At 41.4% G+C, this 112517-nt stretch overlaps 1 protein-coding gene across 2 annotated transcripts; it reads right to left on the minus strand.

The window, feature by feature from the left end:
- Positions 1–1926: 1926 nt before the first annotated feature.
- Positions 1927–98230, minus strand: SLC9A3 (solute carrier family 9 member A3). 2 transcript variants are annotated; one of them, XM_067470143.1, is made up of 17 exons: positions 97902–98230; positions 51716–52018; positions 45679–45839; positions 44359–44437; positions 36446–36623; positions 33871–34091; positions 29808–30010; positions 27575–27664; positions 25551–25621; positions 23852–23981; positions 21177–21292; positions 18860–18989; positions 17581–17751; positions 11018–11075; positions 7685–7792; positions 5428–5671; positions 1927–2751 (listed from the first exon to the last, which is right to left on the minus strand). In XM_067470143.1, the coding sequence occupies exons 1-17, from the start codon at positions 98104–98106 to the stop codon at positions 2748–2750; spliced, it is 2472 nt and encodes an 823-aa protein (XP_067326244.1). In that variant the 5' UTR covers positions 98107–98230; the 3' UTR covers positions 1927–2747. The 2 variants fall into 2 exon arrangements, with proteins under 2 accessions (XP_067326244.1, XP_060639304.2); XM_060783321.2 differs by lacking the exon at positions 1927–2751 and having other exon boundaries at positions 5424–5671.
- Between the last annotated feature and the right edge of the window lie 14287 nt (positions 98231–112517).

Raw genomic sequence — 112517 nt, forward strand, 5'->3', positions numbered from 1 at the left:
CATGGTGGTCCATGCCCTAGTCACCTCTAGGTTGGATTACTGCAATGCGCTCTACATAGGGTTGCCTTTGAAGACAGCCCAGAAACTACAGTTGGTCCAGAGATCTGCAGCCAGACTACTCACGGGAGCTGGTTACAGAGAGCCTGTTTAAACAGCTCCACTGGCTTCCAATAAGTTTCCGGTCCCAATTCAAGGTGCAGGTCATCACCTATAAAGCCCTAAACGGTTTGGGGCCTTCTTATCTTCATGATCACATCTTTCCCTATGAACCAATGCATACCTTGAGATCTTCTGAGGAGGCACTGTTCTCCGCCCCCCCCCCCCCCCCGCCGTCACATGCATGGTTGGTGGGGACGAGGGAGAGAGCCTTCTCGGTGGTGCCCCCCCCCCCCCCCGGCTCTGGAATTCCCTCCTTAGGGAGATCAGACAGGCTCCCACCTTGTCCTCCTTTCGTAGTCAACTAAAAACCTGGATGTTCCGGTGCGTTTTTGACTAAGCAGCTCAACAGTAACTTTCTTGTCCCTACTTGAAGTTCCGCACTTTACACTGGCATACGTTCTACCTTAACATGTGTTATGACAGTATTTCCTGCCCAGTTTCCCATATTGTTGCACTTTCCTGCGCTCCTTTAAAAATGTATTGCACTCATTGAATCTGTACCTCAGCTATGTTTCTTTCAGCCGTATTGTTTTTATATTGCTTTCAATTGTGTTGTTATTTGTTTTATCTGATGTTTTAATTGGTTAAAGTGTTTTACATGTGTGTTTTAATTGCAATCTTGGGTGTGTCCCTTGTAAGCCGTCCCAAGTCCCCTAGGGGAGATGGATGGCGGGGTATAAAAATAAAGTTGTTATTATTATTATTATTGTCGTGATGAGGGGGCTTGTGGGTTCCAAAGAACCTGTGGGCATAACCACCGGAGTAATGCACTCCCATTGGGGGAGGGGGCTGCAGGGGAGGTTCCACTCTGTGAAGACCGTGTGTTGATCGGCTGTGCATCAACCCCCACACATTAAAAAAAAAACTCATGCACAAATGTCTTCCAAGAACTTGGAAGGCCAGCATACTCGGACAACGAGGGATCGCCTACATAAGTAAGAGTCTTGAATCACACCTTGAGTCTTGAATTAATCAATAAATTCCATAGTACTGAAAAAACTTTCCAGGGCAATAGGAATGACTTCCATTCTTAGAATCAGAATCTTGGATAGAACCATAGAGGAGTAAACAACTAAAGTATGAAATATGCCCATTCAACCTCTCTTTAAAATCCTCCAAAAAAGGAAAATCCACATGTATTGCCCTCATTGCTCCGAAGGACTTACTTCCGCATAACCTATAAGATTGCAATCTATATGTTTTCAAGCATTCTTTAATTCCCTACAGTATTGATTGTAGAAAACAGAGAAATAAAGCCCTGCAGTGTGATTAGCAATTTATAAATTATAATATTTAACAGTAAGAAAAATATATCCTTAAATTTCACAGTCGATACAAAAAGGCACTAATCCATTTCACCCAGAACATTTTTCTACATATCTTCCAAAACTTTGCAATGGAAATATGGCATAATATTTTCTAATGCCCAAATATCAGTGGCTCTGGGCCTTGAACTACAGCTGAAGGGCCTCAGGCTAAGATGTAGTCTAGAAAACTATAGAAGAGGCTGTCTGACTGTACTGGCCATGAAACCCACTTTAGATGCAGAGCTCATTAATCATGATGCCTCTGGATCAATAGGGCTGGTGTAGAAACTTACTTTGCCAGATCAAGTGAGAAAGATATTCTCAGTTGCAAACTGGAAAAGTCCTTAGAAAAACAGCACAAAAAGGATAACTTTCTGCTTTGAAAATCTCAATTACAAATAGTTAAGACCTCACCTCTGAGGATGCTTGCCATAGATGCAGGCGAAACATCAGGAGAACATGGCCATATAGCCCGAAAAACCCCACAAGAACTGAGTTAAGAAGATGGCTTTACAAAACAAAACAAAAAGGAAACATACTGAATTTCCTCGGTGCTTCCACCTGGACCCCTTCATTGTAAAATGAGGACAGCTATATAGCCACTTGAATGGCAAGTTCAGTATTTCTAAAAATATATATATTCCAAGAGACTGCAGCATTTAAATAATTTCTCCCTTAAAATTCAGTATATTGCATTTCTCATTCTCTTTTTGTTCATCAGAGACTCAGGTCATGAAGACTCACAGGTGAGTTTCTTCCTGTTCCCAAGGATGTGGAGGGATGTGAAAAGAAGCTGGAAGAGATGCTATCTTTTGAAGTTTAGGACGTTGTGCAGGTTTGGGTCTGTGGAATGAACGTCGACTTTGCACTCGCCTTGCCGTTGCAGATCGGTTGTGGGCTTGTACATTAAATGGCCATTTTTTATCTTGGGAGTTCCAATAACCAGGTTCCACTAATCCTCCAGATTCAGGAACAGAATGGTCAAACTGTGGACTTACTGGGTCATAGTTAGTGTCAGTAGAGTAATTTGTATTCAAATGTGTTTGATCATCAGTGTTGAAGACTGTCTGCCACTGGAGATCAGGTAGTTCCTGATGAGAATGAGTCAAGAACTCAGAATATCCCCTGTCTTCTTCCAAAGGTGTGCAGTCCTGTTGCCACACGGAGTCTAAGTTGTGGTATTCACCTGACAAGGAAGCATCAGGTCTTGTTTGTTCATATTCCCAAGGAAGGAGCATTTCATCCGAAGAATATCCTGATAGCAAAGTATCAAATGCAGAATCACCTGTGGAAGGAAAAAGGCCTTGTTTAGTTGGAGTTTATACTAAACAATGCTGCTTTTCACACTGGGAAACTTATAAATCTATCCAGAGAAGGCAATACGCTATCAGAGGCCAGAGATTACAAATGAACAGCTCTCTATTTCTTTTATTCTAGCACCACCAAGTGGACATTTAACCAGTCTTGACTGCATATAAATTAAAATAGTAGCATTATTCGCATATGCATTTGAGACACAATCCAGTCCATCCAAGAGAGGTAATGAGAATTCATGTAAGGAGAATTCCCATGGCTTCAATATCACCCTGTTAGTCCCTCTCCCATGCCTACGTAAGAACAGAGAGCTCTGGAGGCATGAGGATCTCTTTCCCCTTCTTTCAGCTTTTTTTTATTAGATACAAATTATGCAAAGAATAAATAAATTCCATTAAGTCAGTGTTTCTCAACCTGGGGGTTGGGACTCCTGGAGGGGTCACGAGGGGGGTTTCAGAGGGGTCACCAAAGACAATCAGAAAACACATATTTCTGATGGTTTTAGGATCACTTTTGGCAGAGAACGCTGAAGATCTTTCCGCCCGTCCTTCTCTTCCTTTTTGGTGTTGGTGAACTACAACTCCCAGAATTCAAAAACAGATCCACCCCCCCCCCCCCAAACTTGGCACATGTAGGTAGTGTGCCAAGTTTGGTGCAGATCCATTATTGGTTGGGTTCAGAGTGCTCCTTCATTGTAGTTTAACTATAAATCCCAGCAACGACAACTCCCAAATGTCACAGTCTATTATTCCCAAACTCCACATTTGGGCATATTGAGTGTCCGTACCAAGTTGGCTCCAGACCCATCATTGTTTGAGTCCACCATGCTCTCTCATTGTAGGTGAACTACAACTCCCGAACTCAAGGTCAAATTCCCAAACCCTTCCAGTATTTTCCGTTGGTTATGGGAGGTCTGTGTGCCAAGTTTGGTTCAATTCCATCATTGGCGGAGTTCAGATTGTAGGTGAAATATAAATCCCAGCAACTACAACTCCCAAATGACAGAATCGATCCCCCCCCCCCCACCACAACCCCACCAGTATTCAAATGTGGGTGTATTGGGTATTTATGCCAAGTCTGGTCCAGTGAATGAAAATACATCCTGCATATCAGATATTTACATTATGATACATAACAATAGCAAAACTACAGTTATGAAGTAGCAAGGCAAATAATGTTATGGTTGGGGGTCACCACAACAGGAGGAACTGAATTAAGGGGTCGCAGCATTTGGGAGGTTGAGAAACACTGCATTAAGTGGAGCAGAAGGGGTAAGACAGATCAGGAAGATACAAACATCCTTTGCATCCATCTCAGTGGTAGTCTTTGATTCCTTGATGCCAAATGGGGAAATACTCTCTTCTTCAGCACCTCTACGAATTCTGCTTACAATCACTTATTTTTAAAATAGATGTATAAAAAACAGAAATAATTTTATTTATAATTTGAATTCTTAAACATTTTCCAGGGATAAAGCATAGGGCAGGAGAAAATTTATAAGAAAACTCTACACATTTGGCAAATATTTCCAGGGGACCGTACACTCTAAGACCCCATATGCCTCTATGCCGCCCACCTATTATGCACATCACCACAAATACAATGTGTATCAGTTTCCCAAATAGTTCAATCACAATTCCCAAAGGATTTCCCAAGAAAGGTAGTTAAGAAGAAAGAAAAAGTAAGAACAGGAACCATCACCCAGGATAAGCTAAGGGAGTATCAAAGATGACAACAGTGGAACTCTTCTGTCACAAGATGTCCTTGCCGAATTAAAAGATTACCACAGTGGGCCTCCTTATAATGAAAAAGTTTCTCGATGTGGCTATGAGATCTAGCGCATGTGATACTTTGATGCCCTACAACTTTAGTTGAGGAGCAAAATTTTGTAATCCATCTTAGGAAGTTGCCCAGAAAGATCAAATCTCAAAAGTTCATAATGCTATTCGCACATAAAAATAAATGTGTAACATGTCAAATAGCAACATTTATCACTCTGGTTCTAAAATCGAACTTAAAATTAAAACACAAAATGTTTGTTGTCCAGTTCTTATATAGAAATGACAGGTACAATACCTCACTTTGGATTTACTTTTATTAGATATTAAATTGGTAACTTCAGTCAAATTCATTCTCTATTTTTTAATTTTTAATATATTGTTTTATTGTGTTCCACATGAATATGATTTTACTTATCATGGGCATTTTATAGGATGTTTCATTATAATGTAATATTATTCTTGTTTGCTATGACTTTGTGCTAGAAATATATTTGAAATTGAACTGAATTAAATTTGCTTAAAAACACAAATTCTGAGGCTAATTACAGAAATTATAGGGAAGATAAAAATAGGAAATAATGTTTTCAAAAAAGAATTTAGACAAATGTTTTTTGGGAAATGTTAAAATCACTAAATCAAAATGTGAAAAAGATAAAATGAGTGAAACTTTTTTTTTAGGATGCAAGAACATATAACCTAACAATTTGGTTTTCAAGTATAAGATGTTTAAAAAAGAGAAGGGAAGAAGACTACACCAAAGGAATCTAAGAATGAGGGAAAAGTCTTTGGAAACTGATTTAAGATTAGATAGAAAGAGAATGACTGATTACAAAAAAAGGAGAAAAAAGTCATGTTCGAAATATTACATGTGTGTTGAATCTGGGAGGAAGGTTCTAGGTCGTTCTTCGGGACCATCTATTTGGAAAAAGGAATCTATGGATCTATTGCTCAGTCGGATAGGGGCAAGCCGTTGGAAGTTGTTTGGAGAATAAGGTATTTGCACGCGGGCCCTTTGGGATGGCACCACCATCTCTTCAGAAGATAGCCAAGGTGGAAACCTCATGGAGGCATTTGGTTCAACGTCGGCTGAAAACACTGGATTATCAATACCTATGAAAATCCATTAATGAAAAGTTCAGTTAGATAACAATGAACAGGTTCAGTAGTATATGACCTTCTCCATGCCGAAACTTGTTGGGAAAAATATTTGCATTGTTTTTAATATTTCTTTATTTATACTCCGCTTTATCTCTCTCGAAGGAGACTCAAAGTGGCTTGAAATAAAAGCATTAGCATACAATTTAAAATATACAAATATGAGAACAGAATTAAATTATAAACAGTATTATGATATTGAATTATATGGCAGTGTAGATCCATCTGCAGGGTGGTTTTTAGCGTCCTTCTGAAAGGCCTGCTTTGAATCCAATGCTGGACAAGCAGGGAAGGCAGAGGCTGCTATACAAGTCTCGGGTTTAGTACAACCTTTAAATTATTTGTAAATAGTTGTTTTCATCTGCCTTGGTGCCTTTGTTGTCTTCAACCAACTAACCAAACCACAATCACAGTACCTTAACTAGTTCATCTCGCTTATCTCCTTTCCCTAAATCACACAGGGAGAAGTTTCAGGACTCCTTAGTATCACTTTTTAAAATTTAAAAAATGAACTGTAGTTGTTTCAGGGTTCATAATAAGAGCCAAACTTCAATTCGGTCTCTCCATCATTTCAGTAATGAGTTATCAGTAATATCAGAAACACCTCATCCATTAGCTATCTCTGACCAACAAGACACTCACGATCTTCTAATAAACCAGATGGTTATGTCACACTGTAGCCTAAAGTTAGAAGTTCAAAATCTTGGCACCCTGTCCCCAGGCAAATATCCATTACAACCAGGAAGTGAAAGCCTATGTGTTGCCCATATCCACTGTTTTCAATAGTGTCTTCACACTTTCATAATATATCCTTATTTGGCAAACATCTGCTTGATCTATCAACAATTCCAAACTATTAGAACTAGTACAGTGAACAGTGTGCAAGAGCTCTGGTGTACTAACAACTACTTTTCAATTTAGCAACTTGTGTATGTATACCAGTATAAACACTTCTACTGTTTGATCTTTATCCTTTATCTTTATTCTTGCCAATTTATGAATAAGTACTGTATATTCCGGTATATAAGATGACTGGGGGTATAAGACGACCCCCAACTTTTCCAGTTAAAATATAGAATTTGGGATATACTCGCCGTATAAGACTACCCCTCTTCCAACACACAGCAAATAATTTTTTTTAAAGCATCAGATTTGATTTCAATATGGTAATTTTCCTATTACTGTACCTCCTTCTCTGCCTCTCAGATCTCGCACATGCGCACCGGCACCACTTTACTGCAGTCTTCAGGAGCGAGATCTGAGAGGCAGAGGAGGAGGTACGGTAATAGGGATACAAGGGTGGGCCAGACAGGTAAAAGAGGTGTGTTTTTCTGGGCCCAGAGCCACTCTATCTCTTTTTTCCATACCCCGGGCGCCCCGGATGCCTGCAGCTTGCACCTTCCCGGTGAAGCGCCCCTTCACCTCACCATCGGGACCGCATTAAGTCCACGAATTCTGATGAATGGATTTTCTTCCACCGTACTTATACAGCGTCGCCCTTAATGCTTTCATACAGTCACTGCATATGGCAGGGATGCGGCCACTGCCATTTTTGAGATCCCCCCACAATATGCAGCAACCACAGATTCTCCAATCCGGAAGGCAGTTTCAGCATCCACTCTATAAGATGACTTCTGGCGTATAAGACTACTCCCACATATAAGACGACTCCCATGCATAAGGCTACTCCCATGTATAAGAATACTGCCGCGTATAAGACAACCCCCGCATATAAGACGACCCCTGACTTTTGAGAAGATTTTCTTGGGTTAAAAAGTAGTCTTATATGCCAGAATATACGGTAGTCTCCATTTTGTAGAACCACAGTACATTACATCTGCTGTGCACATTCCACACAATTAAAAGATAGCTTTTTGCTCTTGTTATTACCTTTGACAAATATGAGAGAATGCACACAAACAAAACCAAATCTTTTTACAATACGAAATTGAGTACTAATTTCCTTACCACTTGTGTCTGTGAAATTCTGCTTGGTGACATTAGCTAAGAAGTCCATTGCTAGCCCTGTTTGTCGAGGATCATAATCATTCTCTTCTGGTTCAGAAATCTCAATTTCTACAGGAGAAATTTAAAAATAAGTAAATATACAGTAGAGATTAATTACTTATTTATTACAAGTATAACTCATTCTAGGGATGCATCTTCGGAGCCCCCGGTGGTGCAGTGGATTAAAGCCCTGTGCTGGCAGGACTGAAGACCGACAGGTCACAGGTTCGAATCCGGGGAGAGGTGGATGAGCTCCCACTATCAGCTCCAGCTTCTCATGCGGGGACATGAGAGAAGACTCCCATAACCATAAGGATGATAAAACATCAAATCATCCGGGCGTCCCCTAGGCAACGTCCTTGTAGACGGCCAATTCTCTCACAACAGGAGCGACTTGCAGTTTCTCAGGTCGCTCCTGACACAACAAAATAATAATAATTCTTCGGATACATTGTTGAAAGCAAATTTAATGTTACAGATATGAACACTCTAATAGGGAATTATTTTGATCCTACAATATTATGTTTTATGGATCTTGGAAAGAATTATAGAAAAATAATTTATGGACTTCTCACAGACTCCCCCCCCCCCCAAGATTATTTATTTTATTGTCAAATAGTAAGAAATAGTAAATAATTTCTTTCTAATTTTAAGTGGAATTTCTTTGTTTGAAATTTGAATCTGGTTCTCATTCTCATTTCTGGAGAAGAAGAAAACAAGTGCATTCCATCTTCTATAGGATATGAGATATTGAAGGTCTTCATATCTCAATCTTCTCCAAAGTAAACATACTTAGGTCCCTGAGTTGTTCCTTGGAGGACTTGAATTCTACACCTTTGATCATCTTGGTCTTCATATCTACTGAACACATTCCAGCTGTTGAATTGTGGTGCCCAGAACTAGACAAAGTAGTCTAGTTGAGGTCTAACCAAAGCAGAATAAATTGGAGATACTACTTCTCTTGACCTGGGTACCATAGTTCTCTTGGATTTTATTGGCTTTAATGTCCTCCACATTTCTCTATTGGCTACTGTTTTCCTACTAAGATCTTCCAGATTCTTTAAACCTGTATTGTTTTCAAGTCAGATGCCACCTATCTTGCATTTGTACATTTTTCCTCCTAGACCTGACATGCCTTCCTCTTGAAATTGATTATGTTCAGCAGGCTTCATTTATTTACAGCATTTATATTCCGCCCTTCTCACCCCGCAGGGGACTCAGGGTGGAGTACAGGGTACACATATATGGCAAACATTCAATGCCAATTTTGACATACAACATATACAGACATAGACAGGCTATTTAACTTTTTCTGGCCGCCAGGGGAGCTGTTGCTTTCATTGTCCATCTGTGACGCTGATGAAGTACTTCCGCATTCCCCACATGCTTTTTTGGTGGAGTGCTTTGCTGGAGTCTTTTTTATGGCCTCATAAATTAGTTAATTTAGCCTCCCCACACTTTAAGGTGGTACTTAGTTTTCCTACTTGACAGATGCAACTGTCTTTCGGGTTGCAAAGGTCAACAACAGGCTACACAATTGGTTGGAAACCCACTCCAACCTGGGCTGGTTTCGAACTCATGACCTTTTGGTCAGAGTGATCTTAATGCAGCTGACATTCAGCCAGCTGCGCCACAATCCTGGCGCTTCATTCAATATGAACTCATTCCTAAAGAGATTTGGCCAGAACATCGCTAATGCACAGCAGAATTTCATAGCCCGTACAATAAAAGAATTGAAAGTCAAATCCTTCATGAACAAAAACAGCCACCTTATGTCCAGACCATTATAATATAGTTAAAAAGCATTGGCAGGGGGTTTCTAGGCTGGCAAAATGGGTCATTCCTAATTTTGACAGGAGATAGCAAGTACCCAAAATTGTTTGGTGGTTAAAAACAGTTTTCTGCCATGATGAAAGGTATTTGAAATAATAATAATAATAATAATAATAATATGCAATAAATAAATATATAATCAATCCCAAACAAATCATAGAATCAAAGAGTTGGAAGAGACCTCATGGGCCATCCAGTCCAACCCCCTGCCAAGAAGCAGGAATATTGCATTCAAATCACCCCTGACAAATGGCCATCCAGCCTCTGCTTAAAAGCTTCCAAAGAAGGAGCCTCCACCACACTCCGGGGCAGAGAGTTCCACTGCTGAATGGCTCTCACAGTCAGGAAGTTCTTCCTAATGTTCAGATGGAATCTGCTCTCTTGTAGTTTGAAGCCATTGTTCCGCGTCCTAGTCTCCAAGGAAGCAGAAAACAAGCTTGCTCCCTCCTCCCTGTGGCTTCCTCTCACATATTTATACATGGCTATCATATCTCCTCTCAGCCTTCTCTTCTTCAGGCTAAACATGCCCAGTTCCCTAAGCCGCTCCTCATAGGGCTTGTTCTCCAAACCCTTGATCATTTTAGTCGCCCTCCTCTGGACACATTCCAACTCGTCAATATCTCTCTTGAATTGTGGTGCCCAGAATTGGACACAATATTCCAGATGTGGTCTAACCAAAGCAGAATAGAGGGGTAGTCTGTGAAAGTTCAGGGTTATCTCAGTAACCACTAAGAGGCATTTAATAAAATTTGCCAGGTTCAGTTTGTATTGCTCCAAATGTGGCGAAATGTCTACCTAGTTTTGGAAGTTGTGAAATTTACTTATGATTGCAATGCTGATAAATCAATGTCTACATTTCACCTAAGTCTTACTTTACTATAGCATATATAGTAAAAATAGACCATATATATACCAGGAGTGAAATACGTATTGTAAAGTGGAAAAAATGCTGTGGTGTCACTGAAAGTATATTCATTTTCAATCATTCTATTTGGTTTTTTAAAAAACCAGATTATTAAATTATATATTTTTATCTTCTCATCACTATGCTTTTAAATTGTAAATAAGAGAAGTAATATCATATCGAACCCATAATTAATATGCAAATGTCAAGCAACACTATTTCACTGTTCCGCTTCTTAAAATGTATAATCTCCAAATGGAGCCCCTGGTGACATAATGGATTAAACCCTTGTACCGGCAGTACTGCTAACTGACAAGTCAGTGATTTGAATCCGGGGAGAGCGGATTGAATTCCCTCTGTCAGCTCCAGAACCCAATCGGGGACATGAGAGAAGCTTCCAACAAGGATGGTAAAACAACATCAAACATCCGGGCGTCCCCTGGGCAACGTCCTTGCAGATAGCCAATTCTCTCACACCAGAAGCGACTTGCAGTTTCTCAAGTTGCTCCTGACATGAAGAAAAAAAAACTCCAGATATTGTTTTAACGTGTGTTTACCTTTTTCGTTTATGGCTTCTGTGGGCAGATTTCCATTTGGAATGACATTGCTATTTTTCTGAAATAAGAAAAAAAAGAGAGAGAGATAAATCCTTTCTGGAAAGTAGGAGTCTTTTAGTGAACCAAAATATTTCACTGGGACATAATTCTATTATTTATTTATTTGGAGTGCTTCTACCCCGCCCTTCTCAACCCCTTAGGGGGGACTCAGGGCGGCTTACAAAAGGCACAATTCGATGCCTAGCAATTCACAAAATACAGTACAATATACAATAAACAATACACAAATTTACCATACAATGTCAACAATTATAACTAATTAAAACAATCAAACAGTATACTAGCAGCAATAGAATCATTCTGTGGTCAATGTTCGCCAATTCATAGTCCGTAATCCATCTAGCATCATCATTATCCTTTCCTACTCTGGTCGTCCATTGGTTGTCTTTATCCATCTGCCAGCTTACCCGAAGGCCTGGTCCCACATCCAGGTTTTTAGCTTCCTTCTGAAAGCAAGGAGGGATGTTGATGACCTAATCTCCCCTGGGAGTGCATTCCACAGGCAAGGGGCCACCACCGAGAAGGCCCTGTCCCTCGTCCCCACTTGTGATAAAGGTGGGGCCGAGAGCAGGGCCTCCCCAGCAGATCTTAAACTCCGAGGTGGGACGTAGAAGGAGATACGTTCAGACAGGTATGCTGGGCCGGAGCCGTAAAGTGTTTTGCAGGTCAAAACTAGCACTTTGAATTGTGCTCGGAACTGGATCGGCAGCCAGTGGAGCTGACATAGCAGGGGGGTGGTATGCTCCCTGTATGACGCTCCGGTGAGTAATCTAGCCGCCGCCCGTTGGACTAATTGAAGTTTCCGAACAGTCTTCAAAGGCAACCCCACGTAGAGCGCGTTGCAGTAATCTATTTGGGATGTAACAAAAGGTGTTGTAAAACTTATGCAGCATGTTATTTTGGAACCAGTATATTTAGACTGAGGTTTAAATATCCTGAAGCTGTAAGATCCCATCTGATTTTGGAAATTAGGCAAGGTCAGGTTGATTAGTGCTTGGATGGGAAATGACTGATGAATACCAGTGTTTTTGTCGTTGTTGTTGTGTACCTTCAAGCTTATGGCAAACCTATCATGTGGTTCTCTCGGCAAGATTTGTCAGGAAAGTTTGCCTTTGACTTCCACTGAGGTTGAGGCTGGATCTACACTGCCCAATATCCCTGGATATGATCCCAGATTAGCTGCTTATCCCAGATTATCTGGCAGTGTAGACTCATATAATCCAGTTCAAAGCAGATAATCTAGGAGCAGATCCTGGGATAAAGGATAGCATAGAAGGGGCCTGAGAGAATGTGACCTGCCCAAGATCACTCAGTGGTTTTCCATCGGAAAATTGGGATTTTAATCTTGTTCTCCAGACAGCTAGTCCTGTGCTCAAACCACTGCACATTGGTGCACAGTGTAATGACTCCCTTACCTTAGGTGGCTGGCTGAAGCCTAAGGGAGTAGGCCTGGCGAAGCCACAGTGTCCATTTTAGAAAAGGGAGCTGGGTGGAAGCCATTTTAGTTAGGTTTTCCTTGATGTTCAAGTCTTAGAGGGAAAATAAGGAGACTACGATTGGCTAGAAAAATGGGGGCAGAGCCTAAGTGTTCTAGAGGGGAAAGTGTCGTTTTAAAACAGAGGCTTGAGGTCCCAGTTGGTCAGTTGGAGTGGAAGTTTGTGTGTTAGAGAGAGAGGAAGAGTTGGTGTTAGTTCAGAATGAGTTTGGGTTTTGAGAAGAAGATTGGGTTAGTCTTTTGTGAGGTATTCAGAGTAGCTATTTGTTACTAGCTAGAATACTGTTGTGGAGCAGTGCCCAGTTAGTGGACTGTTCAAATCCAAGAGAAGTCTAGTTCAGGGTATTTTTGGCTAGATTCCTAAAGATCAGTTTTGGGAATTACTTTCAGAGATTAATTTCCTGAAGTAATTTTCTGTGGTGAAACTTTTGAAGTCTTGTAACCCAGAAGAGTTTAAGATTTTACTCTAACGTAACCCAAGCTTTTCATGCCAGAACTTTCTGAAACCATGAAACATTTGTACCTGAATTAATTCAAGTGTGTTCAATAAACATTCTTGTTCTTTCATTAACTTATACCAGCCTCAGTGTGTATACCTTCGTGGTCAAAGTATTCTTAAAGTCAGTTTCACGGCAGCCACTAAAAAACTATAGTGGCCCAGTGTGTGTTACAGAACAAACTCACAATATTACCTCAGCCTGATTGTTATTGGAATGGTGGCAGCAGAATTCATTTGAAAAATCACTTAAAATATCTCAAGTTTAGTGATTCCCAGTTCCTACCTTTTAAAATATTAAGTGTTAAGAATTTAGATCAGAGAAGGGGAGACCCTTCTCTGATCTAAATTCTCCTGATGGTGTTATATTTCAGTGGGATATATTTCAACAACTAACTTAAAAAGAAATTCCAATCTATACAACTGTTTCAGCAACCATACTCCCTCTTCCTTTTAACGGCTTCATATTTTTGGTGAGCCGCATCATATTTTAGGTGGTGCCTGTCATTGTACATAGCTTCAACAATTTTATAACTTGCTATCACTAAATTATTATGGGGCAGAACCTCTTCCTACTCCAATTCAAATCACTCACAGATCTAACTCTAGATCCCAATTTTACCATTTGTTCCCCCTGTCAATCACAGCTAAGAATTCTTTGCCCAAGAATAACCTATAAAATTAATTGGGTGGCCATAAGTAAGCACATACACACACACAAACAAACAGAGAGGCATATTTAGATCAGGAAAACCAATTACCTAATTCTTATTTTTTCTATTATATAAAGAGCCAGTGTGGTTTTAAGGTTTGAGTGTTGGACTAAATCTCTAGAGACTAGACTTCAAATTCCTGCTCAGTCATGGAACACCACTGGGTAATCTTGGGTCTCAGAAGAAGACAAAGGTAAAATCTCTCCTAAGTCATCGTGCTAAGAAAACCTTGCGACAGGTTCACCTTAGGGTTCCCATAAGTTTGAAACAACTTCAAAGCACACAAAAATACAGATTAAGAATTCCATTATGGAACTCACTTATGTAAAAAATAGAGCTGAACTAGTCTATATTTTCTGATAGCATCTTCCAACTTTGTCACCTCTACAACCGCTAGCATTTTACTATCTTAGCTACATGTGACATAATCCATAGAAAAAGTATATCAGCAGTTTGAGAAGTATGGTCCATCTTACTGAGTAAGAATTTCTCTCTCATCGTCTCCCTATCATATTATCTTTTCAACCTTGACATAGCCAATCCAAACGTTCCCTTCAGTACTGCACAAACCACTAGGGGTCACCCTCTCCACCTTTAATCATTACTTGGTGGTGGCAATGGGAAGCTCAGTAAGCTGGTCCAGGGCAAATACTGCCTTCATTTCAAAAGCATTTTCAAAAGGCATATTTACTAGAACTAGCTCCTCTGAATTCAGGGGCTCTTGTTCCCTTTTGCTACAGCCATAAAGTGGAAATTATTGCTTTGGAGAATATAGCTGATCACATTTCTGTTCTCATAAACTGCTTTAGCAATGTCATTGTAGTAAGAAATGCAATGTAGGTGAAAAGACTGCAACACATTACTTTCTTTCAATGGGGAAGGGTGGTAGGTGGATCTCATTTCTTCCATTTTTTTACAGATGCGGTCAATGCCTGGTGTCTTATCTATCATATCTCATACATCCCTTAAAAAGGTCCACAAATAAATACATGCATTTGCTGGTCCTGTGTCTATGTGCATTGCTATCAAGCCACCCTTCTTATGTCCCATAGCCTCAATCTGGATCATTCCTTATACATACAGACCCCAAGTTACAAACAAGATAAGTTCTGTAGGTTTGTTCTCAAGTTGAATTTGTATATAAGTCAGAACAGGTACATTTTAAGTGTAACTTTAGCCATATAAATAAACTTTGGAAGCATAGGGAAGAGTTAATACCCCTGTTGTGTTTGTTTTGGTGCCTGTACCCCTGATCAGAAGATTTCACCTCACTTTCTGTCCCTCTGATAACTGGGTTTTGAAAAATTTGGCTTGCTGTGGAAACAAGGATTATTTACGACATTTATATCCCGCCTTTCTCACTCCGAAGGGGACTCAGAGCAGCTTACAAAATTTATATACATACAATATATTATATATTGTATTATATTATATATTATGCATGCCCAGTGTGGAACACATCTCACCACACTAAAACAGTGGATGTGGCTCTGAATGAGACATGCCGCATTATCACAGGGTGTCTGCGCCCTACACCACTGGAGAAATTACACTGCTTAGCCAGTATTGCACCACCTGACATCCTCCGGGAAGTAGCAGCCAATAGTGAAAGGACCAAGGCAGAGACATCTCCAGCTCATCTCCTATTTGGGTATCAGCCAGCACGTCAACGACTTAAATCTAGAAATAGTTTTCTAAGATCTACAGAGACACTTGCGGGAACACCTCAGCAAGCGAGAGTCCAAAAGTAGCAGGCTCAAACTCAGCACCTCAACCAATGGCTGATACCAAATGAGAGACTCCCTCCTGGGCACACAAAAGACTGGGCGACTTGGAAGGCACTGAACTGACTGCGCTCTGGCACCATGAGATGCAGAGCCAACCTTGAGAAATGGCGCTACAAAGTGGAATCCTCGACATGCGAGTGTGGAGAAGAGCAAACCACTGACCACCTCCTGCAATGCAACCTGAGCCCTGCTACATGCACAATGGAGGACCTTCTTGCAGCAACACTGGAAGCACTCCAAGTGACTAGATACTGGTCAAAGGACATTTAACCAACTACCAAACTCACAAGTTTTATATTTGTCTGTTTGTTTGCTTTGTTCTGTTAGAAATGTAATACAATTGACTGGTTGCTCTGACACGACAAATAAATAAATATTTTATATTATTAGCACAGTACAATATCAGTATTAATTATTACTATATTGTATTATACCATTATATTGAAATATTATTAGTAATATTACATGTAATATAAATATATAATTACAGTATCATACTATTAGTATTATATTGCATTACATTATAATATTATAAACATGATATGTATATACAATATTTTATATTACATTATATTATATTACTAACAGCACATTAGCAATATAGCTTCAGTGAAGACCCCTTTTCCCCATGAAAGCATTTTCAGGAGTAAATTTCCCCTCTGAGGGGCAGATTTCTCTCACTTCCTGTTGTCTCATCCTCGTTCTTAACTATGAGTAATTGGTATGTCAGATGTTTGCAACCCGACTTCCTTTACTTGCTGTAATGCAATTCCACAGAATTCCTCCAGGTAATATATTTAGTAGGGCTGGGCAACCACGGAAAAATTTGTTTCTAAACTCGATTCGTTTTTAGGGGGTTTTTGCATTTCGATTTTTAAATTAATTCCGAAATTTTCCTTAAAATTTTTTCGATATTTACGAAATTTCATAAATTACAAATCAATTACGAATCGATTTCGAAACAATTACGAATCGATTCGTTAATGGCGGGCGCGATCGCGCAATACGCTAAAAAAAACCTCCAAATGGGACAGGAAGCTTCCCTCTTGTTGACTGTTGGTGACTGTTGGTGTGATAATTTATTTTTTTTTCACTGAGAAAACAAACGACTATAAAACTTGCACCAGACATGCGGAAATAATAACGAAATGATTTTGAATCAATTACGAACCGATTTCGAAACAAATACGAAACAAATACGAAACGAATTGAAAAAATTCGTTTCGTTTTTTAGTTGCTCCTGAATGGTTCAATATCGCTTCGTTATAAAAAAAATAACGAATTAATAACGAATTACGAAATTAACGAACGAAACCGCCCAGCCCTAATATTTAGCTCTGTTCAGCTGCTTATATCCACGTCCCTCCCAGAGAGCATTTAATGTTTGGCAAAGGCAACAGTCATCAAGGGAAAATCAACTACCAAACTCACAAATTTTGTATTCTGTCTGTTTGTTTGCTTTGTTCTGTTAGAAATGTAATATAATTGACTGGTTGCCCCGACATGACAAATAAAAATCAAAAACTGTTCCATCATGGGTTGAATCGGTTCCACTTGCTTGATGTCTTGCTTTAGAGCATGGGTCCTCAAACCTTTTAAACATAGGGCCAGGTCACAGTCCCTCAAACTGTTGGAGGGCCGGATTATAATTTGAAAACAAAAATGAATGAATTTCTATGCACACTGCACATATATTATTTGTAGTGCAAAAACACTTAAAAACAATACAATAATTAAAATGAAAAACAATTTTAAAAAATATAAACGTATTAGTATTTCAATGGGAAGTGTGGGACTGCTTTTGGCTGATTAGATAGGATTGTTGTTGTTGTTGTTGTTGTTGTGTGCTTTCGAGTCATTTCAAACAAACAAATAAACACAATTTTTCATCTAGCTTGGCTCACAAATATGGTCTGCTGGATGCCTGGCAACCTGAACATGGATATTAAAACTTTAGATCTTGGATCCTTTCATTGAAGTAAGTTATGTAAACTCAGAAATTCTTAACTTACTCTTTTTTGGCCCCTCCTGTGCGTTTTCATGGTCTTCTTAGATTGCTGCAACCCAAGTTTGGTGCTCTTGAAAGACTCCAAGCGCCTTCTCATGGTTCGGCGGAAAATCTCCTTATACTGCTTATCATCTTCATTTGGAGTTATTTCATGGCGACTGTACAGAAGTTTGTGCTGCAGCCAAGACCAAAAGAAAACCAGAAGTTACACGCCACCGTAAATGTTTGATTCTTACCAATCTATTAAAAAATTGTTGTAACTCCCTCCATAACATAAAACAATAGCCAAATCTACGAAATCAACAATGTTTAGTAAAAACACTGTTGGAAACAGTTGCAATTATATAGAACATGCAAATGCATTCTTCTCACACACACAAGAAAAAAAAATACTAAAATCAGATCTCCCAAAGGAGATTTTAAAGCATTTACAGTGTGTCCATATTTCAGAGGAAGAAGTTAGATGGAAAGATTTGCAACCTCCATTTCAGAGTTTTGAAGCTGCAGAAAAATGTAGCTCTCCTACTTCAGATTAGATTTGGGATCTTTGGAGCATCAGAAGTGCTCCACTATCTGCTGGAATTTAGCAACAGGGGAAACTGCAGATTTGGCTTCTGGGAAACCACGTAAAAGCTTTTGGAAGAACCCAAAATGTGCTGCACAAGGCCTGTATTCTGTATCAGCTATTTGGGTCCCTTCTACACTACTATATACAATCCAGATTATCTGCTTTGAACGGAATTACATGAAAGTAGACTCATATAGTCCAGTTCAATGTAGATAATGAGGATTATCCGCTTTGATAATCTGGATTTTACGGCAGTGTAGAAGGGCCTCAGTTAAATAATCTCTCATGGTCCAACCCCCTAAATTCTGAGGCAAATGTTAGTCATCTGAGTCTAGATTATTGACAGAATTGAGGTTCTCCTTCCCATGCAGCAGGTCCCCAGTCAAGGAGTGGGTGGGAATAGTGACCATAGCATCACAATATTGATCATGAATATGGAACAGATACCTAGATTTACTCACCATAACTGTTCCATATTCAGAATACTTGTCCAAATTTCTCACCATTAACTTGCTTCTACTTTTGCAAACACAAGTATAAGAACAAATCTGGATTTAGTTTCATGTTTTTCATATATTCCTTCTACAGGTGAAAAAAATAACTTCTAGGTATCAAGGGATGCTTTTTCAATTCAATTTCACCCTAAACATCCAAAAGTTGAATAGTTGTGTCCCTTTAAGTCCGACTTCAAGTATTGTGGACAGTGTGCTCTCACCTCTTGCCGGGGTTTGTACAGATATTGTTGTAGGGTATGGTGGGTGAACATATCTTCAGCATCTCTGATACTTTTTCTTCTCTCTTCTAGGGCTTGCATGTCAAGGCAGACAGAACTGACACTCCCTCTCCTGTAAAAAAAAGGTTATTGTTTGTTGCTTTCTACTTACTAACTACAAAACTGACAAATCTTGCCCACATGGTACATTTCTAGACAAGATCCAGCTTCCAATTCAGAATTACCATTAGTTCAAAATGCAAAAGAAGCCAGCAGAAACTACCTCTGATGATGCTTGCCATAGATGCAGGCGAAACGTCACGAGAAAATGCCTCTAGAACATGGCCATATAGCCCGGAAAACCTACAACAACCCAGTGATTCCGGCCATGAAAGCCTTCGACAATACAAAACTGGTTTGTTCGCTTTGAAAACATATTTTTCCTTTGAATATACAGTAATGAATTCTGGGTTATCATAAATGTGCAGGTTCGTGAAGTTATTCCACTGTTGCAAAGGCTAATTTCGGAGTATTGTCGAAGGCTTTCATGGCCAGAATCACTGGGTTGTTGTAGGTTTTTTCGGGCTATATGGCCATGTTCTAGAGGCATTCTCTCCTGACGTTTCACCTGCATCTATGGCAAGCATCCTCAGAGGTAGTGTGAGGTCTGTTGGAACTAGGAAAAAGGGTTTATATATCCGAGGAATGTCCAGGGTGCAACAGAGAATTCTTGTCTGCTGGAGCTAGGTGTGAATGTTTCAACCTTGATTAGCATTTGATGGCCTGGCAGTGCCTGGGGCAATCTTTTGTTAAGAGGTGATTAGATGTCCTTGTTTGTTTCCTCTCTGTTGTTTTGCTGTTGCAATTTTAGAGTTTTTTAATACTGGTAGCCAGATTTTGTTCATTTTCATGGTTTCCTCCTTTCTGTTGAAATTGTCCACATGCTTGTGGATTTCAATGGCTTCTCTGTGTAGTCTGATATGGTGGTTGTGAGAGTGGTCCAGCATTTCTTTGTTCTCAAATAATATGCTGTGTCCAGGTTGGTTCATCAAGTGCTCTGCTATGGCTGGCTTCTCTGGTTGAAGTAGTCTACAGTGCCTTTGAAAATGATCAAAATCTGGCTACCAGTATTACAAAACTCTAAAATTACAACAGCAAAACAACAGAGGGGAAACAATCAGGGACATCTAATCACCTCTCAACAAAAGATTGCCCCAGGCCCCAACAAGCCACACCAAACAACTGCCAGGCCATCAAATGCTAATCAAGGTGGTCAGTTGAAACATTCATACCTAGCTCCAGCAGACAAGAGTTCTTTGTTTCACCCTGGTCATTCCACAGATATATAAACCCATTTTCCTAGTTTCAATAGACCTCACTACCTCTGAGGATGGTTGCCATAGATGCAGGCAAAACGTCAGGAGAGAATGCCTCTAGAACATGGCCATAGAGCCAGCTAATTTCTGAGGTCGTTTGGGAAAAGGTTTTCTCAACCCCACCATCTTCGAAAGGAAAGTGAGAGAAGGTCTTGTCCATGGCTGCTCCCATACAAAGGCAAGCTGGCCTTCTCTTTACTTTTCTTCCATTGACAGGCAAACATTTTCTGTTTCAAACAGCTTTTGGCACTGGTTACAGAATATGTGTTTTTAATGTGCAGTGGTGTACTTTTTTCTTTGTTGTGTTTTAAATATTTTTAAATGGTCTTTAATTTAGTTTGAATATACCACAATTACATAGTGAGATTTTTAAAATTTGATTTTAACGGTATTATGTCACAACCATTGTTGTAAAGTGCTTTGGGTCGCACACTAAACGATAACCAGAACATCAACTGGACAAGCAAACCAACTTGGATAGCTATCCCTATGTATTATTTTTTATTTAAAAACATATTTTAATGAAAAGGTGGGGAAAATGCAAGATTTTAAAAAAACTAATAGCTGAATGCAGGATTCTCATTTAGTGCTCCCAAACAAATCAGAATTTGGAAATCAAAAACAAAACTTAAGTTTAAAGTCTTGTTTTTCAAATTAAAGACTAAACCAGAATTTCTCTATCCAATTTAATTTGTTGACTTGGACAAATTGGGAGGAACCAAGTGATAGGAAAGGAGATTTATGTGTTGGTACTCAGCTCATTCATAGTAATCCAGGATTTGACATAATATTTTGATGTAGGGGATTTAAAAGTGATGAACTTTGCCCGAATTTTTACAGAAATGCACACTTTCATTTTGTCCCTCTAGTTGCTGATTTGTGCAATATTAGATTTCAAGCCATTGACAGACATAAAACATAGGGTAAGCTTCTCATCTACTTACAGTAGCTGCGAGACAGAAGTGTCTCCATTCATTTGATTGATAATACTGAAGTCCACATTAGCTGTGTTGTCAATACTTGGGGAACGGATGAATGCCAGAGAACCTCTTCGCTCTCCCTGTTCAACAAAGAACACACACACACTTCACCATAGTTTTCAGGCAGAAATTCAAAAGAGATATTGACACTAAAAATTGTGTAATATGGGATAATGCTTCTCCAAATTATAATACATTTGTCATAAATTAATTTTATATGTGGTTCGCAATGCTTCCTTTTTCTTCCAAAGTTTTACATTTCTTATATGTGTATTGTTGTCACACGTTTTGTGGGTAGCCAGCCTCTCCCCTTCTGACATCCCTGTTGCCTCGGCACTATAAGAGGGTTTCACGAAACCAGTCCCTCTCATTGCAATGGTGTAGTAATGGTGACGGCGTTCATAATGTCATAATTCATCCTTCAGGTAATTCAGAGAGGAGGAGGCAGATTTCCATAAATCTGCATCTCCCCTCAACAATGATCTTTCAAAACCCAAGAAACCAAGGGTCCAACTCCCTGGCAGCTTTGAAGGTATCAATCCTCCTTCATGGCAATTAGCATTACTTTTCAGGTTTTCCTGGAGTAGACTTTTGACCCAACTCAAGTTTTGTAGAAAGCAATATAGCACGTTTATTTATTTTGTCAAAGGCTTTCATGACCGGAATCACTGGGCCATTGTAGGTTTTTTTGGGCTATATGTATCTATGGGAAGCATCCTCAGAGGTACCTCACTAGATGCAGGCAAAACGTCAGGAAAGAATGCTTCTAGAACCTGGCCATATAGCCCGAAAAAACCTACAACAACCCATTTATTTATTTATTTATTTACTTACTTACTATATTTGTATACCACCCTTCTCAGACCGTAGGCGACTCATTCAATGGCAATGATTCAATGCCCCAAAATACCATAAAACATTTTAAAACATTAACACATAATATAAAACAATAACAAGAATACTAAAAGCATACATCATTTGCGTCTCCTAATAAAAACATTGTCCCATTTGACAAAATAAAACCCCATTGTCTTATGAATCATAATAATTTGGTAACAATATATTTTATTTAAAATTGATGAGTTCTAAGCTCTTGAAGAAGTTTGTTTTTTAAGATTGCAATAATCAACTTTATTTGATAATAAACTTTATTTATATATCCTGCCCTACCTTCCCAAAAGGTCTTGGGGCAGCTTGCAACATAAATAAATACAATGAATAATATATGCAAAGTAAAAATAAACCAGTTAATAACATGACAAATCAACACAGAGACAAAATAAAACAAAATAAATGAATTAAACAATAGGCACTATAAAACTTTAGTTAAAACACTAAATATAAATTAAATATAAGTTAAATAAATTTAATATAAGTTAAATAAATTTAAAAGCCACTAAATATGAATTTTTCCATTTACTATATAATATAAGTGCATTATGCTGTTGTGCCAAACCAAAAAAGACATCTTTGTATGGTACAACTCTCAATATCACAGTATAATCTAGAAAAAAGGAACCATTTGATAACATTTAACACCACCACTTCAAGTTGCCCATTGATGTATGGCAACCCAATGAATTTTCTAAGATTTCCTTAGACAAGGGATAAGCAGAGGTGGTTTTGCCAGTCCTTTCACTTAATGGTCCTGTGAGGAAGCGTAAAATTACTGCTACCAATTTGTAAATGTTTGTAAAGGAGCCACCACTTTGTGAGGGTTTATTTAATTGATAGCTAATAATATTGATTTGGTCTTTCTTCTGTGTAGCGTGACTTAACTTGGAAAGGAAATGTAACAGGGACAAGGCTTTAGGAAAAACAGTAATAAGTTTATTGAAATGTTGAAGAAGCGTGATGGATTCAATATTTCCTACTCTTAGAGACACATATCTTCAAATGTTACATTTATAACTTTTCTTAAACAACTCTGGAAAGGACTCTTCCTTCCACTAAACAGGTTTCAAACTTTGTTTCTTTCTTTAATAGATTACTTCAGTTACAAGCTTATTTTCTTTATGATGTTTCTGTTACAATAGAGACTCTCACTGGGTTTCTCTCACCCTTTCTCTCAACACTAACTATTAATATAAATAAAACCACTCGACTTATTTAAACTACTCAGGCCAAAAGCCCAAACCTCCCTGATTCTTACTCCAGTAGAATCGGTCCTTTCCCTGTAGTTTTTAAACTACAGATCCCTTCTGGTTCTCTCTACTCAACAGAACCAGCCTCTCCTACAGTTCACAGACGGTAGACTATTTCCCTGATTCTTCTCCTAGAGAATCAGTCCTTTCCTGTAGCTCTCCGACTACAGACTAACAGTTTAAAATGGCTGCCCTGCCAAGTGGCAGTTGGCTCCACCCCTGTTTCCATGGTAACCCAGCTCAACATAAGCCATCTCCTTTGGTTATGCAACTTTTAATACTTACCCTTTAAACATCTGTCTATAATTATACATAACCGCAAGTTAAAAATTTACACTTCACCACAGGTCCTAAACAAGTTTGGCATATTTCGAAATTTTGCATTAAAACCATTATGATGAAAAATGCTCAATTGAGGACACACACACACACTATATTACTAATCTAATTACAAATCCAAGCAAGATAAATATCTGTTTCATCATTTAGGATTACCTCTGCTACATAGCTGATGGCATCCTTCAAATTGAGTTCACGGAAAACTTTAAGAATCTGGTCTCTGGTTTTCTGAGCAGACCTTCTCATCAGTAATTTGCTGAGTACTTGTCTGTCAAAATTCAACCACCTAATGATATAAGCACAAAATATGAAGCTGCTATAAATTAAATGGACATGTTTAGCATTTTCATGTTGATATAACCAAGACTGGCACCTCATTTCAAGCATTACTTCAGTGTAATGAAGTAGGCCTTCCAATGGAGTGGGCCTTCCATTATTTTCCTGCATGGATTGGACAATGGATTGGACAATGTGGCCCATGTGATGTCTTCCAACTCTATTATTCTATGATTCTATTGTTGGACTGCAACTCCCAGAAGTCCTAGCCAGGATAGTCAATTATGAGGAATGCTGGGAGCTACAGTTCAACAATATCTAGAGAGCTACATGATATCCAGTAGGCATGTGCAACCATGGTTCTAAATGATTCTAAAGTACTTACAAAACTAAAGTTCTGGTGGTGAAAACTAGGGGGCGCTGGTGCTTTGCTTCTACAGTGTTGTTAAAGTTCTGGTGGTGAAAATGTCAGAACTCTTACAAAACTTTCAAAATTTCATTATTGGTGATTTTTATGACAGAACCTATTAGGAACTGCCATTTATAATGAAATTTTGAAAATTGTTTTAGAGTTCTGAAAGTTTCACCACCAGAACTTTAGTTTTGTAAGTACTTTAGACCCATTTAGAACCATGATTGCACATGCCTAATATCCAGTCCTGGTATGATGATTCTTCACATATTTAGTCAGACGTAAGTCCCATTATATAGAATGGGTTTTTCTCCCATGAAATTGGCCATAGAAGTGCAGTCTCAATCAGAGTTTGGAATTAACACATAAGACTGGATAGCCTTACTTGTAATGTTCTTTTTTCGAATGAGGGCATTCGAAGTTTTCTTCTTTAAACATCAGGCTGACATTGTTTCTTTTCCCACGTAATAAGTATTGTCTAATTTGTTGCATTTTCCTCATTACTTTTTAGAAGCAAAAATGTTTTTGCTTCTAAATTTAAAATTTTGTATTTTAAACTTTCACATTTTGATTTTTTAAATCAACATTTAATGTAATGAGTTACTAAAATGTTCTGGGTTTTTTCAGAGTTAGTAGCAACAAATTACTAGTTGGGGCTACAATAAATTGTGAAGAAAACTCTGAAGCTCTGGTCTCAGTAAGTTTAACACTTTGAATATGCTTCTAGTCATTCAAAAGAATGGTAAAGTAGCAGAGGCAACTACCAGGATGGCTGTGGAGATTTACCTGCAGGACTGCAGAAGCGGTCCTGGGAGTTAATTCCCACAAGCCCAGCACCTCAAAAGATCCAGACCTTAACTTAAGGTCTGGATCTTTCCAGATGTTTTATTAATCCAGAAAAAAAACTGGGAAAACCCAGTTTTTTCCATATGAATTCGCTTTTACTGAGGCTTCATTTGGTTAAAAGCAAGACAGGTCCCACGTTCTGGGCCTGTCTGGAAGGGCCCTCAGTATAAAGTGTGGTTATCTTACTAACATAACCAAACTGTTTTTCTGTTTGCTTGGTCATTAGAAGACCATGTGTCTATTTTGCTATTTTAGTCACATTTTCCATTCATTTATAAACTGTTCCCTTTGAGTAAGATAAAACAGTCTGCTTCTACATACTTGTCTCTCAGGTAATTGTGTCCTATTTGGCCAGATATATCTTCAATAGCGGAAAGAATGTGGTCAAAAGCCTGCGAAAACAAAGAACATAGCATTGGTTGGATAATTGGACAGGGTGCTACAGAAAATGTACATGTAAACAGTGGCCAGGTCTAGACAGTGGACACACCCAGTTACAATCATAAGAGTTATTTTTCATATGAGTCAATACATCTGAAAAACCTGGGAACATGATTCTGTACCTGACCTCCAGCAGGAGAATTCCTCATAACACTGTAATGCAACCTTTCTTGTGATACTACCATGTGCGTGATTACTGTGTCAGAAAAAGTGTAACAGACCAGTCCACACTCAGAGACAAGATCTGATAGTTCCATACTTTATCTAGAAGATTCCAGCAATCCCATTGTTAAGGCTTCCTCTTTGTTGTCTGATATTCTATTCAATCTAGTATGCTGCCACCATCTGTGAGGTACTAGGCTATGTTACCACCAACCAACAAGGGCTTTCTATTCAGTTTATTAATGGATTCTCCTATTTCTAATAGATTCACTGCTACCACTCTGTAGTGTTACTTTTGGTGTGTAGCGAGGTTTTTTCCTTTTTCTTTGAAATAGTACACTGAGGCTTGAGCTACTAACACAAGAACAAGTTTATTTCGAATATGGAAGGGTCTTAATGGTTTCAGAGTTCTCTTCTCCTGAGGTATAAAGCTTCACGAGTTACAGTTTCAACAAATCTTAATGTAACTTTAGGATGTCTTTTACTTCACCAACTAGTTATTTAGTTGTTACACTTCTAAGTATGTTTCCTTATTTGACAGATTAACTAAGGTCAGCTAATGCCCTTGTCTCCCTTCAGCTTCCTATTGAAGTAAAGATTCCCAGTGGGATTTCTTCTCCTATTAGCACACAGCTAAACCACCAACCTAATTTAAAAGCTTTCCCTTAGTTTGGTTCACCACACGTTTGAACCACCTTCCCTTTGGCTCGATGACCAAAGGACTGAAGCCTCAAAATGTCTGCTTCTGGTAAGTGCAGTTGGCTCCACCCCTTTCTCCATGGCAACCTAACTCAGAGTGCTGAGCTTGGTCCCATCCCCCTAGTTCTGCCATTTCTAAATGGTTAACCCTTTATGTACATCCATGACTGTCTTTTACCTCCTGAACACATACATATAATAATATCCAACTACCTAAGCATATATACATACATACAATCAATCATATTTAACTGTAGAGACACATATACATAACTATACTTAACTTACAGATAAAAATCAATGCTTGATCACACCCATCTACCCCAGTTATTTACAACATACGTAGAGGAGTAGTGACCTTGGGGAAAAACTGGGCATTTCAAGGAGATACATTGGAAAGCTTTAACTTGCTACTGGATCACACTGGGAGATGGAATCATAGGAAGGTTCATCCCATAATCCTAAAAGGAGGTCTTGTGGTCTTTTGCTTTCTATGAAGGAACATATCTTAATCAACAACTAAGCATTCTGGCTTGATACTTAGGGGTAGTTTGATAGAAATGTGGGTCTGAATGTTGGCCTCGTTGGGAATCCGAAGAACCATTCCCTACACCGCAGTTCCACCTGAGAACACAGTTTCACTACTGCAATAGATTCATCTGATCACATGCCTCATTATCAATATAATGACAGCATTGTTAGAAAATAGCTATTGCTTGAAGGAAAACTATACAAGATTTCAGACTTTTCCCCACTGGCATCCGGTTGGGTTAACCCCCTGTGCCGGCAGGACTGAAGACCGATAGGTTGCAGGTTCGAATCCAGGGAGAGCACGGATGAGCTCCCTCTATCAGCTCCAGCTCCTCATGCAGGGACATGAGAGAAGCCTCCCACAAGTATGATAAAACATTAAAACATCCAGGTGTCCCCTGGGCAACGTCTTTGCAGACGGCCAATTCTCTCACACCTGAAAGCAACTTGCAGTTTCTCAAGTCACTCCTGACATGACAAAAAAAAATCTGGTTGATCATGACCCTGCTTACCCTGCCATGGAGCTTCTCATTCAGTTTGGGTTCTCTGTGCTCACTTCTTTTCACTTTCAGCCATTGGACCAAAGGCTTGATAGTCAAACCCTGTGGGAGGAAACAGGCACATTTATCTCATTTGATTTACAAGAATCTGTATGAAATGTTGCACACGTTACATATAAAGGAAGTCTTGAGATAACCCATCTATGACACCAATTAAAAACCTTAATTTTTGGCAAAAGGCTATGGTTGGGCAAATGATGCAACCTGAAATCTGAAAGTGAAGGGTGATTTAGGGTGCTTCCAGACAGCAGGATACTGCAGGCGAAAATGGGTTAAAGTAACCCATTTTCATCCACATTCCTGCCCACACCACGCACTCCAAACTCTGGATTTCAGATGTTATCCCAACTGTAGTTGTCAACAACCCTACAAACCTCAAATTTAGGCCCTAAAACTTATCTGAAGCTGCTGCCAGGTATGGAACCTGCTTGTAAGTTCTTCTGGTGCACCAAAATGGCTCATGAGGAAGACAGGAAGAGGGGAAATCTTAAATTTTAGGGTCTAAATTTGGAGTTTGGGCAAAGGGAGTGGGTGCTCTTAGTTTTTTGGTCTCACAGAGCCCAAACAACCAAGATGGCTGTGTAGATTGGGCCCAAGGATCTTGTGACGTGGTTCCCTAGCCCAATCCTCACAGGGCCCACACTAGGTAAAGCTCAGGTCTTACCTAAGATCTACCACAAACTGTGTTGAATTGGTTGAGACTATGAAATATTCACTGAAAAACTATAGCAAAAAGTGCTGCAGGATGTTTAATAAACTTTTCCAATGTTTTTATGACAGAAATCATTACGAAACGACATTTACAACCTAGGAACAAAAATAATGTTACATAGTGTAATATTAATAATAAGCATTGTGTATTGTCCATACTTCAAGAAATAAAGCCTGACTGCTCATTGGAGGGAAGAATAATAGAGGCCAAGATGAAGTACTTTGGCCACATCATGAGAAGAAAGGAAAGCTTAGAGAAGAGTATGATGCTGGGGAAAATGGAAGGAAAAAAAGAAGAGGGGTCGACCAAAGGCAAGATGGATGGATGGTATCCTTGAAGTGACTGGATTGTCCTTGAAGGAGCTGGGGGTGGTGACGACCGACAGGGAGCTCTGGTGTGGACTGGTCCATGAAGTCACGAACAGTCGGAAACGACTGAACGAATGAACAACAACATGGTGTATTGTGTTACATCCCTTACTTTATAAAGATTACTAGAAGAAATCTAAATCATTCAGCGGATCAGTATTACTAAACTAAATTCCAGGTTGCTGATCTACAATGAAGTAGTAGAAAGACATAATTTCTCCTCATTTATGAACAGCATTAACAATTTTATTTATATTTGAAAATGTAGTGCTTGCTTTGCTCACATAAGTCTCTCATCATCTATTAATACACTCAGCTCTGACATGGAAACGCGAGTTTTTAGTGCAGAGAAAATTGTGTTTTGTCCCAAGAGATAGCTTTTCAAAACATTAAATAGGATCTCTGTTACTAAAATTATAAAGATAATTATACTCTTAGCTCACTGACATAATGTAAAGCCCACATTGAGCATATGCTTTTGCTACTGCACGGGGCATGGTATAAGGAAGAAGTATTTGCTTGTGAGTGTCTACTGTCTTTCTCTCCCTATCTGCTGTTTTCTAAGTATGGCTATCAGTCTTAAGGAAGGTTTCATTTTGTGAATCCAGCAATCAGTAGGTCAGGGTCATAGCCAAAGGACTGGACAAGAGAAGAGGGAAGCATGGACTATTGCTTCCCAGGGTGCATCTACACTGTAGACCAGTGGTTCTCAACCTGGGGTCCACAGATGTTTTTGGCCTACAACTCCCAGAAATCCCAGCCAATTTACCAGCTGTTAGGATTTTTGGGAGTTGAAGGCCAAAAACATCTGGGGACCCCAGGTTGAGAACCACTGCTGATGCAGGTTGACACCACTTTAACTGCCACGGCTCAATGTTATGGAATCCTGAGATTTATAGTTGATGGCACCAGCACTCTTTGTAGAGTGCAACTGTAAAATTGCAGCTTCCATGATTCTGTACCATTGGGCATGTCAGTTAAAGTGGTGTCAAACTGCATTAATTCTACAATGCGGATGCACATCCAGACTGGATTTAGGAAGTAATGTTAATCCAAAACTTTGGATTTCTCTTCTAATGGGAAAAATTGCTGAAAAATGGTGTACCTGAATTATTACAGTAAAAAACACAACAATGATTGTTGTGCTGACAAATAGGTTTCTGTCCTTGACTTTGTGTCCATCCAAAAGGACCACCAAAGCAAAAGCAACTGCACCACGGAGGCCACCATAGGACATCACCACTTGGTCTATTATCCCCAGCTGGACCATTCGGAAGTGGTTCAAGACCCATGTCTGCAAAATTACACCTGTTAAAACAAATTTTTCAGAGTTACAAAAGTCTTCATGAGCATATTGATTTTTTGCTAGAAAATATAAGAGATACAACTACTGCAGGCTCGTAAAGCAATAGTTACTACCAAACCAGAAATCTTCATTCCTAGAAGTGACATATTTGTATACTCTGGCGAGATTTGGCATGTATCTCAGGCCCCTTTTACACTGCCAAATAAAATCCAGATTATCTTCTTTGAACAGGATTAAATGGCAGTGTAGACTCATATAACCCAGTTCAAAGCAGATAATGTGGATTATTTGCTTTCATAACCTGGATTATAAGGGGCCTGAGTGATTTGCTAAAGAAATCAGAACAATATTTGCTAAGATTCAGCTGTACTCACATATTGTTATTGTCACCTTCTCTTTTGGTGTGGATCTATATTGCCATTTATTTATTTATTTATTTTGTATACTGCTTTTCTCAGCCCTCGGGCGACTCAAAGCGGTTAACAAAAATCAATGCTCAAAACATCATAAAACAGTTAAAAACAATTAAAAAAATAGCATAATAAACAATCAATTAAACATCAATATAACGTCTCATAGTTAAAATCAAGATCCAGTCTCATCATCCATTGTTCCATATTCCTATATTCAATGCACTACCTATTCAAATGCCTGATGGAACAACCAGGTCTTCACTTTCCTCCGAAACGCTAACAGGGAGGGGGCCAATCTAATTTCTGTAGGAAGGGCATTCCACAGCCGAGGGGCCACCACTGAGAAAGCCCTGTCTCTCGTCCCCATCAGACGTACTTATGATGCAGGCGGGGCCAAGAGCAGGGCCTCCTCAGATGATCTTAATGTCCTAACTGGTTCATAGGAGGAGATGCATTCGGACAGGTAAGTTGGGCCAGAACATATCCAGTTTCAGAAACCAGACTACCTGCATTCGACTGGATTATGTGAGTCTAAACTGCTGTATAATCCAGTTCAAAGCATTTTTGCCCCACCTTGAGTACCCTCGGGTGAGAAAGGAGGGGTAAAATGGCAGTGTAGATGCGGCCTTAGTGTCCTTAAGTTGCATGCTGACTAGATGAGTGTTGCAATGAGCAGCACAGACAGAACTCTCTTGCTGGGTCAATACACTTGTCTTAAGCCCTATCTGCACTGCCAGATAAAATTCAGATTATCTGCTTTGAACCAGATTGTAAGGCAGTGTAGACTAAAATAATCCAGTTCAAATCAGATAATGTGGATTATCTGCTTTGATAATCTGGATTATATGGCAGAGTAGAAGGGGTCTCAGATAATGACTGCAACTCAAGATGTATCTTTTAGGATGTTGACAAGTAATCAGTGCCCTGGTAGATCATTTGAAACTGTGATTGAATAGGTTCAGAATTTTGGCTGTAGTATAGAATTGGAAAAATGTGGTAGTAGTGTCTAAAATGTACATTTTCATATAATCTTAAAGAGAATGTCTTTAAAATGATGTTTAGATGACACCGAACACCCTAAAAATATCAAAAAATATATAAAGGGGAAAATAATAAATTATGCAATGTGAAGTTCATTAAGAGTCTTATTTCCAGATGTTGTGGGCCTATAAAAAGGCCAAAAAATTACAAAAACAAATTCATGGGGTAATCCAAGAAATGTTTAAGACAGGCCAGGATTTATATTACTAGGACTATGATAGAATGATGTTACTAAAGATTATCCCACTCAGACCCGTCATAAGTGCCATTGGATCCCTCCACATACGACTTAGCAAAATTTTTGGCTGCACAGTTACAAACCCATATAGGCCTCACTATGCACTACATCAAGGACTCAGCCCACTTCATAGAAAAAATCAGTAACCTCTAGCTAAATACCAAAAACAAACTGATCAGCTTTGATGTAGTGACTCTATTTACCATGGTCCCGGTAGCAAATACCATTGCACTAATCAACCAGAAGTTCCCAGAAGACATCACAGCTCTGATTCACCATTGTGTCACCACCAGCTACTTTCAGTGAGACAATGAACTCTATGAACAGAAAGATGGGAGTAGTTGTGGGGAGCCCTCTCAGCCTGGTCATAGCAAATTTCTACATGGAACACTTTGAAAAACAAGCCCTGGAAACAGCAACAAAAAAGCTCACTATATGGTTCAAATATGTGGATGACACTTTCACCATTTGACACTTTCACCATTCCTGGACCATATTAACAGCATCCACCCAAACAGTCAATTCACCATGGAAAAAGAAAATGAAGAAAGACTGCCTTTTCTAGATGTCCTAGTCATCCGTAAACCAGATCAACAATTGGGTCACACCGTTTACAGAAAACCTACACACACAGATAGATACCTACATTAAAACTCCAACCATCACCCAAGTCAAAAAAGAAGCACCATTAAAGCCTTGTCAGACCGTGCAAAAAGAATCTGTGAACTCCACCTCCTCCAAGATGAACTGAACCACCTAAACTGGGCTTTACAGGCCAATGGATACTCCACCTCAGACATCAGAAGAGCGGCAAGACCAAGAGCAAGCCACAAGAGTAAAGACAAAGATCCACCCAGAGGAAAAGTGTTCTTGCCATACATCAAGGGAACCACCGCATAGGGAAGCTGATGAGGAAACACAACATACAAACTATCTACAGACCCACCAAGAAAATCCAACAAATGCTACGTTCGGCAAAGGACAAGAGGGAACCTCTCACCTCTGCAGGAGTCTACCGTATACCATGCAGCTGTGGACAAATCTACATATGGACTACCAAACGCAGCATTGCCCAAACACGAATCAAGGAACATGGAAGACACTGCAGACTACTTCAACCAGAGAAGACAGCCATAGCAGAGCACCTGATGAACCAACCTGGACACAGCATATTATTTGAGAATACAGAAAGGCTGGGCCACTCTAACAACCACCATGTCAGACTACACAGAGAAGCCATTGAAATCCATACACATGTGGACAATTTCAACAGAAAGGAGGAAACCATGAAAATTACCAAACTCTGGCTACCAGTGTTAAAAAATCAAAACAACACCCAAACACAGGAAATGATCAGGGACAGCCAATCACCTCTCAACAAAGGATTCCCTCAGGCACTAACAAGCCACACCAAAAAACTGCCAGGTCATCAAATGCTAATCAAGGTTGCCAGTTGAAACATTCACACCTAGCTCCAACAGACAAGAGTTTTTTGTCACACCCTGGACATTCCACATATATATAAACCCAGTTTTCCTAGTTCCAACAGACCTCACAACCACTGAGGATGCTTGCCATAGAAACGTCAGGAGATAATGCCTCTAGAACAGGGGTCTTCAAACTAAGGTCCGGGGGCCGGATACGGCCCTCCAAGGTCATTTACCCATCCCTCACTCAGGGTCAACCTAAGTCTGAAACGACTTGAAAGCACACAACAACCATTAACAATCCTATCTCATCAACCAAAGGCACTTCCCATTGAAAGACTAATAAGTGTATATTTGTTAAAATTGCTCTTCATTTTAATTATTCTATTGTTTTTAAGTGTTTTTTGCACTACAAATAATATATGTGCAGTGTTCACAGGAATATATTCATTTTTTTTCAAATTATAATCTGGCCCCCCAAAAGTTTGAGGGACTGTGACCTGGCCCTCGGTTTAAAAAGTTTGAGGACCCCTGCTCTAGAACATGGCCATATAGCCCAAAAAAACCTACAACAATTTATTATCAGCTTTGACCTCTGTTCTTCTCAGCAAAAAGGAGGAATAAAGACTGTGCTTGATCTAGGACAAGCTTTTGAAATATCCATGAGGAAGCTGCTCGGTTTTGTTTGGCAGTGGAGGAATATTAATGAGATTTGGTGGTTGGGGGTGGGAAGAATTTCTTACCGATGGCTCTGTAGACAAAAATGAAGACTAATGTCAAAAGTATAAAAGCTGTGTTCCAAGTCCAGATAGAAGGATCAACAGCAGAAATTCCAAGGAACATGAAAATAATGGTCTCTGCACCACTAGCCAGCATCTTCATAGTGTACCTCACAGTGGTAGCAGACTGTTCTGAAATATTTGCCTTGACATATTTCTGACAGCAGATCCCACAGAAGGTTATCCTGCAAGAAAGGGAAACACAGAATTATAGTTGGAAGAAACCCTGTGGGCCATCCAGCCCAACTCTTTGTCAAGAAGCAGGAAAATCACATTCAAAGCACCCCCGACAGATGGCCATCCAGCCTCTGTTGAGCCTCCACCACACCAGGGCAGAGTTCTACTGCTGAACAGCTCTCACAGTTAGGAAGTTCTTCCTCATAGAATCATAGAATCAAAGAGTTGGAAGAGACCTCATGGGCCATCCAGTCCAACCCCTTGCCAAGAAGCAGGAATATTGCATTCAAATCACCCCTGACAGATGGCCATCCAGCCTCTATTTAAAAGCTTCCAAAGAAGGAGCCTCCACCACACTCCGGGGCAGAGAGTTCCACTGCTGAACGGCTCTCACAATCAGGAAGTTCTTCCTCATGTTCAAGTGGAATCTCCTTTGCTTTAGTTTGAAGCCATTGTTCCGTTTTCTAGTCTCCAGGGCAGAAAAAACAAACTTACTCCCTCCTCTTTATGACTTCCCCTCACATATTTATATATGGCCATCATGTCTCCTCTCAGCCGTCTCTTCTGAAGACTAAACATGCCCAGCTCTTTAAGCCACTCTTCATAGGACATGGTCTCCAGACCCTTGATCATTTTAGACACCCTCCCATGGACACATTAAAGCTTGTCAGCATCTCCCTTCAATTGCAATGTCCAGAATTGGACACAGTATTCCAGGTGTGGTCTGACCAAGGTAGAACAGAGGGGTAGCATGATCTAGACACTAGACTTGATGCAGGCCAAAATCCCATTGGCTTTTTGACTTCTAATAAGTTTGACTTAAATGCAATGTGTTTTCTTTATTATAGTTTTAATTATAATCTTATTTTAATTACATTATCCTGCTTAGATACATCCTACCTCTGTGCATGCCCAGTGCTTATTTTTAAAATTTTAATTTATTACATCTGGCCCAGCCATAAGGTTTTAAATTTTGTATGTTATTGCTTATATGTGAGTTATATTAATTGTATTGTTTTATTTGCTTACTGCTTTGTTGTTTTACTGATGTGTTGTTGGGCTTGGCCTCATGTAAGTCGCCCCAAGTCCCCTAGGAGAGATGGTGGCGGGGTATAAATAAAGTTTTATTATCATGATTACTATTATTATTTGAACTATAGCAAAATGTGATGATTGGTGTTCCGCAAAAAAAAAAATTTTTTTTGCTGTTTAATACACTTTTTCCCATGTTTTTATGCTAGAAGCATTTAGGAAATGACATTTATAACTAAAGAACCAAAATTGTGTTACACAGTGTTATATGGCAGTCATATAATCCAGTTCAAAGAAAATAATGTGGATTATATGGTAGTGTAGATCCAAACTGACTTACTGACCTGTCACAGGCCAGATCCTCTGATTGGGTCATTCGAGCCAACGTTTTGAAGGCCACAGCTTTTCTCTGTGTCTTTCTTAAAGCAATGGTACTAATGAATACCTGGCACTATGAACTATATTTCAAAGGAAGAAACTTACAAACCACCTCGGAGATTTTCTTACTTAAGAAAGCCCTATAAAAAATCCATGGTATCAACCATTTTGAAGGCACATACGAAGACAGACATACCATCCCATATTACGTGCAGGAAACCACACTGTATCAAACAATACATAAAAGTATGGTTGTATTTGACAACTCAACAAAGAGATTTGGGATTATACATATATCCCAGGAATATGACATGCAAATAATTACTTTCTGCTTTACATAAGACCAATTTTCATACTGTGTCTGGCTAATTCCTAAATATGGTCAACAGTCTTAGAATCATAGAATCAAAGAGTTGGAAGAGACCTCATGGGCCATCCAGTCCAACCCCCTGCCAAGAAGCAGGAATATTGCATTCAAATCACCCCTGACAGATGGCCATCCAGCCTCTGTTTAAAAGCTTCCAAAGAAGGAGCCTCCACCACACTCCGGGGCAGAGAGTTCCACTGCTGAACAGCTCTCACAGTCAGGAAGTTCTTCCTTATGTTCAGATGGAATCTCCTTTCTTGTAGTTTGAAGCCATTGTTTCGCGTCCTAGTCTCCAGGGAAGCAGAAAACAAGCTTGCTCCTCCCTGTGGCTTTCTCTCACATGAAATCTTCAGAAGTAGGCAGTGGTCAGCTCATTCTAGGGAGCTCATGTCCCATGTCTTGCAGGTCTTTAGCTCGCAGCAGGTCTCAGAGTTCGGGAACTTCCTACTCAAAATTCTCACAAATTGTTCAACATTTGTTTGTTTATTAACACAGATAGCCCATTATTTCAGTACAGTTTGATGTTACAATGGTTTTTAAATTTCTCTAGTAACACTAGAAATGAATTCATTAACTGAAACTTACGCAAGGATGGCAGAAAGCGAGAGCATTTCAGCAGTCAGATAAGACAAGTAGGAGACGACGAATACAAATCCAGGCTCTATGATTCTGACGTGTTTTGTAAAACGGGTGATGAATGAGAGCAGTAATGCGAAGATAACACCAATGAGAGTACCGCCAATGCTCACCACGAAGAAAGATACTGTAACAAAAATAACATACAAATTGTACTGCATTTTAATAGCAATGCATACCTGCATCTCATCACTTTAAATCTTTGCTTTCTGATGACTAATAATGTCAGAAAGATAGTGTTACTTTTTTCCACACAAGAGTATAACCAACGTTCTAAATTATTTATCTACTAGCTGTACCCACCACGCGTTGCTGTGGCCAACCTATCCTTCCTCTTTCTCTCCTTCCTTCCCTCACTCTTTTTCTTTCCCTTCTTCTTTCTTCCTTCTCTACCTGTTTCTTTTCTCGCTTCCTTTGCTCTTTGGTTCCATCCTTCCTTGTCTCCTTCCTTCCTTCCCTTTCCTTCCCTTCCTCTCTCTTTTGTTCCATCTCTCCTTCTTTGTCTCTTTAACTTTTTATTTCCGCCTCTTCTTCCTTCCTTCTCTACCTTTCTTTCTTTCTTTCTTTCTTTCTTTCTTTCTTTCTTTCTTTCCTTCTCCTTTCCTCCTTCTTTCTCTCCTTCTCTCCTTTCTTCCTTCTCTACCCTTCTGTCTTTCCTTCCTTCTCTCCTTCCCTCTTTCTTCCCGCTTCCTTCCCCCTTTCTGTGTATGTTTTGTGTGTATATATGCATATATGTGTGCATATATGTGTGTTTGTGTATATATATTTGGTTTTGTGCATGCGTTGTAATGTGTTTGGGTTTTTTTTTTTGCTTCTTAGTTTTTTTATGAGTTATCAGTTTTTTTATGAGTGATGGTCACTCGTTGGCCTGATAAGTGTCTTGTGTCCAAATTTGGTGTCAATTCGTCCAGTGGTTTTTGAGTTATATTAATCCCACAAACAAATATTATATATTTATTTATATAGATTTTGGTGATTTAATGTCCTGATGAAACCTACATGATGTAGTGGTTAGAGCATCAGGCTCTACCAGGGTTCAAATTCCTGGTCAGACTTAAATACCCATTGGGCCACCTCACACTCTCTCAGCCTCAGAGGAAGGTAATGGCAAATCCCCTCTGGACAAACCTTGTTAAGAGAACCCCATGATAGATTCATCTTAGAGTTGCCATAGATTGGAAATGTCTTGAAGGCACAGAATAACAACAAATATCCTGATGATGAGATAATTCCATATTCCACATGTATGTGCGCGTTTGTGTGTGCACATGCACACCCTCCATGAGTTCCCTCAAGGTTGCTTCCAAGTATGTGCATAGGATGATGATGATGATGATTATTAATAATAATAATTAATAATAATAATAAAGGATAAAGCCTTTATTATTCTTGGGAGAGCTCAATGACAATAACTGTCCTGATATTTCTTAGAGCTTGATCATTTAGTGCACTTCATATTTCTGCTTTCTGAGAAGGCTCAACTACTTTGGAGTCTTGGCCCGATGCTGCCAGCTCATTCTAGAGCAGTCATGTCCCATGCCCAGACTTTGTGTGCGCGCTCATGTTTTAGAGTCCATGGTCAAAACTAAGTGTAAGCCGCTTGAGTCTCCTGTATAGTGAAGACAGAAGTGTGACCCACTTAAGTCTGATATACAGCGAATGAGGAGCCTGTGGCTAATGATAAGAACCCATGGTAGATCGGTATCCTCACAAACATCTTCCCCTACATAGTCAAGCACTTCCCATTCTGCATCTATCCAAGGACACATAAAGTAAAACAGGCAAAGAACCTAGAGGAGAACACTGACATTAAGGAAAGTAAGTTAACCATTTCAGAAGTCACACACCTCATGATGGAGATCTAGAGATTAAGGGGGGGGGGGGGGGGGAACCAAGGGGCAGCCCTAGATCAGAAAAGGCAGAAAATCCCACATTATGTGAGTATCAGATAACTCTGGGCCTGTCCAGACAGGACCATTATTGCAGGAACTCCCGCAATAAATGAGAGACTGTCTAGACAACGGTCTGGGAAGTCCCGAATTAATTCACTACAAACCAGGAAAATAGCGAATTAATTTGATAGTGGATTTATTCAGCGCCTTCTTGGAAGATCTATTTCTGGGTCTGGACTGCAGAATACTGCAGTCCAAGCATAAATAAGCCTAGTAAACTGTAACCCACCCCTCCCCCAGGTCCCCAGACTCCTTAGAAAACTAAAAACGTATATGCCCTCCATTGCTCCCCCCTCCCCCGCTCTCCTGCCGTGTCATTTCTACATGCCAAGAGAGCTGGCCGAGGCTTCTAATGGAGGACATGTAAGTTTTTATTAGTTTTCTAAGAGGTCTGTGGGCTTGGGGGTAAGGCTAGTCCTGAGAGAACGTCTAGACACCCACCCCAGAAAGTGCATGTTTTCTGTGGACAGGCCCCCAGAAACATCCGTGTTTTTTTAACCTGGATGCTTCTGAGATAAAGGCCTGTCTGGATCCGGCCTCTGTTCAAAGCAAATATTGTGGGATTTCTGCCTTGATATTCTGAGATATAGGGTTGTGTGGAAGGGGCCCAAGGGACTTTATAACCAGACATCCAGTTATATGATATCCCAGGACTGGCTGGAACAAGAAAACATACTTACCAATGAGCAAGCTGGATTTAGGGAAGGCCAATACACCCTAGACCAATGTCTAGTACTACAATATCATATAGAAAAAATACTCCTCCCATAACACATCTTCCTTCAATGTCACCTTCATTATAACTGGGAAATGTTCAAAGCTACAGTCCAACACTATCTAGAGGGCAATATGATTTTCACCCTTTTATAGTGTCAATTAAAAGCAATCTCAGGCTGGATCCACACTGCCACAGAATCCAGTTTCTGAATCCAGATTATCTGCTTTGAACTGGATTGTGTTTACACTGCTATATAATCCAGTTCAAAGCAGATAACCTGGATTCAGAAACCCTATTATAAGGCAGCATAGATGGGGTCTCAATCTTCTCAGGTGGCAGAACACGTGTACCTCTGCAGAGCATCAGAAAGAGAAAAATTCAAAATGTACACATGTAACACTGGCTTTGGCAGTAACCTTACTGCCTTTTGCACATTGGCAATAGTGAGCAAACATTTTCCCTTATCTGTCTTTATGGCTCTCTTCGAAAGGATATAAACATAAAAAGATTGTTACATTTCCAACAAACGGCACAAAATGTACAACACTGGAGTTATTCATAGCACACACAGGTGAAATGGCTTTCTAAATTCAGTAAGATTTGACTGAAATGGGGATTACTTCTTTAAGTGCTCCAAAATTGGCCATAGACAGTGCCCCCCTTCTTTTATCTCCATTGGTCAGCTGGCCCACATTCCTCCCCATCTGCTGGCAGGCAGGATTTCAGATTTGGGCCCCTTCCACATAGCCCTGTATCCCAGAATATCAAGGCAGAAAATCCCACAATATCTGCTTTGAACTGGGTTATCTGAGTCCACACTCAGATATTGCGGGATTTTCTGCCTTGATATTCTGGGATATAGAGCTGTGTGGAAGGGCCCCTGTTTAATAATATCAATGATAACAAAGGGATAAACAAACAGAACAATGGAGGGACAAAGAAGAGGACCATAGCTTAGAAATGTAAATATTTACGGTGAGGCAGATAATAAGGACATAAAAACAGTGCTCTTGCTGGATATTGTAATAAATGTTTACATCATTTATTATGCTGGAACACCCCAGCAAGCGAGAGTCCAAAAGTGGCAGGCTCAAACCCAGAACCTCAATCAATGGCTGATATCAAATGAAAGACTCTCCCCTGGGCACACAGAAGACTGGGCGACTTGGAAGGCGCTGAACAGACTGCGCTCTGGCACCACGAGATGCAGAGCCAACCTTAAGAAATGGAGCTACAAAGTGGAATCCATGACATGCGAGTGTGGAGAAGAGCAAACCACTGACCACCTGCTGCAATGCAACCTGAGCCCTGCCACATGCACAATGGAGGAACTCCTTGCGGCAACACCAGAAGCACTCCAACTGGTCAAAGGAGATTTAATCAACTACCAAGCTTGCAAACTCTGTGTTTTGTCTGTCTGTTTGGTTGTTTTGTTAAAAATGTAATACAACTGTCTGGTTGCTCCTGACATGATAAATAAAATCATTAAAATTTTACTTCTTGCAGCAGTTGCGATTTGGAAGTAAGGGGCTGCTACGTAGTACTATTTCAGCTAGTCCCTACTCAAGAGAATTGATACCTTTGCTTTACTCTGAGGGTAAGAGAAGAGTGTGACTTGCCTAAGATCACCCAGTGGCTTTCCATGGTCAAGGGGAGATTTGGACCCTGGTCTCTAGACTCATAATCCAATGCACAAACCAGTAAGCTGTCGACTTGTATATTTAAAATAAGCAATAACATTCCCTCCATTACGTCCCCATTCCTGCCCAAATATAATGAATTTCACAAGTAGTTTGGGATTACTTCAACCGTCCCTCTCCCCGGTGATGCCAATGATAAATTGGTTCTACTGGTTCCTTAAGGTACAACAAATCAAATTACTTTTCACAAGGAACATTTTAAGCTCAGAGAGGGACAGAGCTGCATCAAGTCTCAGTGTTACAGAGCATTTAAAGAGGAAAACACAATTTTTGTACAATAAAGTTGTCAATTATAAAAATGTGTCACCGGTGGCATTAGGGTTCATTTACTGCTATATGAATGCCATCAATTGAACAGCAGCCATAGTATCCATTCTGGAAGGAGTGAATTTAGACTTTGGATAATGCTACTCACTGGTGGAGAGCAATGTCCAATCTCGATAAAATAGTGAAGAGTAGAGACATTCACACTGGCAATAAAGATCCGAATAGTCAAAGCAATGGTATTCCCCATAGTCACCTACGGATGTGACAGTTGGACCTTAGGGAAGGCTGAGTGAAGGAAGATAGATGCTTTTGAACTGTGGAGTTGGAGGAAAGTTCTGAGAGTGCCTTGGACCACCAGAAGATCCAACCAGTCCATACTTCAGGAAATAAAGCCTGACTGCTCATTGGAGGGAAGGATAGTAGAGGCAAAGATGAAGTACTTTGGCCACCTCATGAGAAGAAAGGAAAGCTTAGAGAAGACAATGATGCTGGGGAAAATGGAAGGAAAAAGGAAGAGTGGCCAACCAAGGGCAAGATGGATGGATGGCATCCTTGAAGTGACTGGCTTGACTCTGAAGGAGCTGGGGGAGGTGACGGCCGACAGGGTGCTCTGGCATAGGATGGTCCATGAGGTCACAAAGAGTCGGAAGTGACTGAACGAATGAACAACAACAACTCACTGGACATCAGTCTCTTATATATGGAGACAATAGATTGAAGGTACCACAACACCAGCCAAAACTGTAATTCTTTGCAGCAAAAAGAGAACATCCAGGCATTAGCATACATAACTCCATAGGTCATTCCAGATCTAATCTAAGAATCCCATTACAAATGAAATTAAACAAGCAACATACAGCATGCAGGTTTAATTTTAAAATTCTGAAATGCTGTGTAGCTTCTAAATATTGAGCAGCTGCCAGTGTATACTTGCTTTTCTATGATGTGCACTGAAATTTAAAAGTCATACAAAAATAGTAAGATGCACTTAGGATATTTCCCTCTATTATAATACACCAGACGTGTCAGCAGTTATAATCTGGGGCACAAGAAAGCTTTTAGCAGAAGACTGTTAGAAAATTAAGGCAGTTACTATAAAAAGAATGGAAGGAAGAGAGAGGAAAATGGAGTGCACAGAAAGGCAATCTAGAAAATCTGAAGAAAACTATTCAAATTAAAAATGGTTCAACAACTGAATTTAATATTTGTTTCTAAAATCTGTCAGAAAATACACCAGACGTGTCAGCAGTTACAATCTGGGGCACAAGAAAAGCTTTTATCAGAAGACTATTAACAAATTAAGGCAGTTGCTATAAAAAGAATGGAAGGAAGAGAGAGGAAAAATGGAGTGCACAGAAAGGCAATCTAGAAAATCTGTATAAGAAAAAAACTATTCAAATTAAAAATGGTTCAACAACTGAATTTAATATTTGTTTCTACAATCTGTCAGAAAATCAATGTTATAAAACAAAAATACTGTAGATGGAAAACTAGGAAATAAAGACAATGCAACAAAAAAAAACTTCTTGGGAGGAAAGGGGCTGCAAGCAGAAAAAGTGTGGAATCCTGTTCTAGATCAAGGCTTTTTAAACTTTTCCACTTTAGACCTCTATCAGCCTGAGAAATTTTTACATGACCCTAGTATATAAAACAGCTATAAAAATCAAACATTTACTGATAACAAATCAGCATTTGCAAGGTATACTGCTTTTGTTGTAGTACAAAACACACTGCTTTTGTTGTAGTACAGCCTGTAAGTAACGTTGCAAGCAGTAGTATGGGTGCCAGAAGCGGGAAAAGGGTTACTTGTGAGCAGGAGTCTGATGAGGAACAACAGAGGAAAAGGATCTACAGATGAGGACTCATTTGAGGGGTTCTCTGAGGATAAAGGGTCCATGAGTGAAGGAGAGGAGGGAGATACAATGGATGGGAATAGGGGAACAAAGAGGGTTACTTGGGAGTAGGAATCAGATAAGGAGCGACAAAGAAAGAGGATTTGGGATATACTTACAGCACCTACAGAAGAGGAATCATTTGAGGGTTTCTCTGGGGATGATGGGTCACAGAGTGAGGAAAATGGGGATGACACTGTGGATTGGACTAAGGTAAAGGAAGTGCAAGCTGTTTGTGCAGAGCCAACATCTAGTGATACCTCTGGGATGCTCTGGAAGGGAAGACTGACAATCGGGGAATCCAACTCAGTCTTGGGGGGATCTAAGTCTTGACAGGAGATGGAGAAGATGGGAGGGATGTCCGTGGGACTTCACGTGAAGAGTTGGGAGCAGCTGCAATCATGGGGCGGTGGTTAGCTCATCTTCTGGTGAAGATGATATCTAATAAAAGTGGGCTCTGAAATGGGGAATCTTTGCAGAAGGCAAGGTGTTGGTATATGTTCGTGCATTGGGTACTGTCTGGACTTGTCGCTGCCTGTTCCGTGTTCTGCATTGGGTTTGGGATCTGCAGGTTGCTGCTCCTGCTCGTGTGTTCTTTCAACTCGGCTTGGATTCTCGTGAGTGTGGATTTCCCCCTTCCTTGACCTTGGACCAGTTTGACTTTGACGCTGTTTCTGTGGACTTTGGAACGTCACTACTTCAGATTCTGCTTGCTACGACCCTGGACTTCGCTTGACTATGCTTTCTTCCCTGCGGCTTCTCTGTTTTGCTAACCATTTGCATGCTGTGCCGTTTTGTGTGACTTTCTGAGTACTTTGTTTAATCCAATTCTTTTCTCTGGATAATCCGGATTATTACTTTGGTTAAACTTTTGAAACCAGGACTGGTTCTACCTTTGAGTTTTTGACCAGAGGCATTGAGTTAAGTGTCTCTGAGTCTTTTTCCTTTGTTTAATAAACTCTGTTTTGGAACGAACTCTGAGTCTGGCCCTCTAAGGCATCTGTGTTCCAACAGCTTTTCCTTTTTTATGAAGTACAGCTGACATATCTTTTACAGAGTCCACTGCACACAGATTCGTGTAAATGTCTAAAAAAACAGCTACTAGGAGAAATTCAGGAAAAAAATGGAACCCCAACATTGAGCTAAGAGGACCTCGGGACCCAAAGTTTAAGAAAGGGTCTCCTAGAAAAGAAGTGGGAAAAGTGTGCATCCTCAGTATTCATGAACGACAATCCCTATAAAGCAGACCAAGCATAACTAAGGATGAAGCATCGCTAGAACAGCATTCCAACAAAAAATAAATAAAAATAAAATATAACAAAAGCCTACTAACCGATGCCTTTGATACAGTCTCCAGCTGTTATATTTTCTGCTCCTATTGAAACAAATGAGTCAAACACATTGTATAACACCTAAGAGGAAAAGAAAGAGAAGTTTTCATGAATGGATTTTGAATGGGAAAAAAAAACATTTTATGAAATTGGATAAGACTGAAATATCAGCTATCAATTTATTTATTTAGAGTAGTTATATTCCACCCTTCTCACCCCGCAGGGGATTCAGGACGGATTACAATGTACACATATATGGCAAACATTCAATGCCAAAGACACACAACAGATATAGACAGACAGTCAGAGGGTATTTATCTTTCCTGGCCACCAGGGGAGCTGTTGCTTTCATCGTCCATTTGTGACACTGATGAAGTACTTCCGCATTCCCCACATGCTTTGCTGGAGTCTTTTTTATGGCCTCATAAATTAGTTAAATTAGCCTCCCCACACATAGGTGGTACCTAATTTTCCTACTTGACAGGTGCAACTGTCTTTTGAGTTGCAAAGGTCAACAACAAGCTACACAATTAATTGGAAGCTCACTCAAACCCGGGCTGGCTTCAAACTCATGACCTTTTGGTCGGTAGTGATCTTAATGCAGCTGACACTCAGCCACCTGCGCCACAGTTTTGATCTATTAATCAAAATGTATATAGAACTAATAAAATACAGGTTGCCAACTGGGGCTGGCTACAGGGAACGTACAGCTTCTACAATGCGCAGCTCCACCGGTGGTCAATCTGTTTCTGGGCACAATTCAAAGTGCTAGTTTTTATCTATGAAGTTCTATATGGCTTAGGTCCTGGCTATTTGAAGAATTTTACCTCTCTAGAAATCTGGTAGAAATGTATGATTCTCTTGGGAGGGTGTTCTCTCTGTCCCATCACCCTCTGAAGCACCTTTGGTGGTGGCTCTCAGACTCTGGAACTCCCTCCCAAGAGACATCAGGAGGGCCCTGTCCCTGGTTGCTTTTTGCAGGCAAATCAAGACATATATCTGCTGTCAGGCATTTGGGGGACGATGTTGCTGGGGAAGTTGTAGGTGGGATTTTGGGAGGTTGATGGGATTGGTATTTCTTGTATTTCAACTGAATTTTAACTTCTATAAATATTTAATTGGTTTTTAAAAATTTTGTGTCTGTCTTATTTTCATTTTTATTAAAGATGCTTATTTGTTAGCTGCCTTGAGTCATAAAGGGATAGAAACAAAGATGATAATTATAATAATAATAATTGCAATGTGAGTACCCAGTGTATTTCTGACTGACACAGTTCCATCACTTATTCATTCAGACTCTTAATTTTCAAAGAGAATCATACCACAGTTACTGCATCGTTAAGCAGTGATTCTCCAAAAACAATGATGAAGAGGACATCATTGACATGGACTTCTTCGAACACAGCCAGCACCGCAACAGGGTCTACTGCAGCTATTAGACTGCCGAACAGGAGAAAATCCAGCCATCCACTTTGAAGTTCACCTAAAAGACCAAGCCAAACATGACAAAAAGATTAATCTATTCCTTGAAAGAGGTTGGGCATGCTTACAATGAGCTATATCTATGCTCATCTAAGGGCGGATCCAGACAAGCCTTTATCGCAGGAGATCTTCCTGGGGGGCTGTTCACCCCCCCCCCAAAAGTGCACAATTTCTGGGGTGGGTGTCCAGATGCTCTCGTGGGATTGGCCCACGAGAACATCTGGAGGCCCTACCCCCCTCTCCTGAAGCCCCCAGACTTCTTTGAAAAGTAAAATAAACTTACCTGGCCTCCAGTACACTCATAGAATCATAGAATCAAAGAGTTGGAAGAGACCTCATGGGCCATCCAGTCCAACCCCCTGCCAAGAAGCAGGAATATTGCATTCAAATCACCCCTGACAAATGGCCATCCAGCCTCTGCTTAAAAGCTTCCAAAGAAGGAGCCTCCACCACACTCCGGGGCAGAGAGTTCCACTGCTGAACGGCTCTCACAGTCAGGAAGTTCTTCCTAATGTTCAGATGGAATCTCCTCCTTTGTAGTTTGAAGCCATTGTTCTGCGTCCTAGTCTCCAAGGAAGCAGAAAACAAGCTTGCTCCCTCCTCCCTGTGGCTTCCTTTCACATATTTATACATGGCTATCATATCTCCTATCAGCCTTCTCTTCTTCAGGCTAAACATGCCCAGTTCCCTAAGCCGCTCCTCATAGGGCTTGTTCTCCAGACCCTTGATCACTCTTGGAGCAGCTCTCCTGGCGCGTAGAAATGACGGGCCAGGAGAGCGGGGGGGGGGGATTTCCTTTCTATTTCATTTCTATGCGTCGGGAGAGCTGCTCCAAGAGTGTACTGGAGGCTAGGTACTTTTTCTTTACTTTTCAAAGGGGTTTGGAGGCTTTAGGAGACAGTGATGGGTATTCCCACAGTTTTCCGGACAAATTTAGTCCAGAAAACTGTGGGAATGGTGTCTGGACTGCAGGAAGAATTAATATCCCTATGGTGTTTTGCTGCCTGTGCCCCTATTCAGAAGATTTCACCTCAATTGCTGTCACGGTGATAATTGAATTTTGGAAAAAAAATGGCTTGTTCTGCAAACAAGGATTGACGATATAGCTTAAGTGGAGACACCTTTTCCCCATGATAACTCTTCCAGGGGTGAATTTCCCTTCCTGGAGGTAGATTTCTCTCACTTCCTGTTGTCTCGCCCCCGTTCTTAACTATGAGTTGTTTATAATTCGGATCTTTGTAAGACAAACATGTAGAATCCTAGCTAGTTTTTATTAGAATATTGATGGTGGTGAATTCTTTGTAACAAATTCTGTAACGTGACATCCACATCTATTGAACTGCTGACTTTCAACCAAATGAGATTAAACAATAACTGGGGCCATATAAAAAGCACAATGCCATGGTCTTCCCTTCATTGCAAAATTTAGAAAGGCACTTACTCAATAGATTGGAATGGAAGCATCTATCAAAAGAAGGGAAGGGAAGACCTGTTTTTGGAGAGCAATCACTGTTACAGACCATTTATCTTTTTATAGGTTACCAATTATGTACTTGTTATAATCTTGAAGAAGCTAGTAAGCTAATATTTATGGGAATATTGTCGCTTCAGTGTTCTTTCTATTGCATCTAATTGCACCCACAAACTGAAATATCACAAAATTAAATAGAGAACACAATTTCCCAGAATTTGCAAATCTCTATTTTACTGATGACCTGAAGGCTGCAATAATAATGACACCAGTAATGAAAATAAAAGAAAAAAGCAGGAGGTAACAAGGAAGCACTCCTCTTCCCACTTCCATTCTAGTTCAATATATTTAACATAGCACCACCAAGCATCACAAGGTAGACATTTGTTTCACATTGGCAAAAAAGAGAAATCTTCTTGGTAGTAGTTCTGGAGTTTGGAGCGTAACTCTTCCCCTAGACTACATGAGGACAAAGATGCTTTTTCGCCTATTTTGAATCTATATAAATAAAAATGTAATGTTCATTTGTGGGATTAATAGAACTCAAACACTACTGGACGAATGAACATCAAATTTGGACACAAGACACCTATCAACCCAATGTATGTCCTTCACTAAAAAAAAAAATGATTTTGTCATTTGGGTGTTGTAGTTGCTGGGATTTATAGTTCACCTAAAATCAAAGAGCATTCTGAACCCCACCAACGATGGAATTGAACCAAACTTGGCACACAGTTCTCCCATGACCAACAGAAAATACTGGAATGGTTTGGTGGACAGTGTATTTTGGTTTTGGAGTTGTAGTTCACCTACATCCAGAGATCACTGTGGACTCAAAGAATGATTGATCTGGACCAAACCCCACACAAATACTCAGTATGCCCAAATGTGAACACTGATGGAGTTTGGGGGAAATAGAAACTTGACATTTGGGAGTTCACTTCACTTCACTTCACTTCACTTTATTTCTTAATTAGTCGCTCTCCACCAAGGTGCTCCGAGCGACTTACAATTTAAAATAGCATTTACACAATATAAAAAAATTCAACATAAAAACATACAACAGTGACTATTTGGCAAATTAGATCTGATCACTTTACTTAAATGCACAATCAAACAGCCAAGTCTTGAGCGCCTTTACAAAAGGTCGCAACTCCGACATTGGTCTAATCTATGGAGGCAATGAGTTCCACAGAATTGGAGCATAGATCGAAAAAGCTCTACGCCGTGTAGCTTCCAGGTGTACCTCCCTAGGGCCTGGTATGTATAGGAGATTTTCTTGGGTGAATCGAGGTAACCACTATTGGAGTAACCACTGATGGGAAAAAGGAATGAGGCGGTCCCTAAGATATAAAGGTCCTTGGCCATTTTGAGCTCTAAGTGTCAGGATCAGTATCTTGTAAGAGATCCAATGTTCTATTGGTAGCCAATGCAGTTGTTGTAGAATCGGTGTAATATGGGATCTTATAGATGATATGGGTGTAATATGGGATCTTATACTTGTTGGGATTTATAGTTCACCTACAACCACAGAGCATTCTGAACCCCACCACTGATAGAATTGGGCCAAACCTCCCACACAGAACGCCCATGAGGGCCACAGCAATGCGTGGCAGGGGACGGCTAGTATCACATAAAATGTATAGAATTAAGAGGGCTTCCTGGCAGTGACTGTTTGACTGCTCACAAAGGAAGGCAACAGCAATCCTTCACAGTTAATTTCAGGACAATTATTGTAAATTAAATCTTAACACAAACATCAAGAGGCTTGAAAATCTTTAATGTTACCAGTATGGCAGCCTAGATTTAGTGTAACTTTAGAAGCAAGAGTAAACCTAACTTTGGTTATGCAACCAGACCTTGACAAGTAACCAGAGAAGTTTAACCTCTTTTAAATGCAAAGATTATCATTTTCTCAGACTCTCGATGTTTACTGTGCAAATCACAGAACCATAGGGTTGGATACACTCCAGACTAAAGATGCATCTACACCAGGGATCCTCAAACAAAGCCCCGGGGGCTGGATACGGCCCTCCAAGGTCATTTACTCGGCCCTCACTTTGGGTCAACCTAAGTCTGAAACGACTTGAAAGCACACAACAACAATAATCCTATCACATCAGCCAAAAGCAGGTCTACACTTCCCATTGAAATACTAATAAGCTTATATTTATTAAAATTGTTCTTCATTTTAATTATTGTATTGTTTTAAAGTGTTTTTTTGCACTCCAACAGTTTGAAGGACTGTGACCTGGCCCTCTGTATAAAACGTTTGTAGACCCCTGGTCTACACTGTAGAATGAGTGCAGTATGACGCCACTTTAACTGCTATGCCTCAATGTTATGGAATCCCGGGAGTTGTGGTTTGAGCCTTCTGGTGCCTCAAGAAACTACAAAACCTATGATTCCATAGCAGTGACACATACCATTTAAATTGGTGTCACACTGCATTAATTTTGCAATGCAGATACATTCTAGATTCATCCCATTAATGCAAAAAACTCTATTCCTACCACTGTTCTGTTTCTCTTAAAATATAGTTCAGATCACTGTTTCTTTTACCGGAACCTGATGGTTTAGATCAGAGGTCCTCAAACTTTTTAAACAGAGGGCCAGGTCACAGCCCCTCAAACTGTTGGAGGGCTGGATTGTAATTTGAAAAAAAAAACAACAAAAAAAAGGAATGAATTCCTATGCATACTGCACATATCCTATTTGTAGTGCAAAAGACACTTGAAAAGCATACAATTAAAATGAAGAACAATTTTAACAAATATAAACTTACTAGCCGTTCCCCTGCACGCATTGCTGTGGCCCAGTCTGTGTATATGTGTTTCGTGTGTATATGTGTGTATATATATTTGTGTATATGTGTGTTTGCGTATATATATATGTGGTTTTGCGCATATGTTATAATGTTTTTTTTATTTTTTGACTTTTTAAGTCCCTTCCGCTGTGTTTTTCAGTGTTTTTATGAGTGATGGTCACTTGTTGGCCAGATAGGTGTATTTTGTCCAAATTTGGTCTCAATTCGTCCAGTGGTTTTTGAATTATGTTAATCCCACAAACGAACATTACATTTTTATTTATATAGATTAGTATTTCAATGGGAAGTGTGGGCCTGATTTTGGCTGATGAGATAGGATGGTTGCTATTGTGTGCTTTCAGGTCGTTTCAGACTTAGGTTGATCCTGAGCGAGGGCCAGCTAAATGACCTTGGAGGGCCGTATCCGCCCCTCAGGCCTTAGTTTGAGGACCTCCGGTTTAGATTCTATACTCTGGAGTATCAGAGAACAATTTTGTTCCAATATCTATGTGGCAGCTTTCAGATGACCATTATATTGTCTCTTCATATTCTCTAGCATCTCTGACCCTCTGCTCTGGAGATACTCTAGGGTTTCAGGGTTGTGTGCATTTTTTGAACACCCTTCTTAAATGACATCTCTAAGCGACCAACAGATATGCTGGATGAACAACATTTGAACCTTGCTGATCGAATTTTTCCTTGATTTTAATGTTATGTATTACATGTGTATATTGTGAACCGCTCCGAGACTTTGGGGAGTGGCGGTATATAAAATTGATTAATAAATAAATAAATATATCTATTTTCTTGTATCTAGCAGAATTTCTGAGGTCAAAGAAATAAAACTATCAACACCCAACATAACTTTGGCTCGAGTATATACAGTATTTGGATGCAAAAAGGACCCCAGGGATGCTCCCAGGATGCATTACAGAGCACATTACTCTAGAAAAGTTGGGGGGGGGGGGAGGAATTAGATACGACCTTGTCAGAAGAAAACTACACACAAAAGAGTTCATCTGAAACTGAATTAATATGAGTGGTTGCTTGTTCCAACAATGACCCTCTGAGGTAGAGCAGACCTGATGTGAAAAGATATTCCTGGCCAGGCCTGTAGCGAGGGGGTGGTTTTAGGGGTTCAACCCCCCCCCCCGAAATGTTTCAGATTTTTTTAAAAAACCTGGTTTACTTATGAATTTTAACTGGTTAACCAAATCCCCATGCTAAGTCTATGAGATGCAAAAAATTAAGAGTCCCTCCAGAACTGTAAGCACTATCTCAAGCAAATATTGACAATTTATTCACACTGTCATTACTTGCAACAATAGCCGATGTAGTGAAGCAACCAAGTTGGGTGGGTATGTGTTGAATGCTCTCATTAAGGAGGCCAGACTTGGTGGAGGTGGTTGACAGGAGTTGAGCTGCAGGCTATTGAAGGCTGCTCTGCCCCCTGCTGTGCTCTTTGCTTCAGTGTGACCTAGGAGGCAGGTTTCAACCCCCCCCCCCCTGAAATTTTCAACCCTCCCCGAAAATATTTTCTGGCTACGGCCCTGTTCCTGGCCAAATGAAGGATGAGCCATCAGCTAGTAATTTGTCTTACCCATTATTCCGCTGAGATACACTCCGTACAGAGAAAGGCCTGTGGTGGCAGCATTCCAGATGGTCCCAACCACAGCATAGAGAAGAATTGTGCCCAGGTTGCCGAAGAAGAGTCGGTTTGGCATGAAGTATCCTGCATCTAAGACGATGGGTGGCAGCAGGTAGAAGAAAAAGACATTTGGTGTAAGGGTGAAGGAGGCGATATGGTCAGCTGCAAGCACGATGCCACCCAGGAGAAGGCCAAGGATAATGAGCAGAACACTCTCTGGAACCACAGTGGTGACTTTATGGGACAGATGGAAGACTGTCAAAGAACAAAATGGTTTAGAGTTAGAAATCAGAAACACATTTCTAGCTGGCAAATAAACATATAAAAGAATATTTATCTTGGTTCCTCACTACCTCTGAGGATGCTTGCCATAGATGGAGGCGAAATGTCAGGAGAGAATGCCTCTAGGACATGGCCATATTAGCCCAAAAAAATCTAAAACAACCCAGTGATTCCGGCCATGAAAGCCTTTGACAATACAATATTTATCTTAATAAATCACTCTGGCAGTCTCACAATTAGAAAAAAAAATCACACTGTAGTATACATTTATACTAGAAATGTCGTTTACTGCCACTGCTTGCTATAGTCCTAATGCTCTGGGACAGTGTTTCTCAATTATTCATTTTATATTTCCCACCATTCATTCTGTCAGGGAACCTGAGTTCTCTAACATGATCAAACAAAAGAACATCTACCTTTCCAAGAAGGTCCACTGATAGATTGTTAGGCAATCTATTATATTTATAATTACAGCAAATAGTAAGGTCATAGTAAGGACATATAGTAGCATTATAATTTTATACACAGACAAATACTTCTACGAGTTGTTGCAAATATAGAATCATAGAATCATAGAGTTGGAAGAGACGTCATGGGCCATCCAGTCCAACCCCCTGCCAAGAAGCAGGAATATTGCATTCAAAGCACCCCTGACAGAGGGCCATCCAGCCTCTGTTTAAAAGCTTCCAAAGAAAGAGCCTCCACCACACTCCGGGGCAGAGTTCCACTGCTGAACAGCTCTCACAGTCAGAAAGTTCTTCCTCATGTTCAGATGGAATTTCCTTTCTTGTAGTTTGAAGCAGTTGTTCCGCATCCTAGTCTCCAGGGCAGCAGAAAACAAGCTTGCTCCCTCCTCTCTGTGACTTCCCCTCACATATTTATACATTTATTAATTTATAATTCAAACTTATATGCCGCCACTCCCCTGGGGCTCGGAGCGGCTTACAAGAACAGGCTAAAATCTAACGCAATTTAAAAACAATTTAAGAGCAACAAAATGGCTATCATGTCTCCTCTCAGCTGGTCAATATCTCTCTTGAATTGTGGTGCCCAGAATTGGACACAATATTCCAGGTGTGGTCTAACCAAGGCAGAATAGAGGGGTAGCATTACTTCCCTAGGTCTAGACACTATGCTCCTATTGATGCAGGCTAAAATCCCATTGGCTTTTTTTGCCGCCACATCATATTATTGGCTTATGTTTAACTTGTTGTCCACGAGGACCCCAAGATCGTTTTCACACGTACTGCTCTCGAGCCAGGCATTGTCCCCCATTCTGTATCTTTGCATTTCATTTTTCCTGCCAAAGTGGAGTATCTTGCATTTGTCACTGTTGAACTTCATTTTGTTAGTTTTGGTCCATCTCTCTAATCTGTCAAGATCATTTTGAATCCTGCTCCTGTCCTCTGGAGTATTGGCTTAGGGGAAGTAAGTGTTAGGGTAAAGGGGTGGAATCGGGACTAGAGGTAAGGTGGGGTAAGGGCATTATACTAAAAGGAAAAAAAGAAGGGATGAGCGAGAGAGAAGAAAGCGAAAGAGAAGAAAAAGAAGAAAGAAAAAAAGAAAAAAGGAGAATGACCTTTTCTAAAAAATCAAAATTAAAAGAAATCCCAATAAGAGAAGAATGGTTAAATAAGGTTAGTGAGATAAAAGAAATGGACATTTTAACATATTCTTTGAAAGATCCACAAGGACGACCAGTCAAGAGAACCGATTGGATTCCATTCGACGACTTTAAAAATAATTTATAAGATGAGTAAAAGGCTTACCTAAACAATAAGAAGAAGGCAGAAGGAAACAAAATATACGAAGAAGGGAGAAACCACAAGAAGAGAATCATACTAAGAATAAGAAACGCATGACGTGGAGAAGGAGATTCGGAAGTCAACAAACTTCCCCTCCCCCCCCAATCTCTCAACACCGACCCCATCCCTTTGGACCCTTTATTGACCCATTCCATATTTTAAATCAACTTAATTAAATTAAATTTATATTGTCAACTTTTTCATACTGTCTCTTAAGTTTAAATTACTGTACTTATTCAGCACATTATCAACAAATAGAATCATAGAATCATAGAATCAAAGAGTTGGAAGAGACCTCATGGGCCATCCAGTCCAACCCCCTGCCAAGAAGCAAGAATATTGCATTCAAATCACCCCTGACAAATGGCCATCCAGCCTCTACTTAAAAGCTTCCAAAGAAGGAGCCTCTACCACACTCCGGGGCAGAGAGTTCCACTGCTGAACGGCTCTCACAGTCAGGAAGTTCTTCCTCATGTTCAGATGGAATCTCCTCTCTTGTAGTTTGAAGCCATTGTTCCACGTCCTAGTCTCCAAGGAAGCAGAAAACAAGCTTGCTCCCTCCTCCCTGTGGCTTCCTCTCACATATTTATACATGGCTATCATATCTCCTCTCAGCCTTCTCTTCTTCAGGCTAAACATGCCCAGTTCCCTAAGCCGCTCCTCATAGGGCTTGTTCTCCAGACCCTTGATCATTTTAGTTGCACTCCACTGGACACTTTCCAGCTTGTCAATATCTCTCTTGAATTGTGGTGCCCAGAATTGGACACAATATTCCAGGTGTGGTCTAACCAAAGCAGAATAGAGGGGTAGCATTACTTCCTTAGATCTAGACACTATGCTCCTATTGATGCAGGCCAAAATCCCATTGGCTTTTTTTGCCACCGCATCACATTGCTGGCTCATGTTTAACTTGTTGTCCACGTGGACTCCAAGATCTTTTTCACACGTACTGCTCTCGAGCCAGGCATTGTCCCCCATTCTGTATCTTTGCATTTCGTTTTTCCTGCCAAAGTGGAGTATCTTGCATTTGTCCCTGTTTAACTTCATTTTGTTAGTTTTGGCCCATCTCTCTAATCTGTCAAGATCGTTTTGAATCCTGCTCCTGTCCTCTGGAGTATTGGCTATCAACAAATATATTTACTTTTTTTCCTTCTCATTGGGAAGCAAAACGTTACACGCACACTCACAAACACACAAAACCCGTATTGCAGTACTGGTTGAAATAAAAAGATCTTTTGTTGTTATTTTTGTTTTAAGCATTTCTAAGCTGGAAGGCCAAGGCCATTCTAACTCAGTTTATATTATAATAAAATAGAAAAATGCAAAATCTGTAAAATAAAATCATATTACATCAGTAGCTAAAACTTTCCAAAAATGTCCAGAGCTAATCCGGTGTCCAACAAGCTAGATTGGCCCCAGGTTTGGGGGCCAGGTAGATCCATCCATAAAGAAATATACAAAAGAGTTCAAGATATTAAGAGATGTAAGCAAAAAAATCAATGTGTTTGCATCACTTATGTACCAAGTAAGCCATTCAGCCCTAGGTGCTGACCAACTGCACTTGCTAAGGTTGAAAACGCTCGCATTTACAATAGTTGCTTTTTAAGAAAACGTTTAGTACATAATTTATTCCAGCCTCTCTGCATTTTTTTTCTTTGTCACTCGTTTAATGGTCATTGCTGAGCTCATACAACATTGTAATGAGCTCATTAAATTTCCAATGTAGATGGTTGATTTTTACGGGTCAAGAAGCTTATATTAGCAATTTAAAAAGTAGCCATTATTTTAGGAGCCCCAAGTCACTGTTCCTCATTTGGTCATGATTAAAACTACACGTGCTTCAATTCAAAAGTCAAAGGTCAATTGAATAGGTAAAACCAATTATTACAACTACATATGATTTAACTCAGAAGTCAAATGTCAATGAAATAGAACAAACAGAAAGGCCAACCTAATCTTCGATTTAGGAAATCAAAAATTGAAGTTATTTTCATGGCTGAGAAGAATGTTGTAGTTTAATTCAAATTGACACTGATTATTGTCACCAGACAGTTGAGCCCTATGAAGAGCAAACTACAGACCACCGGTTGCAATGCAACCTGAGCCCTGCCACATACACAATGGAGGACCTTCTTGCAGCAACACCAGAGGCACTCCAAGTGGCCAGATACTGGTCAAAGGACATTAAATCAACTACCAAGCTTGCAAAGTTTGTATTTTGCCTGTTTGTTTGTTTGCCTGTTTGTTTGTTTGTTTGTTTGTTAAAAAATGCAACACAACTGTTCAGTCTGCTCCTGACACGATAAATAAATAAATAACAAGCTCTCATTTACTCTTCTATGACTGAACAAGCAAGTTATGGTTAGAAAGAGCCAAATGTACATTGTCTTCTATTAATTTGGACCACATTCTACTGTCTTTTGACATAATTTTAGATTGAAAAAAATGAGCCTTTATATAGCAGGTGTGTTTATTTGTCCTCTTGTTTATTTCTTAGTTTTTGCTTTTATTTGAGAGCTTATCAGTTGACCTTTTGTCTTTTCTTCTACCCAGTGTTATCTTCCAAACATCTCTGAGAGATAGATTAAGCTGAAAGATAGTGACCGGCTCAATCACACCAAGCCTGAGAGTCTTACTGCATAAGGTAGGGAAATCACAATTGTATCTGGGCAAGAGCACCTTTTGTTGAGGCTTACTGTATGACAGTGTCACTTTTCTGTTGTTGCTCCAGGAGACATTTTAATAGCAATTATTTTTAGTAACACACACAAAAAATATTTATTAACCTCCTTTCCCACTGCAGTCACACTATGATTTTTTATGTGACAGTTCAATTGTCCCGTTACAGTGATTCTGAATGCCTAGTGGGCATACATTTTGGATAGTAGATCCAGTCAATTTGCAGAACCTCTGTTGTTACAATGGCTTTATACCATGTGTGATGATGCCAAATTTAGATGCAAACACCTAAACTGGAGGGCTGGGCGGTTTCGTTTCATAATTTCGTAATTCGTTAAAAATTCGTTATTTTTTATAACGAAGCGATAACGAACCATTCAGGAGCATCTAAAAAACAAAACGAATTTTTCAATTCGTTTCGTAATTGCTTCGTATTCGTTATGTATTCGTTTCGTATTCGTTTCGTTATTATTTCCGCATGTCTGGGGCAAGTTTTATAGTTGCTGTTCGTTAATAATCAGTGAAAAAAATATAAATATCACACCAACAGTCAACAACAGAGGGAGAGGGAAGCTTCAGAAGTTCCCCCTGTCCCATTTGGAGGTTTTTTAGCGTATTGCGCGGTCGCATCCGCCATTAACGAATCAATTTGTATTCGTTTCGTATTTTTTTTACATTTACGAAATTTCGTAAATATCGAACTTTTTTAAAGAAAAATTTCAGAATTCTTTTAAAAAACGAAACGCAAAAAACCCCAAAAAACGAATTGAGTTTAGAAACAAATTTTTCCGTGGTTGCCCAGCCCTACTAAACTGCTATAGGATTGGTAGGGAGGAGAAACACAAAAGAGAGGACGGAAGTTCCTGGCTTTCTTTCTTCGTGTCCCAATCCATGTAGGGATGTTGCCTGAGCTTTCTTTCATAGCACCATGACTCTAAAAATGTGGAGGGACCCTAACTGACTTTTGACTGATGCTCTACTCAGATGGGAGACTGCTCACTTATGCTCTCTCCGCCCTGCCCCTCTCACATTTTTCAGAAAATAAACAATGCAAAGGGATGAGGTTAATGCTGGAGGTAGGCAGATTGTGTAGGATACGTCTTGGTGCTACTGGAGGTCATAATCTTGGAATGGTTCCACAGATGCACAAGGAAAGGCTGCAATCCTGATGGCATACTGTTTTTACAGATAACACAGTTGTCATGAAAGGAGGGTACCTATTAGGCTTGTTTGATGAAAAAAAAGTTCAAAACTTGTTTAGGATGTAGGGGGTTGCTGGTGGTTTGATTCTAAAGTCAATTCCGATTTTCACAGAAAAAAATGTTCAAAACTTTTCGAAACTTCAGAGACTTCTGAATCCTTTCCTTAATGGTTTGAAAGTGTTATTTCCTGTTTTGTTGGGTAGTCTTTACTTTGAAAATAGTTGTTTTACTCCAGAAGCGGGGGAGCAAAGGGAGGAAAATAATCCACTCTGTTTTAAAATGCTTTCCAGGATGCAGACAGAGGTGAGGGGGGAGGAAAGGGAGGAAATTCATCCACTCTGTTTTAAAATGCTTCCCAGGCTCAAGACAGAAGCGAGGGGAGAGGAGAGGGAGGAAATTCATCCATTCTCTTTGAAAACGCTTCCCAGGCTCAAGACAGAAGCGAGGGGAGAGGATAGGGAGGAAATTCATCCAGTCTGCTTTAAAATGCTTCCCAGGATCCAGACAGAGACGAGGGGAGAGGAGAGGGAGGAAATTCATCCACTCTGCTTTAAAACGCTTCCCAGGATCCAGACAGAAGCAAGGGGAGAGGAGAGGGAGGAAATTCATCCATTCTCTTTGAAAACGCTTCCCAGGTTCAAGACAGAAGCGAGGGGAGAGGAGAGGGAGGAAATTCATCCACTCTGCTTTAAAACGCTTCCCAGGATCCAGACAGAGACGAGGGGAGAGGAGAGGGAGGAAATTCATCCATTCTCTTTGAAAACGCTTCCCAGGTTCAAGACAGAAGCGAGGGGAGAGGAGAGGGAGGAAATTCATCCACTCTGCTTTAAAATGCTTCCCAGGATCCAGACAGAGACGAGGGGAGAGGAGAGGGAGGAAATTCATCCACTCTGCTTTAAAACGCTTCCCAGGATCCAGACAGAAGCAAGGGGAGAGGAGAGAGAGGAAATTCATCCATTCTCTTTGAAAACGCTTCCCAGGTTCAAGACAGAAGCGAGGGGAGAGGAGAGGGAGGAAATTCATCCACTCTGCTTTAAAACGCTTCCCAGGATCCAGACAGAAGCAAGGGGAGAGGAGAGGGAGGAAATTCATCCATTCTCTTTGAAAACGCTTCCCAGGTTCAAGACAGAAGCGAGGGGAGAGGAGAGGGAGGAAATTCATCCACTCTGCTTTAAAAAGGCTTCCCAGGCTTGAGCTGATGCCAGGGAATGGAAGCGGGGAAACGCTGAATCATTCCCAACTTGCTTACTGCTTCGTAACAGAAATGGCGGAAAAAGCTTCAAAAGGGCAAAGGGACTTCCGATTTCCTTAAAAACTTTGAAATCGCTTCAAAAAGCAAATCTTTCCAAATTTATTCCGAATTATGAAGATTCCGACCAAACCTAACCATGTCTAGTACCTATGCGACAAAATTTTGAACATCAGTGTCACCACAGCATCCACAAGAGTATGAAGCAGTAGCACACGGCACATTACAATATATCACGTGACAACACAGATATATGTTTTCCTCTTCCGTTTAGTGAGGCTATACCTTCATAAATATAAAAATAACCTTTTAAAGTTATTACACCACGAAAGAGGGAAAGTTTCTCTCATCAACTTGCAGTAATAACGCAGTTATATCTCTAATAATGAAAAGAGTATTGGTGCTAAGTTCTTGTGGGTTTTTTAGACCTCACTACCTCTGAGGATGCTTGCCATAGATGAAGGCGAAACGTCAGGAGAAATGCCTCTAGAACATGGCCCTATAGCCTGAAAAAACCCACAAGAACCTAGTGATTCCAGCCATGAAAGCCTTCGACAATACAGTACTGGTGCTGTTTATACTGTTTCTAAGCTCTGATTTAACTCACTGAAAGATGGCATGGATGTTATCTTCCTTAGATTTGATCCAGACTAGGGGCCCATCTACATGGTCTAAATGAGGTGTAGTAGAGGTGAATGGACTCTGTGGCATCCACATGACGTATGAGGCCCATTCACCCTTGGACAAGCGAGGGTCCAGGTCTTGCCCACAGTTTGTGGTAATGTGAACAGGCCAGTTCATATCCAGAATGAATTGTGGCTGTTCACATGGCCTCTCCACTTTCTCTGCACTTGGGTGGCCCAGGGATAAGCCTTGGATCCTCTCTTGTCCAAGGCCTAGTGAAAACCACTGGGAGTGAAATTTCTGGTGGTTATCACTCACCACATCTAGTAGAGTGATTGGAGAAGGGACAGGGGAAAGAAGAGAGTGATTGCTTCTTTCCCTCTCCCCTTGATTTGAAAAATGAATGGGTTAACTTGCTGCTATTAACTATGATAATTAACATATGAATTAATTCAAAATTCCAAATCAGTATTTTTCAGCATTTTTCAAAAAAAAAGTCTGGTAACACTGTGGCAGACATCCTGAGGATGATAATAATAATAACAATAATAATAATAACAACAACAATAATAATAATCTTTATTTATACCCTGCCATCTCCCCGATGGAAGAGCGGCTTACATGGGGCCAAGCCCGAACAACATATTACATCAAAATAAAACCAGAACATAAACAACAAGCAACATCATCAAAATTACATGAAAAAATACAATAACAAAATAACATTACAATAAACAAAAAACACAGAAGTTCCTCATACTACTTAAATGCTACTTATTTCTAAGTAAACCATGTTTAACAGCAAAAAAACATGTGTGGACAGTTCAAGTATAGTACCACAGACATTTCACTTTATTGCCTTCTTTTGTTAATCAATGGTAAAAATGTTACATAACATTAAGTGGGAATTAGCAGAATTAGAATGAAAAAAACGTTGCTGCGGGTGTTCATAAAACCACATCACCTGAGTTTCTTGTATAAGGAGAACTGGCATGCATAGAGAAAATGTGAAGGAGATGCAACTGACTGGATTTCTTCCCTCCCCCCTCTTTTCTCTTCACACATTTTAGTGCCTCAAATATTAGCCCTGTTTCTGGGTATATTTGACCTGCTGATTCCAAAAATAGCACTCATTTTTTTCCGTCGGCTCTAGTTTTTGAGATACAGAACATATGCCATCTACTACTGCCATCTGCTCACCCATAGAAAACCATGATAACCATATCCAAGCAACTAGAGCTAGTCTATCCGACACAATTTTCTGAATCAGCACCCCAACTAACCCCAGGAACAGGTTTAAAAACCAAGGCATCAGGGGTTTTTGTTGTTGTTGAGGTGCATAATTCACTTTCATTTGCTTCTAAATACATTGCCCTAAAGCAGGGCTTTATAAACTTTTCCATTCTCAATCCTTTTCCCCTTCAGAAATTTTTATGGGACCTGATTTTAAAAGTTGGCATTTGCAAAGCTTGCTAAACTGACAGATTTCCCTTTTTATGAAGTACAGCTGAAGCATCTTATGCAAAGTTTGCTGTAAACACTGCACAACAGTTTTGTGTAAATGTCTAAAACAACTATTAGATGACATTCAGAAACCTTACTATTACCATATTTTGTGGGGCCCCAACACTGAGTTAAGGTTGGACTATTGCAACGCCCTGTATGTTGGCCTTCCGATGTCTACGACCCGAAAGCTTCATATCGTTCAGAACGTGGCAGCCAGGTTACTCACAAGAACGCCCATGAAATGCCATATAACACCAGTGCTGCAACACTTACACTGGCTTCCAACTGAGTACGGTGGCCTGTATAAGATGTTAGTTCTGACCTTTAAAATTCTTTACGGCCAGGGTCCATCGTACCTTAGGGACCACCTCTCCTTCTCCCATCATCGGAGGTCGCAACGACCAGCCCAACGCGACTTACTCTATATACCGGGCCCTAGAGAAGTGCACTTGGAAAGGACCAGGCGCAGGGCGTTTTCTATTTCTGCCCCTGCCTTATGGAATTCCTTGCCGCCCTATATGAGAGCCATGTGTGCCTTAGGGCCTTTTACTCTAGCACTTAAGACCTGGCTTTTTTCTAGAGCGTTCGATCTCTGTTAATTATATTTTTTGTATGTATGTATTTTATCTTTTACAATTTAGCTGTAAATCGCCTGGAGCATTCTCAGATGGAGGGCGATTAATAAGTAATTAAATGATGATGATGATGATGATGATGATGATGAAGGTGACTCCATTTGGGATCATTTAAGAAACAGTGGTCTAAAGAAAAAATGAGCAAATTTTGAAGATAGCACACGTTGAGTATTTTTACCTCGTACTTTCTTTCCAGAAAACAGGTCTTTTTACCAGATATTTTCCTCCCAGTCCACTCATTTATAGATGATATCAGATCAGACATAGTATGTCCTACAATATCCTCTGGAAAATTTCAGGATCTGTATGGTGTCCACAAACCTGCACATACCTAGTTTACCTGGATTTGCTGCTATGGTGATAAGACTTTGGAACACCTTGCCAAACAAGATCTCATGATGGCCTTTACTAGTTTTAGATATCCTTAAATTGAGCACACCTGTTGTAATGCATAGCACTTGTTTTATTGGTACTTTTGATACTTTACTGTATTGTTTGTTTAAATTTAGCAAGCTATTCCCATGCCTCTTGGTAGAAGAATAAGGAAAAATATTTTAAAACGAATGCAGGTTTGAGCTCTCCTTAACCAGAATTCTGATGTCCAGAAGCCTTCAAAATTCAAAATTGTCCACAAGGGTAGATGACGCCTTATAGAATCATAGAATCAAAGAGTTGGAAGAGACCTCATGGGCCATCCAGTCCAACCCCCTGCCAAGAAGCAGGAATATCGCATTCAAATCACCCCTGACAGATGGCCATCCAGCCTCTGCTTAAAAGCTTCCAAAGAAGGAGCCTCCACCACACTCCGGGGCAGAGAGTTCCACTGCTGAACGACTCTCACAGTCAGGAAGTTCTTCCTAATGTTCAGATGGAATCTCCTCTCTTGTAGTTTGAAGCCATTGTTCCGCGTCCTAGTCTCCAAGGAAGCAGAAAACAAGCTTGCTCCCTCCTCCCTGTGGCTTCCTCTCACATATTTATACATGGCTATCATATCTCCTCTCAGCCTTCTCTTCTTCAGGCTAAACATGCCCAGTTCCCTAAGCCGCTTCTCATAGGGCTTGTTCTCCAGACCCTTGATCATTTTAGTCGCCCTCCTCTGGACACATTCCAGCATTTAATGCACAAAATTTAAGCATTTAATGCACAAAATTATTAAAAACACTGTGAACAATTGTCTTAGGCTATATGAGTATGCATATGAAAATAAATGTTGTGTTTAGACTTGGATCCCATCTCTAAGATTACGTCATTATGTGTATGTATTCAAACACAAGTATACAATTTTTTTTAAAAAAATACAAAATATGGAACAGTTCTGGTCCCAAGCATTTTGAATAAGGAATGCTAAATCTGTAAGAATAAGAGATCATCTTGTTAAATATGGCAACTTTCGTGGTATCCTTTTTAATTTGGTGAGGGTGGAACTAGGAATTGGAACTATCCAACTGAAATAAATTGAGGTGGCAATTTCTAACATAAAGTGATTGATTGATTGATTAAGCGATCATAATAAAAGCCATTTCTGAAATGCTTCTTTAGCCAAGGAACACTTCTCTTTTGTTTTTTGTTTTGTTTTTTTGTTAATCACTCAGGGTTGGGTACTTACAGTGTTTATATTACCTGATCCTAATGATTAGAGTATGTTTAATATTAGGTATTTGGATGACTTCATGTTTAAAAGGTTTGAAGCTAAATATGACCAAGGGCAGTGTGGGCCCTTTGCATCTAGATCAGGAGTTCTCAAAGTGTGCTACACGGAGCCCTTGGGGTTCCGCCGGTGATAGTGAGGGCTCCACGATGCATGGTGCTTCCCACCTCCTCCTCTTTCCTCCTCCTGAGAAATGCAGGGAAATTAAAGCAGCATCCTCCTGAGGCACAGAACAATTCTTCTCCACCTCCCTCACCGCCCAGACTTTTTCTTGTTGCCCCCCCCCAACCTTCTTTGCTTCCAAAACCCTACTCGGGGGTGCTTTGATTGTGCTTTTCCTGCATGACAGAAGGTAGTTGAACTTATTACTACTACTACTATTATTATTATTATTATTATTATTATTATTATTATTATTATTAACTTTATTTGTACCCCGCTAGCATCTCCCGAAGGACTCGATGCGGCTTACACAGGCCGAAGCCTCAAAACACAATACAATAGAAAACATAACACAACAATAAGCAAAGCAAATCAAAACAATTAAGCAAAGTAACCACAATAACAGTACATCAAGACACTATTAAAACTGGTTCGGCCAGCGCAATGGGGTACAGGGTTAAAAGTGCTGGGATGGCAGGAGGAACGTAGGATTGAAGTGCGGTGTGCAGCAACATTAGTTGTGCTAAAGTGCATCTAGGACTTGGGATGGGGATTCCTAATCTGCGAAGGCACATCGGAACAGCCAAGTTTTTAGGTTCCTTTTGAAAACTGCTAGGGTAGGGGCCTGACGGAGCTCTTTTGGAAGGGCATTCCAAAGTCGGGGGGCCGCCACAGAGAAGGCCCTGTCCCGCGTCCCCACCAAGCGCGCTTGCGACGTAGGTGGAATCACGAGCAGGGCCTCCCCAGATGACCGGAGCGAGCTACTACTACTACTAGCCGTCCCCTGCCATGCGTTGCTGTGGCCCATATGGGTGTTCTGTGTGGGAGGTTTGGCCCAATTCTATCGTTGGTGGGGTTCAGAATGCTCTGTGATTGTAGGTGAACTATAAATCCTAGCAACTACAACTCCCAAATATCAAGATTCTATTTTCCCCAAACTCCACCAGTGTTCATATCTGGGCATACTGAGTATTCGTGTAGAGTTTGGTCCAGAGATTCATCAATGTTTCATGCCTGATATATCAGTAAGATAAAGAAATTATAAGGAAGGTTGTGAGATAAAGTAATGGCATTATAATCAAAGGAAGAAGAGAAACAAAAGAAGGATTTCTAGAGAGGAAAGTGAGAAATGGGATTTTCAAAAATGAACACATCAGTTGACTTCTTTTCAACATTTAAAACAGGGGCAAGGCAAGGGTGCAATCATGCCTGTTGTTTTTCAATGTTTTACTGTTATAGCTATTACTTCAGGCATTTAATTTACATTTAAACGGCAATTTTAACATAACATTAGAAGTTAAAACATGTCCATTTCCAATGCCGATGTAATTGTATGAGGTTTTTGAGTCATTAATGGTTAACCAAGTTAACCAAACACATTAAAACTTTTTGACCAACTTTCTTAATACTATTAAGTACTCAAAGGTTTCTTCCAGTCCAAAACCCCATTAGAAGATGCATTTTAGGAAGAAGTTTAAATCTAATAACAATTCCAGTATCAAATAAAAACTATTCCTCAAACAGATCCTTCTTACATGGAAAATGTTTTGAACAAACTGTGTTACGACCTTTATGCTTTTAACACAACATCTTCCTGATCCTTAACTGGATCCTTGAAAAACAGAGGAAGAAGTTTTTGGAAGTTTTTAAACAGAGGCTGGATGGCCATCTGTTAGGGGTGATTTGAATGCAATATTCCTGCTTCTAGGCAGGGGTTGGACTGGATGGCCCAGGAGGTCTCTTCCAACTCTATGATTCTATGATTCTATAAGATGGCTTAGAACAAGATCCAATGGGTGAAAATAAGAGATCCAAGAAAAACAGAAGTACCTTTCAAATAAAGAACTACTGAAGAGTGAGATAGGTTGTCCTGTGAAGTACCCTTTGCTGGAGCTATTTATGTGGAAACTGAATGAATATCACTAGGTTGCTGTGAGGTTTCCAGGCTGTATGGCCATGTTCCAGAAGCATTCTCTCCAGGCGCTTCGCCCACATCTATGGCAAGCATCCTCAGAGGTTGTGAGGTCTGTTGGAAACTAAGCAAGTGAGATTTATACATTTGTTTTTACTACCCTGGACATTAGGTTGATATATAAACCTCACTTGCCTAGTTTTCAACAGACCTCACAACCTCTGAGGATGCCTTCCATAGATGTGGGCGAAATGTCAGGAGAGATTGCTTCTGGAGCATGGCCATACAGCCCAGAAAACTCACAGCAACCCTGTGATACCAGCCATGAAAGCCTCTGGCAACACACTGAATGACTATTAGTTAGGGATAGTGTAGATGCATCTTATCTAGAAGATACTCACTGAGCAGGGTTGGATTACATCAGTATTACATCAGTATTTCATCAACTATATGATGTGAGGGTCTGGCAGTTCATTTTCTCCAAGGGGCATGATGATCGATTACAACTGATTATTGCCTAATCATTTTATTAATTAAAATGGCACTTTTATGAATGCCTGACATCAAATTGTGCCAATCTGTAATCTGTCTTGAGTCCAGAGGAGTGTGTCCAGAGGAGAGCGACTAAAATGATAAAGGGTCTGGAGAACAAGCCCTATGAGGAGCGGCTTAAGGAGCTGGGCATGTTTAGCCTGAAGAAGAGAAGGCTGAGAGGGGATATGATAGCCATGTATAAATATGTGAGAGGAAGCCACAGGGAGGAGGGAGCAAGCTTGTTTTCTGCTGCCGTGGAGACTAGGACGCGGAACAATGGCTTCAAACTACAAGAGAGGAGATTCCATCTGAACATGAGGAAGAACTTCCTGACTGTGAGAGCCGTTCAGCAGTGGAACTCTCTGCCCCGGAGTGTGGTGGAGGCTCCTTCTTTGGAAGCTTTTAAACAGAGGCTGGATGGCCATCTGTCAGGGGTGATTTGAATGCAATATTCCTGCTTCTTGGCAGGGGGTTGGACTGGATGGCCCATGAGGTCTCTTCCAACTCTTTGATTCTATGATTCTATGATTGAGTCACCATATGGATTTGGAAGGCAGGCTATAAATATCATAAATAAATAAATAATAAATAAACTGGTTTTTCTTTCTTTCCTGCAAACTCTCCAGGTGATAGCACTTGCCTGTGAACTACCACTTCAGTCAGTAGCACTGGACTAAATCACTGCTTTTATTGTGAGTCCTGACCCCAAACTGGGTCCCCTTACTTCAGTGTTGAAGTCTCAAAAATTGGACATCAGGAAAGGGTTTCTGAATGCCACCCAGACACTCACACAAATCTGATAGCAACAATGTGCAGTGTTTGCAGTGGACTCTGCAGAAAATGCTTCAGCTGTACTTCAAAAAAAGAAAATTCAGAAACCCATTTTCCTAGTTCCAACAGACCTCACCACCTCTGAGGATGCTTGCTATAGATGCAGGCGAAATGTCAGGAGAGAATGCCTCTAGAACGTGGCCATATAGCCCGAAAAAACCTACAACAACCCAGTGATTTCGGCCATGAAAGCCTTCGACAATACATTGAACATCTCTACGGGGAGAAACTGTTCCAAGACACACGAAACCCTTTTTCCTAGTTCCAACAGACCTCACCACCTCTGAGGATGCTTGCCATAGATGCAGGCGAAACGTCAGGAGAGAATGCCTCTAGACCAGTGGTTCTCAACCTTCCTAATGCCACAACCCCTTAATACAGTTCCTCATGTTGTGGTGACCCCCCACCATCAAATTATTTTCGTTGCTACTTCATAACTGTAATTTTGCTACTCTTAGGAATCGTAATGTAAATATCTGATCTGCAGGATGTATTTTCATTCCCTGGACTAAACTTGGCACCAATACCCAATACGCCCAAATTTGACTACTGGCGAGGTTGGGGGGGGGGGTTGATTTTGTCATTTGGGATTTGTAGTTGTTGGGATTTATAGTTAACCTACAATCAAAGAGCATCCTGAACTCCACCAATGATGGAATTGAACCAAACTTGGCACACAGAATTCCCATGAGTAACAGAAAATACTGGAAGGATTTGGTGGGCAGTGACCTTAAGTTTTAGAGTTGTAGTTCACTTACATCCAGAGAGCACTGTGGACTCAAACAATGATGGATCTGGACCAAACTGGCCATGAATATTCAATATGCCCAAATGTGAACACTGGTGGAGGTTGGGGAAAATAGACCTTGCCATTTGGGAGTTGTAGTTGTTGGGATTTATAGTTCACCGACAATCAAAGAGCATTCTGAACCCACCAACGATAGAATTAGTCCAAACTTCTCACACAGAACCTCCATGACCAACAGAAAATACTGTTTTCTGATGGTCTTTGGCGACCCCTCTGACACCCCCTTGCGACCCCTCTAGGGGTCCCGACCCCCAGGTTGAGAAACACTGCTCTAGACCATGGCCATACAGCCCGAAAAAGCCTACAACAACCCAAAATTCAGTCTGTTTAGCAAAGTGATTTGTTTTCAGTAAATGTTTAGTTTTTATACCTGTTTTATAGACCTATATATTAGAGCCATGTAAAATTTATTGGGTCAAAAGAGGTCTTGAGTGGAAAGGTTTAAGAAGTCCTGGACTTAGATGATCTTCAAAAACCCTTCCATCTCAATGATTTCACTACTGAATTTCCTGTGATGCTCTTAGCACTCCAGAGTGTAGTGCTTCCTTCTCAAAATAATGCCTGAATTTATCCTTTTCATTAATAATCTCAGGAAGTAATTTATTAACTTTACTCTGATATCTTCTTCATTGTCTAGAAGATTGCAGTACAGATCCTCTTGTAAAGACAATAGCAGGAAGAGCTGCAAGTTAAACAGTCACCATGACTTAGTGTTCAGCCAAGAGAAAGCAACCTTATGTTTCTCATGTTGCTATTGCAGGTGAAAAAAGGGTGGCAGACAAATGTCTGTCTAAAAAGTATGTATTTAGCACTTGCTAATGCACACATTAAGAACTGAAGAAGATCAACTTCACAAAGTACACCAAAGGAAGTACACAGAGATTAAGGGTCAAATCACAAGATTCCAGGATAGATAATGGAATTCCTTCTCAGCAGGTGACTTACGGGATATCAGCATGTATCTTGCTCCCAAAGTGAAGGGATGGGAGAAAGGAAGCCAGCATTACTGACCAAAGCTGGTTTCCACTTAGGTTTCAAGCCAACTTATTCAGCCTACTCAAATTTAATGCCTTCCCAGTTTTTTTGGACTACAGTTCTCTTTAGTAAGCATGAAGTATGATCGAAGAGACTGGGATTGCACTCCAACATCTGCAGTTTGAGGAAGTCTAAGCTAGTTGAAGGCAGTTGAAAGAAAGAAAAGGCCAAACAGAGTATAGGGTGTAATTCTTGCTATCATGAAAGAAACCCCAAATCTATCTAAATAAAAATGTAATGTTCGTTTGTGGGATTAACAAAACTCAAAAACCACTGGACGAAGTGTCACCAAATTTGGACAGAATACGCCTAACAACCACCGAAGAATAGAAGAAAGTCAAACCGTTTTTGTTTTTTTGTTATTTTTCTTCTTCTCTTAATTAAGGGTTTTCTAGAGGGGGCGTGTCCTAATCCAGGAATCAGATATTAGATGGCCAGGACTGGTTAGAAAATAGGGGGTAGAGCCTAGCTTCAAAAAGGAAAAAATGTACCTTTTGAACTGAGGCCGGAGCTGGCAGTTGGAAATTGTGAGTTGGGGAGTTTGTCGGTTGGTGATAAGAGTTGGTTGGTGTTAGATAGGAGAGCTGGGTTAATCTTTTGTGGTATTCAAGAGCTGGAGAAATTAGCTAGGAATGGAGATAGTGGGAATAGGACCTTGCTTGTGGTCTGTTCTTTGTCCCTGAGGAAGGCTAGGCCAAAGGCTATTGGCTAGGTTCCAGAAAGGGGGAATTTTGTTTGGAATTATTATCACTGATTAATTTCCTGAGATAATCTCCTGTTTTGTTAACATCAGGATTTGAACCCAGAACCCATCTAAGAATTGTACATCAAACGTAACCAGAAGCTTATGTACCAGTAACTCACTGAAACCACTACGCATTTGTACCAGAAGTTTAAGCCTATTAAATAAACATTTTATTATTGTTAACACTTTATAACAGCCTCAGTGTGAACATCATTGTGATTTAAACCCTCTAAAGAAAACAAACACTATTGTAACACAAAAGGGTGTTACTAAGTACACTCTCCACATACAACTTAGCCTGATGACCAAATAAAAAAGTGGCAGTTCAGTTCAGGCTTAGTACAAATACATATCAAGTTGTCTCTTTCCTATTTTAAAAATCCCCCTGCACTTATATATAATTTGGTTAGCAGCTTGTGGGATTCACTATTTTAAAATCCCCTGTTCCTTTCCCTGCTAAGTTCCTTATAATTAACTAGCTGTCCCCTGCCATGCGTTGCTGTGGCCCAAACTCAAGGTCACTGCCCACCAGACCCTTCCAGTATTTTCTGTTGGTCGTGGGGGTTCTGTGTGCCAAGTTTGGTTCAATTCCATTGCTGATGGGAGTTCAGAATGCTCTTTGATTGTAGGTAAACTATAAATCCCAGCAACTACAACTCCCAAATGACAAAATCATAATTTTTGAGTGATGGTCACTCCTTGTGTTGTGAGACGTTTTGTTGCCAAATTTGGTGTGATTTCGTTCATTGGTTCTTTTGTTTCTAAGGTACTCATTCTGCACAGAGCATTTTTATATATATAGATGGCAATCGGCTGGTATAGTTACCCCAGGTTCATTATAATTGGTGGTACAGCGGTGCGATATCCTTATAATTGGTGGCAGTGGTGGATATCTTTATAGCCAGCCATCCCACGTTCTTTCCCTGTTAAAAATATGTCTTTCCCCTGCTTTCTCCTGTTTGGAGTAAGGTAGCACCCGACTCCTCAAAACACATTCTGGGTTCCGTTTCCATGCGTTGCGGAAATGGGAGTCCCATAGAGTCCCACCAGAAGTGACCTTACATCATGTGATGGCCTCTGTGGGACTGTGTTTCTGAAGCACATGGAAACGGAGCCCAGAACGCATGGGATGAGGTCCTTAATCCATCCAGGGACAAACTTCAAAGAACATTAGAGCCGCCGCAAACTAGCCTCCTGAGGGAGCAAACTGTGCGAGCACGTCCTTGACGTCATGAGACAGCGCCTCTCTCTCCGCCCCTTTCTCCGCCTCTTTCTCTGTGCCAGCGTGGTTTTTCCTTTGCTAGGGCAGCATTGCCAGCGTATTCTCTCAGTTGAATTCTGCCAACTTAGACCCGCCGCAAACTAGCCTCCTGAGGGAGCAAACTGTGCGAGCATGTCCCTGACGTCATGAGACCCCGCCTCTCTCTCCCCCTCTTTCTCTGTGCCAGAGTGGTTTTTCCTTTGCTAGGGCAGCATTCCCAGCGTACTCTCTCAGTTGGCAGAATTCAACTGAGAGAATACGCTGGCAATGCTGCCCTAGCAAAGGAAAAACCATGCTGGCACAGAGAAAGAGGCGGAGAAAGGGGCGGAGAGAGAGGCGCAGTCTCATGACGTCAGGGACGTGCTCACACAGTTTGCTCCCGCAGGAGGCTGGTTTGCGGCGGCTCTGAGAGAGTACGCTGGCAATGCTGCCCTAGCAAAGGAAAAACCACTCTGGCACGGAGAAAGAGGCGGAGAAAGGGGCGGAGAGAGAGGCGGAGTCTCATGACGTCAGGGACGTGCTCGCACAGTTTGCTCCCGCAGGAGGCTAGTTTGCGACGGGTCTTAACCTCTTCTGTTGTCTCCATTGTAGCTCTGCTTTTGGCCTCTGAAGATTGAGACTCTTAACAACACTGGCAGCAGGAGCTTTCCTGGCACAGTGTGACTTGATGCACCTAGCACTGCTGCCTGAAGTTGTTGCCTCAGTGAAGTTAATCAAGAACTGGTCCCTAATTTTCCTACATAAACAAAAATCAGCTATTTCCCATCAGTTCACCTACAGTTAAACTATTTTTAATCAGAAAAATGAAGGGAAATTACCCCAAAAGCACAATACGGCAACAATATCCCAGTTGTCACAATGTCAAACAGACTAATCCAAATGATTTAACTAATAAGAGGCTAAAACCTGAACTTATTTCATTGAGTGTGCATGCACACACACATCTTATACCTGTTTCAATGTGCATGCTACTCAAACACTCTCATTTCTTTCTATAATATATATATTGTATTATATTATATATACATATAATATTTATAATATTATAATGTAATGCAATATAATAATAGTATGATATTATAATTATCTATATAAATAAAAATGTAATGTTCGTTTGTGGGATTAACAGAACTAAAAAAACTACTGGGGGAATTGACCCCAAATTTGGACACAAGATACCTAACAACCCAATGTATGTCCTTCACTCCTAAAAACACTGGAAAAAAACAGCAGAAAGGACTTTAAAGCTCCGAAAAGCTACATGACAATACAGAAAAAAGGAAGAAAGGGGGAGGGAAGGGGAGAAAAAGAAAGAAAGAAAGAAAGAAAAGAAAGGGAGGGAGGGAGGGAGGGAGGAAAAGAAAGAAGGAAAGGGAGAAGGGAGCATGGAAGCAAAGAGAGAAGGAACGAAAAAGGTAGAGAAGCAATAAAGGAGAGAAAGAAGGAGGGAAAGAAAAAGGGGGAAAGAAGGAAATTAGAGAAGGAAGGGAGGAGAGAAGGAAAGAAAATAAGGAAAGAAGGAAGGAAAGGGAGCGAAGGAAGGGGGGAAGATGTAGAGAAAGAGGGAGGCAAAGAAGGAAAGAGAGAAGGAAGAAATGAGCAGAAGAGAAAGAAAAGGGGTAAAGAAGGAAAGAGAGAGAAGGAAGGAAGAAGAGAAGGAAAGACAGGAAGGAGAGAGGGAGTGAAGGAAGGAGGGAAAGAAGGAGAGAAAGAGGGAAGGTTGGCCACAGCAACGTGTGGCGGGTACAGCTAGTATATTTATATTACATGTGATATTACTAATAATGTTACGATAAAGTGGTATGGTGCAGTACAGCAATGTTTAATGCTTATATTGTACTATGCTAATAATATAATATATTGTATGTAATATATAGGGGGGCCCGGTGGCGCAGTGGGTTAAAGCACTGAGCTGCTGAGCTTGTTGATCGAACGGTTGCAGGTTCGATTCTGGGGAGCGGCGTGAGCTTCTGCTGTCAGCCCTAGCTTCTGCCAACCTAGCAGTTCGAAAACATGCAAATGTGAGTAGATCAATAGGTACCGCTCCGGCGGGAAGGTAACAGCACTCCATGCAGTCATGCCGGCCACATGACCTTGGAGGTGTCTACGGACAACGCAGGCTCTTCGGCTTAGAAATGGAGATGAGTACCACACCCCAGAGTCAGAGATGACTGGACTTAATGTCAGGGGACTACCTTTACCTTTACCTTATGTAATATATACCTTGTAAGCCGCTCCGAGTCCCCTTCGGGGTGAGAAAGGCGGCATATAAATGTCGTAAATAAATAAATAAATAAATAAATATTGTTTATGAATCTGCTTGACTACATAGAATCATAGAATCAAAGAGTTGGAACAGACCTCATGGGCCATCCAGTCCAACCCCCTGCCAAGAAGCAGGAATATTGCATTCAAATCACCCCTGACAGATGGCCATCCAGCCTCTGCTTAAAAGCTTCCAAAGAAGGAGCCTCCACCACACTCCGGGGCAGAGAGTTCCACTGCTGAACGGCTCTCACAACATCAGTTTATTCTGTAAAGTATTGGTCATGAACACATGATCTTAAAATCTGTACTTACAAATGAGTTAAGCACCACAAAGAAAAGACCAGGAATTAGATTTATCTTGGCCCCAATGTACTGTACTTGGAAGGAATGTTTCGGATCCAAAAGAGAAAGATATAGCTTTTCACCTAATTACATTTTACCTCCGCACAAAAATCCAAAGCCTGAAAAACAAGATGTTCTAATGTTTTGAAGAATACAACATCCCTGAATGAAGTACAATTCATGTCTTACAGATCAAGGGACAATAGTAATACATTCCAGCCACTTAAAAAAAAAAGAAAGAAAACGGAAACCTAAATCTTGAGACGAGCATTCCAAAATATTTCAGGTGCCAGGATCAAATTTCTAGATGTTAAGGTGACCTGAATATTTTGATTACCCCAACACATTTTGCCATAGGGATTTGCATCAAAAACCCATCACCATAATGACCAAATAGACCTGCCATAATTATTGGCTGCACCTAACAAATGCTTTTTAAAAAAAACTAACTCCCATTTGATTATCAATTAGTTACAGGGAGGTTTATATTATACTAGCTATCCCCTGCCACACGTTGCTGTGGCTCAGTCTGGTGATCTGGAAAATAAAGTAATGAGAAAGTGTTGGTTTCTAATATATATGATTCCTTTATGCTTGTGAGTAAACAGTATTTCTTGTTTCTTTATCAGTGTTGATGTGGAAAGTGTCTGGTTTGCCTACTCTGGAATATGCAACGTATCATAGTCCTTCTTTAAGTGTCTCTTTCCAATCTGTGATACTATATCTGTTTGTGTGAGAGAGAATAATATCTATCTATCTATCTATCTATCTATCTATCTATCTATCCATCCATCTATCCATCTATCTATCTATCTATCTATCTATCTATCTATATTTATGACTGGATGGCTCTTTGTCAGGAGGGCTCTGATTACATTTTCTTGCCCTGGTGAAGAGAGTTGGAATAGATGGCCTTAAGTATTTTCTGTTGGCCATGGGGCTTCTGTGCGGGAAGTTTGCCCCATTTCGGTCGTTTGTGGGTTTCAGAATGCTCTTTAATTGTAGTGAACTATAAATCCCAGTAACTACAAATCCCAAATGTCAAGGACTATTTCCTCCAAACTCCATCCGTGTTCATATTTAGGCATATGGAATTTTTGTGTCAGGTTTGGTCCAGATCCATCATTGTTTGAGTCCACAGTGCTCTCTGGATGTAGATGAACTACAACTCCCAAACTCAAGGTCAATGTCCACCAAACCCTTCCAGTTTTTTCTGTTGGTCATGGGAGCCCTGTGTGCTAAGTTTGGTTCAATTCCATCATTGGTGGAGTTCAGAATGCTCTTTGATTGTAGGTGAACTATAAATCCCAGCAACTACAACTCCCAAATGTCAAGGTCTATTTCCCTTAAACTCCATTTGTGTTCATATTTGGGCATATGGAATATTCGTGCCAAGTTTGGTCCAGATCCGTCATTGCTTGAGTCCACAGTGCTGTCTGGATGTAGGTGAACTACAACTCCCAAACTCAAGGTCAATGCCCACCAAACCCTTCCAGTTTTTTCTGTTGGTCATGGGAGCCCTGTGTGCTAAGTTTGGCCCAATTCCATCATTGGTGGAGTTCAGAATGCTCTTTGATTGTAGGTAAACTATAAATATCAGCAACAACAATTCCCAAATGACAAAATCGATTTTTTTTGAGTGGAGGACATACATTGGGTTGTTAGGTGTCTTGTGTCCAAATTTGGTGTCAATTCCCCCAGTGGTTTTGAGTTCTGATGGTAGCACAAACGAACATTACATTTTTATTTATATAGATAGGGCAAATTGCTGCATTTTTTACTTTTATTTTTTTAATATGATTTTACACTTTAATTTTTCAAATGATGGAATATGATAGCTTGTTTAATTGTCTATCACCTCCTCTGCTCTGCTGATCTGTGGGAATCAGATAATAATAATAATAATAATAATAATAATTATTATTATTATTATTATTTATACCCCGTCACCATCTCCCCAACAGGGACTCAGAGTGGCTCACATAGGGCCAAGCCTGAACAACAAACTACAATATAACACTACAAATTGCAATAAAATAAACAACATAACATTAAAATGTAAAATATCAAAACATATAAAACAATATACACAGAACATAGGAACCAAACGTAATGACAGAGAGCGGGCCGCATGTACATAAAATGATTTTGAAAACTCTGGGTGAGATAAGGGGGCAGAACTAATTGTAAGAGAGAACTCAGAGAGATTGGAAAATAAACAAACCTTCATACATGGGGGCGGGGAACGACTCCTGGGACAAGAACGTTGAGGGAGCACTAGCATAAGGTTATGTGGCTACTCTCCGAAAGCCTAACGGCAGAGCCAGGTCTTAAGACTCTTTTTAAAGGTTTCTAACGTAGGGGCTTTCCTAATCTCTCCGGGTAATGAATTTCAGAGCCAGGGGGCCACAGAGGAGAAGGCTCTCTCCCTTGTACCCACAAGGTGAGTCTGAGAGACTGGCAAGGGTGAAAGGAGGGCCTTGCTTGAAGATTGAAGGGTTCGGGCTGGTTAATGGAGAGAGATACGGTCGAATAAACCTTTCCTGCCATGGGATGGACACCTTATTGTCTTTCCATGTAAAGCATTTAGAAAGGAATGTGTTTTCTCAGTACTCAGCACAGATAGCTGTCCACAAAGGAAAGCACGGTTATTCTCTATATAAGGCAGGGAATCTTCAAGGAAATTATGGCTAAGAATAGAACATTAACCATCCCTTCAACAAAGCTCAACAAAGATTGGGATTTTGGCCTGGATAAATAGGAGTATAGTGTCTAGATCCAGGAAAGTTATACTACCCCTCTATTCTGCCTTGGTCAGAACACACTTGGAATACGTCCAGAGGAGGGCGACTAAAATGATCAAGGTTCTGGAGAACAAGACCTATGAGGAGCGGCTTAAAGAGCTGGGCATGTTTAGCCTGCAGAAGAGAAGGCTGAGAGGAGATATGATGGCCATGTATAAACATGTGAGGGGAAGTTATAGGGAGGAGGGAGCAAACTTGTTTTCTGCACTGGAGACTAGGGCATGGAAGAATGGCTTCAAACTACAAGAAAGGAGATTCCACTTGTACATTAGGAAGAACTTCCTAACTGTGAGAGCTGTTCGGCAGTGGAACTCTCTGCCCTGGAGTGTGGTGGAGGCTCCTTCTTTAGAGACTTTTAAACAGAGGCTGGATGGCCATCTGTCGGGGGTGCTTTGAATGCAATATTCCTGCTTCTTGGCCGGGGGTTGCACTGAATGTCCCATATGGTCTCTTCCAACTCTATGATTCTATGAGGAGCGGCTTAAAGAACTGGGCATGCTTAGCCTGCAGAAGAGAAGGTGAGTAGGTATACAATTTCACATTATTGCTCAGCCTCAATGTTCTGTCATTGGAGTATACTCCCCCCCCCCCTCGTGGGAAAGCCTGATTCCACAACCCCGCTATAATGAGCCCTTCTCTGCAAATAACCTGCTTCTCTTTTATCTCGCCGGAGTTTTTAATTAGTTTTAATCAGTTCTTTTTTTAATCATTACATGTAGCTCGCCCATTGTCATTGTGCTTGTGCTTACTGTAATTTTTACATTGTTATGTATTCACATGTTTTATGTAATTATGATGTTGTTCAATGTATTGTCGAAGGCTTTCATGGCTGGAATCACTAGGTTCTTGTGGGTTTTTTCCGGGCTATAGAGCCATGTTCTAGAGGCATTTCTCCTGACGTTTCGCCTGCATCTATGGCAACATCTATGATGTTGTTGTTTGTTGTTCACATTTTCAATTTGCATTTTTCGTTTTTCTTTATTGTAATTGTTGTTTGGGCTTGGCCTCATGTAAGCCGCTCCGAGTCCCCATTGGGGAGATGGTGGCAGGGTATAAATAAAGTTTAGTATTATATTATTGTAAGACTGAACAGAGACATGATAGCCATGTATAAATATGTGAGGGGAAGTCATGGGGAGGAAGGAGAAAGCTTGTTTTCTGCTGCCCTGGAGACTAGGATGCAGAGCAATAGTTTCAAAGTACAGGAAAGGAAATTCCACCTGAACATTAGGAAGAACTTTCTGACCACGAGAGCTGTTCAGCAATGGAACTCTCTACCTCGAAGTGTGGTGGAGGCTCCTTTTATGGAGGTTTTTAAACAGAGGCTGGATGGCCATCTGTTGGGGGTGCTTTGAATGCGATTGTCCTGCTTCTTGGCAGGGGGTTGGACTGGATGGCCCACGAGGTCTCTTCCAACTCTATGATTTTATTCTATGATTTTAATCAAAGGTAATTTAGGCCCAGAGTTAAGAAGGCATAAAGGACACAGTAATGACATTACAGGAGCCCCCGGTGGCGCAGTGGGTTAAAGCACTGAGCTGATGAGCTTGTTGATCGAAAGGTCGCAGGTTCGATTCCGGGGAGCGGCGTGAGCTTCCGCTGTCAGCCCTAGCTTCTGCCAACCTAGCAGTTCGAAAACATGCAAATGTGAGTAGATCTGGCAGGAAGGTAACGGTGCCCCATGCAGTCATGCCGGCCACATGACCTTGGAGGTGTCTACGGACAACGCTGGCTCTTCGGCTTAGAAATGGAGATGAGCACCACACCCCAGAGTCAGACATGACTGGACTTAATGTCAGGGGACTGCCTTTACCTTTTTTTAATGACATTACATTACACCTGAATACACTTTGCTATATATCTTCTAACATCTTTTTTTCCCCCTGTGCGTGTTTGTGCCTTCAAGTCATTTGTCGACTTGGGTTTCCTCTTGGCTCAGAATCAACGAGATCACAGTTTCAGCACCTGTGACAGCACAGACCTTTGCCAGCTCTGGCACTGCATCACAAGTTTCTCTGAGACCAATCTACTAAAAACTATTGTAATAATTATGACAATAGTAGGCAGTCACAGTTTAATTATTATAGAATGTCAAAACTGAACAAAGCATCAAATCCATTAAACGTTTGCTCTTGCACTTACGCTTATGATTATTTGCAGTAATGGTTTGCATGGTTTGCATTGCTTATAGTATGTTTTTTTAAAAAAAAATGGTCCTTAAATCTGGTTTTCTAAGCAATATTAATGACATACATGTAACCAAAAGAAACTCTACTCATTTCATGTGCTCAGAAGCAATATCCAACATGAATTAACCTTTAGGTAAGACTTCTTCAAATGTGTTTGTGCTGGGGCTGTCCTTAATGCCTTGTGTAAATGTTTACAAGTTAGTGCTGTGAGCAGATGCTGAATTATCTACAGGACGTAATAGAAACCAAGTAGAGCTATGCTGCTTTGGGATCTCATTTCTAATGTTAAATAATTAAGACTTATATCTTGCAAAACCTAGCTGTGTCCAAGCATGTGTGTAGCATAGCAGGTGGGGACAAGAAAAGAAGGAGACGACTTAACAAGTCTTCTGAATGCATTAAATTAGTCAGGTGGAAATTAAATGTGATCACAGGCATCCATTTACAGTAAGGAAATTCAACACAAGCATTGTTTGAATACGTCCTTCGAGCAGAAGCATCAACTTAGCAGGTCTAGTCTTTGAAAAACTATGGGCAAAATGCACACACACACACATATATTGTTGTGTCAGGAGTCGCTCCTGTTGTGAGAGAATTGGCCGTCTGCAAGGACGTTGCCCAGGGGATGCCCGGATGATTTGATGTTTTTATCATCCTTGTGGGAGGCTTCTCTCATGTCCCCGCATGAGGAGCTGGAGCTGACAGAGGGAGCTCATCCGCCCCTCCCCGGATTCGAACCTGCGACCTGTCGGGTCTTCAATCCTGCCAGCACAGGGCTTTAACCCACTGCGCCACCGGAGACTCCATATTTATATATAAGCTTATTATACAAAAAGTACAAAATTGAAAAGATATCTGACATCACCAGATACATTACAATTATATTTTTCTTTGATAAAAAATCCACATGAAAGCAATAATTGTGCCTACTCCAGTGATGGAAAAACTGTTGTAATTAGGCATCCACATGTTGTTGTTGTTGTTTGTTTGTTTGTTTGGTTGTGTCAGGAGCGCCTCGAGAAACTGCAAGTAACTTCTGGTGTGAGAGAAGTGGCCATCTGCAAGGACGCTGCCCAGGGGATGTCCAGATGTTTTGATGTGTTACCATCCTTGTGGGAGGCTTCACTCATGTCCCTGCATGAGGAGCTGAAGCTGACAGAGGGAGCTCATCTACACTCTCCCCGGATTTGAACCTGCGACCTGTTGGTCTTCAGTCCTGCCGGTACAGGGGTTTAACCAACTACGCCACCAAGAGTTCCATACACATGGTATAAAACAAAGTAGCAGAATGGTAACCAGACATTGGAGAAGATCCCACAATGCTTCAGTGAGGCACAGATATCACTTCACTTCACTTTATTTCTTAATTAGTTGCTCTCCACCAAGGTGCTCCGAGCGACTTACAGTCTAAAATAGCATTTACACAATATAAAAACATTCAACAGTGACTATTTGGCAAATTAGATCTGATGACTTAAATGCACAACCAAACAGCCAAGTCTTGAGTGCCTTTACAAAAGGTCGCAACTCCAACATTGCTCTAATGTATGGAGGCAATGAGGTCCACAGAATTGGAGCATAGGTCGAAAAAGCTCTACGCCTTGTAGCTTCCAAGTGTACCTCCCTAGGGCCCGGTATATATAGGAGATTTTCCTGGGTGAATCGAGGTGACCCTGATGGAGAAAATGAATGAGGCCGTCCCTAAGATATATAGGTCCTTGGCCATTTTGAGCTCTAAATGTCAGGATCAGTATCTTGTAAGAGACCCAATGTTCTATTGGTAGCCAATGCAGTTGTTGTAGAATCGGTGTGATATGGGATCTTATAGATGATCCTGCTAGCAGCCTGGCCGCTGCATTTTGGACCATCTGAATCTTCTGGGTTGTTGACTTCGGAAGGCCGGCATATAAGGTGTTGCAATAGTCCAACCTCGTGGTGACTATTGTGTGGATTACTGTTGCCAATGCTTCTACCGAAAGGTAGGATGCCAATTTCCTTGCCTGGCGAAAATGAAAAAAGGCCTGCTTACTTATGGCAGTGATCTGGGCCTCCATCGTCAGCAATGAGTCCAGCATAACCCAAAGGCTTTTAACAGTGGCAGATGGAACCAGAGCTTCCCCATCGAAATCAGGCAGAGACTGGATTAATTCTGGCAGCTGGCCGGGCCAGAGTATCTCCGTTTTTGCAGGATTCACTTTTAGTCTGCTTGCTCGCAGCCAACTCATCACTGCTTCGAATTATCAATTAAGAGAGTTGTGTTATACAAAGGAAGAGGGGCAGTGTGCAGTCACACCTAGGCACTTCAAGACTGAAACTATGATGTGCTTCTTTCTTTAGCCGGATGGATCGCGGGAGCCTTACTATGAAGCTCAGGTGTCCCAGCAACTAAGATATCTCCAGATTGAACATCAAACAAGATTTTTATTTTCTCAAAGTCCTTGACAGGCTTGGCACAACTTGTTGAAGTTACAAATACAGTCAACTTAAAAAATCGTGTGGATGTTCCTTTCTTACTTTTCCCTTCAGCTGCTGAGTTAGCTTCTTCCAATGGTGGAGAAATCCTGGGATGCTCTCTACCCTAGCCCTGAGTCGCTCTACTAGAAAGAGCAGGTCTTTCCCTATCTAAACTCAAAGCTAGCTTGGATGCAAAGTAGTTAGAGCTTCTTCCAATGACAGAGAAATCCTGGGATATTCTCTGCCCTAGTGCTGAGTTGCTATTTTAGAAAGAGCATGCGCTGTAAGAATGTGCTGTGAAGTTAAAACTTTGAAAATCAAAGTAAATATTTTGAATTCAGAAGAGTAATCCTGCAGTCCTAGGTACACTTAGAGAGTAAATCCTAAAGGAATCAATGGCACATCCAAGGACTTAGCTTTCTTAAGCAGTTTAGAACTGTAAGTATTTGAATTTTCACTTTCCATTGAACTAACCAATATGGATCTGAAGATTAGCTGAGGAGGCACACTTGTGATGTCCTCGAGGAGTCTGGCCTGTAAGCTAACCATTGTATGAGGCAGGGTCTTCTAAGGGAGCCCATCTATGAAATTTTCTCCTAACTGAGATACTGTCATGTAGGTACCATATGAAAACCAGCATTCAGGAGATAGGCAAGTAATGAATTTGTTTTATTAGATCACATATCTCTATAATCAGAATTATATTTTAACACAGTTTTGTGCAGGCTTGTTTGTGTCCAGGTTTTTTGACATTTTAGGCTCTTTCTGAGAAAGATAAATCTATATAAATAAAAATGTAATGTTTGTTTGTGGGCTTAACATAACTCAAAAACCACTGGACGAATTGCCGCCAAATTTGGCCACAAGACACCTACTAATCCAAGGATTGACCATCACTCATTTGGGAGTTGTTGTTGCTGGGATTTACAGTTTACGTACAATCAAAGAGCATTCTGAGCTCCACCAATAATGGAATTGAACCAAACTTGACACACAGGACTTTCTTGACCAACGGAAAACACTAGAAGGGTTTGATGGGCATTGACCTTGAGTTTGGGAGTTGTAGTTCACCTACAGAGAGCACTGTGGACTCAAACAATGATGGATCTGGATCAAAATTGGTACAAAAATTCCATATGCCCAAATATGAACACAGATGGAGTTTGGGGGAAATCGACCTTGACATATAAGGGGTTGCCTGCTGCGATCAGGCAATCCCGGCTTTTTCTGTGTCTGAGTATCTGATAGTAAAGTTCTTTGTTTGATTACGTTGGAAGTCTCGTGTCATCATTGAGCCCAGCTGTCGTGAGCTGACATTTGGGAGTTGTAGTTACTGGGATTTACAGTTCACTTACAATTAGAGAGCATGCTGAACCCCACCAATGACAGAATTGGGGCAAACTTCCCACACAGAACCTCAGTACTTAAGGCCATCCAGTCCAACTCCTTTCACCAGGACAAGAAAACATAATCGAAGCCCTCCTGACAAAGAGCCATCCAGACATATATATAAATAGATATATATGATTCATACACACACAGATATAGTATCATAGATTTGAAAGGGACTCCTAAAGAAGGACAATGATATGTTGCATGTTCTAGAGTAGGCAAACCAGACAATCTACACATCAACACTGACAAAGACACAACAAGAAATACTGTTTACCCACAAGCATAAAGAAATTACATATATTACAAACCAACACCTCATTACTTTATTTTCCAGATCAACAGACTGGGCCACCGCAATGTGTGGCAGGGGGCGGCTAGTCCTTAATATGTCAACATGTGGCAATGTGCCAGAGTTATCAGAGGTTTTGGAAACATTATTCTAATATCATCAAAGCTGTTTAAATCATTTATTCATTTAAACTCAACAGAAGTGACATTTTAGAGCTCGGTTTTAAAATAAGTATCTAATTATAATTCCTGCCTTTTAGTTATTGCCCAGAAACTCTGGATGTTAGGAAGAGGTTACTTCTTTACTATAGAATTTGGCAGGATGTGCCTACGTTATTTTCCAACCAGGACAGCAGCAATAACCATTTAACTTTATTACAATTTTCAAGGGAACATTTAGAACGGCACACTAGTATGTGGTAATAATTTGTCCACTGTGTCCATGCTGCTACAGCATATCTAGAGATTGGGAAAGTTAATTGTTGACTACATCTCCCACAAACCCTAACCTTACATGGGCACACTTTTTCTGCTTGAAGTCACATTCCATAATTTTTTTCATTATTTTAAACAAGCTTGGGTACCCAGCATTGCCCGGGTTATTTGAAAAAGTTTTTTTTTTAATTGTACATAATGCATAAGGTTGTGGGTGAACTTTAACTCACATCATGCTAGGTTAACTCTGAAAAACTCCATCAGTACTTGAAGTTTGTTACATTGGGCAAGTTTGTTGTAGATGCATCGGTGGGGTTAAGTGTGCTCTCTAGCTGTAGGATAAAGTACAACTCCCATTACAGTGAGTGATCCCCCCCCCCCCCGGCCAAACCTTTACAGTAAGTTCAGTTGGTCATGGGGGGGGGGGGGGTTCTGTGTGCCAAGTTTAGTCTAGGTCCATCATTGGGGAGGTCACAGTTTCTTTGATTGTGGGTGAACAACAACCCCCAGAAAATAAAGTCATTCCCCCCCTCCCCCCAAAAAAACTCTCCAATATTAAAATTTCAGCATATCAGGTATATGTGCCAAGCTTAGTCCAGATCAATTGGTGTTTGGGTTCACAGTGCTCTCTGGATGTAAGTGAACTACACTTATGTACAGTATTTATATTCCGCCCTTCTCAGCCCACAGGAGACTCAGGATGGATTACAATGCACATATACATGGCAAACATTCAATGCCATAGAAACAAAACATATATAGCCAGACACACAGAAGCTATTTAACATTCCAGCTTTTGATGAGGGTATTCTGGCCACTGGGGGAGCTGTCGCTTCACCATCCATTTGTGACACTGATGAAGTACTTCCTCATTCTTTGCATGCTTGCTGGAGATTTTTATGGCATCGTAAATTATTTAAATTAGCCTCCCCCCCACACACAGTATCTAAATTTCCTACTTGACAGATACAACTGTCTTTCAGGCTGCAAAGGTCAACAGCAAGCTACACAAATTGGTCGGAAGCTCATTCCGACCCGGGCTGGCTTCGAACTCATGACCTTTCAGTTAGTAGTGATCTTAATGCAGCTGACTCCCAGCCAGCTGCGCCACAGTCCCGGTGCATTTATATCTATTTGCTGACCTGTATTGTATGCATACTGTATATTGATTTGCCAGTTTGCCTGACCACTTTGGTGTGGGAAGGGCTACAGACATGTGATTGCACTAAGCATGTTCAGAGTCAAGACTCCATTTTGTTATTAATATGCTTTTGGACTTTAACGTTAGCAGTTCGCTTTAGAGCTCAGTGGAGGTGGGTGCAGATGTCATTTGGACTTATGCAGGAACAATTTACTATATTTATTTATTTATTTATAGCTTTTATATTCCACCCTTCTCACCCTGCAGGGGACTCAGGGTGGATTACATTGTACACATATATGGCAAACATTCAATGCCAATTTTTGACATACAAACCTATACAGACATACACAGAGGTTATTTAACTTTTTCTGGCCGCCAGGGGAGCTGTCTGCTTTCATCGGCCATCTGCGACGCTGATGAAGCACTTCCGCATTCCCCGCATGCTTCCCCGCTGGAATGCTTTTGCTGGAGTCTTCTTTATGGCCTCATAAATCAGTTAATTTAGCCTCCCCACACTTTAAGGTGGTACCTTATTTTCCTATATGTTTGCTTTGAGAAGCAGTGACTACAGTTATACAATTTGGACTTTCATAAGATGTATACTTAAAGACTTTGGACTATGGACTATTGATTAAGATTGATGGCCTGTATTCTCGACATAAAGAAACTAAATCCTATCTATAAATGTGTTTGTATGCTGAATTAATATAAGATGTTTGTATTAATTACATCTCCCCCAGATCAAGGTAAACTCTCCACAAAGGCCTTCAGTATTTTTTGCTGGTCATTTGGAGTTCAAAGTGCTCATTGATTGCAGGTGTACTATAAATCCTAGTACCTACAACTCGAAAATGTGCAGGCCAATTCCCTTCAAAACCCATCAGTATTCAAATTTAAGTATATCAGATATGCATGCCAAGTTTGGTCCAGATCCATCAGTTTGGGTTCATAGTGTACTCTGGGGCCCTTCCACACAGCCATATAATCCAGAATATCAAAGCAGAAAACCCCTCAATATCTGCTTTGACCAGGTTAATCTGAGTTCACACTGCCATACATCCCAGTTCAAAGCAGATATTTTAGGCACGCTGGAATCACTCCCCATATCTATACCGCTGTTATATATATGCCGATGTTGTTTTATAAACAAAAAAGGCAACATTCAGCCACAAGTTCAGTAGACCACCTAGATCAACTATGCCATCCAACTAGCGCAGTGGTTCTCAACCTTCCGAATGCTGCGACCCCTGGATACAGTTCCTCATGTTGTGGTGACCCCCAATCATAACATAATTTCGTTACTACTTCATAACTGTCATTTTGCTACTGTTATGAATTGCCACGTAAATATCTGATATGCAGGATGTATTTTCATTCACTGGACCAAATTTGACACAAATACCCAATACGCCCAAATTTGAATACTGGTGGGGTTGGGGAGGGGGGAGGTTGAATTTGTCATTTGGGAGTTGTAGTTGCTGGGATTTATAGTTTATCTAAAATCAAAGAGCATTCTGAACTCCACCAATAATTTATTTTATTTATTTTGCACATTTCTACGCCGCCCTTCTCAACCCCCGAGGGGGGACTCAGGGCGGCTTACAAAAGGCACAATTCGATGCCAACAACAGACATTAAGATAAAACATGTATCAACAGCAATTATAAAACAATTAAAACAATCAAGTTATACATCACAATCAACAAAAACCAATCTAATGTTCAACATTCGCCAGCTCAGAATCTGTAAATTCATTCCACATTGTCAAATCCTATCAATTCTAGTCGTCATTATCCTTTGTCTATCTGCCAGATTACCCAAAGGCCTGGTCCCATATCCATGCTTTTAGTTTCCTTCTAAAAGAGAGGAGGGATGTCGATGACCTAATTTCCCTGGGAAGTGAATTCCACAGGCGAAGGGCCACCACCGAGAAGGACCTGCTCCTCGTCCCCACAAATCTCACCTGTGATAAAGGTGGGGCCGAGAGCAGGGCCTCCCCAGAAGATCTTAAACTCCGAGGCGGGACGTAGAAGTTGATGCATTCGGACAGGTACGCTGGGCCGGAGCCATATAGGGTTTTGTAGGTCAGAACCAGCACTTTGAATTGTGCTCGGAACTGGATCGGCAGCCAGTGGAGCTGCCATAACAGAGGGGTGGTATGTTCCCTGTGTGACGCTCCGGTGAGTAATCTGGCCGCCGCCCGCTGGACTAATTGAAGTTTCCAAACAGTCTTCAAAGGCATTGCAGTAATCTATTCGGGATGTAACAAGAGCGTGGACCACTGTGGCCAGATCTGACTTCCCAAGGTACGGGCACAACTGGCGCACAAGTTTAAATTGTGCAAAAGCTCTCCCGGCCACCGCTGAGACCTGGGGTTCCAGGCTCAGCGATGAGTCCAGGATCACTCCCAAGCTGGAATTGAACCAAACCTGGCACACAGAACTCCCATGACCAACAGAAAATAATGGAAGGGTTTGGTGGGCACTGACCCTGAGTTTTGGAATTCACCTTCATCCAGAGGGCACTGTGAGCTCTAATTATGACTGATCAAGACCAAACTTGGCACAAATTCTCAATATGCCCAAATGTGGACACTGGTGGAGTTTGGGGAAAATAGACCTTGACATTTGGGAGTTGTAGTTACTGGGATTTATTGTTCATCTACAATCAAAGAGCATTCCGAAACCCGCCAACAATAGAATTGGGCCAAACTTTCCCCATAGATCCCTCATGACCAACTGAAAATACTGTTTTTTCTGATGGTCTTTGGCGACCCCTCTGACACCCCCCCTCACGACCCCACCAGGGGTCCCGACCCCCAGGTTGAGAAACGCTGAACTAGAGTGAATGAAAGTAGTTTTATACTCAATATGTTGTGCAAATTGGTTACAATGTATTATCAAGTCATCTTCAATTCCTTTTTATAAACTTAGATGTCATTCCCCTGAGTATCCAAAAAATTGCACTGCAAAAATTCTTTTCAGGTGCAATGCTATTGGAGAAGAGTAATACCTTAATTGTCAGCAATACCATGATGTTGGTTTTCAAACTGGTTCTAGCCTGCATTTTCCGGGATAATTCAGAATAATATGCCCGTGTTATCCTTGTCGTTATATGACTTATTTCAAGGAGCTCATTTTGTACTACTTGGTGGGAGAGGCTACTCTAAAGAGATTGTGACAACTGCCCATGCCATTTCACAGAATCATCTCATCACTTAACAGGAAAATCCTAATCAAGAAACTGACAAATGCATTATCTTGTGGCCAGGGAGGATTATCTAAAGTGAGTCACTATGCTTCTAGAAACTTAAATGCCGGTAAACCTAAATCCTTTCAGAATTCACCTGCCCAAAGCAATGAAGCTATAAAAGATTTCTAATGCTGGTAAATCTAAATCCTGTCAGAATCCCTCTGTCCAGAGCAATGAAGCTATAAAATATTTCTACACACCCAATCGACATCATCTTAACCAACCAAGAAAAATCAGGCCTGCTGTTGCTGTGGCCAGCAACCAGACATAGGTTGGGACAGCCACGTTCATTATTCCCATGCAGTCCTGAACTATTCCTGAAAGGGCAGCCCCCTTTGTTGAAATCTCACTACACAACAAACTATGCTTAGTCAACATACAGCCTTAAATATTTTATAGTTCACTTACATCCGGAGAGCGACCCCCTTGTTTAAGGAGCTCCACTGGCTGCCATTTATTTTCCGGTCACTGCCTGAACACTGCCTGAACATCAAGCAAAAAGTGGGTGCTAGAAACAATATCATACGAAAGCTGACTGGTACAACCTGGAGATCACAACCAGACACAGTGAAGACATCTGCCCTTGCGCTATGCTACTCTACTGCTGAGTACGCATGCCCAGTGTGGAACGCATCTCACCACACTAAAACAGTGGATGTGGCTCTTAATGAGACATGCCGCATTATCACAGGGTGTCTGCGCCCTACACCATTGGAGAAATTACACTGCTTAGTCGGTATTGCACCACCTGACATCTGCCGGGAAGTAGCAGCCAATAGTGAAAGGACCAAGGCAGAGACATCTCCAGCTCATCCCCTGTTTGGGTATCAGCCAGAACGTCAACAACTTAAATCAAGAAATAGTTTTCTTAGATCTACAGAGACACTCACTGGAACACCTCAGAACTGGAGCAAACTTCCCACACAGAACCCCAATGACCAACAGAAAATACTTAAGGCCATCCAGTCCAACTCCCTTCACCAGGGCAAGAAAACGTAGTCAAAGCCCTCCTGACAGAGAGCCATCCAGCCATAGATATAGATAGATATATATGATTCAGACACACACAGATAAAGCATTATAGATTTGAAAGGGACTCCTAAAGATGGACAATTATATGTTGCAGTTTCCAGAGCATGCAAACCAGACAATCCCTACGTCAACACTGTCAAAGAAGCATCAAGAAATACTGTTTATCCACAAGCATAAAGACATTACATATATTAGAAACCAGTACTTTATAATTAATTGATTTTCCATATAACCAGACTGGGCCACAGCAACGTGTGACAGGGGACCGCTAGTTGTTGTTGTTATTATTATTATTATTATTATTATTATTATTATTATTATTATTAAACAGTCACGCATATGTGCCAGGTAGTCTACTGCAAATCATCAGTGTAGTAGTGGCATCCTCTATCATCATATAAGGAGTGGAATGGTTTCGAGACCATAGCAAAATCTGAACATTCCTTTGGAAAGTTTTGAGTTCCTGCTTTCAGTTTCCTATATTTCAACACCAAAATGAACAGTTAGGATTCAGAAGACTTTATCAGTGACACATTATTCTCTGTAAACAGATGTTCCCAACCCTGGGCTCTTTTAAAGGTGCACTGATTGCTAAGTAAAATGTGCAGGTAAAGGCTAAAAATATGCATTCACAACGACAGGTTAATCTTTTTCTGACCTCCACTGCCTCTTTCAAATGCGCACACACACATGCACAGCATTGTTGTTTAAAAGAACTCTATGCTCATTTGCTGGGAATAATAATTTGTCTCATAGTTTCCCTTGCCTTCCTAAACTAATCCATTAAAAGCTGATAAAATTGGCCCTCCATTTTCATGAATTCAACCACCCATGACTTGAATACACACACACACATATCCGAAAAGCAAACCTTCATCTTGACATTTTATATCAAGAATTGCAACCCAACAGGACTAGGTTGGGGAAAGGTTAAAGGATGCTTTAAAGTCAGACACACTCTCCACAAGGCTTGTATCTCCATCCAGACTCCACTCTCCTGTCTAAATCTACAATTGGTTAAGCGGACGAACCCAGAGGATGCTCACCAATGCTTCCTCTTCATCCTGGTAAGAAATGACGAGTGGAGTGTCACAGGGTTCTGTCCTGGACCTGTTCAACATCTTTATTAATGACTTAGATGAAGGGTTAGAAAGCATGATCATCAAGTTTGCAGAAGACACCAAATTGTGAGGGATAGCCAATACTCCAGAGGACAGGAGCAGGATTCAAAACGATTTTAACAGATTCGAGAAATGGGCCAAAACTAATAAAATGAAGTTCCGTCAGTGAAAAATGCAAGATACTCCACTTAGGCAGAAAAAATGAAATGCAAAGATACAGAAAGGGGACGCCTGGCTTGAGAGCAGTATATGTGAAAAAAGATCTTGGGGTCCTCGTGGACAACAAGTTAAACATGAGCCAACAATGTGATGCAGTGGCAAAAAGCCAATGGGATTTTGGCCTGCATCAATAGGAGTATAATGTCTAGATCCAGGGAAGTCATGAGCCCTCTATTCTGCCTTGGTTAGACCACACCTGGAATATTGTGTCCAATTCTGGGCACCACAATTGAAGAGAGATATTGACAAGCTGGAAAGTGTCCAGAGGAGGACGGCTAAAATGATCAAGGGTCTGGAGAACAAACCCTATGAGGAGCGACTGAAAGAGCTGGGCATGTTTAGCCTGAAGAAGAGAAGGCTGAGAGGAGATATGATAGCCATGTATAAATACGTGAGAGGAAGTCATAGGGAGGAGTGAGAGAACTTGTTATCTGCTTCCCTGGAGACTAGGACGCAAAACAATGGCTTCAAACTATAAGAAAGGAGATCCCATCTGAACATAAAGAAGACCTTCCTGACTGTAAGAGCCGTTAAGCAGTGGAACTCTTTGCCCTGGAGTGCGGCGGAGGCTCCTTCTTTGGATGCTTTTAAACAGAGGCTGGATGGCCATCTGTCAGGGGTGCTCTGTATGCAATATTCCTGCTTCTTGGCAGGAATATGGCCCATGAGGTCTCTTCCAGCTCTATGATTCTATGATAAAATTGGCCCTCTATTTTCATGAATTCAACAACCCATGACTTGAATACACACACACACACACGCATCCGAAAAGCAAATCTTCATCTTGGCATTTTATATCATGGACCCTGTTTCATTATGCCATTAGGGACCCAGACATCCAATCTTTGGTATCCACAAGGGTTCTTGGAACCAAGCCACAGCAGCCATAAAAGGCCCAACTGTATAATTTACTTCTTTTCTACTACAGGACAATGAACAAATGCAAGTGCTTTAATTAAAAATAAGAGTTTAAAGAATTAGAGTCTGTGTTTCAAATCTCAGCTAACTCTTTACCACTGTGGGTAGCCTTAGGTTCAACCTTTCATCAACCTCCTCAGCCATATATTCCAGATTATCAAATCATATAAATTCACATGATCTGATTGAACTGGATTATATGAGTCTACACTGACATATACTTCAGTCATTGAACATCGAGAAAACGAATGTTTGAGTCCACAGTGCTCTCTGGATGTAGGTGAACTACAACTCCCAAACTCAAGGTCAATGCCCACCAAATGCTGCTAGTATTTTCTGTTGGTCATGGGAGTTCTGTGTACCAAGTTTGGTTTAATTCCATTGTTGATAGAGTTCAGAATGCTCTTTGATTGTAGTTGAACAATAAATCCCAGTAACTACAACCCTCAAATAACAAAATCATAATTTTTGAGTGTTTGTCACTCCTTGTGTTGTGAGACATTTGGTTGCCAAATTTGGTATTCATTAGTTCTTTTATTTTTAAGGTACTCATTATGCAGAGCATATATATATATCACAGAACAATCATAAGTCCAATATGAAGGCTTCTTTCTGGGTGAAAAGGCTCTAAGAGCTACCAAATAGAAGGCAGTATGTACTTTATACATCTTTCACGCCTCTTTTTGGGGATGGGAGTAATTTATTTATTTATTTATTATTTAAACTTATATGCCGCCACTCCCCTGGGGCTCGGAGCGGCTTACAAGAATAGCTAAAATCTAACAAAGTTTAAAGCAATTTAAAACAATTTAAAAACAACAGTATCAAACATTAAAAGCCTGTCGAAACAGGTATGTCTTACATGCCCTGTGGAAAGCTGGTAAGTCCCGCAGGGCACGAACTTCAGGTGGCAGAGCATTCCAGACTGATGGTGCCACTGCTGTGAAGGCTCTGCGTCTGGTTGCTGTTAGACGCAAGGTTTTGACACTGGGGACTTCCAATAGATCTTAGTCCTCAGAACGGAGGGATCTCTGGGGTTGGTAGGGGGTGAGACGATCCCTCAGATACATTGGCCCCAGACCATGCAAGGCCTGAAAGGTGAGTACCATCACTTTGAAAGTGATCCGGTGCTCAATTGGTAACCAATGCAGATGTAGTAAGATTGGTGTTATGTGGCATCTCATCGGAATTCCCGCAAGAAGCCGAGCAGCTGCGTTTTGTACCAACTTGAGCATCCGAATCACCGACAGAGGGAGGCCAATGTAGAGGGCGTTACAGTAGTCCAGTCTTGAGATGACCGTGGCCTGGATCACCGTAGCTAGGTCGTCCCTGGACAGGTAGGGGGCCAGCCGTCTAACCTGCCGCAGGTGAAAGAAGGCGGTTCTGCTCACGGCGGAGACCTGGGCCTCCATTGTCAGCAGAGGGTCCAAAAGGACTCCCAGACTCTTTACCAATGATGACGGGCGTAACGCCTCGCCATCCAGGGCGGGCAGATGGATGTCCCCACTGCCCGGTCCACCCAGCCATAGGATCTCCGTCTTTGCTGGATTCACCCTCAACCTGCTGGCACACAGCCATCCAGTAACGGCCTCAAGGCACTGATGGAAACAATCGGGTACAGAGTCCGGTCGGCTTTCCATCTTCAGCACCTGCTGAGTGTCATCGGCATACTGATAACACTCAAGCCCAAAACCTCGAACCAGCTGAGCAAGTGGTCACATATAGATGTTAAACAACATAATAAGGATATGGTAGGAGAAGGCATGACACAAATGGAAGTAATATCTGAAGTCCCCTTAGAACACAAAGCAGACAAAGCCCAAGAGACAGGCAGAAAAACCAGACTGTCCTTTACGTAAAGTGAAGCGGTTGTTTTGGTCAGCAGGATAACATGAAGGCAAATTGCAGAGCTCCCCGCTCCTCTCATGGGCTTCCACTGACACTGCCTTGGCCCTCCCCCTTTCCTTTCCTCTCCACACACACCTTACCATCCTTCCTCAACCACCATCCTTCCTCCCTCGCACACTTTGCTTGTGTTGCATTCCACATTGACTAATAGTGAAAGGACCAAGGCAGTGACATCTCCGGCTCATCCCCTGTTTGGGTATCAGCCAGCATGCCAACGACTTAAATCAAGGAATAGTTTTCTAAGACACTCGCTGGAACACCCCAGCAAGCGAGAGTCCAAAAGTGGCAGGCACAAACCCAGAACCTCAATTAATGGCTGATACCAAATGATACGCCTGGGCACACAGAAAACTGGGCAACTTGGAAGGCGCTGAACAGACTGCGCTCTGGCACCACAAGATGCAGAGCCAATCTTAAGAAATGGGGCTACGAAGTGGAATCCACGACATGCGAGTGTGGAGAAGAGCAAACTACAGACCACCTGCTGCAATGCAACCTGAGCCCTGCTACATGCACAATGGAGGACCTTCTTGCGGCAACACCAGAGGCACTCCAAGTGGCCAGCTACTGGTCAAAGGACATTTAATCAACTACCAAGCTTGCAAACTTTCTGCTTTGTCTGTCTGTTTGTTTAAAAAATGCAATGTAACTGTTTGATCTCCTCCTGACATGATAAATAAATCTATATAAATAAAAATGTAATGTTCGTTTGTGGGATTAACAGAACTCAAAAACCACTGGACGAATTGACACCAAATTTGGACACAAGACACCTAACAACCCAATGTATGTCCTTCACTCAAAAAAATTGATTTTGTCATTTGGGAGTTGTAGTTGCTGGGATTTATAGTTCACCTACAATCAAAGAGCATTTTGAACTCCACCAATGATGGAATTGAACCAAACTTGGCAGATAGGACTCCCATGACCAACAGAAAAGAAGGGTTTGCTGAGCATTGTCCTTGAGTTTGGGAGTTGTAGTTCACCTATATCCAGAGAGCACTGTGGACTCCAACAATGATGGATCTGGACCAAACTCTACACGAATATTCCATATGCCCAAATATGAACAAAGATGGAATTTGGGGGAAATAGACCTTTACATTTGGGAGTTGCAGTTACTGTGATTTATAGTTCACCTACAATCATAGAGCATTCTGAAACCCATGAACGACAGAATTGGGGAAAACTTCCCACACAGAACTCCCATGACCAACAGAAAATACTTAATGCCATCCAGTCCAACTCCCTTCACCAGGGCAAGAAACCGTAATCAAAGCCCTACTGATAAAGACCCATCCAGCCATATATATATATATATATATATATATATATATATATATATATGATTCATACACACACAGATATATGATAGATTTGAAAGGGACCTCAAAAGAAGGACAATGATATGCCACATGTTCCAGAGTAGGCAAACCAGACACTCTCCACATCAACACTGACAAAGAAACAGAAAGAAATACTGTTTTACCCACAAGCATCAAGACATTACATATATTAGAAGCCAACACTTTCTCATTACTTTATTTTCCAGATCAACAGACTGGGCCACAGCAATGCGTGGCAGGGGACACCTAGTAAATAAATAAATTTATTATTATTATTATTATTGGGTTCTTGTAGGTTTTCCGGGCTATATGGCCATGTTCTAGAGCAGGGGTCCTCAAACTAAGGCCCGGGGGCCAGATGCAGCCCTCCAAGGTCATTTACCCGGCCCTCACTTAGGGTCCTAAGTCTGAAATTACTTGAAAGCACATAACAACAACAATCCTATCTCATCAGCCAAAAGCAGGCCCACATTTCCCATTGAAATACTAATAAATTTATATTTATTAACATTGTTCCTCATTTTAATTAATGTATTGTTTTTAAGTGTTTTTTACACTACAAATAAGATATGTGCAGCGTGCATAGGAATTCATTCATGTTTTTTTCAAATTATAATCTGGCCCTCCAACAGTTTGAGGGACTGTGACCTGGCCCTCTGTTTAAAAAGTTTGGGGACCCCTGTTCTAGAGGCATTTTCTCCTGACGTCTCGCCTGCATCTATGACAAGCATCCTCAGAGGTAGTGAGGTCTGTTGGAAGTAGGAAAATGGGTTTATATATCTGTGGAAAGACAAGGGTGGGACAAAGGACTTTTGTCTGCTGGAGCTAGGTGTGAATGTTTCAGCTGACCACCTTGATTAGCATTTAATGGCTTGGAAGTGCCTGGGGGAATCTTTCTTTGAGAGGTGATTTGATGCGCCTGACTGTTTACTCTCTGTTGTTGTTATTAATTATTAAAACCTGGGATCAGATCCTGGGATGTAGGGCTTGTCTGGAAGGGTCTTCAATTGCTACATTCACAACAGACAGGCCAGGATTTCGTTTTGGGGGGGGGGGGGGCTGAATTTTTTTCAGGGGGGAGTTTTGGGGGGGCTGAGTCTGAGTGAAAGAGGGTTTAGCCTATCATTACCCCAATACCCCCATGCATATGGGATATATTGAGTATGGTGATCAGAATAAACATAACAGTTTAAATAATGCACCAGTAAGGCCTTTTCGCGGACCACCATGAGAATTTCGGGGGGGGGGGGGCTGAAGCCCCTCAAACCCCCCCCCCCCCCCCGCTACATGCCTGTGTAGATTATGGCCATATAGCCAAAAAAAACTACAACAACCCAGTGATTCCGGCCATGAAAGCCTTCGACAATACAGCAAGAAATACTGTTTACTCACAAGCATCAAGACATTACATATATTAGAAGCCAACACTTTCTCATTACTTTATTTTCCAGACTGGGCCACAGCAACGCGTGGCAGGGGACAGCTAGTAAATAAATAATATTATTATTATTATTATTATTATTATTATTATTATTATTGGGTTGTTGTAGGTTTTCCGGGCTATATGGCCATGTTCTAGAGGCATTCTCTCCTGACATTTCGCCTGCATCTATGGCAAGCATCCTCAGAGAGGTCTGTTGGAAGTAGGAAAATGGGTTTATATAACGGCGCTCCATGCTGTCATGCTGGCCACATGACCTTGGAGGTGTCTATGGACAACGCTGGCTCTTCGGCTTAGAAATGGAGATGAGCACCACACCCCAGAGTCAGACATGACTGGAGTTAATGTCAGGGGACAACCTTTACCTATATCTGTGGAAAGACCAGGGTAGGACAAAGGACTTTTGTCTGCTGGAGCTAGGTGTGAATGTTTCAGTTGACCACCTTGATTAGCATTTAATGGCTTGGAAGTGCCTGGGGGAATCTTTCTTTGAGAGGTGATTTGATGTGCCTGATTGTTTACTCTCTGTTGTTATTAATTCTTAAAACCTGGGATCAGATCCTGGGATGTAGGGTTTGTCTGGAAGGGTCTTCAATTGCTACATTCACAACAGACAGGCCCATAGCCAGGATTTCGTTTCGGGGGTGGTGGTGGGGGTGAGTGAATTTTTTTCAGGGGGAAGTTTTGGGGGGGGGCTGACTTTCAGGGGGGGCTGAGTCTGAGTGAAAGAGGGTCTAGCCTAGCAAACCTTTTGTATCATTACCCCATATATTGATTATGGTGATCAGATCATGATATGAATAAACATAACAGTTTAAATAATGCACCAGTAAGGCCTTTTCGCGAACCACCATGAGAATTTCGGGGGGGGGGGGGGGCTGAAGCCCCTCAAGCCCCCCCCCCCCCTCCCGGCTACATGCCTGTCTAGATTATGGCCATATAGCCCGAAAAAAACTACAACAACCCAGTGATTCTGGCCATGAAAGCCTTCGACAATACAGCAAGAAATACTGTTTACTCACAAGCATCAAGACATTACATATATTAGAAGCCAACACTTTCTCATTACTTTATTTTCCAGACTGGGCCACAGCAACGCGTAGCAGGGGACAGCTAGTAAATAAATATTATTATTATTATTATTATTATTATTATTGGGTTGTTGTAGGTTTTCCGGGCTATATGACCATGTTCTAGAGGCATTCTCTCCTGACGTTTCACCTGCATCTATGGCAAGCATCCTCAGAGGTAGTGAGGTCTGTTGGAAGTAGGAAAATGGGTTTATATATCTGTGGAAAGACCAGGGTGGGGCAAAGGACTTTTGTCTGCTGGAGCTAGGTGTGAATGTTTCAACTGTTTCAATCATTGTAGTTATTGAATGTAATTGCTATTTTAATAGTTTTACTGGAATATGAATTATGATGTTTTTATTGACTGTATGTGATATTATGGTTGGAAACTGGTCTGAGTCTCTCAAGAGAGGTGAGAAGGTCGATATACAAAACTTTTAAATAAATAAATAAATAAAAACTGACCACCTTGATTAGCATTTAATGGCTTGGAAGTGCCTGGGGGAATCTTTCTTTGAGGGGTGATTTGATGCGCCTGATTGTTTACTCTCTGTTGTTATTAATTCTTAAAACCTGGGATCAGATCCTGGGATGTAGGGCTTGTCTGGAAGGGCCTTCAATTGCTACATTCACAACAGACAGGCCAGGATTTCGTTTCGGGGGGGGGGGGGGTGAATTTTTTTCAGGGGGGAGTTTTGGGGGGATGAGTCTGAGTGAAAGAGGGTCTAGCCTAGCAAACCTTTTGTATCATTACCCCAATACCCCCATGCATATGGGATATATTGAGTAGGGTGATCAGATCATGATATGAATAAACATAACAGTTTAAATAATGCACCAGTAAGGCCTTTTCGCGAACCACCACGAGAATTTCGGGGGGAGGGGGCTGAAGCCCCTCAAGGCCCCCCCCCCCCCGCTACATGCCTGTCTGTTATTAATTCTTAAAACCTGGGATCAGATCATAGAATCATAGAATCAAAGAGTTGGAAGAGACCTCATGGGCCATCCAGTCCAACCCCCTGCCAAGAAGCAGGAATATTGCATTCAAATCACCCCTGACAAATGGCCATCCAGCCTCTGTTTAAAAGCTTCCAAAGAAGGAGCCTCCACCACTCTCCGGGGCAGAGAGTTCCACTGCTGAACGGCTCTCACAGTCAGGAAGTTCTTCCTCATGTTCAGATGGAATCTCCTCTCTTGTAGTTTGAAGCCAGATCCTGGGATGTAGGGCTTGTCTGGAAGGGCCTTCAATTGCTACATTCACAACAGACAAGAGTAATTTCTCCCACTGATATAAATAGCTAGACATACACACTTGCCCCATTTAAGGACATTTAACCAACTACCAAATTCACAAGTTTTGTATTTGTCTGTTTGTTTGCTCTGTTCTGTTAGAAATGTAATATAATGGACTGGTTGCTCTGACACGACAAATAAATAAATACTTGCCCCATTGCCAACAAAACTCTGTGCATGCCAGGCACAGATGCAGGCGAAACGTCGGGAGAGAGTGCTACTGGGACATAGCTATACAGTCCGCAAAACTCACAGCAAAGATTAAGATTAAGAGGTGGGGAAAAAAATGTTTTGGACTCACAGATCTTGGCCACGCTGGCCACCAGGATCCAGAGGGCGATGATGTATGGGTCCTGGACGTGGTGCCATTTGAAGGTGACGACTTGGTAGCCCTCCGGCTCGGGGTCAGGCGGGCCCTCTTCCGATGCCGAGGCGGAGGGCAAGAGGAGGAGGAGGGGGAGGAGGGCCAGCCCCACCAGAGCCCCCCAAGGGCGCGCCAGGCTCATCCTGCTCAAGACCCAAAGGTGCTGCAGCAGCTGCTGCTGGTGGTGGTGGTTCCTGAGCAGACTCGCCCGCTTGGTGCGCGGCACGGAGCGGCGGCGCTCTCTTGGTGGAGGAGGCGCGCTTCGAGGGCTTCGAGGGCGGAGGAGATGGAGAAGCAGCAGCAGCAGCAGCCAGGCTGGAGGTGGAGGCGCCTTTATGCCTTTGCTCAGCCCCTCCGCCCGTCCCCTCGGGGCACACAGGGGCGGAGCCACCCTCCAAAGGGCCGGCCTATCAGCCTCCTTGATTTGTAACCCGCTCTATCTCCCCGGGGGGGACTCAGGGCGGTTTCCAGAAGGGCAAACATTCAGGGCCAAAGGGGGCAAGGAAACAAACCCAAACAACAAATCATTGGCATCAAGACACACATAGAACCATAGAATCATAGAATCAAAGAGTTGGAAGAGACCTCATGGGCCATCTAATCCAACCCCCTGCCAAGAAGCAGGAATATTGCATTCAAAGCACCCCTGACAGATGGCCATCCAGCCTCTGTTTAAAAGTTTCCAAAGAAGGAGCCTCCACCACACTCTGGGGCAGAGAGTTCCACTGCTGAACGGCTCTCACAGTCAGGAAGTTCCTCCTCATTGTGTCCAATTCTGGGCACCACAATTGAAGAGAGATATTGACAAGCTGGAATGTGTCCAGAGGAGGGCGACTAAAATGATCAAGGGTCTGGAGAACAAGCCCTATGAGGAGTGTCTTAAGGAGCTGGGCATGTTTACCTTGAAGAAGAGAAGGCTGAGAGGAGATATGATAGCCATGTATAAATATGTGAGAGGAAGCCACAGGGAGGAGGGACCAAGCTTGTTTTCTGCTTCCTTGGAGACTAGGATGCGAAACGATGGCTTCAAACTAGAGAAAGGAGATTCCATCTGAACATAGAATCATAGAATCAAAGAGTTGGAAGAGACCTCATGGGCCATCCAGTCCAACCCCCTGGCAAGAAGCAGGAATATTGCATTCAAAGCACCCCTGACAGATGGCCATCCAGCCTCTGTTTAAAAGCTTACAAAGAAGGAGCCTCCACCACACTCCGGGGCAGAGAGTTCCACTGCTGAACGGCTCTCACAGTCAGGAAGTTCCTCCTCATTGTGTCCAATTCTGGGCACCACAATTGAAGAGAGATATTGACAAGCTGGAATGTGTCCAGAGGAGGGCGACTAAAATGATCAAGGGTCTGGAGAACAAGCAGAGGCGGCCCTAAGGTAATTTTCAACGGTAAGCAAACAGTATTTTGGCGCACCCCCCCCCCCCCCAACCAATCATTGATATATATTTTCTGTCCATCGTGGGAGTTATGTGTGCCATATTTGGTTCAATTCCATCATTGGTGGAGTTCAGAATGCTCTTTGATTGTAGGTGAACTATACATCCCAGTAACTACACTTGCCACACTTGCTCCCTTGCCTGGCCCGCTTTGGGTCCGGAGGCGTGCCTGAAGACCCCGGCGTGTGCACCAAAAGTCATCTCTTCGCCTGACTCTCTCCTCAGCCATTGGAACCAAGAGAGAGAGAGAGACAGAGGTGGAGATGCCCACCTTTCCTGAAGGTAGGTGCAAAAACAAAGTAGGGAGCGGAGGTGGGAGATACCTCCAGCCGGAGGGGCTCTCTCTCTCTCTTGGTCCCAATGGCTGAAGAGAAAGTCAGGAGAAGAGGCAACTCTTGGTGCGCACACTGAGGTCTTCAGACACGCCTCCGGACCCGAAGCGGGCGGGCCCCTTGGCCCACCCTGCGAATTAGGGAGAGGAGAATTGGATTGGATGGCCTTAAGTATTTTCTGTTGGTCATGGAGGTTCTGTGTGGGAAGTTTGCCCCAATTCTGTCATTCATGGGGTTCATTCAGAATGCTCTTTGATTGTAGGTGAACTATAAATCCCAGTAACTAAAACTCCCAAATGCGAAGGTCTATTTCCCCCAAACTCCATCTGTGTTCATATTTGGGCATATGGAATATTCGTGACAAGTTTGGTCCAGATCCATCATTGCTTGAGTCATAGAATCATAGAATCAAAGAGTTGGAAGGGACCTCATGGGCCATCCAGTCCAACCTCTTTGCCAAGAAGCAGGAATATTGCATTCAAATCACCCCTGACAGATGGCCATCCAGCCTCTGCTTAAAAGCTTCCAAAGAAGGAGCCTCCACCACATTCCGGGGCAGAGAGTTCCACTGTCGAATGGCTCTCACAGTCAGGAAGTTCTTCCTCATGTTCAGATGGAACCTCCTTTCTTGTAGTTTGAAGCAATTGTTCCACGTCCTAGTCTCCAGGGAAGCAGAAAACAAGCTTGCACCCTCCTCCCTGTGGCTTCTTCTCACATATTTATACATGGCTTGGCTATCATATCTCCTCTCAGCATTCTCTTCTTCAGGCTAAACATGCCCAGCTCTTTGAGCCGCTCCTCATAAGGCTTGTTCTCCAGACCCTTTATCATTTTAGTCACCCTCCTCTGGACTGGACACATTCCAGCTTGTCAATCTCTCTTCAATTGTGGTGCCCAGAATTGGACACAATATTCCAGGTGTGGTCTAACCAAAGCGGAATAGAGGGGTAGCATGACTTCCCTGGACCTAGACACTATGCTCCTATTGATGCAGGCCAAAATCCCATTGGCTTTTTTTACTGCCACATCACATCGTTGGCTCATGCCAGACTAATCTGATCTCTTTTTTTGATAGAGTTACAAGCTGGGTAGATGCGGGGAATGCCGTGGATGTAGCGTACCTGGATTTCAGTAAGGCCTTCGACAAGGTCCCCCATGACCTTCTGGCAAGGAAACTAGTCCAATGTGGGCTAGGCAAAACTACAGTTAGATGGATCTGTAATTGGTTAAGCAGACAAACCCAGAGGGTGCTCACCAATGCTTCCTCTTCATCCTGCAAAGAAGTGATGAGTGGAGTGCCATCAGCAGGGATCCGTCCTGGGCCCGGTCCTGTTCAACATCTTTATTAATGACTTAGATGAAGGGTTAGAAGGCATGATCATCAAGTTTGCAGATGACACCAAATTGGGAGGGATAGCCAATACTCCAGAGGACAGGAGCAGGATTCAAAACGATCTTGACAGATTAGAGAGATGGGCCAAAACTAACAAAATGAAGTTCAACAGTGACAAATGCAAGATACTCCACTTAGGCAGAAAAAATGAAATGCAAAGATACAGAATGGGGGATGCCTGGCTCGAGAGCAGTACGTGTGAAAAAGATCTTGGAGTCCTCATGGACAACAAGTTAAACATGAGCCAACAATGTGATGTAGCAGCAAAAAAAAGCCAATGGGATTTTGGCCTGCATCAATAGGAGCATAGTAGATCTAGGGAAGTAATGCTACCCCTCTATTCTGCCTTGGTTGGGCCACACCTTGTGTCCAATTCTGGGCACCACAATTGAAGAGAGATATTGACAAGCTGGAATGTGTCCAGAGGAGGGCGACTAAAATGATCAAGGGTCTGGAGAACAAGCCCTATGAGGAGCAGCTCAAAGAGCTGGGCATGTTTAGCCTGAAGAAGAGAAGGCTGAGAGGAGACATGATAGCCATGTATAACTATAGTAATATATAATACTGATATTGTACTATGCTAATAATATAATATATTGTATGAAAATATATCTTTTAAGCCGCTCTGAGTCCCCTTTGGGGTGAGAAGGCAGCATATAAATGCTGTAAAAAATAGGGAGGAGGAAGCAAGCTGTTTTCTGCTTCCCTGGAGAGAAGGACGCAATGGAGCAATGGCTTCAAACTACAAGAAAGGAGATTCCGTCTGAACATTAGGAAGAACTTCCTGACTGTGAGAGCCGTTCAGCAGTGGAACTCTCTGTCCCATACTGTGGTGGAGGCTCCTTCTTTGGAAGCTTTTAAACAGAGGCTGGATGGCCATCTGTCAGGCTTGCTTTGAATGTAATTTTCCTGCTTTTTGGTGGGGGATTGGACTGGATGGCCCATGAGGTCTCTTCCAACTCTTTGATTCTTTGATTCTATGAATCTATATAAATAAAAATGTGATGTTCCATTTGTGGGATTAAAATAACTCAAAAACCACTGGACGAATTGACACCAAATTTGGACACTATACACCAGGGGTCCTCAAACTAAGACCCGGGGACCGGATACGACCCTCCAAGGTCATTTACCCAGCCCTCGCTCAGGGTCAACCTACGCCGGAAACAACTTGAAAGCACACAACAACAACAACAACAATCCTATCTCATCAGCCAAAAGCATGGGAATTCATTTGTGTTTTTTTCAAATTATAATACGGCCTTCCAACACTTTGAGGGACTGTGACATGGCCCTTTGTTTAAAGAGTTTGAGGACCCCTGCTATACACCTATCAGGCCAAGTGACCATCACTCAAAAATATGATTTTGTCATTTGGGAATTGTAGTTGCTGGGATTTATAGTTCACCTACAATCAGAGCATTCCAAACGCCACAAATGATGGAATTGATGGAACCTGGCACACAGTTCATCCATGACCAACAGAAAACAGAAGGGTTTGGTGGGCATTTACCTTGAGTTTGGGAGTTGTAATTCACCTACATCCAGAGCGCACTGTGGACTCAAACAATGAAGGATCTAGACCAAACTTGCTATGAATACTCCATATGCTCAAATATGAACACATATGGAGTTTGGGTGAAATAGACCTTGACATTGGGGAGTTGTTGTTACTGGGATTTATAGTTCACCTACAATCAAAGAACCTTCTGAACCCCACCAACGATAGAATCAGGCTAAACTTCCCACACAGAATCCCCATGGTCAACAAAAATTACTGTGTTTTCTTTTTTTTTTAATTCTGATGGTCTTTTGCAACCCTTCCGACACCCCCTCGTGACCTCCCCAGGGGTCCCGACCCCCAAGCTGAGAAATGCTGCCTTAAGACCATCCCAGGCATGTAGCTGGGGGGGGGGGGGGAGCTTGAAGGGCTTCACCCCCCCCCCCCCCGAAATTCTCATGGTAGTTCGCGAAAAGGTCTTACTGGTGCATTATTTAAACTTATGTTTATTCATATCATGATCTGATCACCATACTCAATATATCCCATATGCATGGGGGTATTGGGGTAACGATACAAAAGGTTTGCTAGGCTAGACCCAATTTCACTCAGACTCAGCCCCCCCCCCCAACAAACTCAGCCCCCCCCCCCCCCCCAATCGGAATCCTGGCTACGGGCCTGGGCCATCCAGTCCAACTCCCAAGAAAACATAATCAAAGCCCTCCTGACAAAGAGCCATCCAGCCATAGATACAGATAGATAGAGAAATATAGTATCATAGAGAAATATAGTATCACACATAGAGAAATATAGTATCATAGATTTGAAAAGGACTCCTAATGAAGGGCAAATCTATGTTGCAGGTTCCAGAGTAGGCAAACCAGACAAGCTCAACCTCAACACTGACAAAGAAACAGCAAGAAATACTGTTTACCCACAAGCATAAAGACATTACATATATTAGAAATCAACACCTTCTCATTATTTTCTAGATCACTAGACTGGGTCACAGCAACACGTGGCAGGGGATGGCTAGTCTCTATAAATAAAAATGTAATGTTCGTTTGTGGGATTAACAGAACTCAAAAACCACTGGATGAATTGACACCAAATTTCGACACAAGACACCTAACAACCCAATGTATGTCCTTCACTCGAAAAATTAATTTTGTCATTTGGGAGTTGTAGTTGCTGGGATTTATAGTTCACCTACAATCAAAGAGATTCTGAACCCCACCAGATAGAGTTGAGCCAAACTCCCATGACTTCCAGAGTGGGCCACAGCAAGGCGTGGCAGGGGACGGCTAGTTAATACTAAAAAAGACCAACACAGTAGAAAACTGGCCTGAGGAAAGATAGCAAATTCCTGCAACAAGTGTTTTATGGGAGTCAAATAATTCTGGGATGGGAGAAAGGAGATAGTTGATCTGAATACACCCTTCAGATATCCCTCCTCTCTTTCCATATCCATCCTCTGAGGGCTTATTTATGCATTCTAAGGAACAAAATTGTCAAACCTGAAGGACAGCAAGTTTTGGTCTCAGGCCAGCTCTGAGAAATTAGGCAAGGAGACAGCTTGGAGCCTGTGATGCTTGACCAGGCTAGAAAAACTCTTAACATTTATGGACTTTATTTCAAATTTTTTCTAATCCACTATTTGACCTGCTGCTTTTGTATGGCAGAACCAGAGAATGACTTGCCCTGTGGGAAAGGTTGAGGTTCTGAGTCATTGAATCCAGGTTAGTTTATACAATTTGTAGGGTCAACATTTTAACTCTCCTATTATAGGTTGCGGGTCGAAAGGTAGGCAGGGGAAATGTACTCTGTTACACATTGAAAAGTAACATGTCAGTATGATGGTTGAACCGTTTCTCCTTATAGAATCATAGAGTTGGAAGAGACCTCATGGGCCATCCAGTCCAAATCCCTGTCAAAAAGCAGGAATATTGCATTCAAAGCACCCCTGGCAGATAATGGGAAAAAAAGCCAATGGGATTTTGGCCTGCATCAATAGGAGCATAGTGTCTAGATCTAAGGAAGTAATGCTACCCCTCTATTCTGCTTTGGTTAGACCACATCTGGAATATTGTGTCCAATCCTGGGCACCACAATTCAAGAGAGATATTGACAAGCTGGAATGTGTCCAGAGGAGGGTGTCTAAAATGATCAAGGGTCTGGAGAACAAGCCCTATGAGGAGCGGCTTAGGGAACTGGGCATGTTTAGCCTGAAGAAGAGAAGGCTGAGAGGAGATATAATAGCCGTGTATAAATATGTGAGAAGAAGCCACAGGGAGGAGGGAGCAAGCTTGTTTTCTGCTTCCTTGGAGACTAGGACGCGGAACAATGGTTTCAAACTACAGGAGAGGAGATTCCATCTGAACATTAGGAAGAACTTCCTGACTGTGAGAGCCGTTCAGCAGTGGAACTCTCTGCCCCGGAGTGTGGTGGAGGCTCCTTCTTTGGAAGCTTTTAAGCAGAGGCTGGACGGCCATTTGTCAGGGGTGATTTGAATGCAATATTCCTGCTTCTTGGCAGGGGGTTGGACTGGAAGGCCCATGAGGTCTCTTCCAACTTTTTGATTCTATGATTCTATGATTCTATAATAATAATAATAATAATAATAATAATAATAATAATAATCTTTATTTATACCCTGCCACCATCTCCCCAATGAGGACTCGGAGCGGCTTACATGAGGCCAAGCCCAAACAACAAATTACAATAAAAATAAAACCAAAACACAAGTGAAAACACAAACAGTAAAAGCAACATCATAATAAAATAAAACATGTAAATACATAACAATATAAAGTTACAATAGATGCAATCACAATGACAGCGGGCGGGCTGCATGTAATGATTAAAAGAGAGACTAATTAAAACTAATTGAAACTCGGGTGAGATAGAAAAGACAGATTATTTGCGGAGGAGATCTCATTATAGCAGAGGTTGTGGAATCAGGCTTTCCCACAGAGGGGGAAATGACATATACCAACCCCCTACCAACCCCAGAGATCCCTCTGTTCTGAGGACCAAGATCTATTGGAAATTCCCAGTGTCAAGACCTTGCGTCTAACAGCAACCAGACGCAGAGCCTTTACAGCAGTGGCACCATCACTCAGGAATACTCTGCCACCTGAAGTCCGTGCCTTAGAATTATAGAATCCTAGAGTTGGAAGAGACCTCATGGGCCATCCAGTCCAATCCCCTGCCAAGAAGCAGGAATATTGCATTCAAATCACCCCTGACAGATGGCCATCCAGCCTCTGTGTTCCGCAGGCCATCCAGCCTCAGCTTTCCGCAGGGCATGTAAGACATACCTGTTTCGACAGGCCTTTGATTGTTGATATTGTATACTGTTTGACTGTTTTAATTAGTTATAACTGTGATATTATATGGTAAATTTGTGTATTGTATATTGTATTGTATTTTGTAATTGTTAGGCATCGAATTGTGCCTTTTGTAAGCCACCCTGAGTCCCCCCTAGGGGGTTGAGAAGGGCGGAGTAGAAGCACTCCAAATAAATAAAATAAAAATAAATAAATATTGCTGTTTTTAAATTGTTTTTAATTGTGTTAGATTTTAGTCATTCTTGTAAGCCGCTCCTAGCCTCAGGGGAGTGGCGGCATATAAGTTCGAATAATAAATAAATAAATACTCCAGTGACAGAACACTGAGGCTAAGCAGTAGTGTATACCTACTCTCCAAAGGCGCAGCAGAAGAGCCAGGTTTTAAGGTCCTTTTTAAAGGTTTCTAGGGTAGGGGTCATCCAGATGGCCATCCAGCCTCTATTTAAAAGCTTCCAAAGAAGGAGCCTCCACCACACTCTGGGGCAGAGAGTTCCACCACTGAATGGCTTTCACAGTCAGGAAGTTCTTCCTAATGTTCAGATGGAATCTCCTTTCTTGTAGTTTGAAGCCATTGTTCTTCATCCTAGTCTCCAGGGCAGCAGAAAACAAGCTGCCTCCCTCCTCCCTATGAATTCCTCTCACATATTTATACATGGCTAACATGTCTCCTCTCAGCCTTCTCTTCTTTAGGCTAAACATGACCAGCTCTTTAAGCCACTCCTCATAGAGCTGGTTCTCCAGATGCTTGATCATTTCAGTCGCCCTCCTCTGGACACATTCCAGCTTGTCAATATCTCTCTTCAATTGTGGTGCCCAGAATTGGACACAATATTCCAGGTGTGGTCTAACCAAGGCAGAATAGAGGGGCAGCATTACTTCCCTAGATCATCATCATCATCATCATCATCATCATCATCATCATCATCATCATCATCATCACTTTATTTCTTAATTAGTCGCTCTCCACCAAAGTGCTCCGAGCGACTTACAATTTAAATAGCTTATGCACAATATAAAACATTCAATATAAAATCATTCAACATAAAAACATTCAGCAGTGACTATGGCAAAATTTGATCCGATTACTTAAATGCACAACCAAACAGCCAAGTCTTGAGCGCCTTTACAAAAGGTCGCAACTCCGACATTGCTCTAATATATGGAGGCAATGAGTTCCACAGAATTGGAGCATAGATAGAAAAAGCTCTATGCCTTGTAGCTTCCAAATGTGCCTCCCTAGGACCCAGTATGTATAGGAGATTTTCCTGGGTAGATCTAGACACTATGCACCTATTGATGCAGGCTAAAATCCCACTGGCTTTTTTTGCCACTGCATCTCATTGTTGGCTCATGTTTAACTTGTTGTCCACGAGGACTCCAAGATCTTTTTCACACGTACTGCTCTTGAGCCACACACTCGAGCCCCCATTCTGTATCTTTGCATCCTTAGCATGTTTGTTCATGGATCAGTATGTGAAAAAGCGCTTAACAATCCCCAGAACTTAAACTTTGGCCCTTTCTACAATGACATATAATCCGGATTATCAAATCATATAATCCACATTATCTGCTTTGAACTGGATTATATGAGTCTACACTGCCCTATAATCCACTTCAAAGCAGATAAACCGGATTCTATATGGCACTAGCTGTACCAGCCACATGTTGCTGTGGCCAACCTTCCCTCCCTCTTTCACTCCTTTCTTTCTCTCCTTCCTTTCCTCCCTCTTTCCTTCTTTCCCTCTTTTTCTTTCCCTTCTTCTTTCTTCTTTCGCTACCTGTTTCTTTTCTCACTTCCTTTGCACTTTTGTTCCATTTTTCCTTGTCTCTTTCCTTTCTTCCTTCCTTCCCTCTTTTTCTTTCCCTTCTTTTTTCTTCTTGCGCTACCTGTTTCTTTTCTCACTTCCTTTGCACTTTGGTTCCATCTTTCCTTGTTTCTTTCCTTCCTTCCTTCCTTCCTTCCTTCCTTCTTTCCTTTCCTCTTTCTCTCTTTTGTTCTCTCCTTCCTTTCTTCCTTCCTTCCTTCCTTCCTTCCTTCCTTCCCTACCTTTCTTTCTTTCTTTTTTTCTTTCTTTCTTTCTTTCTTTCTTTCTTTCCCTCTTTCTCTCCCTCCTTCCTTCTTTCCCCCTTTCTGTGTACATGTTTTGTGTATGGATATATGTGTATTATGTATCTGTGACAATTGTATATGTGACAATTATGCTGGGGAAAGTTGAAGGCAAAAGGAAGAGGGGCCGACCAAGGGCAAGATGGATGGATGGCATCCTTGAAGTGACTGGACTGACCTTGAAGGAGCTGGGGGTGGTGACGGCTGACAGGGAGCTCTGGCGTGGGCTGGTCCATGAGGTCACGAAAAGTCGGAGACGACTGAACGAATGAACAACAAATATGTGTATATATTTTTCTGTATAGAATCACAGAATCATAGAGTTGGAAGAGACCTCATGGGCCATCCAGTCCAACCCCATGCCGAGAAGCAGGAAAATTGCATTCAAAGCACCCCTGACAGATGGCCATCCAGTCTCTGTATATATTTATGTATATGTGTATAAATGTGTGTTTGTATAATATGTGGTTTTGCGCATGAGTTGTAATGGGTTTTTTTTTTGCTTTTTAAGTCTCTTTTGCTGTTTTTTCCAGTGTTTTATGAGTGATGGTCACTCGTTGGCCTGATATGTGTATTGTGTCCAAATTTGGTGTCAATTTGTCCAGTGGTTTTTGAGTTATGTTAATACTACAAACGAACATTACATTTTTATTTATATAGATTGTAGAAGGGGCCTTTGTGGCAACAGAAATATGTGCATGTATGAGGGAGAATTTAACATTTTTAAAATTATTTTCCACTGCTGCCAAACTACTGCTAAAAAATAATCAAACTGCTCTTCCCACCAAATGTTTCAATTCAGATTCAAAAGGAGATGTCTCTTCACTTCATAGTGGTGTGAACATCAATAAAATGACTGGATCTTCAACATTTTTCTCTTTTTCAAAACTGTGGTTTATTCCACAGACCACCTGGAAGTGCATCATTCGACACCACTGCCTGTTTAAAATTCAGGCTGCTGACTGGTGACCTGAACATACTATCTTGAAAGGTTCTCGAGATGAAAGAAATAAGAAGTATTAATAATGCACAGGTTAAATGATGTGAGCTGAAATGGCAAACAAAGAAAGTACCAATGAGCAATTTGTTGAAGGGAAAAATAAACAACAATAATCTTACAAAGGGCCATTAAACAGGAAAGTCCATTCTTGTAAGTAAGCAAACTGATTTTCCAGCCGTTCGGTTTCTTATTTCCACTGCTACCTGTTTATTACTTTACGTTTTCTTTTCTGGGACGTACAAGTCTACATTCTCCACAATCAGTTAGGATTATTTCATAGGCAGAGGAATGAGTGTTATTGCTTTGCCAGAGACAGGGTACGAATTATAATTTCGTTTGTAGTGCACAGATGAAGCTAATGCCACAGTTCAGGGTGCCACAACCAAGAAGTCTTGTTGACACACTATTTTGTTGTTGCCATATCCAAAGAGTAAGCACGACTACATTTTAATTTTCTTTTCTTTTTCAAAACAGAGTTCTCTAGTTCCGTGGTTTGAACAATCCTAAAGAGGATACATGACAACAATCTCAGCGATAGCCCATTTCTAGACTTGGCAAAGTTCATATGTGGGCTTCAGTTGGCAAAGAAGCAAATGGAACAGCGTGCCTCAGGGGAGCATGGTTGCTCCATCAATGTTCAACATTTACACAAATGACCAGCCATTGCCAGAAGGGACAGAGGGTTTCATCTATGCTGATGATAGTGCCATTACCACTCAAGCAGGGAGCTTTGAGATGGTCTGAAGCTCTAGGTGCTTTTACTGCCTATTACAGGGAAAACAAACTGATTCCTAATCCATCTAAAACACAGACATGTGCTTTTATCTTAAGAATACACAAGCATCCAGTGGCGCAGTGGGTTAAAGCCCTGTGCCAGCAGGACTGAAGACCGACAGGTCGCAGGTTCGAATCCGGGGAGAGGCGGATGAGCTCCCTCTATCAGCTCCAGCTCCTCATGTGGGGACATGAGAGAAGCCTCCCACAAGGATGATAAAACATCAAATCATCCAGGCGTCCCCTGGGCAACGTCCTTGCGACGGCCAATTCTCTCACACCAGAGGCGACTTGCCGCTCCTGACACGACCAAAAAAAAAATAAAAAATCCCGAGCTCTGAGGATTACCTGGGAAGGAATCCCACTGGAGCATTGCAGCGCACCCAAATACCTGGAAGTCACTCTGGACCGTGCTCTGACCTACAAGAAGAACTGCCTGAGTATAAAGCAAAAAAGTGGGCGCTAGAAACAATATCATACGAAAGCTGACTGGCACAACCTGGGGATCACAACCAGATACAATGAAGACATTGCCCTTGAGCTATGCTACTCTGCTGCAGAGTATGCATGCCCATCTCACCACACGAAAACAGTAGATGTGGCTCTTAATTAGACATGCCACATTATCACGTCCTGCACCACTGGAGAAATTACACTGTTTAGCCGGTATTGCACCACCTGACATCTGCCAAGGAGTAGTAACCAATAAAAGGCAGTGACATCTCTGGCCCATCCCCTGTTTGGGTATCTGCCAGCACGCCAACGTCTTAAATCAAGAAATAGATTTCTAAGATCTACAGAGACACTCACTGGAACACCTCAGCAAGCGAGAGTCCAAAAGTGGCAGGCTCAATCCCAGAACCTCAATCAATGGCTGATACCAAATGAGAGTCTCCCTCCTGGGCATTCAGAAAACTGGGCGACTTGGAAGGTGCTGAACAGACTGTGCTCTGGCACCACGAGATGCAGAGCCAACTTTAAGAAATGGGGCGACAAAGTGGAATCCACGACATGCGAGTGTGGAGAAGAGTAAACCACCTACTGCAATGCAACCTGAGTCCTGCCACATGCACAATGGAGGACCTTCTTGCAGCACCAGAGGCACTCCAAGTGGCCAGATACTGTTTTTTTTTTTCTTTTGTCCTGTCAGGAGCAACCTGAGAAACTGCAAGTCGCTTCTGGTGTGAGAGAATTGGCCGTCTGCAAGGACGTTGCCCAGGGGACGCCTGGATGATTTGATGTTTTTATCATCCTTGTAGGAGGCTTCTCTCATGTCCTTGCATGAGGAGCTGTAGCTGATAGAGGGTACTCATCCACCTCTCCCCGGATTCGAAGCTGTGACCTGTCGGTCTTCAGTCCTGCCGGCATAGGGGTTTAACCCACTGCGCCACCGGGGGCTCAGCAGATACTGGTCAAAGGACATTTAATAGAATACCAAGTCTGCAAACTTTGTGTTTTGTTTGTTTGTTTGTTTGTTTTTAATGCAATACAACTGTTTTGGTTCGCACCTGACACGATAAATAAAAATAAAATAAGTTTCCAGAACGTCCCAGCTAGTGCAGACAGTAAGCATGCTGGCTAAAGCAGCTTTTGGAAATCTATAATCCAAAAAAAATAACATTTCAAAAAAAATTCATTACATTTCACCATGTCGGAGAAGAGACAGATCACAACAGGAGTACCAGCCGTGTTGATCTGTAACTACTGTAGTTCCTTGGACCTCCTCTCCAACTGGAAGGAAGCCTTTACTGCATGCAAATGCCAAAACCCATCCCTTCTCACCTTTGCCTTCCTTTCCTTTCAATTCCTTTCCTAACCCCAGAGGTACATTTTAGATGGTCCGCCCCACCCTAATCCTTATCTACAAAGAAGAAGGTAACGATTCAATCAATACTGGGAGATGGTTTGACCTTTCTAGAAATGTAGATTCTGCCTCCTGATTTCTTAATGCTTCCTTGCTATTATACAATGCTCATCACAGTTTTGTTTCAATTCTTCTTTGTAATTACGTTAGCATACAATTGGATGCTAAATGCGATTGAATTTTGAGTGTAATTTATTTCTTACCTACCTCTCCTCATGGCTTGAGATGGCAGACAGCATTGCAAAAATTCTATAAATACACATATTAAAACATCTATATAAATAAAAATGTAATGTTCGTTTGTGGGATTAACAGAACTCAAAAACCAGTGGGCCAATTGACACCAAATTTGGACATCATACACCTAACAACCCAATGTATGTCCTTCACTCAATTTTTTTCATTTGGGAGTTGTAGTTGTGGGATTTATAGTTCACCTACAATCAAAGAGCATTCTGAACTCCACCAATTATAGCATTGAACCAAACGTGGCATAAACCAGTGAGCCAATTGACACCAACCCAATGAGTGACCATCACTATGACAAATTGATTTTTGTCATTTGGGATTTGTAGTTACTGGGAGTTATAGTTCACCTACAATCAAACAGCATTCTGAACCCCACCAACGACAGAATTCATAGAATCATAGAATCAAAGGGTTGGAAAAGACCTCATGGACCATCAAGTCCAACCCCCTGCCAAGAAGCAGGAATATTGCATTCAAATCACCCCTGGCAGATGGCCATCCAGCCTCTGTTTAAAAGCTTCCAAAGAAGGAGCCTCCA

This window comes from Anolis sagrei, chromosome 6 (assembly GCF_037176765.1).
Source record: "Anolis sagrei isolate rAnoSag1 chromosome 6, rAnoSag1.mat, whole genome shotgun sequence".
In the NCBI taxonomy this organism is placed as follows: Eukaryota; Metazoa; Chordata; class Lepidosauria; order Squamata; family Dactyloidae; genus Anolis; species Anolis sagrei.

Excerpts from the sequence above, each read along its gene's own strand:
- SLC9A3 (XM_067470143.1), bottom strand. The coding sequence starts at position 98,106 with ATGAGCCTGGCGCGCCCTTGGGGGGCTCTGGTGGGGCTGGCCCTCCTC. Across the intron at positions 30,011-33,870 it reads TTTTGTCTACAGAGCCATCG|GTGTAATTTTGCAGACATGG; the intron begins GTAAGAAATTCT and ends TTGTTTTAACAG. Across the intron at positions 25,622-27,574 it reads ATGAGAAGCTCCATGGCAGG|GCTTTTGACCACATTCTTTC; the intron begins GTAAGCAGGGTC and ends TTGTTTTCGCAG.